This window comes from Bos indicus, chromosome 14 (assembly GCF_029378745.1).
Source record: "Bos indicus isolate NIAB-ARS_2022 breed Sahiwal x Tharparkar chromosome 14, NIAB-ARS_B.indTharparkar_mat_pri_1.0, whole genome shotgun sequence".
In the NCBI taxonomy this organism is placed as follows: Eukaryota; Metazoa; Chordata; class Mammalia; order Artiodactyla; family Bovidae; genus Bos; species Bos indicus.
This window is the reverse complement of record NC_091773.1, coordinates 21488959-21633137: the sequence shown is the minus strand read 5'-3', so window position 1 is coordinate 21633137 and position 144179 is coordinate 21488959. Positions and strand designations below refer to the sequence as shown.

The following is a 144179-nucleotide window of genomic DNA, read 5'->3' as shown; positions in this document are numbered from 1 at the left end:
ATTGTATTTCTACACACAGCAATAAACAAAACGTGAAAGTAAGAAAATAGCTTTACCTACAATAGTATCAAAAAGAATAAAACACTTAGGAATAAATTTATCAAGAGAAGTGTAAAACTTTGAACACCATAAAACATTATTGAAAGAAATGAAACAAGGCCTAAATAAATGAAAGGGCATGTTCTTGGATTAGGAATTTCAGTGTTGTTAAGATGGCATCACTGACTCAGTGGACATGAGTTTGCACAAACACTGGGAGATAGTGAAGGACAGGGAAGTCTGGTGTGCTACAGTCCATGGGGTCGCAAAGAGTCGGACATGACTGAGTGAATGAACAACAAGATGGCAATACTAAGCAAGGTGATTTGCACATCAAGCACATCAAAAACTCCAGCTGGCTTCTTTGCAGGAATTGACAAGTTGATCCTAAGTTTCATATGGAAATTCAAGGAATCCATAATAGCCAAAATAGTCTTGGATAAGAACTAAGTTGGGGGGCTCACAGATCCCAATTTCAAACCTTGCTCCAAAGCTACAAGGATCAATGTAGTGTGGCATGGACATGAAGACAGACCTATAGATCAATAGAATTAAGAGAGAGTCTGGAACAAAATCCCTACCTCCATCATACATTGATTTCAACAAGGATGCCAAGACAATGCAACAGGGAAAACATATTCTTTTCAATGAAGTTACTTGGACAGCTGGATATTCACATGCAAAGGAATGCGGTTGGACCCCTACTTTATGCTAAGTACAAAAATTAAGTCAAAGTGAATAAAAAACCTACATGTCAGGGCTCAAACTATAAAACTCTCAGGAGAAAACATAGATGTAATCTTTGTGACCTTGAATTTGGCAATAGTTTCTTAGTTATGACCCCAAAGCAAAATTTTGCAAATTATATATCTGATAAGGGACTTGTATCTATGATACATATATAAAGAATTCTTACAACTCAATAATAAAAATACAAACCCAGTGTAAAAATGGCCAAAAGATCTGTTCTTCAATAAATGATATCAAATAACCAATTAAGCACATGAAAAGATTCTCAATATCCTTAGTCATTAAAGAAACATAAATCAAAACCATTAGTAACACCCACATGACCCAGAATGGCCATGCTGCTGCTGCTACTGCTGCTAAGTCGCTTCAGTCATGTCCGACTCTGTGCGACCCCAGAGATGGCAGCCCATCAGGCTCCCCCGTCCCTGGGATTCTCCAGGCAAGAACACTGGAGTAGGTTGCCATTTCCTTCTCCGATGCATGAAAGTGAAAAGTGTAAGTGAAGTCACTCAGTCATGTCCGACCCCCCGTGACCCCATGGACTGCAGCCTTCCAGGCTCCTCCATCCATGGGATTCTCCAGGCAAGAGTACTGGAGTGGGGTGCCATTGTCTTGATAAAAGATAATAACAAGTACTGGTGAAGATGTGGGGAAATTAGAATTATCATGTACTGCCAGTGGGAATGTGAAATGGTGCAGCTGCTTTGGAAAACAATCCAGAAGGTAAGGTTACCAAGTGACCTAGTTAATTCCACTCTGCAGAATACACCCATGAGAAAGGAAAGCATACCCTACACGCAAAAACTTGTATATTAATATTTACAGCAGCACTGTTCACAGATGTCCAGTGGCTGGTGAAGGGATAAGTAAAATAGGGTGTGTCTCCAGGGGTCTCCAGGGGCTTCTCTGGTGGTCCAGTGGTTAAGACATAGCACTTCCAGTGCAGGGGGCATAGGTTCCACCTCAGGTCAGAGAACTAAGACCCTGCATGTCACGCAGTGCAGCCAAAAATATATCCAAACAGTGAAATATCATTCAGTAGTACAAAATAATGTCCTCACACATGCCACAACACGGATGAATCTTGAAAATATACCAAGTGAAAGAAGCCGGTAACAAAGGACAAGATATTGTACGATTATTATGAAATGTTCAAAATAGGCAAATTCACAGTGACAGGAAGTAGATTGGGAGTTATATGGGCCTGAAGAAGGGAATCAGCTGCGGGGGGCTATAGGGGGTGGATGGAGACTGATTGCTAGTGGTTATGGCATTTCTTTGGAGGGTGATAAAGACGCTCAGAAATTGTGGTAATGGTTGCATGACTGTGAACACACTGAACATTAAATTGCATAATTTAAACAGGTGGCTAATCTGGAATGTCCTTTATATTTCAGTAAAGCTGTTCTTTTATAATTTGTCAATAGTAGGTGATTGCTTATTCCATTGTCAATAATATCAATCAAGTCACTGAAATTAATCAAGTGTCTGATCTACCAGCTAGAAACCCATGTTATTACTACCCTGGAAACATTTGCATCTTGTGTGGGTTCACTAGTGGAATGGCTCAGAGCTCAGGAAAGGGACTCATTTCACAAGGCAGAGTCAAAGTACTGTCCACTCCCAGGTTGGGTATTCTCAGATTGCATATCCTTGGCTCCTAATTTGCATTGGAGTATTACTTTTAATTTTTTTAAGGTATCTTCTGAAATGTATTGATAACATGAAACCATTATGAGTTCTATTGGAGTATGTGTGTGTATGCGTGTGCTTGGTCACTGACTCTTTGAGAACCTAAGGACTGAGCCCACCAGGCTCCTCTGTCCATGGCATGTGGGATTCTCCAGGCAAGAATACTGGAGTGGGTTACCATGCCCTCCTCCAGGGCAGCTTCCCCACCCAGGGAATGAACCTGTGTCTCCTGAGGCTCCTGCATTGCAGGCAGATTCTTTACTGCTGAGCCACCTGGGAAACCCTTTATTGGAGGGCTTTAAATATCACAGTGAAATTTTGCACTAGGCACTTAGATTATTTACATGCCAAACTGCTGCAAAACGTGAATAAGTTGATAGACCACATGCTAGGAAGGACAGTGAGTCTAAGTGTAAACCATCCCTCCCCTCATAGGAAATGGAACTGTGAAGTGAAGTGAAAGTCGTTCAGTCATGTCTGACTCTTTGCGACCCGTGGACTATGCAGTCCATGGAATTCTCCAGGCCAGAATACTGGCGTGGGTAGGCTTTCCCTTCTATAGGGGATCACACCCAGGTGTCCCACATTGCAGGCGGATTGTTTATCAGCTGAGCCACAAGGGAAGCAAAAAGTCAGGTCAGAAAGTGTTTAATATTGTCCCTGCCCAAGCAAGAATGGGCTGCTTGTTTTGGTGAACAGAGACTTAGAGGCTGGATGGGTTCCATCCTGGGCCGGGCCTCCAGGTCCTTGGAGGGCGTTTGGCTAGAAGGAAGTCTGCAGACAGGGAAGAGGGTGGGATTCTGGTCCCTCTCAGAAAACCGAGACACAGAATGATGCAGGCAAAGGGTCTCCAGCCATTCCTTGAGGCCCTGCTGGAGGAGAAGACTGGGGTCCTTCATCTCATATCATACCCTCCTCTGTTCAGAGAGCCTGGTGCAGTGGCTGTGAGGTTTGTTCAATGTTGAAAGGATGGGAAAAGTTTTTAATTCTTAAAAAGATTTATACAGTTTTCCTTTTTTATGACAATAAACTTATCAATCAATGCCTTTTTTTTCTATTATGGACACAGATTCTAATTCGCTCTAAGATGCTACTGCCATGGTGGCTTATTCTTTGAAATATAAATCATCTCAAACTTTAAAATGTTGCCATGTGGTTCAACCCTACAAACAAATAAGAAGCAAGATCTTCATTCTGTTACTAGTTTGTTGAAAAATATGACCAAAGGTGTTTTAAAAATAGCCTCCAGGTAAATAATTGGAGGCAAGATTGTCCCTGCCGATTTTTTGTCCCGTTTCCCAAAAACTCCCCTCATCTTGGCAGTCTGGGGGTCGTCCCTTTCCGAGGTAAAAGGGCTTGCTGCACAGTTTGAAGGATCTGTTGTTTTTTTTTTCCCCAATATTTCATTTCTTTGATATGGTTAGGAGTGAGAAGCAGACTGAGGATCTGCTAGGAGTCCGGATGAAAGCAGGCACATGAAAAAATTCCCTGAAGAGCTGGACACGACCTGCTGAGGGATCGAAACCCAGTGTGAGAGGCAGGGGTGGAATTGCAGGGGTGGGGGCCCTGGGCTGGGAACCCAAGACCATTCATTCCTGGCAGCATCCAGCTCCCCTAAGCTCCACCCAGAAGTGTGGTCGCCTTTGTCATTTTAATTGGTCTGTGTTTGTGAAGTGGGGCCTCTATTTACTTATAGCTTGGGGCTTGTGTTTACCAAGCCTGGTGGAGGCCAAGTGACAGGGCTCCCGCACGCTCTCCCCTGTATCTTGAGGCCCTTTTCTTTTCAGTATCTGTGCCTGTCTAATTCGTGAGCTTCTGTGAAGCAAGCACAGGAGGGTACAAGGCCTACAGGGAGGAATTACACCTAATTACTCAAATAATTGCTAGGCTGTTGCCTTCTTAGTCACTGAAAATAATTTCCAGGTCCCTGGCTTTTATAGATAGTCTTCTGGAGGCAGGAGGACACAGCCCCCTTTTCAACTCAGCCCATTCACTCACAAAATCAGAACACTCGAGCCTGCAAAATTAATAAGCACCACTTCCATTACATATATTTTAGGTTGTTGTTGCCGTGGCGATAAAGTCAGGGACATTGAATCTCCTCTGTTGAGCCATTGTTATCATCCCTGGCCATCTGCTGCCGAGGAGTGATACTCCATCTCATTTGCATGATGACTGATATATGGGAGGTTTGGAAGGACATATGCCACGGCAATCATGTGATGAAAATTAAAGTGAAAGTTTTGGGCCCAGAGCCGAAAAAAAATCTGTGTATGCGCATGAGGCTGTTGATGTGCAAATGTGAGTCATATTGAGAAGGTCTGAATAGGGAGGTGTGACGTAAAGAGGGGACACAAGGCAGGTGCTTATCTCTCGGCAGTCAAAGGCACTGGATGTCATATCATGGGAACTACCTTCCAAAGAAACAGCTTTAATGTTTCCGTTCAGCACACAAGGGAGGAGAGAAATATAAGTTTTGGAAGCGAACAAAAAAGTAAGTTGGAAACTTTGGAACTGCGTTACTGCTAGCATGGAGGTTTAAGTCACTCAGCATTTTAGTAAGTTTCTGTGTTTTAAGTCGTCATGTTGAGTTTTGTTCCTGGGGGAAAAGATGATACCACTAAAGGTTGAAGTTTGGAAGTATGTAGATGGTTTTTCTGATGTTTGTTTGGAACTTCGGTTTCTGGTTTCTGCTGTGGTAGATACTTGGTCAACATTTTAAATGCCCTTTCTGTCTCTCTTTTTTAAATTTTTGCAAAAAAAAAAAAAGATTTTTGGATCTTCGTGGAGAAGGATTTCAGAATAAAATATCTTGGTGCAATTGCATTTATACTGCATCAGTATTGTCTTTGCTCATATACATTTTGAAATGTGCAAATTTGCAACAGAATATTTGATATGAAATGATACTTGGTACACTTCTTTCTCTGAAACAAAGTAAAGTGAAATAATTTCTGAGATCACAAAAACTGTCTTTGAGATCGCAAATCTGACATCTCACTAGGACGGAGGAAATCTTTTCTGGGGAAGCAGGGGGCAGGCAGGGGGGGCTGGTAAGTGGGTTGTCAGCACAACAATATAGATTATTTTTATAAACAAATTACCAATATCAAAGATGTTCCATATTTTTTTTGGAAAGTCAGAAATTCCAGTCATGTTTACACATAAGGGAAAGAGTTTATCTGAAGTCCTAGAGATATTTAAAATGTTAAGTATGGTCTTTATAATCTTGTCTTTAAATATTTAGAGAATTGAATCAGAGCAGCCTTCTTAAAAAATGAGATGGTTCATTTTTTTTATAAATTCAGATATCAGGAGACTCTTTAGAAAGTTAAAGAGTGATAGTAGAAAAGGCTGAAAAAGAGACAGACTTAATATGAACCTTGAACAAAATTCTGCTGAAGGATAAGTTCAATGAAATATTACTAAAAGAGAGAGAAAATTTTCAAATACCTTGATAAACAGTCTTTTGCCTCATGTTCCTTTCATCCTAACAAGGCATTTATTAAACATGCTTTGATACATGTGGAAATAATAGATGTCTCCTAAAGGGGTATAGTGAGCTTTTTCTCTTTCAATTTCAAAGAACAAAGCAGCTAATAGGCAAAGTGTGCAAAATAACTTCTCCAATATTTTTTTTTAATGAAAGTGGCTTATTGTCAGAAAAGTTATACCAACTCTTACCTTATGTAATAACTAGCACTGCAAAACTCAAGAGAAAAGAATTGATGAAGAAATATTAAGCATAATTGTGTACACTATCTTTATGTTAGAGAAAAAAGTAAATAAGGACCAGGAAACCATCAAATTCATAGTCTAAAATAAAACTGAAATTAGACTTTCCTTAACTTTTCCCCTTGCAAATATCATCTGCATATTATCCTACTTTTATGCGTGTAACCTAAGATTACCCATGATCTCTTTTATCCTTATTCTAAATATTCAATTACTCACTGGTGATTATTGTGGCCTTCTTGGCTTACTCCAATATTAGATTAATATAGATTTCTTGTGCCAAATTAGCGGAAATCACTGTTGCACATAAGAGTGATTCGCTCTTTTTTAGTTGTATTTATGTTATAGAAGCTGCATCATTTTAAGCTTAAAAGCTTTTATATTTTAAATTTGGATATACTGTACCTTGGAGAGTATAAGGTAGTTGTATTTAAAACCTTTTAAAGTACATTGGAACTTCTATGGAGATTCTAATTTAGTTATGGTTAAAGGAGTCTTTTTTTTTTTTTTTTTTTCAAGAGTGGCCATTGCTATTCTGCTATAACATCAACCAGTAAGTTTTAAAGTTTCTTGGTTCTTCTTAGACATTTTAAGTGCAAATGAAGAATGGAAATGCTCGGAGCTGTCCATGGTAGCATGCTCTTTAAAAAGTTAGATGTTATAAAATGTATATCTATATACTCTGTATAATTGGCCTTATTACCATTTTAAAAGGTCAGGATTAAATTCTTACTAGGTAAATTAACTGGGTATATATAGTAATTATTTGCAGATAATGTAACAACCTTACTCTTAACAATTCAATTGCAAAACTTTAAGCTTCCATAATGTAATAAATGTTTCAGTTGCAGCTTTAAAGTATTTATGAGTAAGTAAACAAAAATCATAAGCTATTAGTTATGTAATTATTTAGGTTTACATTAACTGAAAAGCACAGTGCAAATAGTTTCCATGGTAGTAGGACCATGCGAACAAACATCAAAAAATGTAACTTGTATGACTTTACTGCTCTTGAAATTAATTCCTGTCCTTATGTGACCTGCCATGTCTGCTATAGAAATCTAAAAGATCATAATTGTTTGATATGAAATGCAAAAGGAATAGTTAAATTGAAAGTTTAACATCATGCAATTCAAAATCCCAAGCGGTATATAAACATTAAAAGAAACTTTGGACTGCTAATCCTAGGAAATGAGTTTTATGGATTGAATTCAACAAGGCTTCAGAAATGGTTCCATCTGCTGCCTAGCAGCTGGTGAAAGGATAAATTTAATTCATTAATTCATTTGGAAAAAAGGATCCGAAGTAGTAAAGACTTCATTGCTCATAATGCATAGAGGTGAAAACACAAACTGAAATCTGGTCCAATTGATCATCCAAGATAATGAGCCACATTTTGTCTTCCCTTTTTTGGTAAAGGTCTTAGTGATGGAGTCAATACGGTGTTGATTTTTATGAGAATAACCAATCATTCCCAATCATTTCAATGATAAAAATGAAAAACTCGGGGAAATTTGAAGTAAGTCACATTTTTTTAAATCTAGGGAACATTAGGAATTATACATGTTCTCATTTTGTGTGTGTGTGTACACGGGTAGCAGTGTGTGTCTGTGCTTATAGCACATACATATGTATTCTCTAAATCATATATATTCTGAATCATTCCAGTGAACTACCTATATTAATTGGCATCCTCCCATTTGTCAAGATATTCAAACTTCCTTAGTCCTTAAGATTAATGTAGGCATCCTTCAGATTCAGAATTCATATTTACTCAAAAGTTACAAGGTTCAAAATGACACTTGTTTTGTTTTCTCCTTTTTCTACACTTCAAACCAGTTGCTCCAGCCTCTGTTTTTACTCACAGGCTGCAAAGGACTTCAAAGATAAAAAGTTGTACTTGAAGTTGTCTTTTCCGAGCATCTCTTCTCTGTTAATCATGCTGACGTAGGACATGGAAAAAAGATTCAGTTGGCTGCATGGCACGGAGCTTTTAGTATCTTTATATAAAAATGATAGAGGTTTGATGCTCAGTTTCTTGAATTGCTTAAATTTAACCAACATGGTGAGGTATTGAAAAAGTTAATGTGTTTGAATTCCCTTTAACTGATAATCATAATCATATTGGTGGATCTTTTCCCCATCTGCTGGCATTTTAATGGGAGCGAGTTTTCCTTCAGAAGTGTGGCGCTCACCTTCCCGGGAGAGGTAGATATGTCCTGGGTGACAGTGAATTGATCACCATAGAGAAAAGGATGCTCCTGACCTGCTTCAGAATCAGCATCCATTTGAGCCCCTCATTTTGGATGGTGATTTCATGAACGGTTTTTGACTCTTCTTTCTCTGTGGCCATAGCTCACTGTGGTGGGTTTGGTGGATTTGCTCTAAAGGTTCTGTTTGCACCCTGTGGGTTGGGTTAAGAATCAGGGTTTATGCATTTACTTGTGCTGTTGCATTGTTTATACAGCTTTGGTTTAGTTTTGATCTTTTTTTTTTTTTTGCCTTTTTTTTTTTTTGCCTTTGAGGCTCTTCCACAGTGTCAGCTGCTGACTGATAGTAGGAAAAACGGCCTCATGGTGTGAATGAAAGGGACCTAGCGGTTGGTAAACAGAGATAAGGAATAAATAGAGCACAGGCAGAAGGAGATAGTTCTGTGGGCGCCCAGACTGCTGCCAGTCTGTTCAGGGGAGAGGCAGAGCCTGCCTTTTCCCAGATTAAATTAGTGTGCGAAATCTCCAGTGACCTCCTCCGCTTCTCCCCACACTCTGTGGCCAAGCTGAACAGCCTCTGCTGTAAAGTATTCGTTTTATCCAGGGACTGGCTGGACAATGGAGCTCTCCCTGATACTTATGGACAGCTGTCGTCATTCACCGTGCTGTCAGCATTTCATTTTTCAGAGGAGTTAAAAGGGTTTCTACCTTGTCACGGAAAGAGGGCAGAAAGGCAACTTTGCCAGTCCTGAGGCTGCTCAGGCTGGTGCGGGGGCGGGGGGGTGCGGGCAGTAGAACCGGGGTGGGGGTGACATGAGGGTCCGGAGAAACTGTGAAAGGGAACACTGCTTTTGGATTCTGCTAATATGATTAAGTGAAGGCAGAAATTCAATTTCAAATCTGGGGTCCTTGCTCAGAGAAAATATCTTTGATGCTAAAAGTTCTTTTTTTTTTTAAATTAAGGTCACCCGTTCCAACCAGAGAATTCATCTCTGCCTGCTCTACCCTTGTTTTGGCTAAATATGCATGCATTTTATTACCTGCGAGTAACCACCCTTAAAACAGTGAGACTGCAGTATACCTCGGGAGTCTCATTTTTTTTTTCTTTTCTTTTTTTTTTTTTTAGTGATTTACTGCAAATATATTCAGCATTTGACTGATTAAATAGACCTTCGGCAACCTTGAGGGTCACTGTGTAGAGTATGTACATAGAAAATGCATCAGCCCATTGTACCCTGGCAGCTAATGAGATTGGTCGTTAAGTAAATGACACAAAGCCCACAAAAAAAGCTTAGCAGCTCACTAGAGTATCACAGAGTGTCCCTGCACACCACACAACGACACAAACACTGGACTACCCTGGCCCACCCCTGCTTTATTCTACATCACTGCTTCCCTGGTGTCAGCATGAGAGCAGAACAAAGGCAGGAGGTGCGGGTAAGTCAGTCTGGCAATTAAACCCCAGGGAGAAGTTGAACAAATCTTAGCCTAACCGTGGCGAGGCAAGTCCGATTCTCGACAAGTAGGTCAGAATGAAGGGGTTTTGCTATCACTTCTGGAAATGTTGCTTCAGTGATCAAAGCTCTTCTGTGGCCATTCTGCTCGTTTTGTTTTTGCCATTTCATAAAAGTTTTTACATTTCAAAGTCGAGTGTCCTCCAGAATGCAAGGGGACTTGAATTGGAAAGGCAGGCTGTTGGCTGGAGGAAGGGGGCTTTTGCGAGGGACGGCTGTTCAGGTGTGTGTAAAGGTTTGAGAAACTTTCAGATGCATGAGGTAACTTTGATTTTAGTTAGTCCTGCTGCTTTTCAGAGAGAAGGGAAACCGGGGTGTGAATGGGGACAGTGAAGTTGTTTCTTGTCAATATGAAATTGTCCCGTCCGCTAGAATGTATTTACATGTGTGAGATAACCATTTCCTCGATCAGTATCTTAAAAATCAATCAATCAAACACAACAGAACAAGGAGATGAAAGCTCCTTTTTTTGTGTGTGTGTGCATTCCACTTCTCTTGAATCTGCAAATGAAATCATTGCTGTGATTTTGTAATGTTGAATAGGATTAGTGGTTATTTGCTTGCTGTACTTGGGGAGAAAAATCTAAGCTCTCTGACACTGAGCAGCACGGGGGTACTGTATCCCTTGAAAAATGCAGTTAGTATTGAGCTCTAACATTGCAGGATCCTTTTAGAGAAATATGGCAACAGGAAGTTGCCGGAAAGTCTTATCTGCCTTGCTGAAATGTCTGTCTGCCTTAGATGTGTGTACTCAGAGGCTGTTTAGTTCAAGAGAGAATGACGTTGTTACACGGCATTCAGGTAAATTCAGTATTTTATTCTAAGGACTGTCAGCTAAGTGGATTGTCAATGGTTTAATAAACCCTGATACTCTCATTGAAAACATTTTAAAAAGTATTGTTAAGTGTGATGTTTTAAAATAGTTGGATTCATAATATTGTCAGGATTCAATTTTTGAAGACATTGTCATTTAATATTAGAATAGCGTGTCATCTGTTCATGAATTAAAACTCTCCGTATTACACAGAAACTGGTTTCCAAACTTGCATTACTTGCCCTGAAACATTTTTATTTATGTAAGAATATGGAAATATTAGGATACAGAGTGATTGCTCACTATTAGTATTCATGGGAGATTCATAATAGAAGTTTAGAATGGGATCTCACTGACCCAGAGGTCACATACTTTTTTTGTGTCTTGAAGTACTTTTCTCTTTCCAGTGTGTTCCCAGCATTCATTTTCTTTATGAGTCATTTAAGACTATATGTGGACAGTATATAATATATACTATGTATTATGAACTCTAAGTATTATTTTTATAGTGACCAGAATTGAGAAGGAAATAGATTTTGTGAAGAAAGTGTTCTAACAGTGTCTTGTTCTTTCAAGTAAGAAAGAGGTACTTTGATTTTACTCAATTCAGATATTTGGAATATGTCATCTCATCACCAGGCCTTTAATGGGGTAGAAATTGTGGAAAGCCCAGGCGGTCTGAAAGTGGCTACAACTACCTCTAACAATTCTAGTTTAAGGCAGAGTTATGCAAGTTAGGCAGTCAGTCTTTCTTTTGGACATTGTAGATCCATGAGGTTCTCTTCTTGTACTGAACATTTTAAATTTGAATCTCATGTAGTATAGTTTATTTTTTTCTGTGGTTGCTTGTGTTCATCATGTTAACACAGGAGTGAGACGTTCAGAAAACACACAGTCCTTTCGGATGGCTGTACATGTCTGACTGCTCTCCCCCTCAGTGCAGCTAAGGTTGGGCAAGCGGGCCCAAGTGTAATACCCGCATCACTGTGGATAAAACCGAGTGGGATTGCTTCCACAGAAATATAGTTGTCATTCTTCCAAGCAAAATCGGGCTGCGTTGCAATTGAGATCAGAGGGCCTGGGTCATTACTTTTGCTTTATGGGAACTTGTTTGCATCAGGATTGGTCTTGAACTTAAGAGATGTTTTAAAAAATCTAACTATGAAAATACAGAAGAAAATGCTTCTACCTGCTGTTTAACTTTCTTCTTCAAAAGAAATGGGAGGAACTTCATTTCTGCTGATAGAAGGAAACTTTGTGTTATTGAACTTGTATTCAAATTGATTTGAGAGAGACGTGTTGTAAGTTCAAAGGATGGTGTGGCTTGCTGTGGGTAGTGCAGGGGGCTCATTTCCAGTCCTTAGGAAAAGAACTATGACATGTTTGCTGGAGATGAGGCCGTCTGAGTGCCATGTGAGTGACACAGAGTAACCAGAGAACCTGCTCTACTCCCTTCCCAAGTTCATATGTTTGAAACCTGGTTCTTCCACTGCCTAGATCTGTGTTCCTGGAGAGTTATTTAGCTTTCCTGGGCCTCAGTTTCTTGGTCTGTTGGATAGGGGGTGGGTGGATAAATCTTGCTCTTGTCATAACTTCTGTTAAAATTAAATAAGGTGATGTAAGTATTTGAAAAGCTTTTCCTGCCTTAACCTTCCCCTGGAGCTTAAACCAGTGGGTGGACCTAACAACATCACATGAAGACCCCCTCATGCTTGCCTCACCAGTACAGAACTCTTTCTCATGTTTTCACTTTCAGAGCCCTCAATTTTGTGAGATTCCTTGAAAGATTGTGAAAAGTCCATTTTACGTGGCTGTGTGCTCATACCAAGTCTAAGGTAAACAAGTTAAAATACCAAATGTATATTGATATATGTGATTCGATGGGCTTCTTATGCATAGTTTTATTAATAGCAATTAAATGTATATTAAAATTTCATTACATTTGAACTTCAACCTCCTATAACCAGAAATACTGAATTTCATTTCATTTCAGAAAAGAATTTGAAATGAAATTCTGTATTTCATTCCCTAATTTAAGTACTTAATGAAAGCAAAGGTCTTTATCTACTATTAGGATTACTTCTCTCTTTTTTTTTTAACTTAGTATCTTTATTTTTTGTCCTTTTGGGGTTTATTTCATAAGGTTGTGGTGTAGATTATTTCTTATAATTGATACTTTGATTTGGTAAAAAAATTTTCTTCTTCAGGGACTTTATGATTGGAAAATATTTTATTCCATTAACTAAAGAAACTTGAACCTTGTTGACTGATAAATATTTTAAAATTTCATTCCAGTGAACTCTAAGTGTAGTATCAAATTGATAAGCTTTCAGGTACAAATTTGTTACTTTTTTGATTTAAGTCTTCAGATTTAATTGTAGAAATACTTGTTCTGCTAGGGTTTGACCTGTATATTTAAATTGCAACTTAGAATTTCGTTGCTAAGAAGAATTTCTGATCTTGTGTACCTTGTGTCTACAGGTACTCTCAAAAATGTGAATGCATCCAAAGTCTTATTAGTGACTTACTTATACTAAGTAGTATTAACTACAAAAGTATAATAGCTTTTAAAATACAAATATTTTAATTTATTTGACTTACACAGTGTAAATATGAAGGAACAGAGGTACTTGACACAGTTTATGTTCTCCAAATATTCCTAAATACTGTTTGGTTTGTCAGAGTAAAATATATATTAATTGATATGCTACTAAGATGAAAAAATTACACTTGGTATTCTGTGAAAAATGTTTGTATCATGATCTCATTGCAGAACAAGTCTACAAAGATGGTACATTTTCCCCACCTTTTTCAAAATTTAAAAATAACAAAGACAGTTTCATTTCCTAAAACTTTGAGTTTTTCCATGAAGGAAGCATGGCACAAGGCTACTGTGGAAACCTGGCCTCATCCTTTTTTTCAGGCATGCCCTGTCTGTGTCCAGTTTCTATATGAGTGAATGCATGCTTGGCATGAAACAAAACTTAGTTGTCTCGACTTAGTGTTATGCAGAAGCAAACTGAAATGAAATAGTTAATTATTTAAATAGAATAAACAGTATTTTCATTCCTGGCATGTAGGTTAAAGAGAATAAGAAAACAATAAATGAGAAATTTTGTTATTGAAAACCTAATTTGTAAAGGAATACCGTGAGCTAGGAAGATGCATGAGTGTGCGCTCTTTTGTTTCTACAGTATATTTGGTATGAATTAGAATGAAGGTATTTACCTCTTTTAAATTTTCTTCTTTCAAATAACAAACAATGGTAGGGAATTAGTCTTAACATTTCTATTCTGAAGGGCGAGAAAGGGGTGAGGATGAAATATGCTCATGAAGAAAATGAAATCAAGAAAAGATTGAGGCTGACAAAATGACTACTCTAGAAAGGGGGCAGAGATTCGAGTACACAACCCATTATGTACACAGCCCTTGATCTTTTTTTGTGTGTGAAATATACCAGTGTCTACCAAAAGGGTTAAAGAAAATGCATTCTGTTGCATCTGCTTACTAAATCCCTTACTTTAGTAGAAATTCAAATTTTGTAAAGATTATTCGTTTTATTGATGCATATAATTATAATCACAAGCCATCTGCTGATTTGGCAGGCATGGTTAAAATTCTCTAACTCTCATAACCTTTCAAGTACAGTGCCCTTGGGACTCTATTTCACTTTTATATTTTGGAAAACATGTAGGGACAAATAAGGGCGGTCATCTACAGAATGTCAGGCCTGAGGAAGGGAAGGAACAGAGATGGGGTACTGCAGAGGGCATTTTTAAGGGTAGAGGAAGTTCTTTTTTCCATTTTCTTTTTTTGCTTTTGACTTCATGAAGGATTATCCTAGTTCTATGATGTATTTAGGAATTTTTTACCTAAGGATTAAAGCTCTACCATTTTACTCCTGAAAGGCAGGTTCTAAGTCTAAACAAAACAAATAAAAAACCTTTCTGAATAATCCTCACATTGGTTTTCACAGGTAAGTGGAATGCATTTCACTGAGACTTTTTGAGCTAATAGAATATTCCACTGGTTTTATTTTTTCTGAAATACATTCTGAATCACTTCCCAGCCATCGATTTCAGGTTGTAGGACAGTTTGTGCATTTTGATATGGACCTTTGGTTTGAAGGTCAAATTTCTAAGTGTTTTTGTAGGAAATCTCGTGCTGAATAGACTTCACATGGCAAGAATCTTCTGGGGTCCCTTTTTAACTCCCGTGAACATTTGAAGCTTGGTGATGTCCCATGCCTGCTTCCCTTACTTCCATGGGACTGTTTCTACACAATGGGACCTGGTGAACCAGGAGACTCCAACAGTTAGGTTTTGTGGTTGGAGATGGTATCTAGGCCGTATCTCAGCAAGACTGCAGGTGAGCCAAGGGCGACGCCAGCAACTGTCGGATCCAGGACTTGGCTTTGTCGAATGATGGAAACACATACTTCCCTTATTCCTTCTCGATCTCTAACCCCCACACTCACACATATTCACACACACCTGTTAAGTCATTGACCCAAGGACTATTTCTTAGGTTTGGCCAATTAGGAAAAGAACTTCTGGTACAAATGTTGTGTATGTGACAAGGATGATATATGTGATAGTAATAACAAAATGATAATCTTTGACCTTCACTGATGCATGCACAGGACCGATGTGCCAGTCTTGTGTTAAGCCCCTGTGTTATGCATTATGTGATTTATTACTTGTAATATTTCCCTTTGTACCCCTTTTTGTGGATAAAGCAAATGATATTGAGACCCATACAGGTGTTTTCCTGGAGGTCAGCAGCAGGATCGAGGCTTGAACCCAAATCTAACTGTTCCCCAAATCCATGCTCTTAATTTCTTTCTATGCTGTGTGGTCTCTGAGTGCAGAGATTAGGGGGAAAACATTGTCAGCGACAGTGTCAAGTGACACCAGATCCCATGGACTTTGGGTTCTGCTGCTGCTAAGCCGCTTCAGTCATGTCCGACTCTGTGCAACCCCACAGACGGCAGCCCACCAGGCTCCCCCATCCCTGGGATTCTCCAGGCAAGAATGCTGGAGTGGGTTGCCATTTCCTTCTCCAATGCATGAAAGTGAAAAGTGAAAGTGAAGTACTCAGTCGTGTTGACTCCCAGCAACCCCATGGACTGTAGCCCACCAGGCTCCTCCACGTTCTACTCACAGTCAAATATCGTTAAGTTGTTGAATGATCCTGATCCAACAACTTGCTTTATTTTGATAACATCTGTCATATTCATGGTTGAGTGTGGTGGGTCCTTTTCATTCCCTCAATTCTGTAACTTGATGAACTTTTTAAAAATGAAAACATCCCCAAATTTGAAAAATAGTTCATAGACAGCATAAGTCTTTGATATACCTCATACATAGATATTTAGCAGGCCATAACCTGGTATCGGAAGTAGCCTGCTCTGAGAACTATATGAGCTTTAGCACTGGTGCTAAACATTAGCACATCGAAGTTACACGTTTAGCCAAACAGGCAGAATCTTAGGTCTGTGAGCGAAAGCACACACTCACCTGGAAACACCTGATCACTAAATTCTTCCTCTGAGTCTGTTAATGTTGAGCAGAAGACATAATTTTTTTGACTTTGATAATAACACAGTGCTGACTTCATGCAGCCCGCTATTTTGAATCTTTTGCAGCTATGAATTCTTTTAATTCTAAGAATAACCAGAGGAAAAGGAAAAGCCCATGAGTAAGGTCTGCCATCATCCCTTTCATAGACAAGGTGACCATGCCCTGGGGACATGGGTGAGCCTGCCCAGAACTCAGGGCTTCAGATCAGAGCCTGGCTGACCCTGCTTGACACTGTGGCCTCAGGCAGCATGGGTTACAGTCAGCCACTGTGTTCCCTTTCTCTCTGTGGACTCGTTAAGATTTCACTTTGCTTAAGAAAAAATGACATCGATTACGGATTATGAATTACATGTAGATTCATCATCGTTATTTATTTTTGCATTTTAGATCTTATTTAAGCAGTTACTATTATAATACTCAGTTTCCTTAAATTATTATAGAAGATTAACCCCAAAACATCGTCTAATCTTTTGCAAATACCATGTTGAAAATAGAATACCGAGTAAGAAGAGTCAAGTTAATGCGATTTGACAAAAATCCTTTAGAAGAGAATCTGTATTTAAAATAATTTTTCAGTATCTAGCACAGAAACTTTGAGAACTGTGTTAGCTTTAGCTCTGGTGCTGAACAGCATCACATCGAAGTTATCTAGCACAGAAACTGTGAACACTGTGCAAGATGCAGAAGTGTTTGTTGGAAATAAAGAATCTAAGGATGAAGAGTTTCAATCACAGTGGAACTCTTCTAGGTAGATACCACGTCAAGTTCACAAATGATTAAAATATTTTGTTCTGGTTGGATATGATTTAAGATAGTGTTTGTATTTTATAGTTTCCCAGTGAAGTAAAAAAATGTAAATATCAGCACTAGAAAACTGAAACAGGTTATTCAGGCCCTCGGTTGACTAAGAAATAGTGATGTGTCTAGAATTTGCCAGGAGTTTAGACGATGGATGTAAGTCATGCTACCTGCCCTCGGGGACTTTGTGAGCTGGAGTGGAGCACAGTGATGTGGTTGAAGTCACCAGCCTTGGCTGGGTCATTGTTCATGTGATAGGGAGGTTTCCTCATGGCCACATGCCACTCCACTCTGCCACTCGTCCCTACTGTATGTGGGGCCAGAGCACCCCACCAGGCCTAGGTGGTTCCATTTTCCCCTAAAAGGTAAGGTTATGGCTTAAAGAATAGAATGACTGCTTTTGCTTAGCTGTGGCCTCAGGGAAGATTTCGTTGAAGAGCCATTTAAAGAGCCCTGAATCCATCCATTGACCAGCTTATTGAGAGTCTGCTGTGTTCCAGCATTGTGGATATAGACACAAGTATTGTGAGATGTCATCCCACAGCAGGAGACACGGGCAAACTGACATTCACAGGCCAGCGGGGCCCATGCTACGCAGGAGGCAGGCCCAGAGCATAGGTTTGAAAACTGGTCAGGAGTCGTAAGTGACAGCCCTGTGGCTGGGATCGCAGTGGGGGTGATTAGCGAGGTTAAGAGGTTCAGAAGGAAGAGGTTGTTTAGAGGAAAAACTGATAAATGCGAGACAACCAGGTAGTGATATTGAGTATCCAGTTGATCCATGGATCTGAGATACAAGGGCAAGATCTGAGAGGGACATTTGGATGTGGTTTCCAAGGAGAATATACGGAGTGCGAAGAGGATCAAAATTAGCAACACCGGAGAAGAGCAGTGTTTTAGTGGAAAGGTAGCAAAGAGGAGCCAACAAAAGAGGAATGAAGAGAACTGGAGAAATTCGAGAATTTCTCCAATTTGTAGAAAACAAGGGTGTAAACAACTAGCTCAGAAAACAGACTGACAATGCACCGTGAGACACATTGAGTAGGAAGACACTGGTGAGCTCAGCTACGGACACTCAGGTTGACTCAGGGACTGGGAGCCAGGTCACCATGGGTCCTACTGGAAAGTAAGGTGAGAACAGAAAGCCTCTGGGAATTTTAAGGAGTTTGAAGAACAGAGTCAATAATATATAGAGGAGAAATATGTTTATATACTGAAGAGAAGGAACCAGAGAGTATAGAAGGCTGAGACAAGATATGGATGAAAAACAAATCTGATCAGGTAGGAGCCCAAAATCGGGAGGGAGCATTCTCCTCTAAAACCAGAGAGAAAAAGAGACAGACGAGAGGATGCAGATAACAGGGTGTCTGTGCATGGAAAGGTGAGACCTTGGGACCATTCCTAGTAGATAGCCCCACGTTTTCTGTGAAGTTAAGCAGCAAAATCCTGTATCCATTCTGTGTGGAATAGCTTTAAAGTCTAAGTGCCTTTAATATGTTTTTATTATTACATTTACATCATGTTAAAAACAAAAGGTTCTACTTCACTCCTAAATGTTATATATCAAGGATGTTGGTGCAGAAACTCAGAAGATGGAAGAGAACCAGAGGAACAAGGGCTTTGAGCTGTCCTAAAAGATGCAGGTGGCAGAGGCAGGGAAGAGGAGCGTGTCCTCTGGGACTGGGAAGGAGGAGGTGAGCAGGAGGGGCAGGCACTGGCTCCTCTGCCCTGAGGACTCGTGAGGACACTGGGAGGCGTGGGCTTAGATCACAGTAGGCTGTAGATACACTTCCATTCTGTATCTGTCTTCTTTTTGTACTTTTCCTTGATTTACACTGAAGATGGACCTTTAGCCATTTGCCTCTTTTTCTCTTTCCCGTCTCTACCCCAGACAAGGTCCACCTCCTCGTGCCCAGGTGACTGCCACAGCCTGGATACTGCTCTCCCAGACTTCCACGCCTCTGTGCACAGCTGTCCAAAGTCATCTTTATCACACTTAACACAAAATGCAGACTCCTCACTACGCTCTGTATGGTTCCACCTGTTTTTTTGAATAGCTTTGTTGAGATATAATTCACATAGCAGACAACTTACTTATTTAATGTTACAGTTCAATAGTCGTCAGTATGTTCAGATTTACGCATCAGCTTTAGAGCATTTCCCTTTCCCCAGAAGAGACTCTGCATCCCTTAGCCATCATGCTCACGTTCCCTCTGCCCCAGGCTCCAGACAACCACTTGTCTGCTTGTGTTTTCGTAGCTAAGCCTACTCTGGAGATTTCATCTAAATGGAATAGCATTGCGTATGGTCTTTTGTGACTTTTCTCTCACACGGTATAATATTTTTAAGGCTCATCCATGTTGTATCATCTATCAGTGCTTCACTCCTTTGTACTGTGGAACAATATTCCATTGATTGTATAGACCATGTTTTATTTATCCACCTATTAGTTTATGAACATTTGGGTTGTCTCTTTTCCATTGTTTATGAACAATGCTTCTGTACATCAATGTACAGTTTTTGTGAGTGTGAACATATGTTTTTATTTCTCCTGAGTATGTACCTAAGGGTTGAATTGTGGATTACATAGTAACCCCGTGTTTAACCATTTGAGGTACTGCCAGACAGTTTTCCAATGCAGCTTCACCGTTTGACTTTCTCACTAGCATTTGACATTATCTTCATCTCCTGACCAACACTTATTATTGTGTGTCTTTTTATTATAGCCATCCCAATGGATGTGAAGTGGTATCTCATCATAGATTCGTTTTGTTTTTCCCTAGTGACTAATGACGTTGAGCGTCTTTTCATGTGCTTATTGGCTATTTGTACGTCTTCTTTGGAGAAATGTCTGTTCAAGTCCTTGACCCATTTTCAGTGAGTAGCTCATCTTCCTATTATTGAGTTGTCATCTTTTTTAGATATTCTGGGTAGAGCTCTAACTGCTTTCACCACAGGCACAGTTCTTGTACTTTGTTTTAAATGAGCAAAGATTACTATTACTTCAATTTAAAATACTCCTCAGCTTCTTGAGTATTTTTCCATAGTACTTATCACTGCTTCAAATTGCACAGTACATTCATTACTTCCTTTTCTCTTGGTCTGGCTCCCAAGAATATAATTTCTGTCTCATCTAGCCCCGCTTCTCCCTCTACTCTCTCACGATAATGAGAGGCTATTGTGATTAAACACATGTACCTTTCAGCAGGTGTCCAATGCCCAGGGCTGCTTCTCAAGGGCTGGGTGACTCTGGGCAAGTATTTAACTTCTCTGTGTTATAATCTCCTCATTTGAAAGATGGGAAAAATTAATAATCGATGTGTACAGTCATTATGCAAAATGAATTAATATATAATAAAGCATTTACAATAGTATTTAGCACAAAGAAATAAAATAAAAAAGTCAGCAAATATTTTTGAATGAAGACTTAATGAATTTTCCTACTAACAAGGAAAATGAGCTGTTAAGTTTCCAAAGATTTAACCTGTTTTATCAACACATATCCTCACTATGACCAGGAGAGGTTTTTAATTGGGTACCAACTACCTGTGGGCTTTGCATGAAAACTGATCCCTGTGGGGATGGTGGAGTTTTACAGAATTTCTGCCATGTGCCATGCCTTTTATGAGTGACAGTTCAAAAGTCTTCAGGGCTCCAGAGGGAGGTTCTGTTATGGTACACTTTTAACAGTTGAAGACCCTGAAGATCTGTTAGGGAGGCTAAATGCAGTCCTGAGATCACAGAACTAGCAAATGTTAGAGTTAGGATTTAAATTCAGGTTGGTGTTACCACTTTACCACCTTTGGTGAGGGCTTGGAGTGTCCCTTCAACTACGAGCATTTCCCAGGTTATTGGTCACTGTCTTTCCCCACAGACTGGTTTTATGATTTTTACCATATTTCATTGTCTCCATAATCTTATCACTCATCACCGACTTTCTGAACATTCTCTCCAGGCAGTTTCCAATAAATGACACAAAGAAATTCCCATTTTGTGAGCTCTCAGTTGTGGGTCTTTCCAGGATTTGCTCAGAGAAAGACATGCAAGCTCCACCTGCCATTTTAGCCATTTTAGCCACAGCTACACAGCAGGATCTTGAGCATTAGCTCAACTTAAAATAGGAATAATGATGTCAACACCCTTAGGCTGTTGTGAGACTTAACTAAGATAATAAGACCATGAGATGCTAGTCCAGTGCGTGAATTGGTGTCCAGGTATGATTGAAGATAGCAATTGCTAAAAGCCTCCTCTGATTCTGTGTTTACCTCTTGCCTCCTGCAGATCGCTTAAAGCACCCTCCACCATTCCCTACTGCCTCTACCTAATTTAGGGTCAGCATATTGCTTGGCATATTCATGATAAATAATACCGTGTTTCTTCCATTGCCTCAATTTTATTTCATGGTATCTTAAGAACTGCCCAATTTAGTTTCTTTAGGCATTTGTAACACACCAGTCACTCTTCTGTTTTTAGCATATGATTAACTTGGCTATGACAATCCTTAAGTTTTAATACACCCCCACTTGGAATTAAAATCAATAGTTATATGTATTATTATTAAGGTAATAGCAAGATTGCATAATGTTTTGGGTACATTTTAACTTGCAAGTTATTTTTAATTTGCAAAGTTGATCTTAATTCATAAGCAGACTGTTCATAAGATTGTTATTTTGTACATCCCTACTTTTTAGGTATAACAGTAATAATACAGTCATTGACTTTAAGCATCATAGGTACTAGTCTTACAAGCTGATCTACCCTGTATATTTTCACCTGCATAACTTTTTGCTACATGCTATGGGTACTTTTGTATTTTATCTTTAGATATTATTTTAAAGGATACTTTCATATTTTATCTTTAGATATTGTTTTCTCAAAATTCATATCCCAGAGGCAGTGCCCTGATCACAGTTCTCTGTTTTCTTAATAATTAATTGGTCAGCGGTCCTCAAATAGTCAGCACTCTCACTGGGTTTCTGGACTCTGGAGGAGGCAGAGACAAGGTTGCCCCAGCCCTGTGGGAGCTGTCAATAGGTGGGTGGTGAAGAGCATGTAGAGGGTGATACATGATGGGATCAGGGGCTGTGATCTGAGTAGGCATGGCTTCCTGTAGGAATACAGAACCACACTTGGGAGGAGGAGTTAGAATGTGAGAGGAAACCCATCTTGGTTCCTGGAGGCCAAGTCTTCATTTCACGAGTGTTCTTGTTATTCACTTTGGAATCACAGTATATAAACTAAGTTTTTAAAAGACGGATTCTGTAGTTCGTCCAACGAATTTTCTTCTTATACACACCTTCTTAGAAAAATTTAATGTCTTCCCAAAATATGTAATATGTTACCTCTGACAGAAAACTAAGGTCAAATTTCCTCAGTAATCATCTACAGATAGTGAAACGTGGGGATCGAGAGAGAAACTAGTGAAAACCAATAGGGTTCTGGAATTGGATAAGCACAGGACGAAGTGCCTGATGTGAGCTGTCCTGGTCTCTCTGGAAAACCAGATGTTCAAATGACCAGAGGCTCTTATTGAGTCTGATTCATTATAACTCGTAAAAGGCACCCAAGCAGAGATGTGGGTTAAGATCTGGACTCTCACAGCAGTCTCAGTGTGACAGCACTGTGCACAGCCGAACTGCATGAGTTCTCCTCTACTCAGACTCTATAGCTCATGTTTGTCCTTCTGCAGGCGAGAACTCATCAAACCCAGAACCCTCAGGTTGTTCTCCTGACTTACTGAGAAATAAACTCAGCACCTCCATCTCCTCAAAGACTTTCATTTCATCACCTCTTTGGTTTGTGCAACACAAACATTTGTACTATGAGAGGGGCACACACCTCACACCCCGCTCCACTCTCCAGGACTACACCTGTTTATATGAATTCTTCCCCCTTTTTCTCTAGAAGAATAGGTGCTTAGTGAGGAGTAAATAAGTTAATGTGTTCATTTAAAAATACTGTTCTATACGGAGAAGGTTGGTTATACTGGCATTGATCAGATTCCTTATTTGTGATGTTATCTTGTATTTAGGTGAGGTTAGGATGGCACCCCACTCCAGTACTCTTGCCTGGAAAATCCCAGGGATGGAGGAGCCTGGTAGGCTGCAGTCCATGGGGTCGCTAAGAGTCGGACATGACTGAGCGATTTCACTTTCACTTTTCACTTTCATGCATTGGAGAAGGAAATGGCAACCCACTCCAGTGTTCTTGCCTGGAGAATCCCAGGGACGGAGGAGCCTGGTGGGCTGCCGTCTATGGGGTCGCACAGAGTTGGATACGACTGAAGTGACTTAGCAGTAGCAGCAGCAGTACTTTTAGAATAGCTTTGTTAAATAAAATCTCAGGGGGATAGCAAGACCAAATAAGAGGTGGCAAGAATTCCAGAAGGGCTACAGATTCCTTTAAAATTGTTCTTATTTGTGAATGAACTTATGGGAACCAGGGGGTAGTGGGGAGGGGTAGATTGGGAGTTTTGGATGGACATGTGCACACTGCTATATTTAAAATGTATAAACAGCAAGGGCCTACTGTATAGCACAGAGAAATCTGCTCAATACTCTGTGGTAACCTAAATGGGAGAGGAATTTCAAAAAGAATTTTAAAATTGTTCTCATTGGCTTACTGTGATTTCTTACATTGAGCCATAATTCTCCCAGCTTTACTGGAATATTGTTTAATAAGTTGGTGGCTCAGGACACTAAAGTTTTTCCTTGTCTGGGCACATGCCTGCAAAAGCACTTCACTTCTGCGCCGTGTGTCATTTTCTGTTTGGGGAATCATCCTCCATCTCTTCAGTGATGTGTTCTTCTACAAAATAAATTGTTTTTTATAAATAAATTTATTTTACTTCCAACTGCTCTCACACTTCTAGTTCTAAAATATGTATTCCAATGAACAATGCTGGATATACCCTAGTAAGAGGTATTTACCCTGACAGCAATGCAAATAGATTTTTTAGTTTTAGACTAAAAGGTATTTTCATCCTTTGAGAAGTTTTTGGGATGATGTGTTCTTCAACATAGCAGTGACCTGAACCCTTCAATAGTCTCTGAGAAACTTGCTATACCATTTAGGAATAAGTGAAAATGTACTAAGGCTGGTAAAACATTGATTCTCTCAAGGAAAACTGCATTCTCGCTTGACATGGAAATTCATTTTTATGATATTTTTAATTAATTCATCCTCTTATTTTATTTGCTATGGGCTAGTTTCAGTGCTGGTGCAGTCTTAGATCTGTAATTTTTGAGCTTACATTTGTTAATGGCACCTGTAATGAAGAAGTGCATAATTACTGTTTCTTTCTCAACATGAATGGCTTCATCTGAAGGGAAGATCAAGTTCAATAAGCTATAAAGTGGTTCTCAGAACGTACTCCAGTGAGGGGCCAGAACATTCACTTTGTATCTGTTCTTTTCTAGCATAAAGTATTAAAAACAGAGCGGATACATAGCTTGAGAACAGAGTGGGGAATACCGCTGCTCCATGTGGGCATAGGGAATTTAGACTGTGGGATGGGCTTGCCTCACAGGCTGTGTTAGCGAACATTGAAGGTGACAGTTCTGAGTGTGGTCCCCAGGCCATCAGCACCTGCCTCGCCTGGAACATGAGGGGAAGGGCCGTGCTCACGCCCACCCCAGATGCCCCTGTGGGTGACCGTGGTGCTGGCTGAGGTCTGAGAACTGCTGCTCTGACACTGCTGTTCAAGCTGTGGTCCATGGAGTAGCGGGAGCCCCTGGACCCTTGTTGGCAGTGCAGGAGTTTGGGGTATCGGAAGCAGGTGGTCCTGGTGTGGAGTAGAACCTGAACTACTGACCTGAGGTCAGAGCAGGACACTTACCTGAGGTTAGAGCATTTAGGGACATTTGAGAGGCTGTCAAAGTGGGATCAGTGATGCTTTTTTTTTTCACTGCACCAAATATTGGTTTGGCCAAAAAGTTAGTTTGGGTTTTTCTGTAACATCTTACAATTTATTTAAACAGCCTAATTCAACTTGTTTATATTAAGGGAACAGTGGGAATAACTGTGAGAGTACAGAAAGAAATGTTTACAGGTAATGCATGAGAAAAGTAGGCTTCATGTGTTTTGCTTATTTTATAAGATAGTTGGTAGGTCACTCAGCTAACAAAATACACAATCACTATGAAATACTACCTTTAAACCTTAATTATTTTCAAGAAAGTGTTACTTATTAAAGGTACCCTAGCCTTTTATAGTATGTGATTTCTATTTTTAGTTTCTTTTGGTAGAAGTTGTTAATTTTATTCTAGTATTTACATCAATATATGAATGCTTCTGTTTTTACTCTTCTTTAGCTCTGTCTTTTTTAAAAAATATAACCTCATACTAGCTGGTTTGTATATTTTAAATGATATACGTTGAATCCCCGTTATTATTTGTACCACTTCATACCAGTGATTTCATTCCATTTTCCAGTTTTTCTGTCCTTTGTCAGAACAGAAAGCACTTATGTGGTATTCCTATACTTATAACTCCATGCTTTGTATCAGTCTTCATTTCTCAACTAGCTAAAGAAATTCTTAGCATCTATCTTTTTGCCAAAACTTTTGCAATCATCTCTTGGTTGGATGAAGCCTTGCCTCTAGCAGAGGGCTTGCAAACAATACCCCTTTTTGTTGAGTGGAATCAGTGAGCACTTTACTGTTTGTGGATCCCCCTCAGTTCCTTCTGGGATACAAAGAGGGAAGAGATGTGTAAATCTCTCGTCACAATGTTCAGAAATATGTAAAGGCACACTGTGTCTACATTGTGGGATGGAGAACAGAACCATGGTCTAGGGAGCAGAGCTATTAACTGGATAATAAATGCTAAGTGTGCATGAATATACACACACACACATATATATATATATACATACATATATGGACATAGGAACACATGCATATAGACACATATATATCTATATATCCCACAATGACCTAGACATTTTAAGTGAAAGCGTAGTTTTCAAGTAATTTTTTTTGAAAGCTCAATTTTTTGATTCACTTTTCATGTATAGATAAATCTATGTTTTATGTCTCTCTTTTTCTACCCTCAAATTTATTTTTCCCGAATGTGTCTCTTAGAAAGTCTTTTTACCAGGGAAGGAGGTTGTAAACTTTCGAGTCCCATCTCATCCCCACGGGGTCATTGTTACAATGCTGAGGAACCAGGATGACAAAGCTTTCTGTTGAAGCTGTGAAGTTTGCCTCTTTCCAGGACTTGGCGTTTTCCACCTTCTGGTGGTGAAGCCAGTGGCCTGGGCAGAAAAGAAGAGTTGACCAAGTAGCATCTTATTTGTAAGAACATTTGTAGCATGGAAACACATGAAAATGAAGGGATTTTTTTTTTAAGGCTTTGGAAATCTTTGCACAACAAACACCCCCGTATGTAAATAGAACTGTCACTAGCTGTTTGTCCAACAGCGAGGCCTCCAGATGAACCAGGGCTGTGCGCTGACAGGGACAGCTGACTCATTAGCAGAGAGCAGTGAAAGGTAATTAACCCTGGGAAAAGTACAGCTGCCGTGCGGGCTGTTCCTTTCTGTAGGATCTGATTAGAAATTAGTGTTAAACCACTGACTCTTTTTTTTTTTTTTTTTAAAGACTGTCATTGATAATTCACTTTCACTCTCAGGTGTGTGCCCAGAAAAGGTTCTCAAATGTACTTGTGGACAAAGGAACTCAAATCTAAAAAGCATTTTCTGATCACAGTAGACACCTGTTTTTCTTGTTGAGGGGAGTTCTTTCAAATGAATATTGTTGGACTGTTGACGATTGGTTAGTGCCTTGGTCCATTCTCTCGTAGTCAATATGTAAATTACTTGAAAAGATTGTTTCATACAGTTAATAAGCTGTAGATAATTACTGTTTAATTAAGTTTCTCTTTTTCTTTCCATTTTCCCTCTGATGACACTTCTTGTCCATAGCAATGGAAAGTCTCCAGTTCAGAGCCAGTGGACGTTAGGGAAGGTGAGTAAAGATTATTTAGAAATAAATTTCCCCCTCCAGAGAGAAGTACCCCTAACTTTCCAAAGGCCTCCAAAAACTTGAAAATTTAAGGTATTTGTTTTTTGAGGGCAACTAAAGATGCCTGATTTTGTTAATGTTGGTCTCTTCCTGGTCATTTGAGTTACAATTATGTATTTTTTTGAGAATTGTGTACACCAGGCCTTCTTGGTTGATGATGTCACTTGTCTCATATGAGGAGCATTAATACTTAAACACAATCAGGATTTACATACATAGCTGAAGAATGTAGTGGCAGCATTATCACCCTGCCTCCACAAACTGTCTTTTTTTTTAGAATAAATGGGGAAAAAAACTTTAACATCTGAAAGAACTTAAGTCAGAGGAAAAAAATATAACAAAAGATAAGACAAATAGAAAACAAATGGAAACATGGCACTTTGAACCCAAATATTAACAGTGATATTAAATGCCTATGTCTTAATTCCTGAAACCTGTGAATACGTTATCTTACATACAAAAGGAGTGTGAATAAATTAAGAGTCTGGAGATGGGAGAGTTGCTTGGATTATCCAGGTGGGCTCAACTTATCCCAGGGACCGTAAGAGAAAGGCAGGTGGATGAGTCATGGAGAAGTGACCCGAGAAGGACCCACCATTGGAAGAGGGAAGAAGGAGCCATGGGCCATGGAATGCAGTGGCCTCGAGACACTAAGAATGGCCACTGAAAAAACAACAATCTCAGACCTACAATACAAGGAACTGGGGTATGCCCCCAGTCCTCGTGAATTCCCCATACAGCCTCTGGAAAGAAGCGCAGCCTGATTTGATCTTAGCCTGGTGCAACTGTCCCAGACTTCAGACCTCCAGAGCTGTAAGGTAATGTATTTGTGTGAAGCCATGAAGTTTGTGGACTTTTTACAGCAATAACAGAAAACTAATATGGAGGATAAGTCAACCGATAGATGGGACCCATTTTACAGCTGACAGTATAAATCCTCTAAAGAATTTCTTGTGTTTGAATGAAGAGAAGAAAGATTTCTTGAGCACCCAAGACTGAGAAATCAGTTTTAGGAAGTGGAATTTGTAAATCATGATGATGGTTATCATGAATTCTGAGATTTCCATTTTTGCGTTGCAACACCCCTCCTCACACCAAAAATGTTCTCCACGTGGTATTTTTGTAAGCATAATGCCTATATCATCAGAGGTACAGATGAATACCAGCTTTACTGGGACAGTTAGTATGTCTGTGTTTCACTGAGCTTGAGCAAGAGGAGTAGAATGTCCGTGGGAGAGACGAGGTCCATGATGCAGAGAGAAAACTGATCTGACTATTATGGGGTTCACAGGGCCTGGCACCTAGATTCCCAGGGCTGTCACGCAGAAGCTGGTGTTAGCATGGAAGGCTTTCTTCATTGTGAAATGGTGACAACTCCCGATAGGCATGGGATGATGACAGGAAAAGAGTGCACTATGGTGCTCATGAGAGTGCCTTTCTCAGGGAAAGAGTTCAGTCAAGGTGTTATTTAGTCGCTGAGTTGTGTCTGACTCTTGCGACTTCATGGACTGTATAGCCCGCCGGGCTCCTCTGTCCATGGAATTTTCCAGGCAAGAATACTGGAGTGAATAGCCATTTCCTTCACCATGGGATCTTCTTGACCCAGAAAATGTCATACCATTTTACTTTCATGGTAAAAGTAATGGGTTAGTTTTGTCTTTCCCTGTGGTTCCATTTTTATCTCCAGTACAAAGCTCATCCATTTGAAGGACATGGACATATGCTGTTTAAAATAAAATGTAAGTGTGTTTTTAAGTCAGGACAGTGGCCATACTGACAAATTCTGAGTAAGAAAAGTGAGGTACAGAAACTGGAAACTGGATATAGTTTAAATGAGTTGAAGATCTTCCTAAATGGTTTTCTTGCCAAATTTGGAAAAACAAGACTAATATTTCCATGTTACCTTTGGCTTTTATTCCCATGAAAGGACTGATTTAAATCACGTACTGTTAGTTTTCATGTAAATCAGATAAAAGTAGACGTTGAGGAAGAAACTGACTGTGAAATCTATTACGCTCTATGCTTGCTCTCCTTTGGTTTTGGGAGCCAACTTTTATACATAAGGAAAGAGGACATTGAAGACAAAATTGTAAATTCTTAACTGGCATAGCAATCAGACAAAATCTATAAGCTCCAGATGTTGTCCTGGGATGTTATGTATTGAATACAATTAATAGGATAGTATCTCAGGCATCCAAGGAATATTATTTTAGGCTTATTTTAATTCAATTCAGTAGTAACTGAATTCAATTCAATTCAGTATTGAACCCACTCTGGCCACATTGTGTGTCAGTGAAAGGTCAACATGACACATCCCCTCAAGTCCATAAGCTTTACTGGCACCGGGAGGATAAAGTGACCTTGACTCTGTGATGTCAGGGAGCTCAAGGAATCAGGTTGGAGGTGCCTGGCACCTCACAAGTCCATGCCATTCGGTCACTTCACCACGGCATGGGTGATACTGCTTCTCACCAGACACATTTTGCAGCTCTGATACTAAAGGGAAGAGTTCCTTTGAGAGTAGCAAATAAAATCAACACATCCTAAACATTTCATTTTAGCTCTTTACCCTGACCAGCTAGTCTTCTTTGACACTTGTCTAGCTATACAAAACTGTGGCTTAAATACATTGCTTAACCAAGCCAAGTACAACTTTGACTGTGGTTTTTCATTTGGTCTTTGGGGACATTTATTTATTGTAGCCAAAGTCTCTGAATCTCCGAAGATGCGTTCTTCATGATTCATCATTTCTGGAAGCATTTCCAGGCTGGTCTCAGCCTGTGCTCCCATTGCTTGTTCTGCCTCCTCCCTTATCATATTTCCACATCCTATTGGAATCCTCAGTTTGCTGATTTGTACCATGAGGATAAGAACTGTGCTTTCTGTATCTTTAAATGCCCAAGACTGGCATGGAGTTTCCTAGATCAGTTCTCAATAAATGTGTATTGAACCAATAATAAGTAAAGTGTTTAGCAGAAAGGGACTTATGTTAACAGAATCTGCATTAAATTAACTATAATGAGGACAAAATCCAAAAACCCTTCTGCAAAAATCCAATGCCCACTGGCCTCAACATTTGAGAATCAGGTCATTTCTTTGACAGTTTCGTTAGTTTCTCCCATTCCATATTGCCTGGTCAGACAATAAAGATAAATGATTCTATTCTTTTATCTTAATCCAATTGTACAGAATATGGTGAGGATTTTAATGCAAAACAAACAGTTCCTGCTGGGTGAAACAGCACACTTGTTGGAAAAAATTCTAAGAAAACCTCTTAGAAACGGACAAGGAAAATATAAAATGTCTTAGGATATCAAGCATATTGTGTAACAATCTATATAATAAAACAGCTTAAATAGAGAAAATTCCCTTTACATAATAAAAAGCCTCCTTTTTGAATCAACAAGTGCTCTTTGAACTTTATTAAAAATGTTTTGACATTATAGGGTTGTTTAGTATAGATTTACTCAAAATAGCACATTTAGTTGCAACACAAGCCTTGAAGTTAAGTGGTTAGTTTAATAAAACAGAGTTTCCATAGTTACCACAGGAGAACAGAAGATAACTTTTATTTCTTTGGAAGCCAGAAAGGGGCTTTAGAGAAAAGATTAAGCAAACAGACCCAGGCAGGTTCATTATGCAGGGCTTTGCACCTCATTGGCTTGTTTAAAAGTAGAAACTTGATATTACAGGAAATTAAAGTTTTCCCCCTAAAATCTATAGCAGCACACTAAGAACTATGCATATTCCATATCCCTGGGCATTCCCAACTAGCATATGAGTCAGAGAGAAAGCTGGGTTAATGAGATCAATTTTTGCTCACAGTGTTTTGTTAAGAACCATTTCATAAACAAGTGGTTAAAAACCCATGCAGGAGACAGCACAACCCTGCTCTCCGTCTCAGGTCTAACTTGGTTATTCCCGATCACCATTCTGTCGGAAGGCCTGATGGAAGGAAACCAAAATCCTCCTCATGCCGGTTCGCTGAGATACGCTCTGAATGCTAGAGATGGCTACTGTCGCCGTGCCCTCTGCTGTGTGAACCCAAGGAGCTCTTCACCGTTGACTGTTGAGAAGCAGAGTGACGTGGTTCCCACTGTCTCACCTTCAGCCTGTGAGCCTTTAAGGCGGCAGTGATTAACAGGACTTTCCCAAAGTTTCTATGTAGTTACAAGGACAGTTTCAATCTTCTGTCATTTTTTTGCATTAGCTCTGATTATGCTTTTACCAGAAAAATGCATTTGTTTTAAAGGTAACAATACCGACTAGGAGAATAGCTTATGTTTCATCTATATTTATCAGCACTCACTGTACATTTGTGTCTTCATTACCAGGAAATATTAAGGGACATTGTGCCATCGATTCCTGTTTACAGTTTATTATGCAGAGATAGGAAACACTTAGCATGTAAAATGAATGTAGAAATTATTCCTGGATAGAAACATGGACATTTCCCACTCGTTGGCTCTTTCTCCTCCATCACCGGATCAGAGTGTAATTGTCAGTAATCAGGCCTGCTTGCTGCTGATAAAACCACTCTGAATGCTAGCGGCCTTCTTTGTGTGATGACTCAATTATTCCAGAAGTGCCTCATCAAATCTACCCCATCAGCTGGGCTAATAAATAAGGAGAAGAAACTGGCCCCCCAAAGCAAATTATAAATCCATTTGCATTAACCATTTCGCTGGTCCATGATCTAGGCAGAAATAAGCATGGCAGCTTGTGTTAAGCTTATTTGAATATGTTTATAATGTTTACAGCATGCAACTTTTTTTTTTCCCACAAGGTGTTGGAATTATCAGTCATGAATGGCATCTGAATGCATTTATGTTAATTGCAGCAAGGCTTTAAGGATCTTTGAGGGCTATTTTGTGACTTAAATCAGGTGGAAGTTAAAACCTCTTGCAGGGAGAAGTATGGGTCTCGCACGAGTTATTGGCATTGCCTCAGAGTTTCAGAAGAAGGGGCTTGTGCTTTATTTTTACAGGTGGTAAAAGGACACATATGAATACTATAATGCCTGCTAGTACAAGTACAATGACTTCATATTGATCACAGTGGAAACCAGAAGTTATTCTGATGTTCTGTATGACTGCAGCAATTTGCAGAGAAAAAAAAAAAAAAAAACATTTTCTAGAGAAGATCAGAGTTGCCATAGCATTCTTTGTACTTCAGATTCCTTGAAAGACTCCATAAGGCAGAGAGCTCAAAAAGCCAGGCAAACCAGTAAAAATCAATTAAGTCCATCAATGGAAATTTTGTACATTGACAAATCATGTTTCTGTTCTTCTTATAAAATAACAAACTCTACTGCATAAGTTTTGTTTGTAGTTGAACTTCAGTGATCACTGGGGAAGCAAAAAACATTCAGAATGTATCATGAAGAGCAGTTTGGTTGCTGATATCAAATAATTAGTCTTGCTGAATATGCTGTGATTTAAAACCCAAGGCATCCCCCCCTAAGAGGATGCAATGCCACTGTCCCATTTTGCAATGGGGGCTGTTTCAGTTTTGAATAAGTTCTTTCTACTCCTACAGTGACAAGTAGAGCTTCTAGCCAGTAAACAGTATTTTTATTTGCCTAAAACAACTTAAAAGGAACCCACTGCTGCTGCTGCTGCTGCTGCTGCTAAGTCGCTTCAGTCGTGTCCGACTCTGCGACCCCATAGACGGAAGCCCACCAGGCTCTACTATCCCTGGGATTCTCCAGGCAAGAACACTGGAGTGGGTTGCCATTACCTTCTCCAATGCATGAAAGTGAAAAGTGAAAGCGAAGTCGATCAATCATGTCCGACTCTTCGAGACCCCAAGGACTGCAGCCTAGCAGGCTCCTCCGTCCATGGGATTTTCCAGGCAAGAGTACTGGAGTGGGGTGCCATCACCTTCTCTGAAAAGGAACCCACTACTTCTCTTCATTTGCTCCTGTCTATGAAGCAAGTCGGAGAAGGCAATGGCAAGCCACTCCAGTAGTCTTGCCTAGAAAATCCCATGGATGGAGGAGCCTGGTGGGCTGCAGTCCATGGGGTCTCTACGAGTCGGTCGTGACTGAGTGACTTCACTTTCACTTTTCACTTTCATGCAATGGAGAAGGAAATGGCAACCCACTCCAGTGTTCTTGCCTGGAGAACCCCAGGGACGGCAGAGCCTGGTGGGCTGCCATCTATGGGGTCACACAGAGTCGGATACAACTGAAGCAACTTAGCAGCAGCAGCAGCATGAAGCAAGTCCTCCTTGTATCAATCTGGAAGGCTAAGAAGAAGGAAGTAGTGTTTGACAGCATAAATATAATGTGACAGAAGGCTAACATCATTTTTGTACATCAGTTGCTAAATATATACTCTCTTGCTATGATGAGAAAGCTCATTGATGAAAAAATTCAAAATAAGAGGTTTAAATTTTCATTAGAAATTTAATGATGAACATGGCAAGTTGGAAAGTTGAAGAATTCAATCGTCTGTCCAAGCAAATTTATACAAAATTTGACTCTCACTTAAATTATCATGGTAATTAATATAAAAATAAACCTAGAGAGGTGGGATGGGAGGTGGGAGGGAAGCTCCAGAGGGAGGGGATATATGTGTACATGTGGCTGATTCACTTCATTGTACACAGAAACTAACACATTTTAAAGCAATTATACTCCAATTAAAAAATATTAAAATTAAAACTAGACAGAAGTATAAAGGACTTGCTTTCCCATTAAAAAAAAATAAGATCAAGAAAAATCCCCCCTTTTCACCATGCTAACTAATGAACAATTGGTGAAGATCCCAAAGGTAGTGACTGAGAGGTTAAAAGTGTTGGGAGGTTGGGAGACAGGGCTTCATGGGTCAGCAGTGCTGAGGTTGTATGTGTGTGTTAGTCGCTCAGTTGTGTCCAGCTCTTTGTGATCCCATGGACTGTAGCTCACCAGACTCCTCTGTCCATGGAATTCTCCAGGCAAGAATACTGAGTGGGTTGCCATTCCCTTCTCCAGAGGATCTTCCCGACTCAGGGACTGAACCTGGGTCTCCCACATTACAGGCAGATTCTTCACCTTCTGAGCCAGCAGGGAAGCCCAGTGCTAAGGTTAACATGCTGAATTCTCCCATTTCATTTGGCAGGAAACTAGACCTGAGGGTGATGTTTGGAGTTTGAATTAACACCCAAGTTCTGAGAGGAGGCTGCTGGGCATTGCATCGGACCAGTCCCACTGGTGAGTGAACTCCAAACATAGCAGTTGTCTCACAGGGCTTCCAGCATGATGACGTTTCATATTCAATTTCCTTGCCCTTTCATCAAAGTTTTCACTTTGAGTTTAGTCCGGAGGATTTTTTTTAATACAGAATTTGTTTCTGAGTCGTAAGTAAATCTATGGTTCTCTGCTTTAAGGACACAATTGACAGTTGCATCTTAGGTCACCTCACCACCACCACCACCAATAAAATATAATCTGATATAGCTCTAAAAAAGTAACATCTCAGATTCATTACATCATATCATCAGGTTTAAAAACTGTCTTTCATATACATACTGCTGCTGCTGCTGCTGCTGCTAAGTCGCTTCAGTCGTGTCTGACTCTGTGCAACCCCATAGACGGCAGCCCACCAGGCTTCCTGTCCCTGGGATTCTCCAGGCAAGAACACTGGAGTGGGTTGCCATTTCCTTCTCCAGTGCATGAAAGTGAAAAGTGAAAATGAAGTCGCTCAGTCATGTCCGACTCCTAGGGACCCTATGGACTTCAGCCCACCAGGCTCCTCCGTGCATGGGATTTTCCAGGCAAGAGTACTGGAGTGGGGTGCCATTGCCTTCTCTGCATATACACATTACCATCTGTAAAATAGCTGGTGGGACACTGCTGTATAGCATAGGGAGCTCAGCTCAGTGCTCTGTGATGACCTAGAGGGGTGGGGTGGGGGCAGGAGGGAAGCTCAAGAGGGAACGGGTGTTTGTATACTTATGGCTGATTCACTTAGTTGTTGTATAGCAGAAACCAACACAACACTGTAAAGCAATTATGCTCCAATTAAAAATAAAAAACACTAATACTGTAGTGCATATTTGAAAGTTGCTAAAAAATAAAAAAGAACTGTCCTTTTCTGAAGCAAATACTTATCCTTGAAGTGTCTGTAAATTTAGCACTCCATCCATGATTATTGGCATAAAGCAGAGCACACAAATGGAGTCTTCTGTGATGACTCCATTTAACAAGTGAAGCCACGTCTTAATTATAGCCACGCTGAAAGACTGTGCAGCCCACTAGGCTCCCAGAACCTTGGTTTGTCATGTAGTTTCACCTTCTAAGACTGCAGTTTCATGAAAAGATGAACTTCAATGGAAAAGTGTCCATCCTGGTAGGCAGGGGAGAGAACTAACTCAGTTACATGTTGGGGGAGCTTGGTCAAGATTCCAAATCTTAGGTTAATTGTCTTCCAAAATGTGTATCTCCTAAGAATATTTTAGTAAGTCCTTAACTTTTACAGCATGGTTTAAGATCAGCAAAGAGATTAAAAGTATGGCAATTATTGCCATTTGCAGCATCATGGATGGACCTAGGGACTGTCATATTGAGTGAAGTCAGTCAGAGAAAGAAAAATATCGTATGACATCCCTTATAGGTGGAATCTAAAAAGAAATGATACAAATGAACTTATTTACAAAACAGACTCATAGACTTAGAAAAAGAACCAGTGATTGCCAGGGGGAAGGATGAGGGGAAGGGATAGTTGGGGAGTTTGGGATGGACATGTACACACTGCTATATTTAAAATGGATAACCAACAAGGTCCTACTGTACAGCACAGGGAACTCCGCTCCATGTTATGTAGTAGCCTGGATGGAAGGGCAGTTCGGAGGAGAATGGATACATGTGTATGTATGACTGAGTCCCTTTGCTATCTACCTGCAAATATCACAACATTGTTAATCAGCTATACTCCAGTAAGAAATAAAAAGTTAAGAAAGAGTATGGCGACTATTGAAAATGGGTTTTTAAGGGTCCCTCTTTGATACAGTAATAGGACACATGCAGGGAGTGAAGGGAACCGATTGCAGTGGGAGATTCCTCTTGGTATCAGCCAGTGTGTTTCCACAAGGCCGTGGGCGGAGTTGTGAACGATGGATGCTTGAAACAGCGAGCCTCTGCAGCTCCTCTTTCCCACCCGTATTCCGGTGCACTTGGACTTCCCAGGCCTTTTGTGTCACATCACATTTCTGAACTTATATTTTGCCGGCATCCTCTGTGCAGGGCTCCACGTGGATCTCAGCTGTGCTGCCTTTGCTCTGCTCCCTGGGGAGGGGAGAGACAGCAGATGGGGTTAGGGCAGAGGGCTGACGCATCTGACAGCAAACGGCCGGGTTGTTGCGGGGAAGCCGCAAGCGTCAGGAAGCTCCTTTTCCCCTGAGAACCAAGTAACCACTGAAGAAAGTTGAAAATGAGCCCTCTGAGAAACGCTATTAAAAGTAGTAAAAAATCACGATTGTGCAGATGAGGTGCTGCTGTGTGCTTATTCGGATGCTAATGAGTTTGACATTAGGGAACTCGGAGGGTTTAGAGCTACTCCCTTCTGTGATTCGGTTCTTTATTGGCAATCTTTGAGAAAATAAATGGAAAATGTATTGCTAATAAACACACACCACGATTGGGTGTAGACAAAAAGCCATTACTTTCAGGGTTTAGAAAAGCGCTCTGCCCACCAGTGTTTTTCAGATCTTTTGTCTTAGGTTAGAGTGTGACAAACAAAGGGGACAGGCAGGTGGACCTACCGAGGGCGAGGGAGGGTAAGCCAAACACAGTTGTAGAGAAAGCTGGGTTTTGTTTTTGCTTTTTTTTTTGTTGTTGTTGCAATCAAGCAAACTAAGAACTCCCCAGTCCTATGGGACTTTTCAGTCCTTCCATCCTGTGTCTTGAGACTTTTGCTGTGTGAGACATCCTGTCATGAGACATCTGTGTCTTAAGACATCTGCTCTGTCTTAAGGGTTTTATCCCCATTTTTCGCCAGGATCTACAGTTGCTGATTTGAGTTGAAGAAGCATCTGCTTAATGTCTGGTCAGAACTTTCAAGTGACGCAGAAATCCATGGTTAAAAAGCCGGACCCTCCAACTTACTGCAAGGGGTAAACACAAACCCTAGAGATCATCTGCCAGGAAGGTTGGTGACTTGTGTTCTAGAATGCCAGAATGGACGGACAAACCGTAGCAAGTGTGTGTTAAGATAGATACTATATATATATATATATATAGTGTTCATGTCAGTAGCCACTCGCTGTCAGGCTGAGTGTGTTAACACTGAATTTCAGAGTTTTCTTTCAAGGGCCAAACAGCCTGAAGACAGATTCTGTTCCATCCCTGGGACCAGGTAAAGGAGATGCAGGCCTGTGTGTTATGTCTGGAAGCAAGGAAGCCACACGCAGATTGTTCCCATGGAAAGCAGGATGAAACGTTGGCAAAAAGTGCTAGTAGCCTTTCGGGACACCTCATTCAAGGGCGGCCTAAATCCACATGCCTTGGGATCTTGTCTCTCGTGACTTCTTGAGGATAGCACGTGCCAAACCTTGACTGATCTTTTTCTTCTGGTGGTTAAAAATAAAACCGAGAATAATGACATTGAGAAGCCCTATTATACAATTTTCCTAGTAAAGGGCAGGCATTTTATCTATATCTATATCTATGTGTGTGCTTAGCCGCTCAGTCATGTCCAGCTCTTCGTGACCCCATGGACTGCAGCCTGTCATGCTCCTCTGTCCATGGGGATTCTCCAGACAAGAATACTGGAGTGGGTTGCCATGCCCTTCTTTATCTATATCTTATCTATATATCTAGTTTGGTAAGAAAAACAAAAATCGATTTGGCTTACCTTAATAAAGGTAAAGGGGGTAGAGAATCTGCCTGCAATACAGGGGACCTGGTTCGATCCCTGGGTCAGAAAGATCCCCTGGAGAAGGGACTGGCAACCTACTCCAGTGTTCTTGCCTGGAGAATCCATGGACAGAGGAGCCTGGTGGGCTACAGTCCATGGGGTCACAAAGAGTCAGACATGACTGAGCAACTAACACAGACAGCCAGGATAAAGGTAAACATCTTTTCCCCATTGATATATTATTAAATAGTATGATATTTTCATTCTGTTTATAGCATAGTCCATCAGAATTATAGATAATTGTTTACTGTTCACATCACTGGTTATTTTTGCTTTTCTGTTTTTTTTGTCCACCTTACATACCTTCTCTCTTTTATTTTTTATCTTAATAGAATGAATTGCAGGATTTCTCACTAAAGCGAACACAGGTGTTCATTCTGACGGAGGGGGCTCACCGAGTCAGCGTACAAGTTACCTGGAGAAAGAGGTAAGACAACATTTTTATTAAAAAGCAGAATATGTTGAAATAAAATGGATCCGATTGAAGCATTTTATAAAGACTCTCTCCTATGACATTGCTTTATCTCTGTAGATTTACTTTCACAAAAATATATTGTTAATGCCCAATTTAGGATTGTGATTTTTTTTGTCAGAAGCGTGATCACTCTACTGTTTTAAAATATTAAACAGGTGAAGTTCTCTGAGCCTACAAGCCCTTTTGCATATTGATTAGTATATGTTATTTGTTTGCACATGTTTGCCCTTAGAGAGAGACTCAGCATTAAAATTGTTTTAAAATTCCAATTTGAATTCATTTGTATTAGAAATTAGTTTATTTAAGGATCAGGAGTAAATAAGTGAGATTTTTAAAAGCATGTTTTTAAAAGCCTTGTAGTTGATTTCTGCAGTTAATTCCTACAAACAGTGAAAAGTAAGGAACTGGGACATCCTTGGGAAAAATCTGTTTAAAATGGCTTACCCCTCTATGAAGAAGCTTGTTTTCTAACATTTATGCATTTTTCAACACATGCATCTCAAAATATCAATAAGAAAAAAATTTTTTTAGACGGTTTCAGGGTGTTAACTTTCACTGAGTTCTCTTTAATCAGAGCATATTAAAAATATTTTTAAGTCTATGAAAACACAAAGCTGGTGATTGCCCCCTTAGGTCACAAAACTGTGACTCGGAGGCCGCGGTACAGAGACTAATAGAAATCCTTGGCACCCGGCGTCCACCTAAGGGAATGATAGAACTATTTGCTGGAGTCGTTTGGCAAAAGGACACAGACATATGGCTTTGGTTCATGGTCACGTTGCCAGTTGTGCAAAGTTAGAGGGTTAGTCGGTACAGAGGAGCGGCAGCAACTCAGACATCAAAAGTGAGACTCCAAACACATCAGCCTCCTCTTAAAGCCACCCAAGCTTTCACAGGCCTGAGGTTTCTTCCATTTGACTGTAGAAATTCCCTTTCAAAGGCAGCTTTTCTGTGGGGGTGTGCATGCCCTCAGCCTCAGGAAGAGCTCTCCCCAGACAGCTGTCCTTGGTCTGAGAGAAGACTGAACCTGCTTCCCCATCAGGGGTGAAAGGACATGAGATGGGTCACCAATGTGCAGGATGCCATCGTTCGGTTCTTCAGCTTTTTATGCAGAATACGAAGCAGTACAGATAGAGCTGGACAGGAACAGAGATTTGAAATCAGGGATCCTGTGCCCTAAATAAAAGATGTGGAAAATTTTTCATTTCATTTAGGAGAAAGGATTCAAAAAAGTTTCAGAAAATTAATAATATGGCATCAAGGATGCTGTCAAACTTCCTGATTTTATTCATTTAGATGTTTTAAAGTTTGCTTTCTTTTTTTAAAAACAAATTATTATTATGTTTGGCTGCATTGCATGGCATATGGAACTTTCCTGACCAGGGGCTGAACCTTTGCCCACAGCATTGGAGGCACGGAGTCTTAACCAGAGGACCACCAGGAAGTCCTTACATTTATTTTCTGAATTACTCTCCCTGAGAAATAAGTAAATGTATGAAAAGAGAACCAGGAAACTAAAAGGAGGGTAAGAACAGAGGAAAAATATACTTGATCATTCAATCTTGGTTTCCTTCTCAACGAGTCAACTGTGCTTTTAGGATCACAGCTCATTTCCCCCATCTTTTCCTTGTACAACAGGGAAGCATCTTCTGCTGCTATTTTCCGTCGATTCAAAGCTCTGTTGAAAACAAAATGATGCCAGATTCATCAAAAGGAAGGGCACTCAGTGTAGGGTTCTTTGTTCTTCGATCTGGCCAAGTTCTGTCCCAAGGTACAGACATCATTTAGCTGTTCCATTTTCTGAGGTTAGCCTTTTCCAACTTCCTCAGTTTCTTTTTGTCATTAAAAAAAAGCTGACTTTTGTTAAGGAAGCATCCGCTGAGGATGGGGGGCTCCTGGTGGGGAGGACCCCTGGACCTCCTCTCGGCAGGCACGGGACTAACTTCCTCTCGCCATCACCGTGAGCTTCTCAGGAATGGAAGAGTCACGTGACACAACAGACAGACTGCCTTGTCGGTTTACAACTCCCAGGAGAGGACCACTACGAAATCTTTAAAGTGGGACTTATTGTAAGTCAAATGTAGTGAAAGACTTCTCAAATTAAAAGTAGCTACTGGCGTGAAATTATATGTAACTAGACAGGGCTTCCCTGGTGGCTTAGATGGTAAAAAATCTGCATGCCATGCAGAACACCTAGTTTGATCCCTGGGTCGGGAAGATCCCCTGGAAGAGGGCATGGCAACTCGTTCCAGCATTCTTGCCCGGAGAATCCCATGGACAGAGGAGCCTGAGGAGCTATAGTCCATGGGGTCACAAAGAGTTGGATACAATTATGCGACTAACACTTTCATTTTCAGACAAGATTACAATTAATTGTATAAGGATTTTGAGAGTGTCCTCAAAATGTTATGATCACCATGGCTTTTCTACTAATATTAAGAAATTCGAGACTACTTATAAATCTATATCAAGGATGACAGTGGGTAGAATTCTGTTGAAAGGAGAAATAAAACTTAAAGATTACCAAGAGATTTGTTTTACCCAAATCTTAAGAAGTGATTAAATGTTTACTTGGAGGTTGTTTTTGTGGACAAACAATTTTGTTTAACCATTGATCAAAATAGAGTTTTAAGTGAAAAATAAAATCAAAGGGAACTAAATCTCCTCACATACCAGTCATTTGCATGTGTGATGGAAGCAAAACTGAGTTTATCAATCTGGTGTCCTGCTTCTTGAATCTCTCCCTTCCACAAATCAGCAATTCCAGGGGTCCCTGGTGGCTCAGATGGTAAAGACTCTGCCTGCAATGCAGGAGACCCAGGTTCGATTCCTGGGTCAGGAAGCTCATCTGGAGGAGGGCATGGCAACCCACTCCAGTATTCTTGTCTGGAGAATCCCATGGACAGAGGAGCCTGGTGGGCTACAGTCCATGAGGTTGCAAAGAGTTGGACACAACTGAACCCCAAAGACGGCACCTAGTTGGTGCCATGGAGTGATGCAGAAGGAAGATCCTCTGATAGCCCCTGACGTATCTAAGTGCCAGGAGGAGAAGGTGGTCAAGTTCATGTCACTAGGGACACCTGCACATAGCTTTGTAAATCCCTTGAAGATGTTACATGAGTTTTCCAAATTCAAGTAAATAATAAGAATGTATTTTATAGTCATCTTTCTTCTTCACTGCCTCTTTGCTTATCTCCATTGTTGGTTGGCATAGCCTTCCTCTAAGTTTGCTTCTTTGCCTCCTTTATTTTATAAGTTTCTTTCCCTCTTGCCATTTATCCTTGTATTAATTAATCTCCCCCAGAGAATTGGGGGAGAAGCTCCTTAAAATATTTTTTCATGACTTCATTATGAAATGGATACCAAGAAGGAACCCCTTTTTTCCCTTCAACATAAATATTATATGTAACATATCCATAGTTACAGGTTAATAGAACTTTCCCATAGCTTCATGAAAAATAAGAGTGGCAAAATTTGCCCTTACTGTTTTACCTCGATTGAGTAGATTGATATAGCCAGGAGGAAATGGTAAGAGTCTCAGAAAATGTCTTATTCCCATCCATAAACAATGGGATGCAGATAAAGGCCCTAAGAAATGGGACGAAGGACAGCTGTTTGGAAAATCAAAGCTCTGTTTTGAGGAAAGAAATGCTTCATTAAGTTTTACAAAGTCAATTGCAGGCTTGTCCATAGCATTTGGGGTGTAGGCAGAAAGGCTGATCAAGCCTCCTTTTCCAATAGAAAAAAAAGATAATGTTCTCCATAAGAAGTGGAGTTTTTAGGATGCCGCCCATGTGGGTTATGGTGGTGGCTGCTTCTGTAACCGGGAGAACTTGACCGGGTAGCTGGTCCCCTCCCGCATACACACCCCTCATGTCTGAGCACCAGCAATGAGGTAGGACCTCTTTCCCATGAAGGAACCATCCCTGGAATGTGGTGCCCACTGAATCCAAGGTTCCATTTTACAAAAATTAAGTCTACCCATCAGCAGTTTATTGAAGTCCATGAACATAATCCATAGAAAGAATGCTTAGAGGTTTCTGTTCCCAGGTGTAAGGTTTTCATGAACAAAGGCTTTTTTTCAAGCTGAGGTCTCCCAGGAGATCAAATTTTCTCATGAATGTTAAAACTTCTTGCCCCAAAAGAAAGCCCAAGATGTCTTATATCCTTATCCCCAAGTTGCTGCAAGACGTAACTAAACCCAGAACTTAGGAACTGTCCTTCAGGTGTGAAAGGAGGGAGAGCTGAAATGGGTGAATTGTATGTGGGGGCCTTGATCCCTCCCATGCCCATCACTTGGCCCACATGTTACGTTGAACTGAGCATCGTGGATGTGTTACCAGTTCTTACAAAGCTTGAATGGGATGTATGTGCTCCAGTATGACGCTATCGTCCAGCCAGAGGACAATAGCATCGGAAAATGCCGTCCTGAGGCTGGCAGTCCAGGCACCCTCAAGCCAGGATCCATGAATATTTATTTATGCCTAGCTTCCCGGGACTGTGAAAGGGAGGCGGCTGCTCAGGGGGAAGGCAGAGCCGTCAGGTGCTCAGACAGCTGGATTGCAAAAGAGCATCCGTCTGGAAGCTGTTAGAGAGAAGGTTAAAGCAGATTTCTGAAACTTTCCTGTGCGCTGCTGGCACTCCTCTTCACACAGCGTTGCAGTTTTCATGAAGAAATCCGTGGAGTCCAGCCTTCACTTCCCATTGAATGGGAGTCCATCCCATTCAAGCTTTGTGTTTGGGTGGGCAATGTTCAGAGTGGTTGGAGGCTAAGAGCGCCTATGTGCAGGATAACCTTAAGACTCACGCTGAGGGGATTCTCACCGCCCACCCCTCCACCCCCCGCCCCGTGCCCCCGCATGAGCAGCAGAAGCAAAATGGATGGTTTTGACCATTTTAACCCTTAAGCTGCTGATCTCCCTTATTATAATCAAGCGACTCAATTAGCACGCAGGGAGAGGGGTTCGCACGAGTCGATCCACTTTATATGCAGCAGGGACACTCACAGAGGAGGATTTCACAACACAGGGCTCACCATCCTGTGTAAACCAAGCCACTGTAATCCCAGACAGTGTCACATCTGTCATAAATCCGCGTGGTTTTAAAAGAAGGGACATCTACAGGAGAGAAAAAAAAACACTTCTGTTTTCTTGTCTTCTCTTATCATGTAGTTTTAAAATAGTCGTAACAATAGACCGTTTTTATGTAGGTGAAAGCCATGGCTGCTCGAAAAAGCAGTGGACACTTTTTGTTGGCTAATTTGCAAAACAGTTCAGTGATTGGTGTGGTGTTTATTATAAAATGATGACAAAAGGGTGCTGGTGGTTTTAATAGTTTTAGCTTACGAGGGCTGTCGTTAATTTTGTCTGTAGTGTTGCAGGTGAAAAAATGCACAATGGATAAATAGTCTATATTGGTTTAACTGAACATAATATATAGTGTGTTCTGGAGTTGTTTGTCTCAATAGACTATAGTAATCAAAAGTAATGAACCTATTATGTGCAGGACCTTGGAGAGTGTCGAATGGCAGTAAAAGTGTGGCGCATAAAAGGTTTATTAAAGGAAATTAAAGCCCATCATTGCCACACCTGCTCCCCTATTATAAGTCTATGGCAGGTCAGCGCTTTCCATCACAACTCAGCCTCGGAGAGCAGAGATGCGTCTCCCATCCTCATTGCAGGCACACCGCATCCCCGCCTGTGTCAGGATTTAAGGATGGAAGCCGTGGAGAGCACCTTCTGCCTGCCTCTGATTTCCAACCAGCGAAACAACTTGTTTCTGTTTCAGAATTCTTCTGGTAAAGTGCAAATGTGAATTAAACTGAGATGCTTAACAGATCCTAGTGAAATGGTTGGGGGTAGTCGGGTCAGAATCTATCTCCATGTGGACTAAAATAGCAGACTTTTTAAGTCTTGGCATCCCTTTGATAATTCACTTGGTTATATTTAAGATCATTAGTAATGATATTTTAGGGAATTGATGCTGACTGAAACAACACTCAAAGTTTTCTCTCCTTATAGATGTGGATGATTATAACTCACCTCTATTCTGGAATTACCAGAGTAAATGTCATCATCATTTCCAGTGGTATTTTACAATAGGGGCATTTTGAAGTTTTGTGCTACATTGGTTTTTTACACTGGGAGTTTTTTTTTCTAACTTAGAAACAGGCCCGTATCCGAAGCTGGTCATGCATGTGTGTTCAGTTCTGTCCAACTCTGTGTGATCCTATGGGCTGTAGCCTGCCAGCCTCCTCTGTCCATAGGATTTTTCAGGCAAGAAATACTGGAGTGGGTGGCCATTCCCTCCTCCAGGGGATCTGCCTGACCTAGGGATAGAACCCACATCTCTTGTGTCTCCTGCATTGGCAGGCGGGTTCTTTAAAAAAAAGGCCTGTATCCAAAAGGTTCTAGAAATACAAGGGAATCTGGTTGAGTAACTTAGTCTGGAACATTTTGATTTGGTATCTGAGGTTTTGTCTCTTTCACAACCACTGTTAGTCAGACCATTCTTCTTTCCATCTTCATGATGCTGAAAGTGTCTGAGTCGCTAGTGAACACTTGCAGACAAGAACATCTGCCTTCTTGTCCATTTCCTCTGGTTTCAGCATCTACAGAAGTATTTCCAGAACTTGCGGGCTGTAAGAGCAGTCACGGTTCTGTCTCCACAGAGTCAGATGCTGTTCAGCAATGGGAAAGCTCCTCTGCTCTTCATAATGACCTAAAGATCTTCTAGTGGCCTGTGTTTGTATTTTAGTCAATGTCAAAGGAATGACCCAGGACTTTGTGTTCACATTACAGATGGATGCAGAGGCTAAAGATAAAACGCTTCGTACCCGTGCAAAAGGAACCAAGGGTGAGTTAGCGTGCAGATTCCGTGACCCTGTGCCCAGCACACCATGAAATGTGGGCATCCCATGCTTGGTCCCTGATGGGTTGTCAGGAGGATCACAACTTCCTTAGGATTCCCGTTTTTAAATCAAGCCAGGACGCTGCATCATGGCACTCTGTGGCTAAAGAATATGAACCAGGAATTGAAGGACCCGGAAAAGGCCAAATAATGTAGGATGCTAATGTTTACGAAATGCAACCATGAGTAGATTTAAACATCCTGCAAAACAGTATAAGGGTCAGCAAGGGAAGAAGGCTTTGTGGAGACCTCAAATTATCGACGTGACCTTTAACATCCAAGGGAAAAGTCCAAACCGTTCATTTATTGCCAAAGTGGGTTTTGATTTTTATGTTATCTGGTTTAGTGGCTCCCAATCTAAACTTCATGTGAGTAAAATGACGATGTTTGGTTTTAGACTGTCCCCGCCAGGGATTCCGGCAGCTCTGCAAAGTCATGTCTGAAAGGTTTAACTTGCCGGTTACCCTCTCTTTTTGTAACCAACAGATGGTAATGTAATATTGAAATATAAACAGGCCCTTGATGATCGAAACATCTGGAAAACAGGATTGACTGGCAATAATACCCCTTAAGGAAAATAACTTTTATTATAATTAGCTATATTTGTGTGACCCTCCATTCTAAACGGAAGGTTCAGCCTGGCCTCTGGAGGGAGCCAGTAGCTGTTCCTGGCCTGACCCACCTCAGGTTGGCCTCCTGGTGGAGGAAGGGTTGGGCTGGGGAGTGATCACACAGTCGTTTGGAAGCATTTTGAGATTTACAGTTGAAACCGTCTAATCAAATTCGATGCTTTTGTTAGTTGTGTTTATGTTGTGTAGTCAAGGTACATAATCCCCATTTCAGTGAATTATGGAATCACCCATTTTTTAAAATTCCAGGATGATTTTTTTTTTCAGTTAAAATAGAACCCTGACTATCATTAGGCATGATAACCAAAATGCAGAATCATGCATTTGCATTTGGTCCAAGATATGGACATTTTCTGTACCCAAACTGAAGTTGTGCAGTATTCTTTCCCAGGTTTAGTTAAAGTTACTTTAAAAGTAATTACATCATATATCCTATTATTTGGAGCAACTTCCCTGGTGGCTCAGTGGAAAAGAATCTGCCTGTAAGGCAGGACATACAGGTTTGATCCCTGGCTCGGGAAGATCTCCTGTAGAGGGAAATGGCAACCCACTCCAGTATTCTTGCCTGGGAAATCCCATGGACAGAGGAGCCTGGTGGGCTACAGTCCCTAATATTTGGAATGCAATTTTGGAAACATCAAAGTTTTAGGCAGCAAAGTTCTCCATGGAATAAGAGTTTAGTGATAATATCCTAGCACTGTTTAGGATAGGCTCACGTCTGCCATAAATATCAGTATTCTAGGAACTGTATTTGGATTGTTCAAATCTCTTATTCTGGCTTCTGAAAGCACACGACTCTCTCGTACTTCAAATGCATTTTAATTTGCCATTCTTTTTGGACTTTGAATCCTTTTGGCACATACATAAGCACTCTTAAACAGAGCCAAAATGTTGTTGGAGAAATGAAACAACTGTTTCTCATGTAGCGTGAGTCATCTTTAAAACCACCTGTTGTCTCTCTCAATATGCTGCTTATTCTGTGGTAGGCAGGTATTTATAAACATGAACTTCTTTAGTTCCCATCATTGCTTTTTTTTCCTCTGACTGCTTTCTTTTGCAAATTTATTTATTTTTTTAATTGAAGGATAATTGCTTTACATAATTTTGTTGTTTTCTGTCAAACATCAACATGAATCAGCCATAGGTGTACATATATCTCCTCCTCTTTCACCTTCCTCCCATCTTCCTCCCTGTCCCACCCCTCAAGGTTGATACACAGCCCCTGTTTGAGTTCCCTGAGACATACAGCATTCCCATTGGCTATCTATTTTACATTTGGTAATGTAAGTTTCCATGTTACTCTCTCCATACATCTTACCCTCTCCTCCCCTCTCCCCATGTCCGTAAGTCTTTGGAAAAATCAAAGCTCTTCTTTCTGTAAGTGTCTTATTTTTAACTGGAGGTTGAAATTAACATGACTCAAACTTCTCCTCTTTCTCCAGGAATAAAATTTATGGAACAGAATCTTAGGATATTTATTAATAAAATATTGTCCATTTTATTTAAATGCTTGTTTAATATAAATAAAATGCAAACAAGATTCTTTTGAAAATTTTCGTAGAGACAACAAAATTGATTTAAAAAGTAGTTCAGGGACTTCCCTCGCAGTCCAATGGTTAAGACTTCACCTTCTAATGCAGAGGTGTGGGTTCAATACATGGTCGGGGAGCTAAGATCTCACATACCTTGCAGCCAAAAAACCAAAACATAAAGCAGAAGCAATAGTGTAACAAATTCAATAGACTTTAAAAAATGGTCCACACTAAAAAAAAACCTTAAAATAAAAAGTAATTTGTCCTCTGTGCTGCTGTACTTTTTTGGTGAGATTTTAGAGACAGGTATTTGGAAGTTGATCCATGACTGCAAAGTCCCAGGGTCACTGGAGGCCTGATCCAGAACTATCTGTTCTGGGCCCTGGTCACCTGTCTTCTTGTGTCCAAAGAACTGGAAAGATGAATCAGCACAAAGGGAAACTGTTGGGTCTGCACTAATCAGGGCTTCCCAAGTGGCGCTAGAAGACACCTACCAATGCAGGAGATGTAGGAGACTTGGGTTTTTGATTCCTGGGTCGGAGGAGGGCCTGGTAACCCACTCCAATATTCCTGTCTAGAGAATCCCATGGACAGAGGAACCTGGTGGGCTATAGTCCATGAGGTTGAAAAGAGTCAGACAATACTACAGTGACTTAGCACGCATGTAATGCACTAACCATGCACTGGCCGTTATCCCGAGCAGGTGAAAGGTTGCTCTCATGCAGTTTACAAAATTACGCACTGATTTTCCTTTTCTGTCTTTCTTTTTGTCAGTAGCACCAATGGATTCTCTAATCCAGGAGCTCAGGTAAGAGTTGCCCTACTTTACTTTTTCTAAGATTGATTGGCTTTAATTATTAGAATGTTTTGTACTTTTCAAGCCTCAGATCCTCATTTGGCGGTGAGCACTAAGCCAGTGGGCTTAGTGTGCCTCTGTCTCTGCAGCAAAGAGACAAAGGGGAGAAACTACGGACTGTCCATCTAAAGCAATCCAAGCTAATATTCTGATAACAAGACACCGTTTTTCTGTAACGTGAGCGGTTTCCCACTTTCTCCTCATAGGGTGTGCTGCCTCTGTGTGCACACCCCACATGTGGTTTGTTTTCGTGCTGATGGAAACAGAGAACTGAGGTCATCTGAGAACCTGACTGAGGAATAAGCCCAGGATGGTTCTCCTTAATAATCAGATAATTGTTTTTTAGATTCCACATGTAAATGATATCACATGATAGGTCTTTCTTTGTCAGGCTTGTTTTACTTAGTTTGATAATCCCTGGATCCACCAGTGTTGCTACAAGTATATTATTTAATTCCTTTTAAAGGCTGAGGAATATTCCTTTGTACATATGTACCACATCTTCTTTACCCATTCATCTGTTGATGAACACTTAGGTTGCTTCCATGTCTTGGCTAATACAAATGAACTTATTTACAAAACAGAAGTAGACTCACAGACATAGCAAACAAAGTTATCCTTACAAAAAGGAAGAGGGGGATAAATGAGGAGTTTGGGATTAACATAGACACATTACTATATAGAAAATCAATAAATAAGATCCTACTGTATAGCACAGGGAGCTATACTCAATATTTTATAATAACCTCTAATGGAAAAGAATAGGAAAAATAAATTATATATAATATATATGTAGCTGAATCACCGTGCTGTGTACCAAAAATTAACACAACCTTGTGAATCAACATACTTCAATTTAAAAAATTTTAAAAAATTACCAGATAATCATGTGAATTTTTGACTGTAGGTATTTGAATGTAACATGGAATTTGGGGTGGATCTAAGCACTTCAGACTGAGAGACTGTGATATGGGCCTCAGGCAATGCTCTGGAAATTCCAGTTGACTAGTTTTTGCAGAGTAAACTCCAATACATAGGTTTTCTTTCATGGGGTCTTTGCAAGGTCTGGCTTTGTTTTGTTTTAAAGTGCATATTTAGAAAGAAACGCATGTTGCCGATACGTTTTCTGTCCTGGTGCTATTTTTTAACAAGATTTGTCAAGCAAGAGGAACGCCTTATCTCTTCTCTACGTGTGCAAACCCAGAAAGTCCCAAACTCAGGGTCTAATCCATCTTTCTGGAAGCAGCGATAGTATGCGTGTTCCTCGGGGGAAGGAAACTGGAGTACGGGCAGCAGTGTCTGGACACGCACTGGTGTGTGAACCTATAACAGTGTCTGGTACACCTGGAAATTTACAGTGTGTGCATTGACAGTTTACATCCTCATTTTTCCAGGCAGCTGTGCCCTGTGTCTCCCTGAAGGAGTACCTTCGGTCCATTCATCAATTGAATGGGATGGGATCTGTCAGAATTGGGTACAAGCCTTCATGCTGGTGCTTTTCTCTGTGGAAATGTGTTTGTAGGAAAGCCATGGCCCCTTCATCATGGATGTTGTCATTGAGAATTTTACATTTTAAACTGCTTTTATAAGAGTAGAGTCCAGAATACACCCACACATAGGGACAGGATTAAATGGCTGAAGTATCTGGCTCCCTTAAATTCTTGCTTTTGCATCTCTTCTTGTTGACAATTCCTGTTTGTTTGGAGATGATGTCTCTGAGGAGTAGAGGAGAGAAGTGGACAGTGCTCAAGGATTCAGGGGTCTGTGATACGTGCCCTCCCAGGGGGGATTCTTGGGGGTCTCACTGCTGAAGAACTAAGTGTGTTTTCCAGTAGGGTTCTTTGTAGGGAGTTAAACTACTCAGAGGCAGGGAAGGCCTTTTGAGTAATGTGTCTTGAAGAATAATGTGAAAAACAAAGGAAAATTTTGGAGAAATGAATATATTTTGTGTTTGAACTAAATTCATAGAGAAAAAAAGAGGACTTTAGCAGAAAGAAACAGCTTTGTGAGAGAAGCAGCATTGTTTAAATAATCTCATTGGAAAAGACCCTGATGCTGGGAAACACTGAAGGCAGGAGAGGGGGACAACAGAGGATGAGATGGTTGGATGGCATCACTGACTTGATGGATGTGAGTTGGAGCAAGCTCTGGGAGTTGGTGATAGACAGGGAAGCCTGGTGTGCTGCAGTCCATGGGGTCACAAAGAGTCGGACACAACTGAGTCGGACACAACTGAGTGACTGAATTGAACTTAACTAATGAAGAAATAGAGATTACTATCTAAGTGATAATTAAATATGTTAATATTTATTAACATCAATAATTACAGTCAAACTAATATTTATTGAGAGCCAGAGAGTCCTGAGTGTCCTGGAGCAGTTTATTTCATCAATTCTCCAAGAACCTTACAAGGTAGAAACTATTATTTTTCCAGTTTTTGGATGAAGAAAGTGAAAATAAATAGTTTACATAAATAGCCTAAGATTAAACAACTAATAAGGAATTCAGACTTCTAACTCAGGCCAGCTCCTCACCCTGGCTGCGTGCTCTCTCCTGTGCAATTAATGCTGATTATCCAGCATATGAATCAAAAAGAAAGTCTGCCATCCATGTCCTCAGAATCTGGATTGTTACAGTTTTGTAGTGTAACCCTTATGGTTTATTTTTCAAAGCCTGTTGGTGTTCAGTTGCTCAGTTGTGTCCAACTCTTTGTGATCCCATGGACTGTAGCTTGCCAGGATCCTCTGTCCATGGGATTTTCCAGGCAAGAATACTGGAGTGGGTTGTCATTCCCTTCTCCAGGGGATCTTCCTGACCGAGGGATCGAACTTGCATTTCAAAGCCTAGTTTTCTGAAATTCAAAAAAGAATACACTTCAATTAAAAATAACATTTCCTAGTCTTCTAATTTTCTAAATAAATGTTTGTCAGATATTCAATTTTACCTAACTTGTCATTAAATTAGTTAATCAATTCAGAAAGCTTGTGATAATTGCTGGAAAATTCATAAGCAAAATGAATTCACCTATTTTTTTCTTTACTGAGAATGATTTTATAAAAATTACTGATTATTGTTAATTTGATAATTACTTATTTTCAACAGCCTGATCATGCTCAGGCTAAATAGGTCTCAAGCTGTTTCTTAAATGGCTCAAGTTGATCCAGGTATGAATCCTAATTGCCATTCTATATAAACCCTGAAAAAAGTCTGATTTGTACGGAAAATTATAGTCTTGGTCTCTTTTTAATTTTGTCCAACTTCATCCATTTGCTACAGTTGTTCCTCTGACTGATTCTGCAGCTTTGTTCTAGTCCAGAACCCAGAATTTGTTGCTCCTGAATTCTGAGTATCTAAGGAAATGTGGCTGATTTTCCCCAGTGTAAAACTTGTGGCTCTTTTGCAGAGAACCTTGGCAACTTTATTTAGTTCTTTCTTTTAGAATGTATTGGACATGTTATTGCTTCTACAGCTACTACTTACAAAAACACTAATACAAATGAAGCTGATTTAAATATACTGCATATTGTTCCTGACACTAATAAAAATTGATACTGACATTCTCATCTTCTTATGATCCTCTATGTCAGCTACTATCCTCACCATTAAAAAAGCAATTTATAACCCCAGACCCACCTTTAATCATGTGTCTTATTAGCATTTCCAGCTTTTCCTCCAGCACAATTCAGGTTACATGTGGTGCTGAGGGGGCTCTCATGCGTCCATCTAAATCATGACCGTTGGATTTTCTATGCTCTTTTCTTTTATTACTGTTATCCTTAATCTGATCCTCCTGCAATTGCATCTGCTAATATTGGTAATTGTGTTGTGCGTCTGTAAAGTGTTTTACACCAGTCCAGCCCCTCTTCTCTCATTAGGAAAATATATTCCAGCCTCTGAAATGGCTTTTCTATGTGACTCTTTAGAGGCACAAGTGAATTCAAGGCTCTTAATTATATTAGAGGTAAATCCCACTGTCCTTTCATGGTCTTATTGCTGCCTCCTAGTTAGATGAAGTTTTGTAATAAAATTTTAATTTAGTTATCTCTTTACTTTGTTCGGTCACTAAATCGTGTCTGACTCTTTGTGACCCCATGGACTGCAGCAAGTCAGGCATCCCTGTCCTTCACAATCTCCTGGAGTTTGCTCAAATACATGTCCATTGAGTGATGCTATCCAACCATCTCATCCTCTGCCATCTCCTTCTCCTTTTGTCTTCAATCTTTCCCAGCATCAGGGTCTTTTCTAATGAGTTGGCTCTTAACATCAGGCGGCCAAAGGATTGGAGCTTCACCTTCAGCACCATCCCTTCCAATGAATATTCAGTGTTGATTTCAAGTGACATTGTCTAGGTCTAACTGACAAGCTGGGTTGGGGGAAGTTAGTGCTTTATTCCCGCAAGGGTCTTTGACTGAAAGAGACTGGACCAGAGTCAGAACTGTGGGCCTGTCTGTGGTCCAGAGTGTACTCCATGTCTCACTGGACACAGTGTAGCCACTGTATTGCCCCGATACTGCAGACCCTAGCATTCCTTTGTTCCCCCAATAGTCTTTACTTTTTAGAGCAATTTAGAGTCACAGCAAAACTGAGCAGAAGGTGCAGAACTCCACACAGACCCCCCACAGCCTCCCCCACCGTCAGCACCCCCACCGGGTGGTATCTTTGTTACAGCGGATGAACCTGCACTGCCATGTTGAGATCCCATCTCAGCATCCGCATTTGGGGGAATATTTACTTACACCTCATCAACAGATGAATAAATCAAGGTGGACTATATCAGACCTACAAACCAAGCCTAGCACGTTTTCTTGATTCACAGCACTGCTGATTAGAGATCACTCTCCTTCCTTCCGGATTTTTGTATTCCATGAATGAGTGATGTGATTTTAAGTCTGTGTTAAAATACCTGGAGTACGTACAAATCTCTGTTCATTCTAGTTGTTTTCCTTTCAAAACGCTGTCTCCCAGGCGATGAACTGGTGTGGGCCTTGTCCTTCCAAGATGGATTTTTACACATCAGGAGGTGTGTATTGTTTTTGCCATTGGCCTGAGGTCAAGGACGGGCCTTTAGAACGGGGCCAACACAGCAGGCGGAACTGAGAGACTGAAGAGCAGTGCTCTCCAGTTTGCATCTATAATGTGACGGTTGCGTGGGGCGGGTGCTCCCCAGCTTAGTTGTGTATGTTTTACTTTCCATCATAAAGCCTGAATTTTGGGAAAAACAGCATGGGGCTTATACATAACTATTCCAAGTAAAGTTTCTCAGAAAAAAATAAGAACAAGCAAATGTGCTTTCTTTTCTCTACCTTTTCTTTCCATGTTCCAATATTATCACAAGGATGTGGGTGGTACAGGTCAGCCAATGGTTCTAGGACATACAGCGTGAACATCTCCAGAAACCAGACCTTTTCTAAAGCCATGATGCAGGCCACCCTTGTGGGCCACACATGAAGATGTACCCACCGAGGCTTTCGTCTTGCAGAACTCAACCACAGAGATCACTGTTTATCCACTCAGCTCTTCTTTCTCTGGTGCTTGCTCACTTCAGTTGTGTCCGACTGTACGACCCCATAGACTGTAGCCCGCCAGGCTCCTCTGTCCATGGGATTCTCCAGGCAAGAATACTAGAGTAGGTTGCCATTTCCTTCTCCAGGAGATCTCAACCCAGGGAGTGAACCCACATCTCTTGCCTCTCCTGCCTTGGCAGGCAGTTTCTTTACCACTAGCGCCACCTGGATACACAAACCTTTTTACACAGCACAATTTGCTACTCTTGATTGAGGAAAGAATATTTCCTTCCTTGGTGTTTGTTCAGCACTTACTCTGCACCAGCGTTGCCCCAGTTAGCACATTGGTATAATAAACCAGGGGATTATATGATAACATCCCTCCTCCTACTTGGGGACCAGGTGTCACCCAGAGCCTACCTGCTCAGAGCACCCCTGGGTGCTTATTAGAAGTGCAGGTTCCCAGGCTAACTCCAGACTGAACCTGCATTCTTATGAGGTCTCTGAGGGCATGGCAACCACTCCAGTATGCTTGCCTGGGAAATCCCATGGACAGAGGAGCCTGCGAGCCACAGTCTGTTGGGTTGCAAGGAGTGAGACACGATTGAGTGACTAACACTTTCACTTTTCACAGGCATCTACAATGTATTCTCAGAGGATTTGGTTATGTCTCAGACAAAATCCAGAGTCTCTTTCAGCTTCCATGGATCACGTGACTGCCTTGTCGCCTTGATGTGTAGGTAACCAATGCACTGAGGTTCCTTTCAACCTGCCCAGGCACATCAGAGTTCAGATGCAGTCACTGTCTTCTCACCCAGTTGTTCCATGGAGCATCTCTAACCCAATGTAGAAGTATTTCATTCCATCTCTTATTTCTCCTTCATCTTCTGAGAAGGAAGAATTGACTTGAATCACTGGCAGGTTCTTCATCTCTGCTGTTATCTCTCAAGAAAGCTATTAATGTACCCACTGGAAGTCTCCTCTCAATTACAGTATGTGTTGGCAAACATAAGAGTTCTGACGCTTTGTTGTGTTTTTCCCGCTGGAAGTGTGAACCCAGATAAACCTGTCCCACATGCTGACATGTGAACTCCCTACCCCTAAAGCATGTGTGTGCTTTAGTTGCAGTGTTTTCTCTCTGTGCGTGACTTCCTGGAACTCTTAACGCAGACGGGGACTTTGTCAGGGGAGTGTGTTGGGTGAAACTGGGTGAACCGCCACCCTGGATCCAGGGGGCCTCGTGGTGGGTCAGACCCTCTGTGGGACCTCGGAGCCAAGTTCAGATGTCACATCCCTCTGCCTTCTTGACTAAGGCTGCTCCGTGCAGTATTTTCAGTCTCGGCCTCTGGGTCCCGAGAACTGTCCCCCACCTCCAAGCAGAGCTTAACTGGCCTCCGGCTTTATGCAGATGTGCCTTCTGACTTGTCTTCGCCTTTGAAGCTCTCTGCTGCCTTTTCACTTCATTTTTTTCCTTGTGTGATCATTCTCCTTGTTTATTTCATCCTCCTTGAAACAGAAAGTGCTTTTCTCGTATCACATCCACTTCCAAATGTTCTTCTTCCAGTCTCATCACCAGACTGTTTTCTGCAGGAAACCCCAAGCCTAAAACTCCTTCTTATTTTATTTTATTTTATGTTATATCATTCTCTTTCCATCTCAATTCTACTACATCTGTTCCTGGCAGCATTCTCTCCTTTATCTTTTCCCCTGTAGGATTTGTAGTCACTCTTTAAGGCTAATGACTAATGTCATCTCCGCCGTGAGCTGTCCCCATGACCTCCCAGGCTGACTAATACTTTCTTCCATTGTGTCCCCAAAGTACTTCTTTTCCTGTCTGTTTTAAAGCACTTATTACTTTGAATTATAGCTATTTTATTATTCATTCATCCATCTGTCCACCCATCCAGAAGAAAGCAGATCCCCTGCCTTCAAGTTTAGAATTTGGTTGGTGAGACATCAAAAAAAGAGCAAACTATTGAACAAAACTTTAATGAATCATACATAATTCTTTTTGATATACTGTTAACTTTTTGGAAACAAGATATCTATTTTATTTACTATTGTATCTTTAGTACATGATCTTACTTGAGGTGTTTTTTTTTTTCTTATTGTCTACCAATGTTCATTTAGAGAATAAGTAATGCAATTAGTGGTACAGTGGTAAAGAATCCACCTGCCATTGCAGAAGACACAGGAGACCCGAGTTCAATCCCTGGGTCAGGAAGACCTGGAGACCTGGCAAAGGGATTATTGGCAACTCACTCCAGTATTCTAGCCTGGGAAATCCCATGGACAGAGAAGCTTGGTAGGCTACAGTCCATGAGGTTGCAAAGAGTCAGACATGACTGAGCAAGCACCTTTACCTTGATGTAATTAGTGACTCATATGAAGGAATTTTTATTTAATATGTTGATTCTCTTTTATATAGTGCCTATAACCTCTCTGCTTTCAAATTCTTCAATTCTTTCCCTACTTCTGTCCCTTCAAAGTCAAGACTATTTAAAAGGGTTAAGACCCCATAGTAATAAAATATTAAAAAGTGCCCAAAAAAGTAACAAAAATAAATAAAATCAAGACTGTTTGGCTGGCAAAGCTTCCACCAGCCCCTTGACTACAAACCAGGCCACTCTCACTGTAATAATCATTTCTCATTTATTTTCTCCAATCAATACCTGTTTTCCTCTACAGTCTATTTCATCCAACATAAAAACAAGGTGCTCTTAATTCTGTTACTTTCGCCCTTCATTTCCTTTGGTCATTTTCAGTCAGGAAGAGAAATCACAGTGAGAATGTAAGTGCCTACTGCCTGTTTCTGAGATGCTTTTGTAAGGAATCAGCCAGTGAATCTGTGGACAGGAGGCTTGGGGTCACAGGGCAGCAGGTGGAACCGCTGCTACTGGATGCGTGGACCCTTGGAGGAAGGTGAGCCCTGGAGCGTCTGATTCATGAAGGTGCTCACGTGGTCCTCACCTGAGGTCAGGGACATGCCTCCACTCCATGGCATGCTGCTCATGGAGCAGGATGTTCTCCAGGCCAGGAGAGCCACACTGGTAGGGAAACAATCTCATATGCCCGGGGTGACCATGAAGTCAGCTCTGCTCTTCTGGGTACCCCGTGAAAGCTGAGAGAGTTCAAACCCCCTCAGCCCTCTGAGGGCCTGTGTCCTTGGAGGCAGAGGCAGACACAGAGCCCATCGTCTCTCTTGGGGTCAGGGGCTCCAAGTTCCTTGCAGGAAGGAAGAACTGGCAGGCCCACTCACCTTCCTGACCTCCCCTGCCTCTCTGATTCTATCTCAGCTCTCAGCTCTGGTTCTCCTTCAGCTCCCCAGTCTCTAAACACTGGAGCCCCACCCCAGGTGTGTCCCTGACCCTCTTTGCTGGTGACTTCTTGGTGAACTCTTCCAGGCTTTCAATCCACTTGCGTGTCAAATCCGCTCTTCCCTGAACTTCAGACTCACTCTGATGGGAAGTGACTTGTGGACTTGCAGGCTCAATCTTTAGTTGAGAGCTTCTAAATCAGGGACAGCCTCTAAAAGCAAGTTATTTCAGATTCAGTGGAATACTTGGCTGCCAAAGCACTGCACAGATTTGTGTGTGTGCATATATATACTTGCACATACACATATATAGTGAGATGACACGTACATTTACATACACCCAATTTTAATAATACATCGGAGGAGATGATCCCTGCTAATTCAGCACTCACTTGACTATTTTAACGCTTGATCCTCATTTTAAATATTTCTCCTGCATGGCAGCAAGTTCTGTGAAATGATTCATGATATGTTTTGGTGAAGTGGAGAAGGATAAATGGAAGCCATCCAAATGTCAGACAACTCTTGTTCATACTGATGGCCTTGTGTGTATCTGTAAGTTTCTAGTTTTTTTTTAGTTCAGGGAACTAAGAAAGGAAACTAGATTTATGGACCAAATATCTGCATTCAGGTAAATGTCAAGAAATAAAATCGGCATTTACGATGATAGTCATAAAAGAGCCACATGCTCTAAAAGTGTCTTTTGTCACAGTCGTGTTAAAAGCCAGACATCACCATGTTAGTTGAGGGAGTTGTGTTGCTGTGTTTGTGTATGCCCTGGTCTGTTTTGTTTCCACCAGTGGGTGAGCCTCTCCCTCATGTTGGTCACTCTTGGTGTCTGTTTCTGCTGGTCTTTGACATTGTGCCCTCAGCACACCCACACACAAATGCACACACGCACACAGGTACACACGCACACACACGGGCACACACACAGTGCACACACACACAGGTATACACGCACACACACATGAGCACATACACAGAGCACACGCACACAGGTACACACACACACATGAGCACATACACAGTGCACACGCACACAGGTACACACGCACACACACATGGGCACATACACAGTGCACACACACAAAGGTGCACACGCACACACACACGGGCACATACACAGTGCACACACACACAGGTGCACACGCACACACACATGAGCACATACACAGTGCACACACACAGGTGCACACACACACACACAGGCACATAGTGCACACACACACAGTGCACACACACACACAGGTACACACGCACACACATGGGCACACACACAGTGCACACACAGGTGCACACACACACACACAGGCACATAGTGCACATACACAGGTGCACACGCACACACATGGGCACATACACAATGCACACACACAGGTGCACACGCACACACATGGGCACATACACAGTGCACACAGGTGCACACGCACACACACAGGCACATACACAGTGCACACACACAGGTGCACACGCAGACATGGGTACACACAGTTTCCTCCCAGCCCCCCTTCCCTGGTGTTTCCACCTCACATTCTCTCCCTCTCTCCCCCTTTCCTTCTCTTCACATTACCTTTTCTTCTTTTGCAAATGTCTACTTTCAATGTTCTACTAGACCCACCCCTCTTGAACCTGAGAAAACCATTCTTTTGAACACTGAGAAATATCTATAGTAGAAACCACACCAGGAATAACCAGGAAAAGAAATCAGCAAATAATGAAAAAGGGCAACATTGATAAAAATCCATTCTAGATGATAAAAATGATGTGACTCTCCTTCTTACTACACAATAATCAAATATAAAGACTGCCTGAAAGAAGTATGTGTATATAAATGTCATCTGAAGAAGTGAATTAATTATATTTTAAAGAGCATGAAGCCACTATGTTAGTTGCTAATATGCCAAATATGGTTATGATTATCTTTTGAATGTAAAAACATTGCATTCTTTTTTAATATTTTTATTTTTTAATTAATTAACTAACTTGTCTGTACCAGGTCTTAGTTGTGGCACATGGGATCTTTGCTCTTCACTGCAGCATGGGGGATTTTTAGTTCCAGCCTGTAAAGTCTTAGTTTTGATATGTGGGATCTAGTTCCCTTACCAGGAATCAAACCTGGGCCCCCTGCATTGGGAGAGTGGAGTTTTAGCCACTCAACCACCAGGGAAGCACCCAAAACATTTCATTCTTAAATCAAATTTTTAAACAAATTAAGCCTTACTCTCTGTCATTCTCAATATTCAGAGCCATTCAGAGCCTGCTCTTTAGAAAGAGTTCAAGTCTGCACATCTTGGGGTAAGAAAAAGTCAGTAAATGTTCACAGGAGAGAACAGAGGACACCTGTGTTCTAGTCATTCAGTACTAAAATAGGTGGTACTTTATGCTTCCTGATCTTCGTTTAAAGCCACCAAATGTAGAGTTTACTTGTGTGGTCCTGATGTGTTTCCGGGAGTGACGGCCCCACGATCACAAAGAAGCTGCAAACCCATCCCTAGTTCATGGTTTTACTTTGTGAATAAATAAAGTAGGATTTACTGACTAACCTGCTCCTGTTAACCCCACCCACCACCATCTCTCTTTTGGCTTTCCTCGGTGGAGAGGGCAACTAGAACCAAAAGCCCATGTGGATCAACGACCTGTTGTTCCAAGGAGAATGGGCAGCCACATCGTCTGAACAGTCACTGGGTAGGTTTTGATGCCTCTCCCAGGGAAAGGCAATTCCTGTTTGCATGAAGTCATCTTCATACGCTTACACATGGATGGACTTCAGCTTCAGGCCACATTTATGAAGTGTGATACCAAGACCCAGGCTCATAGATGCATTGGTGCTGGTGCATGCATGCTCAAGTCATGTCTGACTGTTTGCAACCCACGGACTGTAGCCCTCCAGGCTCCTCTGTCCATGGAATTTTCCATGGAGCGAAAATACTGGAGTGGGTTGCCATCTTCTCCTCCAGGGCATCTTCCCAACCCAGGGATCAAACCCTTGTCTCCTGCATCTCCTGCATTGACAGGCGGGTTCTTTACCACCGTGCCGCCTGGGATGTCTATAGATGTACAGGAGATAAGAAATGAACAAGAAGCACTCTGTTCCCTTTTAGACAGTTCCAGGTTACTGGGAGAGACAACGGCAATTAGGGAGTTAAGTTTTACAATCATGGAAACTTCCAGACTCCCATGGTGGCACAAAAGGAGTGTGTTCTGACAGTGTTGCCAAAATGATATCATTGGGAAGAGTGTGTCCACCAGCATGGTGGGGCGAGGGGAGCAGGAGGGTTCAGAGAGTCTTCTTAGCTTCTTCCACTGTTACTCAGGATTCAGAGTAAGTTTTTATATTGTTGTTATCATTATTATTATTATAGTGTGGCTTTTAATGGCTTGACTATTTTATGAAAAAACTGTTGTGGACATTATGCAAGTAATTGATCATTCATAAAACTTAATCCCAATTAAATGAGGAAAAAGCATCTATTAGCTCTGGCCTTATGGGAAAACAACTCTCACTCTTATAAACCTGATATTATCAAGTAACCTTGCCGATGGAATCAGTGTTCCATGACAGCAAACCAACCATCGATAAATAGCAACGACATGACTGCTGAATTGATGACATGAGTCACAGGAGAAGCTTAAATTATAGGTTTTCTGTGGGTGCTGTGCTTCACACAGCGTGGGCACGCGTGTCCACCATGTGGCTGAGCAAGCTGGGCGTGGACTCGGGGATTGTCCTCCATGAAAGAAATGTGACCCCCAGGCTCATCTGTGTAAAAGTAAACTTGTGTTTGCGGTAGCCTGTGACGTGGAATCAGGAGGCCCATTTCAAGTGAACACAGACTTAACTTTCCCACAGGCACCTGTCTCCTGATTCCGTAGAAGGTGGCTGAGTAGCCGGGCAAGACTTGCTTCCAAAGTCTCGCCATTCCTCCCGGGTGCTCAGCTGTGGGGGCTGCTCCCAGCTCTCGTTGCCTACATACCCCTCCATCCACATCTTCCTTCTTGCCTAGCATCCCTGCTTGCCTAGATGGCTTACCTGGTGACCTTCATCCCTAAGGGACCTGAGCCCTGGTCACCATGACCTTCAAGTTCTCTGGCTGCTGCCCAGCTGATTGGCTGTCAAGTCTGGCCAGAAAGAACTAGGAGAGGCCAAGAGGGTCACTAAATGTGTTCTTCTCTGTTCCCCAAATTTAATGGCAGCCTTGCTGTTCCTGATAGCCAGGATCCATACTCCTGCCAGGATGGCAACCCTCTCCTGCCTGCTGGACTCCCCGCCCAAGATATCCACATGACTGAGAGGCAGGCAGAGCTGGAACTTTGATCGGACTCTCAGGTGTCCCCCAGTGGAAGCCCTCTTTTAAGGGACCAGGATCTTTAGACCCTCAGAGGACACATTCAGGGGGAGTAATGTACAGATCCTTCAAGTTAGTCATTAGGAATCATAGTAAACCAAGTCATTCCTAACGCCACCTGTTTGTTAGTTCTTGGGCCCAAATATCCAAACCATGGAGGGCAGGGCACTATAACGGTCATCATGTGTGCATACTGGCCCCAAAGAAGGCATGCCCTCTCGGCAGGGTAGCACCTTCAAGCCAGCATCTCAGCTTTGTCTTTGAGAGGTTATTCTGTCACTCCATCAGGCCAGGATATGCTATAAGTCATACCAGAGGTGTATCCAGTTATTTTCTTTGTCTTCCTAGCTGGGTCTCTTAGAGACGCATGAGAATGCTTGTTGGCAGAATGTTCAGATAGCAGTGCTGTCTGAAGTGCTGAAGATGGGCCAGGAGAATCCATACTCAAATACATGTTGCGTGTGTGTTAGCCGCTCAGTTGTGTCCTATTTTTTGTGACCCCAGAGACTGTAGCCCGCCAGGCTCCTCTGTCCTTGGGATTCTCCCAGGCAGGAATACTGGAGTGGGTTGCCGTTTCTTTCTTCAGGGGATCTTCTGGACCTAGGGCTCAAACCCACGTCTCCTGCACTGGCAGGAGGACTCTCTACTGCTGAGCCAGTGGGGGGAATGCCAACAGTCCTGGTTCCCCTCGCTGATGGAAAGTATGTATCTGCCACATCAGTGACTGCGAAACACTCATAGTTGCATCTATGTTAATCTGTAAAGCAAATATCCTTTATTTTGGTCTAGCAGTTGCAATTAGAACTATTATTTGAGTTTGTGGCTGCCCACTGTTAACCCCGAGGATCAGTCTTACTAAGAGTCTGCACTTTAACTTTTTATTTTATTTTGGAATATAGCCGATTAACAGTGTGGTGATAGTTTCAGGTGCATGGCAGAGCGGCTCAGCTATACATCCACATGGATCCATTCTCCCCCAGACTCCCCTCTCACCCAGACTGCCGCGTGACATTGAGCAGACTTCTCTGTGTTGTACAGCAGGTCTTTGTTGGTTATGCATGTTAAATACGACAGTGTGTGCTTGTCCATCCCAAACTCCCTAACTATCCCTTCCCCCGATCCTTCCCCCTAGGCAGCCACAAGTTTCTTCTTGAAGTCTTGTGAGTCCCTTTCTGTTTTGTGGATAAGTTATTTTGTATCACCTCTTTTTAGATCCCATGGATAAAAGATGTCATATGCTATTTCTCTAACTTCCTTCACTCACACTGTTAAATTTAATGAAGAGAAAGAACATAGGGCCCACCAGCCGTGCATCCTCTAAGTTTTAAGTGACACTAATCACTGTCATTTCTTCTAGACTATGATGTTTGGGGGTTACTATTTTGATGCTGGGACGAAGAAGTTTTAGAGGATTCCACTTACAGTTCCCATTTCACTTGCCAAGAAGCCAGTTATGTTTTTGTGTTTACCTGGAGAGGAAAGAGCCTGAGTGCCTCTTCAATTGCGTGTCAGTTTTTCTGCCATGTTTTTGCCCACTTTTAAGTTATTTGTCATTTTCCTGTTTATTTGAAAGAATTCTTTGTCTTATTGGCCTTTTATTGTTTTGAAGAGTGTAATATATCTACAGAATCATGTACTTATCATGATAAGAGGAGAGCTCAATGAATTTTCACGACCTAAACACGTTTGTGTAAATAGATTAAAAACCAGAATATTGACAGGAAGCTCTCCTTATTGGCTGGTATCTCTTGATGAATAAAGGTTCTTAAATTTAAGATGTTCTAATTTACCAGTGTTTTCCTTTAAATCATTATGTTTTGTAAACTGCTTAGGAAGTTTTTGCCAAGGTCATGTAAGAACTTTCTCACATTTTTTTTCTGGAAGTTTTATTGTTTCATAGCACATGGTTTAAATCCATAACCTGTCATGAATAGTTTGTTGTATGCACCATCAGTTAGAGTCAAGACTTTTTTTTCAGATAAATATTCAGTTGACCCGGTGCCAGCCACTGAAGAGACAACTCTTTCCCCAGTGACACCTTCGCCATAAATTGCCTGTATTTGTGTGAGTCTATTCCTGGATCCAGTAGACGGACTGTATACTCTGTTCTTTTTCTCTATTTCTTTATGTTTGCACCAGAAATACCTGTCTCAGGTACTAAAGGTTTATGATAAACTCTGACACCCAGGTCTGTAAGTCTTTCAACTTCCTCACTGTTCTTCTTCAAGACCATTTTTGCTGTTCTTGGTTCTTTTCATTTCCATCCAAATTTTAGAGTTAACTTGTCAATTGCTAAAAAAAAAGAAAAAAGAAAAATATTCTTCTTGGGATTTTGTTTGGGGTTGCATTAAAATTAGTAGGTAAAATTTGAGAAGAATTGAAATCTCTCAGTACTGAATCTTTTATTCCATGAACATTTTCTATTTCTTCCTTTATGAAGATTGTCTTTAATTTTCACAAAATGTTATTTGCTTTTTATAGGTTTTACATGTCTTGTATTAATTTATTCCTCAGTGTTTCATACTTCCATGCATCATAAATGGTTTTATTTTAATTTTTTCTCATTTTTTATCACTGGTTTATAGAAGTTCAAATCATTTTAAACAGTGACTTCATTAAATTTGCTTCCTTATTTTAGTACTTTATCTGTAGGGTCTTTGGGGGTTTCCTCAAATAATATCATGTCTCTGAAAATATAGTATAAGTTTTTTCTTTTTCAAACATCACACCTGCATTTTTTTCCTGCCAGTCATTCTTCAAATTCATTCTTCTGGGTCCCTTCCTATGAGTCTGTGCTTTTCTTTCTAACCAGAAGAAAACAACAGAAATACCCAATATGAATTTTCTCTGGAAATATTGGAGCACGTAAATAATTTCTTGGACTCAGGGATTTATAACTTCCATTTGTTTTCCTGTTCTATTCTTTTGGTGGGATGTACTCAAAATATAGCTATTGCTGAACCTACATTTTAAAATTAATTTTTATAGGAGAATAATTGATGTACCATACTGTGTTAGTTTCAGGTGTATAGCAAAGTGAGTTGGTTATATATATACATATATCCACTCTTTTTTAGATTCTGTTCCCATATATGTGGGAAATAGATGTCCCACTATATGTCTGTGCTGAGTCACTTAAGTCGTGTCCAACTCTTTGCGACCCTAAGGACTGTAGCCCGCCAAGCTCCTCTGTCCATGGAGATTCTCCAGGCAAGAATACTGGAGTGGGGTTTCATGCTCTCCTCCAGGGGATCGTCCCAATCCAGGGATCAAACCTGCGTCTCTTACATAGGCATTCGCAGGCAGGATTCTTTACCACTAGTGCGACCTGGGAAGCCCATTCCCATATATGAACCTGTGTTTTTGAATGTGTTACATATCTTCTGTTAACTTGCACTGAGGATTTATTACTGTTAAAATAAGCTGGAAAATTATTCTAGAACCCAGTGTTCATTGCACAGATTTGAGGGACTCGCAGTTTCCTAAGCCTGAAAGGTCAGTGAATTTGACATCAAACAGACCTCCAGCAATGAATCTATCATCAGCGTTATCTGATTGCTATTGTCCTCCATCATTTTTGAATAAAATTTCAGCTATATCTTGTCATCAAAGGGAGCACCATTTCAAGTTAGAATTCAGGTTACCAAATGGAAGCATTTTCTGAAAATGTAACCAAATTTTTCAGGTAAAAATACAGATCTTCTAAAGATATTTTAATAAAATCAAAACCACAGATATGAAATATGGCATTGAAAGGCATTCGGTGCATCGGTAACGCTCCCTGGAGGACTCTGCATGTTTAAAGCAACAGTTTGATTGAATAGAACAATAAATGCAGGGCTGAGTGTATTTTTTCTCTTTCTTTCTCATCTACTAGAAAAATATAGATAATAGAGCTCATTTATTTCCTTAACATTTCAGAGCTCCGCAGATGGGAAAACACAACCCAGTGGAAATGATTTCTGGCAACCTTGAGAAGATATGTTAGCATTTTGTGGCATTTCTTTCAGTGACATGTAAAGCCTGGCTTTCCCTCACTGCAGTGTCACAGTGAAGTGTCACAATAAAGCCAAAACAGTGTGCCCTCGGGGAAAACGAGGGAGAGGGACCATTCTCCATGCACACACAAAGGGTAATATTTATTATAAAGGCTTTCATTTCAGCTCCAAATGCTGCCTGGGCCACAGCTACTTTGCAGTGGAGAAATGCACAGAATGTGAGATTTAAAGCAAATGTTGTATATAAATCTAATGTAATTTATGTAAATACAAATACGACGTAAAAAAGTAGAACACATTTACAGACATGGAAGCTTGCGTCAGTCTGTGCAGGGCACCCGGTGGGGGAGAGTTTGGAGTTGCTGGGTGGCGCCTTCAGCCGAGTTTTGCTGGAGTCCAAGGCACACAGAGTCAGAACCGGGGGTCAGGACCGCCTTGCCCTGACCTGCTTTTGTCACCAGCAGCACGGAGAGCACCTTCTTTGCCCACAACACGTGATATGGGAATTGTTATCCCTCTTCGTTGGATGAGGAATTTAGCATCCCAGAAGATTCAATTACTCGTTGCAGATGACACAGCTAATATTATATAAGGAGCTTCACGCACTGTTAATATCAAATGCATTAATTTATTTGAAGCTATATTTGTATTTTTTGATAGAACCGTAATATCCTTTTCATCCTTCCACAAGTTATTGTTTGGACCCAAATGCTGAACTTGATCTTTATTATTATTAATGTCTCCTCATGTTCATTCTACTGCTCCGCACTATGGACATTGTGGGGGGAGCCTGTGTCTTAACCACGTTTTGCGACATTTTTCTTTGCTTTGACTGAGCGTCATCTCCTGATTTAATGAGACCTGAATCATTGGGATCAGCCCTGTGGCAGGTGGCTTCCTTCGGTTAGAGTGGTGACTGGTTTAACAGGGCCTGCTCCACCTAGTTGTCAAAGGCAGATGGAAATTACCCAGGTTCCTTATTCTGATTTGGCGACACATAGGGAGAACATGAACTTTGGGGACCAGCAGGCCAGATTCAAATATCAGCCCCACAAGTTACAGGTCATGTGATTTTGAGAAGTTCCTTGTCTTCCTAAATAAACTCGGATAAAAACATTAACAAGATAATACTATTAACAGGGCTGCCCTGGTGGCTCAGTGGTAAAGAATCTGCCTGCCAATGCAGGAGACATGGGTCTGATCCTTGATGCAGGAAGATCCCACATGCTGTGGAGCAATGATGCTCATGTGTGGCAACTACTGAGCCTGTGCTGTAGAGACCATGCACTGCCTGTGTGCCCTAGAGCCTGTGCTCCGCAACAAGAGAAGCCACAGCAACGAGGAGCCTGCGCACTGCAAGTCGAGAGTAGACCCCCCTTGCTGCAACTAGAGTAAAACCCGTGTAGTAGTGAAGACCCAGCACAGTCAAAAGTAAATAAATAAAATTATATTTAAAAAAAAGAAAATGAGAACAAATTATGTAGCTCCAGGAGATAATTTATTTTCAAAAATATATACTGACAAGGCAAAATCTGTAAGAATCCCACCGGAACTAGATGTTCCACTTCATCCATCACCTCAACCATCAGAAAGTAATGGTATTTGTCGGACTGGCCAAGGCCTCCAGCCAGGTGTCCGTGATCAGTGTTTGTCCTGGTGCTGACGAAGCTTTGTTTGAATAAACCTTCCCAGCCTCTTTTCCAGAGCCCATGCTCTGCTTACATTGATGTTTAGAGTCCACTTTCCTTCCCCATTTTAGTATGTGAATGTCATTTGCTGGAAGCCTCTTTCATCTTCTATAAGTCTTCTTGGTTCTGGATAGTGGTTAAGTGGTCTTACTTGTGTATTTTGTGAGCATCTTGATGGAAACTCTTGGTTTAGGAGACTTGGTTTAGGGGGCTTCTTGAACCCTCTTCACATTCCTGGGAGCTTTCTTCTCCTGTCCCTCCCCTTTCACAGGTCGTCCTCCTGGCCAGAGAAGGCGTGGGCCCCGGGAGGTCTGCTTCTCTGTCTGTGTTTGCTCCCGTGACATAGGACACATGTGTCATAGACTGTGCTGCTTGACTGGCCAGGCTCGGGCCATGCAGTCTCCTCCTGAAGGCCCCTGTCTGCTCTCCTGCTCATTTGCTTAGATTCTATTCTACCCCATCGTCTGTACATGGTCACTTTAAATTTGGGCTCATCAAAGAAATGTTGCCAAAGCACATTAGTTTGTCTCAGAAACTTGCTCTTCTCTTCCACATCAGGATAATCTTCAATTCTCAATTTTTAATCTTTTTTTTTTTGAGGAATTTCTAACCCTCTTGAATTATCCCTCCTTCTAGAATCTTTTATTTCCCAGATAAGAATAGCACTTATTTTCTTCTGAGATTTTAAAGGCTACCCTTCTAAATTCAAGAATTCATGTGTATGTGCCTGTGCTCAGTCATGTCGCACTCTTTGTGATACCATGGACTGTAGCCCGCCAGGTTTCTCTGTCCATGGAACTCCCCAGGCAAGAATACTGGAGCGGGTTGCCATTCCCTTCTCCAGGAGATCTTCCCGACCCAGGGATAGAATCTGAGTCTCTTGAGTTTCCTGCCTAGGCAGACGGGTTCTTTACCACTGCACCACCTGTGAAGCCCAAGAATTCATGTATGATGATGATCAGATAATTTTCACAAACGGGCCACCATGGGTACTTCTCCGTATTGATGTTTTTAAGAGAACAGTTTAAGGCCTTGTCTTAAGATTACTGAATATTCAACCTTCTTTTAGAGATAGAATGAATAATATCTTATTACTCTGTGACCAGGGTTCTCTCCTCTGGATCTTTTCATCTTAAGCTCTCGCATTTTTCTCCAAAGAGCATTTAATAAATATGTGTCAGAGACTCAGTATTGGCTGAACCCTCTGGTCTTCCTAGATCTCACCAAGAGAATGTTTGCTTTAACTTTAGCACAGAGTGAGCTGCACTGATGCCAAGCGAGCTATATGTAGGAAATGTGTTTTCAAAGGGCCGTCCTCAGGAGGACTTCCAAATAAAACGCTATGAGAGCAGGAGTAAGGATAAACTGTGGTCCATTTTTGTGAAATCCAATCTCCTTTCTCCTCCTTTTATTTGTTTGTTCTGTGTGCCAAATGGGTGAGACTCAAACGGCAGAGTGCCATGAGCATCCTTCCACTTTTTTCTGTGCCTGGAGATGGGCTGATCAAATGTTCATAGCCTACCCATCCACCCCCTGCCCCACACACACTTAATGCCCCATCTTTCAAGTCAAAGCCCAGGATGTGGCATCTCAAGTTTGACATGCAACTGTGGCGGAGATAAGCAGTTTCAGTAGCAAACAACTATCCAAAAAACCTTGTGATTTATCCATACTGGACACATTTCTCGTAGCTGGTGGTATATTTTTCACATTAGCTCTTTCTTGGGATTAACAAACCAGTGCAAATCTTGTTTCATCCGTCCCTGGGTATTTAGTCTAGTGCCAGGCAAAGCTCAGATTAACATATGCTTACTCAGGATTAAGGATGATTTTTTTTTTAACTCTTCTGATCAGCAGTAAAATAGAATCTACACAGTTCAATGGATTCAACTCCCGGGCTGTTTTTGTTAGTGCCGACAACTAATCCCAAACTGGGCTACAACTTCCTTTGGGTTTACTTGGTGATGGTCAAGGGTCAGGGAGCCGTGAACTCTTTTGCCATGTTCTTAACTTGTGTCTGTTACTGCAGTGCTGCACACGATTGCACCACGGCCAAGAAGAGAAGAGCTGGGGAGCAGGCTTTGGGGGTCCCGGTGAATAAGAGAAAGTCCCTGCTCATGAAGCCCCGACACTACAGCCCCAGCGTGGACTGCGAGGAGGGACGTGCAGACCAGGTGGAGGCGGAGGGGCAGGACGACCGCCTAGAGACCAACCATCACCCCAGCACAGGTAGCCAGGGGCCTGGCCTCAGCTTTACTTCACTTCCTCCCCAGCACACAGACCCAGGCCCACCTTAGGGGGAACATGCCGCGTGTCCAACGTGGGATCAAAACCAGACACTGGTTTCCCTCAGCATCTGCTAGCAAGGACCAGTTTTCCTCTGTTACAGCAGGGAGGTCAAACGCAAGCCACAGAGCATCCTTGCCCGTGGGCCGTTTGCAGGAGCACAAGCTTGGACTGTGCCTCTTTCTGCAGAAGGTAAAAGCTGCTCAGCCTTGCAGTTGAAAAAGACCTTGACTCAGCAATGGGGCGGATGTCCAATCCCTAAAAGAGAAAACCTCAAAATGAGCTTTACAACATTTCCAAATGACATATGAGATGCAGTCTCTATTTTGAAATTTTACTTTAATTTTTTACTGACGTTTATAATTGATTCACAGTATCATGTTTCAGGTGTACAGCATAGTGTTCAGTATTTTTTCCGTATACCATAAACAGTTATAATTCCCTGTGCTGTATGATACACCCTGTTGCTTATCTATTTTACACATAGTAGTTTGCATCTCTTAATCCCCCATCCTGAATTTTATTTTTTAGGATTTAAATTTAAATTTTTAGGATGTGCTTCTCCCCAGTTCATGGTCACACCCACTAGACCCGGTTGTCACAGTACCTCCAGGAGCTAGACCATCACAGACCACTTTGTGCATGAGGCTGACATTGAAGGACATGCGAAGTATCTCAAAAGTTTGTTTTTAAAAATACATGGAGATCTAAACCTTGACTTAATTAGAAAGTGAAATTAAATGTACGTATCTTCTATTTGACCTAAGTATGGGCTTACCTGGTAGTTCAGGCAGTCAAGAGTCTGCCTGCAATGTGAGAGACCCGGGTTTGATCTCTGAGTTGGGAAGATGCCCTGGAGAAGGATATACCAAACTACTCCAGTTTTCCTTTCTGGAGAATTCCATGGACAGAGGAGCCTGGCAGGCTACAGTACGTGGGTTGCAAAGAGTTGGACACAACTGAGCGAGTAACACTTTTCACTTTCATGTGCTATTACATACACATTTTTTTGAATGTGTTTTTAAGTAATCAAAATATACCAAATAAATTGTCCTTTGGAAGAAATATACATTATACAAGCCTAAGGCAATGAGATTCTTAGGTCATAAAAACCTATTGCATATAGAATGGTAGTAATTGCAATAGGAGTTAACAGAAAAAGTGTCAAAGTGTATTGACTGAGTGGATGCCAATCTTGGAGCACAATCATCGGTCTCCAGTAATCTCCACTTGCAAGTAGTGTGAGGTTCTGTAGTTAAAACAATTGTATTCTTATTTATTAGCATTAGAGCAAATTTCCTGGCTTTTCTATATTTAACATACGTCTTCAAGCCTCATGGCTCATCTGTAAATTATCATCCTTGACTTTTTTGTTTGTTTGTTTCCTTGGGCTGGTCAGTTTCTTGCTGATTCCTGAAAATTGCAGGTTGAATCTAGTGTCAGGGAAAATCCTTGATTTAGTATGGTTAGACTTGAGGTATAAGGAGATGCAAGAGACACGGGTTTGATCGCTGGGTAGGAAAGATCCCCTGGAGTATGAAATGGCAACCCACTCCAGTATTCTTGCCTGGGAAATCCCATGGACAGAGGAGCCTGGCGGGCTACAGTCCATGGGGTCACAAAGAGTCGGACATGACTGAGCACAGCATATACACACACAATAATTAATACCATTGACATTAATGTACCAAGTATTCAAGAAAATGGGCATCTTTTACACCAACACATTTTGCAGGTGCCAGGAAGACCAGGTCTGTACCTGCCCACTGGCTTCCCACGTTCTGTTGTCGCTGAATGATCATTGTAGGTGCTTGATATTGACCAGGAAAATATACTGTCAAATGTTCTCAGTTAAATATTCACTTATAAGCACTGATGGACATCTCTCTGCAGCTTCAGAAAGGTTCACTCTTTTTATATTCAATTTTAGAACCATCACTACTAATAATGAATATGCTAAACTTACACTGTGGTGGCCATTACTTTTGATTCTTACTATATCTTGAACACATAAATCATATCACTTAACCCACCTAATGGTGACATGACTGTGTAATTGTGACCACAGGTGTGCAGATGAGACCACTGAGGACAAACGAGTTAATGCTGAAGGTGATGCAGCTTGTAGCTGTTGGAAAGAAGATAATTAAGAGACAATCAAAGGACAAGCAAGATTCTGATCTCTCAGCTAACCATGCTCCATAATCCAGTCCTCATGCTCTGAGTATCTTTAGAAGGCAGATTGGGCAAAGTCCCCCCCATGTCACGTCACGAAGTCACATGTCCAGAAATGACCAGTCCCAGGTGCTCCCTTCCCTGGCTGAGAGAGGAAAACTCTAAGTGGTCTTTAGCCTCCTAAGCAAGTCCCCCAGAGAGAAAGAGAGCTGGGTTTTCATCCAAGCCCAGCCTAAGGGCTTTTATCTACCATCCAGGTGCCCCGAGGTATTCACCTGACCAGGTGTGTGCCTGACTGTATCTTCAGTGGGCAGTTTAGGCGATGAGAGATGATACAAGCTCATGAAAGCTAAGGTCATGAACTTGAGTCCCTTTAATGGCAAAACTGTGCCTCGTGCACCTTCTGCCAGTTGTCTTTCCAAGAGCTGCCCGTGGGCAATAAGAATCACAGAAGAGGGACTTGCCTGGTGATCCAGTGACAAAGATTCTGAGCTCCCAATGCAGGGGCCTGGGTGTAATCCCTGGTCAGGGAACTAGATCCCACATGCTGCAACTAAAGATCCTGTATGCTACGACAAAAGCCCAGTGCCACAGAAGAAACATTTTTAGGAAGAGAGCGATAGATAGAAGAGAATTTAGACAAAACAATGCAGATGCACCTTTTCCACTGGGGCAAACAGAAGGTGAGCTCAAAGCACCATCAGGAGGCAGGTTGAGCTCACGCATTCCCAGTGCAGATGAAGGAAAGAAGTGGGGTGACCACTGTCTGGAGTCCTTCCCAGGCTGTGAGCAGTAGCTCGTGGATCTGAGAAACTCCTCACACTCGTGGGAGCTCTGAGGGCTGGGGTGACATTTTGAACATATTATCTCTCAAGAAACAGCAAGTAAGGGATAAGCCACTCCCACTTAAAAACTCTGAGAGACGAATTCATTTCTTAGGGCTTTTATTCTCAGCAAAACTGACATAACTCAGGAGGCCTGGAAAACTAATTTGCCTGTAAAAATCATTTAGCTAGAAACAGAACTAAAATCCGAAACTTAGTTATACTAAAGGAATCAAACTCAAAACGTGTTGTGACTTTCGGAGGCTTGCTTTCTTTTAATATTTATTTTTATTTTTGGCTGCATGGGGTCTTAGTTGCAGCGCACACTTTATCTAGTTGCAGCACACAGGCTTAGTTGCCCCACAGCATGTGGGATCTTAGTTCCCCAACGTGGACTTGAACCTGTGTCCTCGGCCTTGGAAGACAGATTCTTAACCACTGGACCACCAGGAGGATTTCTTTTGTTTAAGCCGTTTTGATGCAGAACAGCTGACAGGCATGGGTGATCACTGCTCTGTATATTCAGGATTACCAGACCCCTCAGAGAAGAGACTTTGATGTAAAGTAAATCAACAAATGTGAGCTTTTACATATCAGGCCCCCCCAAAGAACAGTTTATTTATTTTTTGCTCTACGAGGAAAGTGTTGCCCCTCTCCAAGCCCAGGAGTGTACCAGAGGAATTTTCCATCACGTGTTGTTGTGAGATGCACTATGTTAGTTTTTGCTTTGTTGTTGTGTTTGTTTTTTGTATTTTTATTTATACATTAGGTTGTGTTGTTTTTCATCACCAGTTAGCTGACAGGTGTATTTTAGTATTTTCCTATAATTCAGTCTTGAAAGTATCCAGATTTGGGCAAACAGTAGGCACCCGGCTTCCGAGTTGATTCTTAGCCCCCCACTGGCTGGCCATGTGAACTGGGCAAGCCCTTAGCTCTCTAGAACCCTGGTTTCCCTTTGGTAGAAGAGATTCAAAAGTGCCTTTCTTGGAGTTATTGTGAAGATTAAATGAAATAAGTAACTGGACATTATATCAAGGACATACCAGTTTATTGTCAGGATATCTTATTGTTGGCTCATTGGTCACTGGGATATCGGATCATCCTTTTTTTAAAAAATTTTGACTGTGCTGAGTCTTTGTTGTGGCTCAAGGGCTTTCTTAGTTGCAGCACGAGGGGACTTCTCTGGTTGCAGAGCACAGGTTCTAGAACCTGTGGGCTCCACAGTTGGCAGCACCAGGCTCAGTAGCTGCAGTGCACCAGCTTCATTGCTCCGAGGCATGTGGGATCTTAGTTCCCCAACCAGGGATCGAACCCGTGTCCTCTACATTGAAAGGTGGATTCTCAACCACTGGACTACCAGGGGAGCACCTTATCATTGCTTTAAAGATGAGGACCCAGGACTCCAAGGACAGTGGCCTGCCTGAGATCACACAGGTCATGACCCCCAGTCTCTGGACTTCAAACCTGGGGCGGAGTCTCCCTCCACACTGTGCACGTGAGGAGGGGGACTCCTCACGTCCCCCAGGCAGCTGGTGATCATAGTGTGTGTGATGTAGACAATGGCGACCAGGGCTGAGTCCCCTTCAGATGCAAGGCTGGGCCCTTCCACGGCCGGCAGGTCACTACTCACTCTGAATGAAGACAGGCCCCACCTTGTCCAGATGGAGGCTCCTATGTCTCCTCTGCCATCGCTTGCTCTGCTGCAGCGTCAGGAAAGGGACAGTGTCCATCCTTTATTGATGACCCGTAGGGTGTCACCTGCTCTCCCATGAGGCTGAGGAGCCACCGCAGTTGACACAGACACATGCCATGCCCAGACTCGAATGAGGTCCCCAACACAGGTCTCTTGGATTATTTCAGGGGCAGAAGCACAAAATAGATGACTGAGCCACCCCAGAAAGTAAAATTGCATGAGCATAGAGAATATAGGGAGCCTGGGCACCCCATCACAGATCTGTCAGGCTCGAACTGAACACAGGGTCTCTCTCTGTGACAATGACTGACAGCAGCGGGTGGGCGCGTGGCAGGTTGGTTGGCAGGTTTGCTGAGCATGCCTGGAAACCCCCGGACACCGCTTGCCGGCACCTCTCCCGGCAGGGCTCCTCTCTTTCTGAAGAATAATTAATAAATATTTTCTTTTAGCATATAACCAACAGTTGAACCAAACAATTATGGAAACTGGAAGTGACCCAAAACGCTCGCATTGGCAGCGGCTCGGTGACACGCATTGTCGGGCACACGTGCACGGCTGTCACCCCGCCTCTCCGACGATCTGCACTTAATAGGAATATTTTAAACTATGTAGCTAAGCAACAGAGGTAATTGTTGCTTTCCAGAGCTTTTGTTAGCACTCTCACACAGCCCAAATATGCATAATTAGGTATAATGTCTATAAATCATTATTGTACACATGTGGGTACTTAAGTGGAGTTGAGAGAATAGTTCAATGAATTGAGCATATCCACGGAAAACGCTTTTTATTTGTTTTCTGTAGTTCATAATACTCTAAAATTATCATAACCCTTTACACTTTCTCTTAATAGCCAGCCGTGATATTGAGAAAAACTTCATTTGCATTTTAGACTATGTTTAATACATTATTTAAACCTGGAGTTCCTCTGATATGAATTCAGGAGAGGATAGACCGTCCTCTCAAATATTATGGGCTGGGTTTTGCCAGCCTCTTTTCTAGGAAGTAAAATGTTAAATTTTTCAGTTTATGTTGAATAGATCCCAACAAAGGACTGCACCCTATAATCAGTGGTATTTAAAGGGGCTAGTGTTGTGACTCAATTCTTCTCTTCATCCAAAAATGCTTTTAGTTACTATGGCAATATTTACTTGATCCTGGCAGTCCAGTGTTGATTTAGGGAGATAATTACCAGAAAGGAAGATGATGGAGATGTATTTTTGAGTGTCCTTGTCAGAGACAATGTTTATAAAAAATTAAATGGGACCCAAAAAAAGGCATATTGTCTTCTGCACAGACACCCTCTCCAGCAGCCCTTCCATGGGACGTCTGTTCTTTTCTTTCCTCCCAAGACGTGCATTAACGCAGAATGCCCTGCACTTGGTGTCTTTAACAGTCTTTAAGGAGGCTTATTATTTTGTCTTCCCATCCCCCACTCTGCCTGTAGAGACACAGCAATGGTCCTGCTTTATTTTTTTTGTCTTTATGAATGCCAGGGACCACTGCTGGGTTGTCTGGTGTATTTCATAGGCTGGCAAGTGCTGAGCTCCCTGGGCAACCCCTCCCCAGGTGCCAGGCTGGGGCTGGGGCACCCACGGACCTGCACCTCAGTTGGTGTGTTTGCATGGGAACAGTGTATATAAATAAACACACAGTCTGTCACCCCGACTGGGCCACTGCCAAGAGGGAAGGGGGTGACACTGGTGGCTGCTCTGGATGTGGATACGACAAGGACAGACGGGTACTTGGGCGCCTGTCCTCAGTCCCAGGCCTTCTTGACCATCAGGACTGGGAACAACTAGCTGACATTCAGCATCCTCTAACTACCCCTACCTCTCTTTTCACATAAGTGTACATGGGTACCAGGCCAGAAACTGTGCTACTGGTCAAGGCGTTATTCTGTCTTATGCTTTTTCCATTTACTTGTGTTTCCCTTGGTGTGGAATTTTCATGTTACAAGTATGAAAGTGATCAGGGCTTCTTTTAGTTACCATCTCTGTGTAGATGTGTTGTGTATTTTAGCTAACATTCCATAAAATCTGAAAGTTTGTTTGGGACACTACGGAAGTAGAGAAAATCGACTGAATAAGCTTTGAAAATATATTGCCAGGGAGCAGAGAAAACCAATGAATACTTCCTTTAAAATGTATAATAGGACATATATTTGATTTTCTTCCAGTTGGCTGAGACTTGCAAATATAAGACGTACAGTAATGTGAATTTCACATTCAGAACTCTGATGGTTGAGCATTTATTTCAGTAACTAAACACACTTAGCTCTGACATGTTGAAAATTCAAATAGCTCATTTCTTTAAAGGTAATTCTTAAGAACATTAAGGTCTGAATTTTACTTTGTTTTGTTGAGAGTGTATATTTTTCTACCCAATGTTTATAAAACTGATAGAGTCCACATATTCACATATTGCATCTATTATATATGTGTGTGTGCTAAGTCACTTCAGTTGCGTCTGACTCTTTGCAACCCTATGGACCGTAGACTTCCAGGTTCTTCTGTCCATGGAATTCTCCAGGCAGGAATACTGGAGTGGGTTGCCATGCCCTCTTCCAGGGAATCTTCTTGACCCAGGGTTCGAACCTGTGTTTCCTGCACTGCAGGTGGATTCTTTACTGCGGAGCCACCAGGGAAGCCCATCGTATATGTATCTATTTATTTATTGGTCATTGTAATTTCCTTAAAATATTTTTATTCTTGTTTTTCAAATAATGGCTTTCTTTTTCCCCTTGAAGAAATCATGATAAAACCCATGGATGAGAAGTTTCATTCAACCGCACAAGAAAAATCAGATGGGAAGGAAGACAGATACGGCTGTTATCAGGAACTCGTGGTCAAATCTCTAATGCACTTGGGGACACTGGAAAAAAGTGCATCTGCTCAGACCATAATTGAAAACTTAAACGACAGTGGCATCCAGTCTCTAAAAGCAGAGGGGGATGAAGTGGATGAGTGCTTTATGGTTCCTTCCGACGATGGAAAAGATAAGACCGACAACTCCCGGCTGCGGTTCTCGCCCTCCTCCGACAGCGACAGTAACTCTGAAAGTGCAGAGAATGGTTGGGACAGTGGCTCCAGCTTCTCAGAAGAAGCCAAACCTCCGAGGGTCCCAAAGTATGTTTTAGTGGATGATAGGAAAGACCTACTGGAAGTTCCCGAAATAAAAACTGAAGGCAACAAGTTTATCTCCTGCAAAAATGTGTGTGATTCAGAAACAGAAAGGAAAGACCCTCAGAACACTCCGTTGGACCCATCAGATGGCCCAGCCCAGCCCTCCTTCCCAGGGAGTGAGGACCGCGGCCACGGTCGTGGGTGTCCAGCCGCAGGGACAGAGGAGGCCACTGCCCTGGAGAAAGCCAAGGGGAACCTGAGTCTGCTGGAGCAGGCGATTGCCCTGCAGGCTGAGCGAGGCTGCGTCTTCCACAATACCTACAAAGAGCTGGACCGCTTTCTGCTGGAGCATCTCTCCGGGGAGAGGAGGCAAACCAAAGTCATCGACATGGGTGGAAGACAAGTCTTTCCCAATAAACGTAAGACCCGGTTTTGCTTTTATTTCATTTAAAATTGCTTTATAGTTGGGGGTGGAGAACGAGTGAGATTTGATTGCTTCTTCCAGATATCTTTTTGACAGTTTAACACAGTTAAAAATCTAATTTGTACTATAAAATTACCCAAAATTTCTCCTATTCTCTAGCTTGTTCTCAGATCAAGCTTGGTTGGTTTTACTTGGTTTTCACACACAAGAAAAATCATTGACTATATTTCTCGTAATGTGATTTTTTTAAAAAATATATGGTACTTTTTTTTAAAAAAATGGTATGTTGGATACGTTAGAAGTACATTAGTATTTACTGAATTTTAACTGTTCTTTCCCACCCTCTTTCTGGGATCATCTCACTAGCTTGGAGTTTCATCAACGTCAGGCTACTTGCAAAGCCAGGCAAGATGTTCTCATCATTCTTGGGAGGAGACTGGGAGCTAATTCCTTTATAAGCCTATGCTTTAAACAAGCTCTCTGACTCTGGGTCTGGAAACATCTGGACCAAACTTGAATAAGAAAGTCAGTGTGCTTGGAGGAGATCTAAAAATCGATCCTCAGACTTTGGGAAGTTGCATCTCCCATGAAGATGTACCCCACCACCGAGTCTTGCACTGTGTGGGCCTGGTGATGAGTCCTTCAGTTAAGTGGGGTGTCCCAAGGGGTGGTCCTTAAGGGCAACCTACTCCAGTGTACTGGATCCTCCTCCAGGGGATCTTCCCTACGCAGGGATCAAGCCTGTGTCTTCTGCATCTCCTGCATTGTAGGTGGATTCTTCGTCACTTTACCACCTGGGAAGCCCTAAGTTATACATATACATGTATCTATTCTTTTTCAGATTCTTTTCCCAAGTAGGTCATTATAGAATATTCAGTATAATTCCCTGTGCTATACAGTAGGTGCTTGTTAGTTATCTATTTTACATGTAGTAGTGTGTATATGTCATTCCCCAATTCCTAATTTATCTCTCCCACCCCACTCTTCCCCATGGGTAACCTTAAGTTCATTTTCTATGTCTGTGAGTCTATTTCATGGATAGGTACCATTATTTTAGATTCCACATATAAGCAACATCATACGATGTTTGTCTTTCTCTGTCTGACTTACTTCACTTAGTATGATGCTCTCTGGGTCCATCCATGTTGCTGCAAATGGTATTATTTTATTTTTTTTTTATGGCTGAATAGTCCATTGTATGTACATACTACCTCTTCTTTATCCAGTCTTCTTTCAGTGGACATTTAGGTTCATCCATGTCTTGGCTATTGTGAATAGTGCAGCGATGAACATTAGGATGTATATGTCCTTTTGAACCAAACCACATTTTCCTCCAGATATGTGCCCAGGTGTGGGGTGGCTGGATCATATGGTAACTCTATTTTCAGTTTTCTGCGGAACCTCCTTGCTGTGCTCTGTAGTGGTTGTACCAGTTTACATTCCCACCAGTGGCGCAGGAGGGTTCCTTTTCCCCACACCCTCTCTAGCATTTTTTGTTTATAGACGTTTTAATGATGGTCATTCTGACTGGTGTGAAGTGGTACCTCACTGTAGTTTTGATTTGCTGTCTCTAATAATTAGCAATGTTGAGCATCTTTTCATGTGCATAACTTGCTTTTTTTAAAGCAAGTTCCTGAGGTGACTCTTTGACACCGTAAAATCTGAGAATCACAGAATTAGGGGAGGAATATACTAGAGAAGGTCAAGTTTGGGGACTTACAGGGTTGATGAGAATAATGTGCTATCTGGCAAGATGTTTTGATCATTGAAATTTATCGAGAAATCAGGTGGGTATTTTAAATCCATTTTAGTACTCATCTGAAATCTTGTCTAATACTGTGTTGCAACTCATCTCTGAGGAGAAAAGAATAAAATAATGTCATTTGGTGAGGGATAAGATAAGTAGTTCTTTGGGTACATACTGTAAGGGCTGAATATTAAGGACTAGCATGTAATCTGGGGTAGGATGCTGTATAAGCAGCCCTGAGCACTCCATTCACACTCAGCTTGGAAACTTACCTGTGTGTGTATGTGTTTGTGTGTGTGCATGTGTATGTGTTTTAATGAACAACAAAATCAGAAAAAAAGATGAGATTTACTTCCTATTCCCAAACCCCATCATTTCCAAAGCACTCTATTTCCTCCCTTCTAAGACACAGTTTTCCCATTTTAGCATCTTTGTAAAATTGGAAGGGTGTGCCATTATTCAGTTTTCAATTGTTTCTCCTTTCTCACTGGCACACAGGATAATGTTTCCTCTTGCAACTGATGGCATCTTCAGCCACTGATATCTCGACTTCAGAGACACTTTGTCTGTTCCACAGTTTAAAACACATGATAATACTTTGGTCTCTTCTATAGAACTTTCAAAACATTTTTTGTTTACAAAAGTTAGCAAGGCAATAGAATGTGAGTTAGGGAATACAGGTCATGGTGGAGCCTTAGAGAATCGCTGATGGGACTAGATGGGTCCACGGTGTAGCCTGTGTGTGTGTGTGTGTGTGTGTGTGTGTGTGGAGGGGGTGAGGTCATGCCTTGGGGTGTCAAGTCCCTGCAGGGAACTTCATTCCAGACAGGAAGAAACAGGCAGAACAGTGAAGCCGACTGTTGGGGCTTCTGGCTTCTCTCAGAGGATGTCCAGGTTCATACTCTTCCTCTCATCCCTGGTGTGGGATCATAAGAGGAGCTTTTTTTTTTTTTCTCTCTTGAGAGTATATTCCATGCGCCTAAGTTAACAACAGGTTTCCCAGGCGTCTCAGTGGTAAAGAATCCACCTGCCAAAACAAGAGATGCAGGTTCAATCCCTAAGTCAGGAAGATCCCCTGGAGGAGGAAATGGCTACCCACTCCAGTATTCTTGCCTGAGAAATTCCATGGACAGAGGAGCCTGGTGGGCTACAGTCCATAGGGTCCCAAAGAGTTGGACACAAACTGAGTGATTAAACAATGATAAGTTAGCACTAATTTCCCATGCGCCTCGGGCATGGGACTTTGCTCTCCAAGCATACTAGGATTTTAAAGTATCATTTCACCCAGGTCTTAAGGTACCAGGTTTGGCTGTCCTGCTGCCACCAGCCACAGGGAGATTTTGGGTCGCAGGGTAAGTAGAGTCACCGTATAATTTATTCTACGGCCTGTGACATTTTCAGGGTGAAGGGGAGCCATGGGAACAAGCCCACGAGTCCATCAGGATGTCAGGTCACCAGAGCACAAGGTCATTTTCATTAAGCAGCATCCAGGAAAGAAAATGAAGAAAGAAAAGCCAGGCCAGAGAGCCCTCCCACCCCCAGAGCTGCTGCTGCGCTTGGTTCAGGCACAGGGCTGGCCCTAGAGAGCACTGTGGGCATATTTGTTCCCACGAAGAGGGGCTGGCAGACACGGCCCCCACCTGGGCAGGGGCCAGCCTCCCTTATCTCCCACACCCCCTCTGGCTTCCTGCAGGCAGATAGCGTGGCCAGACCTCTCACTGTGGTTTGGAAATGCAGCCTCACCTGGCCAAGATCCGAGGGAGGGAGGCCATCAGAATTCAGGTCGCTTCTTCTTTCCAATGCGCTCTCTTGGGGTGTTGGCACCCCCATCCCGATTTCATGTTAATCAAACGTCGAGGGTTTTGACTAGCTTTTTGCAGACATTCTGTACCCAAACGAACTTGAAATTTGGCAGCGTTTTCAGACTCAGTGAAAAATAGCCCCACAAAATCATGCAACATGTCAGAACTCCTCATATGTCCCTTTGTCTCTCCCAGAAAACAGTGTAGTCTCCACATCCTGGCATTAAATCCTGTCTCCGAAAACACGCACAGTGGCTATTCCAGTGTCCCTTCCCACCAACTGCGTCCTTTCCCTGCTGATCCCTGGCCCCCCACCCCAGGCAGCACTTCTAACTCCAAGGGTCCTTGGCTCCTCCCGCTTTGTTAAAACTAGCACCCCCTCCCCCCCCGCCCCCAATAATTGCATTACACACAACCTGCTGTGCCCATCTGCCCAGGACTGTTTACCCTTCGAAAACTGGGGTGACGTGGCCACACTGAGGCACGTCTGCTCTCCACGATATTCATCGGGCAGCGCTGCCTGGCGCTCTGTGCCACCTCTGGAGCCTCAGCATATGGCCCTCTGCATCCTAGCAGCTGAGACCGTGCCCGCACCCCTCGCCCGTGGCTTCCCTGCGGCAGGACCTTGTGGACTGTTGACTTTCACTCTCAGCACTGTGTATTCCCAATTCCTAATGATGGAGTTCTGATAACCGCAGTCTCTGCACCACGCTGGTCCTTTCTATGAGGCCCTCTCTGCCCGTTCTGGTCCTGGTTCTCTAGAAGCCCCAGTGTGAGGGGCAGACCTGTCCCAAGCTGGCATTGTCACTTCACTCACTAGTTAAGAGTGCAGTTTCACCTCTGAGAATGCATTTCACTTTTAAGCTTATCTACCCTCAGTCATGAGTATAAACATATTCATGTTAGTCCTCACTTATTTTATGTATTGATGTAATCCTTGATCTAACCCTCAGGCTTCCCCGGTTGTTAAGGGGTACAGAACTCACCTCTAATGAAGGAGATGCAGGAGACACAGGTCCAATCCCTGGGTCGGGAAGATCCCCTGGAGAAGGAAATGGCAACCCACTCCAGTATTGTTGCCTGGAGAATCCCATGGACAGAGGAGCCTGGTGGGCTACAGTTTATGCGATCGCAAAGAGTCGGACATGACGGTGCACACATGCACACACAGACACATACTCACACATATTGTCTAACCCCTAGCCTCAGGCGTGCTGGGAAATGAGGACCCTGAGCTGTCTTCTGCCCGCGCCCTCTAGGCCGCCTGACTGCGTGGGTTACTAGGTGTCCCTTTCCTCTACAGCTGCACATGTGATCTACCCCTGCCCCCCACCGTGTTCTGACAGTGCCCTGTGAACCACTCCAGGCTGCCCCACTCTCTGTGCTCCCACACTTTGCAGGTCTCCCCCAAGGACGCGTCCTTGCTAAGCCTCTGTCTTCAGTTTCTGCGCAAGGAGTGAAACCATAGCCCCTTCTCCTCCTTGGCTGCTGCGAGTTGATCCAGGGCTGTCGACCACAGGGGTCTGGGCCTCCCGGACCCCTACGGCCCTGTCCACCAGCCGGGACTGGCGAGAGGTGGCCTCTTGTCAGGTCAGCCTCCCAACGTGGCTGGAACCCAGAGCCCTGGGGCCACTGCACCTGCCACCAGGACCTGCTGGGCTGGCCAGGCAGTCCCTCCTCAAATAGAACAGCTTCTTCATCGTGTGATGGTTGAGCCTGGCTTTTCCAGATTCCCTCAATAAGAGACAGTGTGGGTTTAAATAAATTCCTTCTCTTTTGCTTTTCTGGAGCCTACTCATCCTCTGGTGTAGGGCTGACTTTTCTCAACTACGATCTGACATGACAACTTGAAACCATCACTGTGTTTCGACACACCCTCGCCCTATCTCAGCCTCTGCTTAAGATACCAAAAAAATCAGAGAGAAAGCACTTTTTCTGCTTCCGCAGGTCTTAGTGGAGGGTCTTATTCAGGGCGATTTGAGGCGAGTGTTTATTATGTGGAGGCTGAGCAGCATGAGAAGGCTGCCCCCACAAGGGCTGCTCTCTGCAGGGAGGGCGAGGACTGACCAGCTGTCTTTCCGTTTAATTCCTCCATAGACTCACCGAGGCCTGAGAAGAGGGAGACCAAGTGCCCCATCCCCGGGTGCGACGGCACAGGGCACGTGACGGGACTATACCCCCACCACCGCAGCCTTTCGGGGTGCCCCCACAAAGTGCGGGTCCCCCTGGAGAGTGAGTGCCGCCTGGCCCTGGAAGAAGTCCATGGGGTCGCCACTTTCTCCTCCAGTTTGGGATTAGACATGAAAACACCAAGTTTTCTCTCTGTGTCAAGACAATTTCCATCTAGCCGGGTGTTTTAAAATACAGCGTATTCATAAAAAATTGGGGTGCAGTGAGGCCAACAGATCAAGAGATGACTGACGTTGAAAACATAACTTGCTTCTCATAGTTCCCAAGAGGAGGGGGCTCCTCAGGCCAGGCAGGGCCTCCAGGGAAGTACCAGGGCCAGCAGGGAAGGTGGGGGAGTTGAGAGTGGGGAAGAATCGTTGGCAAGAGCCTTCGCTGAAGTAAGCCGGTCTCGATCAACCAGTTGGAATTTTTCCTGGGAGCTCTGGAGCTTGGGGGCTGTCTGTGGTTGTCTGGGACCTGGCCCTGGGGTTAGAACAGGTGGAGAGTGTCCTGGAGTGAGAATCAGATGGGGGAGGATGTCAGACATGAACTCCAATTGTCTGGTTTGCATTTGAAAAGTGTTTACAACCTCTGGGAATTAGGGAGCCCCAGGTGGGGCCATCTCCCCAGAGTCAGCAAGCCCCAACATCAAGGCCTCAGAATATACAGAAGATAAAAGGCCTGAGTGATGCTCTGTGTGCCCTGTGGTCCTTTCTCACCTGAGATTCCGGAGCATCATCTGTGTCCCCCACCTCCTTGGCAGCAGGGACACCTGGCATCTGAGGCATCGCCCAGGACATTCCTGCAGAGTGAGGGCCTGTTGGTCCCTCCACCCATGTCCCCCCATGAGCCCCAAAACTGGAGGGAGAGGGGAGGGAAGAGCTGCTCCTAAGCTTTGAAATACCTGCAGGCTCCGTCCTCTATTTTGGAGCCTCTTATTGAAACAGCTCTTAGGCCACACAGCCCGCCCTCATGGGCATGTCTCAGTGCCAGCCGCCCCAAAGACGTTTAATACTGGACATCCGCATGGGCTTCTGGTCTTCAACGGAAGCTGTATGGGAAGGGAGCAAGCTGGATTGTAACTAAATTCATTTGGATGCGAAGTTGAGATATCAGTTTCTTGGCATGTGATGTACTGGTAGTAAATTGCTCTTTTCTTTGCTATTTTGTGCTTAGTTCTTGCCATGCATGAAAATGTGCTCAAGTGCCCCACCCCGGGATGCACGGGACGAGGGCATGTGAACAGCAACCGCAACACGCACAGGAGGTAATACGAATGAGACTCCAGGGACTCAACCTGTGTTATCACTATTGCTGGATCACTGTCAACTGTGTTAGCACTTGACATAGATAAGAAATTCTCAATGTGTGGAGAGTAAAAAATAAAATACCTCGTTATTTCCCTAGAAATTTTCATAGAGCAGCCAACAAAAAATGTCATATTTGAACACCAGGGGTAGATACTCACATAGGGACACACACAGAATGTGACCTCTGCTCTGAACATCCCCAGAGCTGTTTGATATTGGAAAGAATGGCTTAGGGGTTCTCTTGAACCCCATCCAATGTACATTAAAGCAGTCACCATAGAACTTCAGATTACTGAAGGTAAACATCATTTCATTTCATTGAGAGTTATTCCACAGAGATCGCAACTAACTTAAAACACATATGTGCATTTATGTATTGCATACATGTAAATATTTTGGTAAAATGCTTATTGTTTTACATATATTATGTATAGATTATGTAATCATGAGATACTATTTGATGCATATGCATATTGCCAGAAAACTTATATTCTGTACTCTCCATTTAAACTAAGATGTAAAATTAAGTTCCTAACATTTTGCCTATAGACTCTAAGCTATTATATCATGAAATTAGCTATAACTGGACAATTGCCATTGGATGAGTGCATTCTGTTAATACTTAAAATATCACCAAGTTTCCAAATAATTGTTATATCTCCTTTACATAATATTTTGATTTTTAAATGAGTTTGTTTTCTATCACCTCTGAGATGAGGTTTGGTGACAAATGTTGACACAGTAGTTTGCAAAGCCCTCTGGGATCTTTTAGGATGATAATGGTGCTAAGAGAACTATTAATATTATTACGACAACATTTGGTGCACGCCAAGGATGAGTGAGGTAGGTGCCCAAGCAAATTACATTCTCTTTTTAACTCAGATCTGCCCACTTTTTTTTTTTTAAACAGTCTTTCTGGTTGTCCAATTGCTGCAGCTGAAAAACTGGCAATGTCCCAGGACAAAAGTCAGCTTGATTCTCCTAAAACCGGACAGTGTCCTGAGCAGGGTCACAGGTATGACAGTCCCCTATGCTCCCTGTGTTCGGAGATCCTACACTGAGGGTCCCTCGCCCCCCACGTGTCAGCACCATGGGCCACCTTCGTTTCAGTGCACAGCAGCCACTGTCCACTTGAGAGGCCGGCCCAGTTCATCATCATGTCACTAAAATGAACTGCTAGACCCTCCAGAAGTTCAACTTAAAATTAAGCTGTGTGCAGAGTTATGTAACGTGGATGAATCAAAAAGATATGAAATATATGATAACATGGGCTTCCCTGATAGCTCAGTTGGTAAAGGATTTGCCTGCAATGCAGGAGACCCCAGTTCAATTCCTGGGTTGGGAAGATCTGCTGGAGAAGGGATAGGCTACCCACTCCAGTATTCTTGGGCTCCCCGGGTAAAGAATCTACCTGCAATTCGGAAGACCTGGGTTTGATCCCTGGGTTGGGAAGATCCTCTGGAGAAGGGAAAGGCTACCCACTCCAGTATTGTGGCCTGGAGAACGCCATGGACTGTATATCCATGGGGTCACAAAGAGTCAGACATGACTGAGTGACTTTCACTTTCACTTCATATGATAGCATGTATTAATCAAAGTTCTGTGTCACTCAATGCAAGCCCTCCCATGAGTCAGGCAGGCACCACCTTATGGTTGACGTAACCACTTTCCTGGTGGCTCAGACGGCAAAACGTCTGCCTGTAATGCAGGAGGCCCAGGTTTGATTCCTGGGTCGGGAAGATCCCCTGGAGAAGGAAATGGCAATGCACTCCAGCACTCTTGCCTGGAAAATCCCGTGGATGGAGGAGCCTGATAGGCTACAGTCGATGGGGTCGCAAAGAGTCAGACACGACTGAACAATTTCATTTCCATCTCATAAATCTCATCACTCAAAATATGTGATGCTGTATATTCATCCTTCTCTTTCAGATATGCATATAGTTTCTTTAAAACAGAAATTCATTCCAAACTGGTAACTTGTAATAAAATACCTCCTGTTGGTCCTGGGTCCTCTACATTCTCAAGCACTTTGGAGGGCTTTACATACACCTAAATAATGACAGAGGACCAGATAGTGTGAAATGATGCACTTGTTAACACAAAAATCACACATGCAGGAAAGAAACGATTTCAGGATTACAACAGATAACCAGATCTTCATTGTTGTTACTGAGACACTGAGCTGAGAAGAACAGTTGTTAGGAACATTTTTAAGATATGGTACCCCTTAATATTGGCTTCTGTAGATTTAATTAAAGGGTCAATTGGCGTGACTTTGCCAAGAATCAAAATTACATGAGTGAGAAAGATGAGTCAAGCAAAGATCATGATGAATTACTGAGTAGCTATCAATTAAAAATCTTATAACAAGAGTTTTTGTCAGTATTACTGTATTTTCTAGTTTCTCCCTTAGTAAGTTGTTTTTTTGGCTATGCTGGGTCTTTGTTGCCTCCAGGGCTTTCTCTAGTTGTGGCAAGCAGGAGCTGCTCTCCAGTTTCAGTGGCTTCTCTTATTGCAGGGGCTTCTCTGGTGGATCAGATGGTAATGAATCTACCTACAATACAGGAGACCCATGTTCCATCCCTCGGTTGGGAAGATCCCCTGGAAAAGGGAATGGCAAACCATTCCAGTGTTCTTGCCTGGGAAATCCTATGGACAGAGGAGCCTGGTGGGCTACAGTCCATGGGGTCGCACAGAGTCAGACATGACTGAGTGACTAACATTTTAACTTTCTTTCACTCTTGTTGCAGAGCGCAGACTCTAGGCCTGAGGGCTTTAGTAGTTGTGGTAAAAGGGCTTAGTTGCTCTATGGCATGTGGGATCTTCCCTAACCAGGGGTTGAACCTGTTTTCCCTGTATTGGGAGTTGGATTCTTAATCCCTCAACCACCAGGGAAGTTCCCTAAGGAGGTTATTTATCAAATGCAGAAATAGCATTATTTCATTTTGCCCATTACTTAAAAGAGACGTATTATTTTAGGCTAGAACACTGCTGCAATATTAGGGCTATAAATCTAGTTATTTATGCCATAACAAGATCAACTAATCACTTAAATATTTTGATGTAGCACTCAAAAGATTTTTACCTAATCCAAGAAATATCACAGAAACTTTGACATTCTGATGAGCAAAGTATGTTTTGGTGGGAAAAATAAGCAAAATAATAAATTTTGATACTACTCAATTGTGAAAGGTATATTTGTGTTCTTTAGCCTTAGACCACAGCACCACAACATTTGTGTTTTCCTTAGTTGACATTGGTGCTGCACAGACATGATGCCCTGGTTTAATCCAGACAGTAATTCTAAAGGAATATTTAAGTCATATTTAGCTTGGATTAAGATAACTCTATTGAAAAATGTGATAGCTATTATAGTAATTTCAATTCATATTGAAGCAATGGCAATTTAATAGATAAAATATTGAAATACTACCTAACACAGCAAAAGCATTTAATCTGAACTTGGGGGAAAAAAGTAAAAAGGCTCAGAAGTTCCTGGTTCAGAAATCTAGTCTCTGGTGCGGACACTGACCCTGTTGGACGTCAGGGTCCTGCTGGCTCTGCCAAACAGAATATGATGACATTTCCTCACTAGCGACGGCCGTGACTTTCACGGCTACTCTGATGAACAGTGGGATGCGTGCACCTTATCAGTACCCTGGTGGTGGTAACATGACCCTTTTCTTTAAGTAGATCAGAGTGCAAATAGACATCACATACTTGCTCCTTAACCATCTTTATTAATGAGTGGAGGATGATGCTCCCTCTGTTACTGATGAGAGACTCAGACAAGCCATGTACAACTGCCCCCCACACCCCCCGACTAGGCCACCCAGGGCCCAAAGCACCTCCTTGTCCCTCCACCCTGTCTGGCTGTGACCACAGTGCTTTTCCCCAGTGCGTATCTCTGTAGCACCCACGGGTGTGACATATCCAACCTGCTTTAAATTCTGACTCTGGGACGCTCACTAAGAGTGTCCTCCTATTTCTCTCAAGCTCTGTGCCTCTCTCTTCAGGACGAGCTTGGTGAAGCAAATTGAATTCAACTTCCGATCACAAGCCATCACGTCTCCCAGAGCCACGGTGTCAAAAGAGCAAGAGAAGTTTGGAAAAATACCCTTCGATTACGCCAGTTTTGATGCCCAGGTTTTTGGTAAATGCCCCCTTGTACAAACAGGTCGGAAAACACCACCATTTCCTGAATGTAAGCTTGAATTCCAATACTTATCCCCCAAAATGTATCTTGTGTATGTGTGTGTTATGGGAGGGGATGCATTTAAATAGGTAATATACTATTTATTGGTAATATTTAGCAATATTTAATAGGTAATATACTATTTCTGGGAGGAGAGAAAATATATAGTGAAATAAAATAAGAATAACAATTATAAGTTAATCAGTACTATTGATGTTACATGATGTTACACTGAATATGGTGAATAGTTTGTGTTTTAATTATTCTACAAATATGGTGCCATTGTTGAATCTAAATACAGTAATTCTGACAAAATATTTAATTCTCATTTAGCCAGGATTGGGTTTAGTACACTGAAAACTGCAATAGCTATTATAATACAGTAATTTTAATTCATATTAAAATTATGAAAATCTAATAGGTAAAATCAGAGAAGGCAATGGCACCCCACTCCAGTACTCTTGCCTGGAAAATCCTATTGATGGAGGACCCTGGTAGGCTGCAGTCCATGGGATCACTAAGAGTTGGACACGACTGAGCGATTTCACCTTTAACTTTTCACTTTCATGCATTGGAGAAGGAAATGGCAACCCACTCCAGTGTTCTTGCCTGGAGAATCCCAGGGACGGGGGAGCCTGGTGGGCTGCCATCTATGGGGTCGCACAGAGTCGGACACGACTGAAGCGACTTAGCAGCAGCAGCAGCAATAGGTAAAATAGCGAAATACTACTTAAAGTATTACTTGCATTAGCAAAAGCTTTCAGGCTTAAGGTGGGAGAAAAAGTGAAAGGTCTAGGAGGAAACTCATAATTCAAAAATCAAGATTTTACTAGAAAAAAAAAGTGTGGCTATGGAGATGTTCACCCACAGATTTAAGAATTAATGCAGAAATGTGTTCATTCTCTAACAATGACACATTTGTATGGACGGTCATAATGCAAAGGCACTTGTAACACATAAAACTTGATATTTTTACTAATAGTTTTCTCCGGTTGTTTAGAGTCCTTGAATATTCTAATGAGTAGGTGAGATTTTTCACCTGGGGATAAATCCAGGAATGATTTCTACAAAGGGAAATAATCCTCCAGTTGGAGTCCTCCATAGACCATGAATTTTTCACAGTGTTGTGCAGGTCCCTGGGCTCCCTTTGATCTGACACATAGTTACCTAGATGTGGTGCTCTTAGGAACACAGAATGTTTCTCCCTTCTGTGATATGAATCACCAAATTTTTCAAAGAACTTGAATGCGGTATAAAACCCAACAGTGGCTAAACAGACTAGGGAGGAGTGTGTTCATCAATTAGAATATATTGTACTCTAAAAGATTGTTTTACCTGTTCTTACTAAAAATAAAGTATAACCAACATAGGTAACCACTGACAACCTATTAGATTCAAGGGGAAAATTATACACACAAATACACACACAGTGTTTTGTATCTATATGCAGATAGTTTTCTTTTATATATATATAAAATAGACACACATACATATATATTTAATTCAGGTGAAACTAGTTAATAAGAGCCTTCTAAATATTCATATAATATGGATACTGGTTTAAAAAGTAGAATTTTCAGTGACATTTTTATAACTACAGGAATAACATTTGGTAATGCTTTAAACTATATTTTATGAAAAATAATGATCAAACATTTAAAATAAACACTACATTCAGTAAAACAGCCAAATGCCTTTATAGCCCACATTAAATTTTGGATGTGCCTCCCGGTCCCTGAATGATGTTTGCAAACACCCAGAGTAAAGAGAAACATCTTTAATTCTCTCAGGGACACCCTGGTACCCATAGCAGAAGCATAAGGGAGGACTCAGCCTTGATAACTCAGTGCTTTTCTGTTCACCTTGAGAACTTGGGCTCAGTCCATCCCCTACTCGCTGCCCTGCGCCTGAACACAAAAATGAAGTAAAAAAAAAAAAAGCTTCATCATCTCCTCAGGTCCACCAAGTTGGAGGAAGAGAAACTGCTACTGACTTAAGCACAAAACAAACTCGCATAACAAATAGCAAAGCATGCAATTCTGAATCTAAGTATAAATTGTTGGTGTGAGAACAAATATGAAGCAGTCCATTTCCTCCGCAGGGATCGCTGATTCTCGTACCTACACTGTTTGTGGGTGTTGTGGCCTTAAGCCTCTCTAGTCCCTGATAAGTTTCACTAGCGTAAACTTGAATCTACCATTTTTACCACCTGTGCTGCCAGAGCACGTGCCCAGTAACCTGAGTTAGAGTTTTTCTCATAAAACGTATAAATACAAAAAATATTAAGAGAATAGGCCTTCCTTCTCCGCAGTCACCTTGTTTGATATATGAACTCCAGTGAAAACCAATCTGAATAACATTCATTTAAGGTACACAGAGAGAATGGATTGTGTTTCTGTGTATTCTTCACGTATTTTCATGCAAGAAGTTCTGTCTTTCAAACAAGTCTATTTAATGAGTAAATCCATGTTTGTGCAATTGCTAATCAAATCTCTCTTCAACAGCGAAGCATTTTTCCAGTCCAGGGAAATTTCCCCCCCGGCTGCCGAGTGCAGGCGCCCACACACAGAGCCCAGGCCGTGCCAGCTCCTACGGCTCCGGCCAGCGCAGTGAAGACACCCACATCGCAGCAGCTGCGGCCATCCTGAACCTGTCCACCCGCTGCCGGGAAGCCGCCGACATCCTCGCCAACAGACAGCAGGGTCTGCACGCCAAGGTAGGCAGGCCAAGAGCCCGGAGGGGGGCCAGCGGCTCGCCGTGAGGATAGGCTGCCTCCGCAATCCTGGCCATGCTCACCACCTCCGTGGCCTGGCCCCCTTTGTCTTTGGGAAGGGGTGAGCCTGATGGATTCAAGGAGCAGGGAGACCATGGCTCATTTGCAGGTTGTGCAAGGAAGCTGGGTGGGGGGTGTGGAGACTGGCTGGGGAGCCCAGTGGATTCTAAACCTCTTTTTGTGTTGGGGTCTTGGCCACAGCGACATGAACACAGACAGCACTAGAATCTGTCTGAACAGCAGAGACTGTTCGCTGTCTGAGAATCAAAGATGGTAAGATGTATTTAATGAAACCGCCACTTGTAAAACATGGCAAAATTCATGACATCTCATTACTGTGTGTGGAATCATCATAGAGCATAAAATGGTCTGAGATGCTGTCTTTTTTCTCAAAGGACATCATAAAACCTGGGTCCATTAAGTCAACAAGAGAAGGATCAAGGGCTCTTGAGAGCTCAGGGCCCAAATTCAAATCCAGAACCAAATTCTAGGAAGTTTCTGAAGATCCCCATCTTTCTGGAGCTCACAAAATTAATCACCTTTCTCTAATAACCTCTCCTCTCCAACTAACAAGGAGAAGTAGACATCTGTGTTTAGGATGTCTTGATGAAAATAAAAACCAAAGATCCTTTGTGTGTTGGCTTTTGAGGAGGGAGTCATGATGTTTCAGAGTAACAGTGACCATCAGATGGGGTGCCAGAACTGGCTGCAGGCAGCTAGAGCCCGCAACTTCTGTCTACATGGAAAGCTGTTAAAAGAAATTGTTTTCCTACCTAGCTGGGAGAAGCTAGCTGACAGAGCATGCCCAGGCTGGTTTGGAGAAAAGTGAAAGTGTTAGTCACTCAGTTGTGTCCAACTCTTTGCAACCCCATGGACTGTAACCTGCCAGACTCCTCTGTCCATGGGATTCTTCAGGCAAGATACTGGAGTGGGTAGCCATTCCTTTCTCCAGGGAATCTTCCAGACCTAGGGATCAAACCTGGGTCTCCCGCATTGCAGGCAGGTTCTTTATCGTCTGAGCCACCAAAGAAGTGGTGATTAGAGAAGAGAGTTCCCCTTGCTCTGGGTGGAAGATGCCCCGGTTAAACTCTAACGCAAACTCAGTGAGCACAGGCATTCGCTCCCCTTTCCCTTTAAGCTCAGCCCATCCCGGTGCAGTCAGCTGCTCACCTGTGTGCATGCCAGGCCTTCAGGAGAGCAGGGCGCACAGTGGCATGGCGCATTTGACAGAAGAATCAGAATTAGCTTCTGGACAGGTCTGAGCCAAGTAAACCCCAGGAAGAGTTGGTGGCCAAAAACCACTCAAAAACCGTTTTAAACAAATGAGTTCCTTAAACAAAGAAAAACACATTGCCTCAAAAATATAAAGAAAACTCCAATTTCCCCAGAAATCACAGTCAGAGATTATTTACATAAATGAATGATTTTGGGTCCTTTAGAATGTAACTTTGGTTATTCTTAAATTCTTAAATTTTAAAAACCTGAATACATTTCTCCTTTTTAAAGGGGTATTCTAATGTGCAGCTCATTGGAGTGATACTAAACTGTCTTCCTTCTTATTTGCTTTATTGTCAGTTTAGGCTGTCCTGTAAGAAAAAAGGGGCTTCCCTGGTGACTCAGCAGTAAAAAATCCACCTGTAGTGCATGAGACATTGGTTTGATCCCTAGGTCAGGAAGCTCTCCTGGAGGAGGGCATAGCAACCCACTCCAGTAATCTTGCCTGTAGAATCCCATGGACAGAGGAGCCTGGTGGGCTACAGTCCATGGGGTCTTAAAGAGTCAGACACGACTATAGCAACTGAGCACACATGCACACATAATAAAAGCGCCAGCGTTATAATGGTTAACGCTACTTAACTTTGCTTAAGTGAGTGGTTGTAGGGTGAAGGCTCTATGTGGATAGGTACAGTTTGGTTCCTTCACCTTTTACCTTTGTATTCTCCACATTCTATCAATTGCTGAAGTCAAGCAGTGAATCCAACAAAGATGACAGGAACCCCCCAAATGTCTGAGCCCCAAAACTGTCAACCACACCTTAACTGCAGGAGCCCCGCCACGGATGAGACCATAAGAGTTGAAGGGCCAGAAAGTGCGGCAGTCGGTTTTTTAGAGAACCTGTGATGCTGGCAGTTTTCAAAACCTTTTTCCCATGAACGTTTCTCGATGGACATCGTGGGTGGTAAACAGGATCAGTGTGGCCCCCTGCACCGTCACCTTGTGTCACCCTCCTCCACACCTGCATTTGCACACAACTGTAACGATTTGCAGAGTTCTATCCTGGTTGGATTCTATTTTCTGACCTTAAAAGAGAATCTCATACATCCCTGAAACCACAAAAAGTAATTATTGTAGCAAAAAAAAAAAAAAAAAGAGAGAGAGAGAGAAAAAGCCAAAGTAATTAACCCTGAAATATGGGCTCCAATGCAGCAGTGCCCTGTGCCTGCCGTTTCTGTTGTCCACAATGCCCTCTGCTCCGTGCCCTTTGTTTCACGTAGGATTAAGTGTAAACAGTCTCGCTCCGCACTGAATACTAGCCTGATTCTCTCTCCACCAGGATGCGGGGCTTCCTTCATGGTGGGTGTTTGGTGTGTTTGTTTTTGCTGATTAGAATTCAGAGACCTCTTGAGTTCCTAGTTCGGAAAACAGGATATAGAAATACATGGCTTTCCCCCATTCTCAACTTCTGGAGCTGAGCATAGAAGCACTGTTGATGGACTAGAGAGATTCTGGCAGGAGGATTCAACTGTCCCAACTGGAGAGTCCGGAGGTGCTGGGCTGCCCAACAGAGTAGAGTCCCTCAGAGACCCTGTCTTCAAGGATCTTACGGTTAAAGAAGGACGAAAAACGTTGTCACTGCAGGAGGAGAGCAAGGTCTTCAGAGGGGCCTTTCCTGAGGTCCAGGGGAGGTGTGGGTGATTCTATAGGGAATTTGACCAGAACTTTGACAAAGGATTTATTTTCTTCTGCCTCCGTCTGGTCCTTTCCTTCCCCCAGTGAGCTTCTTGGAAGTTGTTTAAAGAGCCCAAGAGGAGAACAAGTTACGAATCTTGCATGTGGGCATGACTTTGTTAAAATCAAGCCAAAGGACACTGACCTTGAGACTGGCTTCATACCCACTCATCAGGGCTAATACAAGTTCTTTCAAGCTATGTGCAAAGTCATAACTCACCCCAAGTTTGGCAGGATAACTGAATTCGTGATATGCAAAATCCCTACTCATGTGTAAGATAAGACAGCAGAGGCAAACCTCAGGGAGGCAAGAGAACCTCTTCCAAAAACAATGAAGAACGTTATGAACATTCTGAAGTGTTCTCCTTTCCGAGTTTCTCAGCCTGAGTGTCTGCCTACCCCACACGCCTCCTTCACCGCCCAGCCCTGGGTGGAGGTGCCAGGGCAAACGCTCTCAGTCGCTGCCTGAGCTCACATTCACTACATCCTAAAAGTAGATCTTAGAAAGAACAGCTCCTGTTAAAATCCAATCCAGCACTTACACAGCATGTCCACACTACCTAAATCACCTGTGGGTGTTTTAAGTATCTCTTTGAGAAATCAAGTCAGAGAAAAATTAGTAATAGCAATACCAAGTGGAGATCATTGTGGTTACAGACACTTGTTTGAAGCATGAGCCATAGTGTGATACTGGAACTGTCCTTGGTCCTGAGATTTGTAGCCTGTGCTTCATTTCCATGTGGAATTCCTGTGAGTTTGCAAAACATAGGTGGACCACAGCTTCAGACATTCCCCCTTGAGTCTGGAGATGGTGCTCCTGAGATAAGCACAGGGCTGAGGACAACCAGGCAGCAGGAGGAGTGAGCAGCGGGGGTTTTCGGGGTCCACGCCATCCTCCTTCCTCCCCACCTTCCTCCTCCTCCTCCTCCCTCGTCAGCAGAGGTAGGAACAGGCACACAGTCTATCTTTATCCCAATCCCTGCCGCTTGCCAAGTGTTCTGTTGTTTGTTTTGGTGTTTCCCCCACCTGTTTAGACAAAGTGGCATATGCACAGTGTGCCTTAAAAGAAAACAAAAAATTGACACTTGCTTGAAATGTTTAAAGTTCAAAGTCTGTTTTGTGCTTGAACAAGGCCGAGAAACAACACGCTATCACATCTCCACTCCTGCTGCCTTCTCTCAGAAATAGCCCGGCGGCTCTGAGGATGGTTAGAATCCAAAATCAGCCTTTTTCAGTAACTTTAATGTGAAGTCAGATGCTGCGCACAACGTGAGTGAACTGCTCTGAGGGACTGTAGTCAGGATCTCAGAGAACCAGTGCTGTGTGTGGGGAAACCACCTCTTTGCTTCCATGTAGAACGGCATAGGGAGATCTCTTAGAGTCCAAAAACCCAATCAAATTATGATTATTATCAGTTGTGTTGTTTACTGAATACCTACTATGTGTCAGGCACTATAAATGAGCCCTCTGCACATAATGTACCGTGTGCTTAGTCACTCAGTCATGTCTGACTCTGTGCGACCCCATGGATTGTAGACTGCCAGGCTCCTCTGTCCATGGAATTCTCCAGGCAAGAATACTGGAGTGGGTTGCCATGCCCTTCTCCAAGGGATCTTCCCAACCCAAGGATCAAACCCAGGTCTCCTGCATTGCAGGTGGATTCTTTACTGTCTGAGCCACCAGGGAAGTCCAGGAATACTTGAATGGCATCTCATTTTGCAGGTGAAGAAAGTAGTGCAGAAATATTAAATAATTGCTCCTAAATGGCACAGCTACAACTGTTGGAGATAAAACTTGAATTCTTGCCTAACTTTTGATCTCCTTGATGGATTTATCATTCCCTGGTGTACAAACTACTGGTCTACCAAGAGTTTTCACTATGACATTAAGTGTCAGACAAAGATTTAGGGGAAAAGATTATAAATTTAGCTTCCCTGGTGGCTCAGGTGGTAAAGGATCTGCCTGCAATGCAGGAGACCTGGGTTCAATCCCTGGGTCAGGAAGATCTCCTGGAGGAGGGAATGGCAACCCACTCAGTATTCTTGCCTGGACAATCCCATGGGCAGAGGCACCTGGTGAGCTGCAGTCCATGAGATTATAGAGATTCAGACATGACTGAGAGACTAAATAACACTTTAATTTTATACCTTCTCTCAGTCACTTACTTCTCTTCTGAATTCCATCACAGGATTTCTATTAGTATATCTCACGAGTCATACTCTTAATAGCATTAATATTAATATTCAATTGCTATTTAGTAAGAATAAGATGTTTTCAGTTCATTTATTTTATTCATTTATTCATTTAATTTTTTGAGGTATGTGTGATCTTAGTTCCCTGACAAGGGACCAAACCCATACCCCCCGTAGAAGAAGCACAGAGTCTTAACCACTGGACCTTAGGGAAGTCCCAGTTTGTTTATTGTTAGTACCTGGTTACCCTTTTTTGAGGATAAGCAAGAGGATTTTATTTTTTTATATTAATTCGATTTTTAATTTAATTTTTATTTTATATTATAGTTGATTTACAGTGTGGTATTAGTTCATGGTATACAGCAAACTGATCCAGTTGTACATACACATATATCCTTTCTTTTTCAGGTTCTTTTCCCATATAGGTCATTACAGATTATTGAGTAGAGTGCCCTGTGCTATAAATAACTTGGGGTTAACATATACACACTTGTCCTCTGAAACATATTTTCAAAGTAGGCAGGGTATCGTTAACAAGGACTTTCTGTATAGCACAGTGAACTGTATTCAGTACCCTGCCTACTTTGAAAACATGTTTCAGAGGACTTCCAATATGAAGAAGATGTTTCCGCCCCCTGAATCAGGAACAGAAGAGCCTTAGTGGCGAGATGGAGCAGAAACCCGTCTGCAGACCCCCTCCTCTTGCACTTGTCTTAGCGCTGTCACAAAACGAGGAGGTGGTTCAACCTCTCCTTATTAACAACGGAGAATATGCCAAATAAGGAAAACAAGGCTATCTTATTCTACCAACACCTTGGAAGTTAATGCTTTTCATAATCAGAACATTTAAAGTAAAATTACAGTTTTGTTTTTTTATTTACTTTGTCACCATCTTTGAATGTAAGATAATTTTTTTATTTTTGAAACAATATAGTATTATCATTTTCCTGGGAAATATTTGAGGAAAAGAGCCCTTAGCCTATCCTTGCAAGAATTTATGTGATTCCCTTTTGTTCTTCTTTAAAAAACGATTTTCTTCCCATTTTCCCTAGTTGTAAGTGTAATCAAAATTCCAGGTTGTCTCCTGCTTTCAGTGACATAAGTGTTTTCCCTGTTGAAACAAAGTCCTTGAAATTATCATTTTACTGATCACATAATGTGCCAGTTAATAAGTACAGTGTAATATTGTCCCTCTTTTGGCAGACATCTGAGTCACTACTGATTTTATAGTACAGATAAGGCTTATAATAGATAATCACCTCAACTTTCAGCTGAATAATAATTTATAATTGTATAATTTATATATACATTACATAAAGTAAAATAATAATTTGTAGTCAATTTCACTAAAAATGTCCTATATGCATCAAATAAGCTTCTTGAAGGCAGCGACACTAGATTTCTCCATTTTCTTTTGCCCTAAATATACTGGCTTGAAAATGTTATGTGCTTTCTCAATCCTTTTGAAAATCAGCACCTCACAGGGAATATCTCTAACTAAGAAGTGGCTGAATTACATGGTCACTGATGTTGCTCCGAAGTTGGAGAGTATATGAGCAGTGTTAGACCAGGCTCAAGAAGTTTAAAATTCAAATAAGATCTAAGCCCTTTGAGAAATGAGCATCTTAGGAGTCAGGCTGGGGATCCCTGTCTGGGTAGGGCTGTCCTCTCCCCCTCCTATGGCCTCTCCCACCACCACCACCCTCTCCTCATTGCCCTGCTATGTGGAATTTCAAGCACAGAGAGAAATGATGTCTATTGATACTGCTCTGAATGAAATCCATGCAGTAAACGTGTGATCCACCCATCCATGGGCAGAAAGGGGCCCTTCTCTGGTGCTGTGTGTAATTGTCGAGTGCATCTGTGAGCTCACTTAAAGCCCATCTGTACCCGCATGGCCGCCTGCTACCCCCTCCCCTTCCCCAGCACGGTCAGGTGCTCAGAGCAGCCGGCTGGGGCGCGGGGCACAGAAAACCACCTCTTTCAAACATTAGGAATGATTTTTTTTTTCGATCAACCTATGATTACTCAACATGTAGAACCACCACAACTCTGAGAATCTCTGTTTTTTTTTTCTCATTTACTCATTGGAAGTTTTTTTTTTTTTTTAGTTTCCTGTAGAAACTAAAATATATATTAGTGTTGTCTTGGAATAGTTGGTATTTTTTTTTTCAGCAAGCTCGAATCTGCACTATTTATGGGTTTTGCACTATAAAATGCTGCAGCCCAGTCACGTGGCTCCCTTTTCCTAAGCCATCTGTCACAGAGGTCTGGAATTTTATGTGAATGTTGGTTGTGCAGTCTTAACCCAAGTTTTTTTTATTTTTTTATGAAAAAAATGTCAGCAACTACAATATTTAGCATTTTACTTTACATTGGCCATTAAACTTGATTGCTATAGCTCTGTTTCATTGCTATAGTTACATATCAGCATTGAAGCCAAAAGTTGTTTTGATATGCTTGTGGCAGACTGCACTGTACTGTGGAGAGAGTGTGCAGCACAGATATGGTTAATATCTTGGATTTTTGTAACTAAGGTTTATTAATGCTGGTATAAAAATGTATTTGATATTATACAGATGGCATAAGATGTGGTGGTTACTAAGTTATTATCCTGGATAAGCTCTACTGTGAAATTCAGGGCTTAAAACTATCACAGGAGATTAAACTATTTACTAAAAAGGACAGAAAGACAGGACGAAAGCATCTTAGTACAAATACATTAGAAGTGTATTTACCTCCCATAGATATCGTAAAGCATCTTTACCTGAGAGATTGAGAACAAAAACTTTGCAGGTAAAACAAGCAGACAGAAGAGATGCTTTTATTTTTTAATTCAGCAACAGTACAGTGGACCTCATCTCAGTGGGAACGTTGGGGAGGGGATAAGGGCAGAGTGTAACTGGGGGGTTAAAATAAACCTCTGGGAAGTAGGTGTTAGGGATCTTAGGAACATATTCAGGGAAGTCTCCTGCTTTTCCAGACAAAAGAAACAGAGGAGAGACATTGTCTAGAAGTTAATTGTGAATTGACGGACGGCAATGAGAACCCCGGGAAGGTATTCCTTTGACCCACTTAGGAGGGTAAAAAGCTCACTCTCCGAGAGTCCTGGGAGTTACTGTCTGGCAGCGTTCACGATTCAGGACCGTGCACACCATCCTCGGGCACGTGACTTGCAGAAGGGCCAGGATGCATGGGGACCTTGTTGGCACTTGAACCTTAAAAACAAAACGAAGCTCAGCCAAGGTCTCCCGAGGAGAAATGTCGTGAGGCAGAATTAAAGTCTCATACTGAGTATCTGGAAAATAATCACCTTTATTCTGGAGTTTTCAGTGTAGAGCTTAGCCTCCTACCCCCACCCTGGTCATGCTGCCAGCTGCCACCTCACATCCCCGAGGGGGAACTAGGCGTGCACTGCCCACCTCCCCCAGCCCACCCCCCATGAGTTAACCAAGCTTTTCTGGTTCAAGTCACTCAGGGTAAAATGTCACTGTCACAGTAATCTAATATGGTTCTAATATTTCCCAATAAAAATTCTCTCCCAGCTGGTTATTTTCTGCATGTTTTTCATGTTGGGAGGGGGATAGTGTGTCTCTTTATTAACTCCAGTGTTAATGCTTTAAAGGATGAATTGGGAGTGATAATTCTGCAAACTAGAAAGGAAGATTTAAAGCTAAACTTAAAAAAAAGATAAAATATGTTTAGCCAGTACATTTAGTATTTGGACCATCTTACTTATATTTAGGCTTACATTGCTTAAACCCAGAAACACGAAACTCCCTAATGGGGCTGCTCTGAAAAGTCTGCCTAAGAATTGAACATTAACCAAAGCGAATCAGAAAACGAGATTTAAAATCAGATATACTTCCATAAAAGCTTGCATTTAAAATGATCCCTTAAAAGCCCCACATGGCCAGGCTACCACTGCAAACTGCTTACATGGTTTTTTTTTTGTTTCCTGTTATACACAGGGGGCCGAGATAGAAGTGGATGAGAATGGCACGTTGGACTTAAGCATGAAAAAAGCTCGAATCCTGGACAAAGTTGCACCCCTAACTTCCACTAACCCTTCTGTTCCAACTGCTTCCTCTTCCCCGTTCAAAACCAGCAGCCTTCTGGTCAACGCTGCCTTCTACCAGGCCCTGTGTGACCACGAAGGCTGGGACACGCCCATCAACTATAGCAAAGCCCACGGGAAGACGGAGGAGGAGAAAGAGGTACTGTTCCAGTGTCAATCAATAAGTTGGAGACAGAGCGTGATCGGATAGTGTGGTCCACTTATTCCTCCTGCACATTTCTCACCATCCTATTTAGATAACACGTAATTCTGTAGCTGGTTTTTGATTTTGGTAAAGCGATGATTTTAAATTTCAGGAGATATTTACAAATGAATTCAACATTTCCCATCCCTTGCCTAAAACGAGATGTCATTAGAGTCTGTCATATCACCGTTAAGGGTTGAGTTGTATGCACTGAGAGGTGGTGTCATCTATCCTGGGACACGGCAGCCTGTGAGCCGTGAGCCCATGTGTCTCTGCACCAGAGGCTGGAACACGAGAGCAAATCTGTACAGGGATGCTTCTTGTCAAATTCCCTTCCGTGGTTTCATGGAGGGATGGTGTGGGCATCCCTCCATGCAGAGCTGTAGTCCAGGGACTGATCCTGGCCATCGGGTGTCCAAGCTGTGGCAACCCCAGAGCTGTGAGCTGGGTTATCCCTGGAGGTGGAATCACCCCAGAAGTCAGATGTTGTGCAGGAAGACATCAGCTTCCTCTCATGGCTGGAGCCCCCTGGGGTGGGTCTGATGAGCCCCGACTCAGTGTCATTCCAAAGAGTTCACGGCTACACCCTCCACTGGTTAGACTCTGGGTCACTGCACATGTGACCCCAGCCTTCCTGCAAGGCTGTCTGTCCTAGGGAAGTGCTTGGTGCTTGCCAGCTGACACGTTTGAAGAACTGAAGTAGACATTTGGAAGTAAGCATCACCCCCCTTTTTTCAGATATGTGAAGCTCAGAGACTTTGGAGGGAGGCTAATTTGATTTTAACATATACTTTATTTTTTATTGAAGTATAGTTGGTTTACAATATCATATAAGTTTCAAGAGTACAGCACAGTGCTTCAGATACATATACATACACACATATATACATATATATGGGCTTCCCTGGTGGCTCAGATGGTAAAGAATCTACCTGCAATGCAGGAGACTGGGGTTCGATCCCTGGGTCAGGAAAATTCCCTGGAGGAGGAAATGGCAACCCACTCCAGTATTCTTGCTTGGGAAATCCCATGGACAGAGGAGCCTGGCGGGTTACAGTCCATGGGGTCACAAAGAGTCGGACACGACTGAGTGACTAACACTACTCACTCTGCATATATATGTGTATGTGCGTGTGTATTCTTTTCCAGATTCTTTTCCCTTACAGATTATTACATAATACTGAGTATAGTTCCCTGTGTGACTTGAGCATCTTCCTTAACATCTCTGGGCATGAGTCAGTGTCAATGGCAGTGATCAAAAAATTGGGGTGTTTTCTGTTCCCCTTCTGTCCTTCCCTTCCACCCTCCCCCCACACACACTTTCATTGGCATCCCCATGTCCAGTAAGACTGGCCCCGAGGACGTAGGACACCCATCTGGTAGGAGAACCAAACTGTAGCCAAGCTCCTGGATGAGTGAGCAGTCAAGCAGGCGTGCAGAATAGCTGGAGGGGGAGTGGCCTGGAGGAGCCTCCAGGACCCAAGGCAGCTCTGCGTCTCCGTCACCACCAGCCACACCTTCCCAGGAGGGCAGGGGTCTCCTACAGCAGCAGGTTCCAGTTAGATTATGCCATGTGGGGCTTAGTCACTGTCCTTTCTTTGGCTTTTAAAAGTTCACCCAAGTATTTAGGGATGGTTTGAGTTAATCTATCATAACACTACTTTAGAAAAATTTTCTTAAATCACACACATCCAACTTTAATGTAAAACAGACCCTGCAAAGTGTAAGAAGCTGGTTTGCCTCAGGTGGTGATTGAGAATTGGTGAACATGTGTCTCTGTCCTCCTCTGCATTCCCTAGTCAGCTTGTGCAAAGTCCCCAAGGTTACACCTTGTTTTTGTCATTGCCGTATAATCCAGAAATGTGCCTACATTCACACTTGCCATCACTCCATACCGGGGTCCGAGGTGGAGATGAGGTGGTGGGGGTGGATCCTTTGGAAGCACAGCCCAGATGAGAGCAAGGATGGTGATTCTTCTGAGTCAGGGACACCCCCAGTCCAGAAGACTCCCTCTATTGCCAATCAGTCTCCTGCCTAAACCACTCCCAAATGAGGGCACCTAATCCTTGGGGGCAGGAGGAGAAGGGGACGACAGAGGATGAGATGGCTGGATGGCATCACTGACTCGATGGCCGTGAGTCTGAGTGAACTCCAGGAGTTGGTGATGGACAGGGAGGCCTGGCATGCTGCGATTCATGGGGTCTCAAAGAGTCGGACACGACTGAGTGACTGAACTGAACTGAACTGAATCCCAGCTATGAGACCTGGAGGTCCAGTCAAAAATGTGTGGCACGGAGGATGGTCCCTTACAGAGTGACCGTTAGTGCATCCTTGTTCTTAGGCGAGTCCACTGGGATGAAACCCCCCACGTTGGAGAGGCTTGGTGCCATGTGCTGGGGGCTTGGACTTTCTCTTCCTCATCCTTGCAACCCCACTGTATACCAGCCATGGTCACTGTTCACCCCAAGTCTTCTTTCTGCTTGCACAGGGTCAGACATCCGGTCCAGTCCCCACCAGTAACAAAGCAAAGTGGGTTCTTGCTCCCTTTCAGGGTCTTTGTGTCGTTTGACACAGGTTCTGATGGCTCAGTGGTAAAAAACCTGCCTGCCAACACAAGAGATGCAAGAAATGTGGGTTTGATCCCTGGGTCAGGAAGATCTCTTGGAGGAGGAAATGGTGACCCTCTCCAGTATTCTTGTCTGGAAAATCCCTGGGAATGGACAGAGGAGCCTGGCAGGCTATAGCCTATGGGGTTGCAAGAGTTGGACATGACTTAGCTGTAAACCACCACCATAATGTCTGTAGCAATGTCTGCAGGGTACTCCTTATATTCTGGGCACTCCTGCCACTTAGGGGTTGAGTAGGTCCCTTGGGGACCTCCTTGGCTATGTGTACTTCTTAACACTTAGCAGAAAGTAAAGTCTCATAACAAATATTCTCTCCTTAGAAACATGTGAGGAGTCATCTGGGCAGCTTTGTGGATTCAGCTGGGGTCCATTCCTATCTAATGCTGATGGAGCTGACATCCCAGTGCAGTCATGGGGAAGATGGATCATTTCGATTAGACGTCTGCTCTTTTCAGAGCGGCTTACTTCCTTCAGGTCTGCTAGTGCAGGCTCACTGCTACAACTTGCAACCTAAGTATCTGACATCTGGGCTTCCCAGGTGGAGCTAGTGGCAAAGAACCCACCTGCCAGTGCAGGAGACATAAGAGACATGGGTGCGATCCCTGGGTTGGGACGATCCCCTGGAGAAGGAAATGCAACCCACTCCAGTATTCTTGCCTGTAGAATCTCATGGACAGAGGAGCCTGGCCAGCTACAGTCCCTGGGGTCGCAAACAGTCAGACATGACTGAAGTGACTTAGCACACAGCACACATCTGATATCTGGGATTGACAAGCTACTGGAAGTTCGATGTTATAACAAGAACAAAGACGGCTTTGGAGATCCTGAGTTCCTGGAGTCCTAGAGCTTGCGCTAGGTTTGAGTTGACAAGGTAGTTTTTAAGCTCAGTGCCTATTGTCAGGGTCTGAGCATGGGTGGTTCACTGCTGGGCGCTATCCCTGCGGGACACACACAAAAGTGCTTCTGAATCCCCGTAAGCCCTGGGACAGTTCCTTACCCCTGCTCTTTGTTCCTGAGTCCATGCCAAGGTGATTTACATGTGTGAAAGAAAGAGTATTTTTCACATTCTGTTCTGACCCAGAAAGAGAAATGTGATGCTCAATAGTTATTATTTTGTAGAAATCGATGGTAGTCAATGTCCTCATTGCGAAGGTACAACGCAACGCAACACCCCTCAGAGGGTGGCCACACTGAGTCGGAATAAGGATGATGGCTCTTTCTCCACAGTGTCTGATTCTCCTGACTAATCTGAAGAGCAGGATTATTACCAAAGTTTCTAGAGAAGGAAATTGAAGCCAGGTGGAGTGAACTTGCTGTTCTTTGGTCATATAGAAATTAAGTAATGGGCCTGGGTGGCAGGACCAGGTGCCATCTCAGGATGGCAGGACCAGAGTTCTGAGCCCGGGTGCAGAACATGGCCAGTGACCATGCAAACCAGGGACGGATGGTCCTGGCTGTGCTTCCCGGGAGCTCTGCCGAGATGCTGCTCAGGGTCCCAGGGTGCTCTGTGAACCTGGGCTGCTCTCAACTCCACATACTTCACATTCTCCACACACCCTCACACCCCACACCCACACAGCCCCAGACCCCACATGCCCCCAACACAGCCCACACAACCCTACACCCCACACCCCGTACACACTCCACACATACCTACAGCCACAGCCCACACACTCCACACCCCCTCACACACCCTCACACCCCACACCCATACAGCCCCAGACCCCACATGCCCCCACACAGCCCACACAACCCTACACTCCCCACCCCGTACACACTCCACACACACCTACAGCCACAGCCCACACACTCCACACCCCCTCACACACCCTCACACCCCACACCCACACAGCCCCAGACCCCACATGCCCCCACACAGCCCACACAACCCTACACCCCACACCCCATACACACTCCACACACACCTACAGCCACAGCCCACACACTCCACACCCTCTCACACACCCTCACACCCCACACCCACACAACCCCATACCCCTCATACCCCCCACACCCCACACACCCTCACACCCCATACACCCTCACACCCACACCCCCCTTACACCCCATACCCCACATACCCTCATACCCCACACCCCATACACTCCATACACCCTCCACATACCCCACACCCACACCCCACACACTCCACACACCAAAAACCACAGCCCACACACTCCACACCCCCTCACACACCCTCACACCCTACACCCACACAGTCCCATACCCCACATACCCCCTCACACCCCTACACCCTGCACCCCATACCCCATACACCCCCACACCCCCTTACACCCCATACCCCACATACCCTCATACCCCACACCCCATACACTCCATACACCCTCCACACACCCCACACTCACACCTCACACACTCCACACACCAAAAACCACAGCCCAAACACTCCACACCCCCTCACACACCCTCACATCCCACACCCACACAGCCCCATACCCCACATACCCCCTCACACCCCCATACACCCCCACACCCCATACTCCACATATCCCACACACTCCACACACCCCACACCCCTACACCCCACACACCCCACACACCTACATCCCACACACTCCACACAACCTCATACCCCACACCCACACAGCCGTGTACCCCACATACCCCCACACACCCCACACCCACACCCCACACACTCCACACACCCTCCACACACCCCACACCCCTACACCTTACACACCCCACACACCTACATCCCACACACTGCACACACCCTCATACCCCACACCCACACAGCCGTGTACCCCACATACCCCCTCACACCCCCATACACCCCCACACCCCATACTCCACATATCCCACACACTCCACACACCCCACACCCCTACACCCCACACACCCCACACACCTACATCCCACACACTCCACACAACCTCATACCCCACACCCACACAGCCGTGTACCCCACATACCCCCTCACACCCCACACCCACACCCCACACACTGCACACACCCTCCACACACCCCACACCCCCATAACTCCACACCCCCTCACACCCCACACTCCATACACTCCCACACCCCATACCCTACACACTCCGCACACCCCACACCCCTACACCCCACACACTCCACACACCCTCATACCCCACACACTCCACACACCCCAAAACCCTACACTCCACACACTCCACACACCCCACAACCCTACACCCCACACACTCCACACACTCCACACACCCTCACACCACACACCCCCTATACCCCCACACCCCCCCATACCTCCCACACCCCCCACCCCACACAACACTCACGCCTATACTCATGACCAGAAACTGGGTGATTATTTCTAATTCATTGTTATCTTGTTCATATGCACAACAGTTGCTTAATTTTGGTGGTAATTTTCAGAAAATATTGTCTGTCTCTCTCAGTGAAATAGCCTGTCCAGATGCCCCCTAAAAAAAAAATCCTGAATCTGGAAAAAACTCAAACTATCTCGAAAGGAAAGTGCTGAGAAATAACTAGAGCTGTCAGTTTTGTTCAACTGTCAGTTCTCCAAAGACTTCAGATGTTAAAAGTGCCAGATGCTATTATCTGTTATTCATGCTCTCATTATGTTCTGCTTTTTACTAAAATCAATATAAACTCCTATTGTACATTAAAGGAATTTCATCGCACCCATGCAATCTCTAAACACACATATATGTATGCCACATTTTCTCTTATGTATCTCCAATATAAATTATTATTTTCAAAAGGATGCTATAAATTTTGAAAAAAAAATCTGACAAATGATGTTGACATATTTTTTACGGTATGCAATTTAGGAGTTTATATGATATACAATGCTTCAGTAACAAAATTAAACATTCTTATAATGAGGGTCACCTGTATTTTAATACATATGCTCTCTGCAAGTTTCTAGAGGTAGAATGCTGAGCCAAAAGAAAAAAAAAAAGGAGGAAGGGAGAGACAATTATTTCATAATGCGATTGCATATCCAAGATTCCATAATTTTTTAAGGAAGTTACAAAATATTTAAAAGGTCATATCCAATAAAATTATTCTGTTGAAACAGCAACACATTTTACTTTGCTAAGTTAAATACCATATATTCTGCAAGAATTAATTTTGAATGTATTTGAGTCAAGTAAGTTAAGCTTTCATAGATGATTATTTCTTTCAGAATCTCTTATTCCCTTGTCTTCTACAGTGTGCAGATTCAACAAACAACAGCTGATAACCTTTATATGTTCATCTGTAAATGTACATGCCTTCTTAGAGATACTTTGCTAATTCCTATCACAAAGAAAATAATAAAATAGCTCTTTTCTGCTTTATGCCATTTTTGTGAAAAATCTAACATCTGAACAGAAAAACAAAGTCTGTTCTTTGTCTTTCTTGTGAAGTCAGGATCAGTACTAAACTGAAAAGAAGGCCATGAAAATTAGTAATGATCCAACATTGCTTTTGGATCAATTAATAGCGATTCCATCCAGTGAGTAAAAGCATTACAAAATATCAACTTAGCAGAAGAGGTCATTGGATATACATTTGTAAAAGACCAAGACGTTTTATAAATTATAGTGGAAAACAGTACCCACGCTGAATCCAGGCACCTCCAAATGAAATGGATAATAGTGTATCTGGGGGTCTCCCTGGTGGTTCAGTGGTAAAGAATCCACCTGCCAATGCAGGAGATACGGGTTCGATCCCTGGTCCGGGAGGATCCCACGTACCTCGGAGCAACTAAGCTCGTGCGATACAACTACTAAGCCTGTGCTCTGGAGCCCAGGAGCTGCAATTCCTGAAGCACCTGTGCGCCTAGAGCCTGTGTTCCACAAGCTTCTCTCCACGAGAGAAGCCACTGCAATGGGAAGTCCACGCACCGCAACTAGAGAGTAGCCCTTGCTCGCCACAACTAGAGAAAAGCCCAGGCAGTAATGAAGACCCAGCACAGCAAATAAATAGCAAATAATATTTTTTTAAAAAATAGTGTATCCAGTTTAAGCTCTTATAATTAGGAATTGCTTTGCTCTAGTCACATTGTGAAATGTGAAAGCATAAGCATCATTCACTTGTTTTCTATATATTTCACAGAAGCAGCATTAAAATAACCCTTCTCCTTGTACCTTAATTGACAACGATCATCAAGCACCCATTTCTCTTTGTTTTTTAGTGATATATGATTTTCTGCTACTAGTTTCAAACATTTATCAATAATTCAAAATGGAATACTCAGTATTTAATATGAAAAAAGAAATTAGACCAAACCAGGTTTTACTAATTTGCTCTGAAGATCCTGTTCCTTGAGGTCATTCATGCATGTTTTCACCACTGTGTGGTCTTGTGTAAAATAATCGATTGAACTGTTGTCCAGGTAATTAATTAAGGAAATTACATTTGCCTTTATAACTGAGATCAAGGCTTAGAATTCTTCTTAGATTGGGAAAATCCACGGATTTTGTTTTCCATTGATTTTGAGTGTCAACTCAGAATGATTAAAATTGTATTTACCCTTGCAATGTCATGTCCATGCAATTTAAATGAGATTTGCCTTCAATAACTCAAAATCATTTTCTCATCTTAAATGGATCAATACTTTTGAGATTTAGGAGACAGTTTTTTTTTAATAGATCAGTTCAGTTCAGTTCAGTCACTCAGTCGTGTCCGACTCTTTGCGACCCCATGAATCACAGCACACCAGGCCTCCCTGTCCATCACCAACTCCCGGAGTTCACCCAGACTCACGTCCATCGAGTCAGTGATGCCATCCAGCCATCTCATCCTCTGTCATCCCCTTCTCCTCCTGCCCCCAATCCCTCCCAGCATCAGAGTCTTTTCCAATGAGTCAACTCTTCCCATGAGGTGGCCAAAGGACTGGAGTTTCAGCTTTAGCATCATTCCTTCCAAAGAAATCCCAGGGCTGATCTCCTTCAGAATGGACTGGTTGGATCTCCTTGCAGTCCAAGGGACTCTCAAGAGTCTTCTCCAACACCACAGTTCAAAAGCATCAATTCTTCGGCGCTCAGCTTTCTTCACAGTCCAACTCTCACATCCATACATGACCACGGGAAAAACCATAGCCTTGACTAGATGGACCTTTGTTGGCAAAGTAGTTAACCTCATTTTAATATTAAATCCAGAAAGTATTACATTTACTGAATATAAGCTTAACGATAAAAGTAAACTAATTATGTGTTTGAGTGAAACCATCATGAGTTGCCTGACAGTAATATATCATATGGTAAATAAGTGATGTGAAAGGGTCAATGAGATTTCCTTATGAAATCAGGATCAGTACTAAGCTTAAAAGAAGACCATGAAAATTAATGATAATCCAACAAGATAGTCCATCCAGAGAGTAAAAAACATGAGAAAAAACCAACTTAGCAAAAGAGGTAAAGCAAAACAGGAAGTGATTGATGTGAGACTAAAAACAGGTGTCCAGAAAAATCAAGCTAAACGCTGCTGAGACATTGTGGACTCAACCACTGTGCATTTAAGCAAATAGTTTAAATCTTATTTGCATATCAGGAAGGACATTCTAATAAGCTCAATTTACTTCTTCATTCTCTATTTAAAAATTTGTGTGATTCATTTTTTGCAGAATTTCTTTTGTTTTACCAGTGCCTACTGTGTACATGGCAACCTGGAGAATCCCAAGGACAGAGGAGCCCTGTGGGCTACAGTATGTGGGGTCACAAAGAGTCAGACATGACTGAAGCGACTTAGCACACTCGCACACTACGTACATAAAGAACTATTTCCATGTTCTCCAGGAAATGTTTATTATACTGTAAAGCTTGAAATATACTGAAGTTAATATATTACAATATTAACTTATTTACATGGCTCAAGAAATTCCTCTGTAGTTTTATCTGCCAACATGTGAACTTTTAAAAATTGTGCCTGTGAGTTGTAATTTCTCATTCTTTACCAAGGATAAAAGTCCATGGCAGTCCGGGTGTACCCTTATTATTTTATTTATTTTGTGTACAAATCCGGTGAGGGGATGTCATCTAAGTCTTTAAGCCAAAACTCAGATTTGACCCTGATGACTTCAAATACAATTGTTTTTCCAGGGTTTCCTAACATCTTGTGTGCTTCTGTATTTTTTTTTTTTTTTTTCCAGAAAGACCCAGTGAGCTCTCTAGAAAATTTAGAGGAAAAGAAGTTCTCTGGAGAGGCCTCCATACCAAGCCCTAAACCCAAGCTCCACACCAGAGATCTCAAGAAAGAACTCATCACGTGAGTGACCTGTGGTTCTAGAATGGAGACTCCTGATCAAAGCCTTGAGTAATAACACCTTGGCCTATGGAGTTGACTTGGCACTGTTTCAGGGCAATTTCGACTGACCGGTAGTTAAATATGCTGTGTGTACCTAGACCTCTACTCAGAACTAAGAGGATTATGAAAAAAAGGTGCATGACTTGATCTTGTGCTAAGGAAATTAAAAGTCAAATTGAAAGACAAAATATGCAAAACAATTAGAAATGTTTATGTTCTGGTCAGAGATCTTAATCGGACATTCCCTGACCTCAGAGGAGCCAAGTTAGGGCTAGAGGTAGTCTGTGTGAGTGTTAGTCACTCAGCTGTATCTGACATTTTGTGACCCCAAGAACTGTAGCCCGTCAGGCTCCTCTGTCCATGGAATTCTCCAGGCCAGAATACTAGAGTGGGTTGCCATTCCTGTCTTCAGGGGATCTTCCCAACTCAGGGATCGAATCTAGGTCTCCCACAATGCAGGCAGATTCTTTACCATCCAAGCCACCAGGGAAGCCCAGAAACTTTTAAAACTTCCTGCAGAATGTTATTTGGGAAGGGAGTTCATGGGTTTTGTTACATTCTAAAGGAGTTCTGTGACTCAGGAGAGTTGAAAGACCCAGGCAGGTAATACTGGTCAAGCTGCCGTGGGTTGTTCATCAGAAAGGGTTGCGTGGACCAGAAGGCCCTACGCCAAGCCCCAGGACCAGGCAGCCTGAAGAGAGAAAGAGTCAGAAGGCGGGGGCAGGACAAGGGCCCTGAGAAGATGGCCTGGTTCAAGTTTTCCGTGAACAGACCACAGGATGTTGAGCAGAAACATGAGCTAGTGCTGGGCTATTTGGGGAAGAGCAGTGTGCAGAGTTCTTCTGAGGCCGTATGCATGTGGGGGACCGTCTGGGGTCAGAAAGATCTTCTAAAATGTTAACTAGAGATGCAGACGTGAGGTGTGGCCTGGGAGACGGTGCTTCTGGGGAAGACATATAGAAAGAAGAGGACAGAGTGCTCATCCCAGAATTTGAGAGCACGCATCCTGCTGGGACCTGAGAGGGTCAGAGATGCCCACAAAGAATACAAACCTGGGGACAGGGAGGAAAGTGATGGTCATGGGAGCTGAGAGCTCAGAAAATTTCCACCTGGGCCTTTGGTGGTTTCAAATGCCACAGGAAGTTCAGCGAAGTCAAAGCAGAAAAGGCAGAATGTCCAAGCATCGGGTTCCCTTACAAGAATAGTGTTTCCTGATGCCTGAGCATCCCTGAGCACTGTACCCCCTGGGAGGTGACCTGGGCAGCCAGGTACTTACATCCTCATGGCCTGCTAGTCAAGTTTCTAAAATTTTTGTATGGATTTTGTTTCTGCAATATTATCTCAAAGATCCTCAAAAAGGGCCAATGTTTATCCTTTGAAGGCAGATTTTGGAAATTTCCATAGTTGTTTCAAACTAAATGTAGTGTGAAAAACTGATGATTAACCTGCATCACCATGTTGGAGAGAAAGATGAAGTGCAATTATGTTGTCATGGGCCCTTCTCATTGGTGCAAAGAGAAAGGGCTCCGAAAATGCAGTGAACGATTTTCAGAATGTAGTCATGAATTCCTAGGACAAGAACTCCTTAGAGGCCTTGTGGTTTTCCTCTTTTTTCAGGACAGATGAGCACTGGGGTGGATACCACACACTCCCACAAACCTGTGTCACACACAGGTTCTGTAAACAACTCACCCAGTCCTTATCATGCTTTATGTTTCTAACCGGTAAATGTGCCTTAATTGCTTACCAGAAACTGTTTGGCTAGAGTAGATTTTCCGATGCTATGGGATCAACATAAATTCATTTAGATTTTGAGCGCCACTTACTGAGGGAACTAGCTGGTTTCCTTTCTCTAAACTGTGACGCTTTCCTTTGCAAATCTTCCCAGAATGTATCACCCAACTGGCACATGTTACTGTGTAAGATTTCTCATTGAAGATCTGTAAATTAACCCAGCCATCAGAGCCCAACGCATCAATTTTTCCTACTATGTCACTCCTTCAGCCTTTGCTTTATTGCTTGACCTCTTTAAAGCACAAAGCTTCAACAAAATAATTAGCCACTATTTAAACGCAAGCTTTATCATTATACTTCCTAAATGCACGCTTTATCATTATACTTTCTAAGTAATTTATCACTGTCTGGTTTAAAAATCATTGGCACTTCTTTGCCTCTCCTGGCAGTATTAATAAGGATGATTAAAAAAAATAGAAATAAAATTTAAAGTGAAATAAAATAAATGCAGTGCTGTTTTGGCACACCAGGTGGCGATGTATTTCCAAAGTGGGAATTCCCAGGCTGTTATAAGCCATCCCTCACGCTCTGAATATTCCAGCTGCATAATGATCAGAAAAGACTGTTTCTCTGTTGATCGGGCGACTGGCACTTGCAGGATAACTCAGCTCAGATGTGAATTGTTGTTCTTTTTTTTTGTTTGCATATATTTGTAGTTTTTAATTTTCCTTCCTGATGTTCTAAGAAGGTGGTGGGCAGAGAGCTGGCTGGTTTAGCTCAGATCAAGCTCTGAAAATTAGGCATCTCTCGAGAGATGGAGGTGTTCTACCCTTATGGTTTCTTTAGACTACCTGAGAATGATTGGAAAGTAGCTTACAGGAAAAATATACTGAGAAGATGACATTTCAAAAATCTTGAATGTCATGAGACTATCCCCAGATACTCCTCTAAAGGGACAGAGTCTGATTCCACACATGGGTAAACCTCTCCATAAGGCAGGGTGCCTAGAACATCAGAAGGCATGACTGACATAGCTGATGCTTCCTCTGATTATTGGCACCGTCATAAAGGCCACTGAGTGGGCGGGGGTCAATCTGCTCACCCCCAGCAACATTTTAGCAGTGTCAGAGAAAAATAAATGGCTGAGAAACCAACTGAGAAAACAGTTACTCCCTGTTAACTATGGGAGTAAACCTGTTCAGAACAACTATCCTCTTTCATTATTTTTAAACCACACATAAGATACACAGAATGTGACCAGCTTCTCAGATGAATGAAGTGCCTGCGACAGACTCTGGGCAGGTGGGTGGGAGAGACTACTGCTTAGGTTGTTGATTCGTGAGTGTCTTTGGTGGGTTCAAACCTTAGGATGAAACTGATCACAAGCTTTATTAACTAGACCTCTTAACTATTTCTGTACTGTCAGCAGCTTTCCCATCTGAAATGTCAATTTATGTGTCAGCCATAGGTAGTATTTTCAAAGATCTTTTTCAGGTGATTTCTAACATGTTTATGAAGCTACTACGTTATCTTTCTCTTTAAAAATTTACAAAACTTTCTGAAATCTATGATGTAGTTGGTACCAGTAATCCTAAGAGCCACTATCATGATAAAGCATGGGTTTATAATAATTATTTTTTAGCCCGTGTTTTCAAAGAAATAGAACAGCATTGACTGTTGACTCTCACCCATCACCAGAAAACACGTTTTAGCATCACTTTCTGGCATCATTCTGAATCAGAGAACTGATACAAGGCTGGAAACTCGTAATTTAGGACCATAAGTTTCTTCTTGAGCTTTTCAGGTGGCTCAGTGGTAAAGAACCCACCTGCCAATGTAGGAAACATGTGTTTGATGCCTGGGTTGGGAAGATCCCCTGGAGGAGGAAATGGCAAGTCACTCCAGTATTCTTGCCTGGAGAATTCCATGGATAGAGGAGTCTGGTGGGCTACAGTCCATGGGGTCGCAAAAAGTGGAACATGACTGAGCAGCTAAGCCCATACAAGTTTCTTCTTAGCGAGTTTGCGGGTCATTATACAGCTACATCCTTAGTTCCTTATTTACTTTAGCTTCTGCACATCTCATATGTGTTGCTGCTGCTGCTGCTGCTGCTAAGTCGCTTCAGTCATGTCCGACTCTGTGTGACCCCATAAAAGGCAGCCCACCAGGCTGCCCCATCCCTGGGATTCTCTAGGCAAGAACAATGAAGTACGTTGCCATTTCCTTCTCCAATGCATGAAAGTGAAACGTGAAAGTGAAGTTGCTCAATCGTGTCTGACTCCTAGTGACCCCATGGACTACAGCCTACCAGGCTCCTCTGTCCATGGGATTTTCCAGGCAAGAGTACTGGAGTGGGTTGCCATTGCCTTTAACTTGTCTTAAAAGAGAAGCTACCACATTCATAACCAGTCAGGCAGAGCCAATGCCCCCATGAATGCACCTAATCCTGATTCTGTGTTTTTATTGACCCAGCTGTCCGACACCAGGATGCGATGGGAGTGGCCACGTCACGGGCAACTATGCATCTCACCGCAGGTAGCTCACCGCCTGCTGGGTCAGGCTCCATCATCCCATCCTCTTCAAGGACTTGTCCTCAGCCCTTCTAGAAAGACATTCTCTCCATTGGAAATTGGAGGCTGAGTTAGTTGGGTGTTTGGCTCATTTTGTTTCTCAGAAATAAAGCTAACTTAAATCTTCAGTCTTTCTACTTATGTTGTAAAGAAATTATACTTTTACTATCAAAAATGATTTTCTGATCCTGTGGTGCAGGCTACAACCCAGAAGCTAGTGTTCACCTCAGACTGTGGTCCCGTTTAGCTTTACACGAAACCTAGGTAGGAAGGACAGCAGTGACCGGGCTGACCCTTCACGCTGTGGGGACTTCCTCCCCGGAGCCGGAGGCCGGTGCAGGAGTAAAGAGACAGCGGAGCAGATAGTGAGAGCTCGGCCCTTCCACCCTCCTGCGTCACTGTGTGGCTCGCTGTCCCTCTGGCTGTGGCTTTAACCCTGAGCACCATCCCTCAGGATTCAGACAGAGGGTTCTCTGGGTCGGTCATCACTAGGGTCTGGGTGTCCCTGGGTAAAGCCCCTGGCTTGGTAAATAGCAAACCACAGTCTACGAGAAGTAGTTCAGGTGTCCAAAGCCTGATCCAGCTAACCCGGGTTCAGACCTGGTTCTTTTTTCCAGACCCCTGTCCATGGGTTGAACGTGGGTTTGTTCAGAATCTGAGGCTGCCCCCGGGTCAGGCCTGCGTGTGGCAGCATGTCTTATTTTTGCTTCTCTCCTCCCTCTTCAGTGTTTCTGGATGTCCCCTGGCAGATAAGACCCTGAAATCCCTCATGGCAGCCAACTCTCAGGAGCTCAAGTAAGTGTGGACCCAGCCTCTGCACCTGTGTCTGGCCAGGGTGGTCCTAACCAGGGGCAGATGGCACCTCAGTAAACCACAGCCATGTACCTTCTTACCAAAAGTCCACAACTAAAATCAAGTCCCTGAAATTTAGTTTAGTTCATTTACTGGCCTTGGAAATGTACTGACCTTGAACAAAAGATGAGAATTTTGCATGATGCTGACAGGCGCCCAGTGGTAAGTTGTGGGTCAAATCTCAGGTTATTCCAAAATAAGGTTAAAAAGAAGAAAAGAAGAGTGCAGGCTAACAACAGATACGGTTTCTGCCAAGCACTGGGAAGTAGTTACATATCAGCATTTCCTTTTATTATTATTATTTTTTAATATAAATTTATTTTAATTGGAGGCTAATTACTTTACACTATTGTATTGGTTTTGCCATACATCAGCATGAATGGATTCTTAGCCAAAACCAGTTGTATTTAAGCAAAAAGAGCCCCCCATAATCGGCTCATCCTGTTTTTGAATGCCTGGCTCTGGGACCCACGCTTCTGCCACGCCAACAGGGGCCCAGCTCTGCTTTCATTTTTCCAGGTGTCCTACCCCAGGCTGCGACGGTTCAGGGCACGTGACCGGAAACTATGCCTCCCACCGCAGGTAGGACAGACCCCTGCCCCCAAGATGGAGATCAGAGGGGCAGCAGCATACCATGAGATCACACACTTCTCTCTTGCTTTTTGTTGGGTCCCTGCTTCAGCCTGTCCGGCTGCCCTCGTGCTAGGAAAGGTGGTGTCAAGGTGACTCCTACCAAGGAAGAAAAAGAAGACCCTGAACTCAAGTAAGTGACCTGGCTTTAGGGCAGAAGCCTAACAAGGGTCAGCGGGCAGGACTTGGGATCCAGGTTGGGAGGTGGCTGGGGACCCAGCATCACGAGTGCTGGAACAGCACAGACAGAGCGGTCAGGGGCAGGAGGAAACCTCCCCTTCCCCACCTGTGCTCGCTCGGTTCTCAGATGCTGCAGAAGGAGTACGGGGTTTCTTTTTTCAGTCTGTTTCAAAAGGAAGCCTCCTGGGGATGTGCCCTGGTGTCATCAACATGGTTGTACCTCCCCTGGAACTTCCATTCTGCCTAAGACACAATTTTATCTAAATTGAATTCCCTCCTCTGAGAAATATGCCTCAAGCCTTGGGTGATGGGCTTCCCAGGTAGCCCTAGTGGTAAAGAACCCATCTGCCAATGCAGGAGACTTAAGAGATGTGAGTTCCATCCCTGGGTCAGAAAGATCCCCTGGAGGAGAGCATGGCAATGCACTCCAGTATTCTCACCTGAGAATCCCATGGGCAGAGGGGCCTGGTGGGCTACAGTCCATAGAGTCAGGAAGAATCCGACACGACTGAAGGGAGTTGGCACAATGACATGATAAAGTGGGATGACAGCTCTCTCCTCCAGATAATGCACGACAGTTGCTTAGCTCAGAGCCTGGGGACCATTGTCACTGCCAGGACCCATTGTCTCCCTGGTCGAAGGTAGACAGCATCTACCAGACATCTGGTAAACCCTATCATCTCCCTTAGTTGATTCCTGTGTGATTTGAACTCACCATCGCCTCCTCAATTTGGTCACAGCACCTCACCTGGGTTATCTCATCTCCCCCAGCAGCTAATGACTGTGTTATGTTTCTCTAGATGCCCTGTGATTGGGTGTGACGGCCAAGGTCACATATCAGGTAAATACACGTCCCACCGCACGGCGTCTGGATGTCCCCTGGCTGCCAAGAGACAGAAGGAGAACCCGCTCAATGGGGCACCCCTCTCCTGGAAGCTGAACAAACAGGAACTTCCCCACTGCCCCCTGCCAGGCTGCAATGGGCTGGGCCACGTCAACAATGTGTTCGTCACCCACAGGAGGTGAGCTTTGCTGTCTGTCATGTGGTTGGTATGATTGATTGTCACTTGCTGGGTCGGAGGGAGAGACCCCTCCAAGGTCAGAAATGTTCGAGCAGTGAGCACCTTAGATTTCAAGCAATAAGTCTTGCCAGAGAGATATTAGACCAGTTTGAAAGATGGAAAATGTTCTTTTCTCTATTTCTGAAACTCACTGCTCGACTTTCAGGTACTTTCAAAACTGTGCTTGGGTCTTTTGTCCTCAAATGTTGCTCTTGCCACTGTTTTTCGGATGGTTCTATCTTTCAAGGGTTTGTTTTACTTCTGGGTGGTGAGCCAGAAGGTGGTGACCCAACGACTCTCTGATGTCGTATGGTTGTGAAGCTTCATTTTACTCATTGATGTCATTCCCTTCTGCTCACGAACTGGCTCCATTTCAGACCAAATGGTAGATAGTTTGCAGCTGGGAAGCTATGACTTGTCCCAGCAGCCAGAAAGAAAAGGACACAGCCACTGATAAGTACACAGAGGACGAGAGAGGTTCAGAAAAGTCTTTCTAGCTTCCCAAGTACTCAGCTCCTTATTCACTCAGTGGCATGCACTTCACCCCGCCCGTGGCCAGGAACACTGATCCTAGCCCAGGTGTCGTCCTCATTCCACCTCAAGGAGAGGACCTGGAGGGTTCCTGCATGCTTCTCCGGGCACTGGGCCCTTCCCGTCGTGGGGCTGTGGTTCATGATGCAGATTTAAGATCTGATGAAGCACGAGGGAGTCCTGGAGCTCTGCTCATGGGCAGGATGCAAACACAGCAAAGCTGATTCCATTCCCAGGTGCGTGTCTGTATGTTGGGAAATGAGGTTCTCTTCTCTGAGAGTCACACCTGCTTGTAGAGGAACCTGGACTCTTTATCCTTTAACATTTATTTATTATTTCCTGATTTATTTGGCTGTGCTGGGTCTTAGTTGCAACATACAGGATCTTTAGTGGTGGCCTTTGGGATCTATTTCCCTGACCAGGGATTGTACCTGGGCCCAAGTGCCCCTGAACTCTTCCGATGGTTGCTTTTCTGATGGTTCTCAGATGCCTGATCACGTTCACAGCAGCCACACTGTTTTCTGCTGGGTCTACACTGCCATATCCTATTTAGGAAGGACAGTCACAAATCAGGTGAGCCCAGTGGCACACGGGCTCCACAGCGGCCATGCTTCCTTATCACAGACACCGTAATATCCATGTTGACATCAATAATGAAACTTCAATGCTCAACAGTGGGGAGCACATCCCTCAGTTAGAATTCTCTGTAAACGCCTGGATAGTCTTACATGATGACACCAAGGCCTGATGAGGGTGCAGGGACCCTCAGGGCTGTGGATGGAGGAGGAGGAGCTGGAAGAACTGTGTCGGGAAGCTGATGTATCAGGTGTAATGGGGCAAGTGAGCGAGGGTGCCCTGCCATCCAGCTGCTGGCTCAGCCCCAGAGACACCCCTGAACCTGGAGGCAGAGACAGACATGTCCGAGGAGGTCTATTCCCCTGACTCCAGGCCGGGGCCCATGTGCCCCCCACCCGCCCCCCACCACGGTCCCCGAAGCACAGGAAACAGCAGTGGTTCCCCATGCGGGGCTGCTGATCCGTGTGGGCCTGAAGGCTCCTCGAGGACTGGAGCAGGTACTGAGTGACACAGCGCCAAGGGACACGTATGTTATGATTTTGTTTCCACCAAGTGAAAAAACATGTAGCAAAATCCCATTTTTAAAGAGTCAGGTAATTACTCCTCTATAGTTGGAGTCAGTGGCCGTCTCTGGGGGCCAGGAGACAGCTCTTGCTAAGGGGCTGGTGAGGCTTGAAAGCGTGTTCTGTGTTTGCAGGTAAACGCATGGTAAACCCCTCAAGGCTGTTCTTTCAACTGTAGATATGCATTGTGTGTCTCTATGTACAGGCTGTTTATTTTGTAATGTGAAAAAGCAAATTAGGAGCTCAAAAAGTATAGGCTGCAATATTAATGCAGAGATATTATTTTATAGAAGAGAAACAATTAAGAGTTTAGACAAATGAATAATTCAGATTGCACTGCTTTTCAGTCTTGCTACTCAGAGAGCCTGAACGTCACCTGGGGAAATTCTCTTTGAGGTGGAATGCTTTTCTTTTACGCTGTATGGGATTTCATACAAGTAATACAATAAAATGCCTAGCTTATTGCCTGGCACATAATAAGTGTTTGACACAGACTATTTCCTTTCCGTTTTGAACAGTTGTATTAATATATGTGCATATATGCAATAATTCATTACAGTAGGGATGACTTGTGCTGGGATCACACTACTGGCCTACGATGCACCTTTATCTGTCCTGTTCTCGCCCCTAACATCCTGACGTGGTTCGGTTGTCTTTCCCATCTCTGCCAAAGGCCAGCCGCCATCCAGGTTGCTCTGTCCTGGCAGAGAGCCTGTTCCAACTAAGTTCCTCACACTGTTTATTCCTTTAAACCCTCACAAACCCCATGAGCTACAGGCGCTGTGGTTGCCTCCTTTGACAGACAAATCCTTGTGCAGGGAAGTTCAAGAATTGCCCCCGTGCACAGCTCACAGCATCAGGACACAAAGCTCCTCTCCTGAGCTAGGTACCAGCTCACCCCTGGTATTTCCTGGCTCCTTCCAACCACCAGGCAAACACTCCTGCAGATTCCTCTTGGGCATCCTCTAAGGCACGGTCTGTAACTTTTCCCATTTGAGATTCAGCAAAACGAGAACAATTATGAAGGACAGTTACCTGTGCATGACGTCAGTGTTGTATTTGCTGTTTTTGTTTCATCACTAAGTCATGTCTGACTCTTTGCAACCCCACGGACTGCCACATGCCAGACTTCCTTGTCCTTCACTATCTCCTGGAGTTTGCTCAAACTCATGTCCATTGAGTCAGCGGTGCCATCCAACTATTTCATTCTTTGCAGCCCCCTTCTCCTCCTGCCATCAATCTTTCCCAGCATCAGGATTACATGATAAGTACTTTACAACCTTGCTTTGCGTCTTCATGTTACAAACCTCCACTTTGAAAGAATGGCAACTGAGGTGACGAATGGTGTTGTATTAAATACACAAACACACACACACACTCATGGATGTTCGAAGCTGAAAACCAGAAGTCCTGGGACTAAATATAACTCATTTATTACTAGATATAACTGTCATTTTATTGAAGATTATAAATTTATTATACAGGGACGTCCCTCACACAAATGTGTCACCTGCAATTTCATTATAGTTTAAAATTGCCTTCCTGTACTTTCATAGCACTGTGAATTTGGTCCAAGCCATATAAAGCACATCTTTCCTGCCTTTACAAAACATTGCCCAGACCCTGAAGGTGACAGCCGGCCAACCTCCCCTTTCCCTGAGCAGCAAGAACTGAGCCTTGTGGAGGACCTGGCCTCCTCAAAAGAAAAAGGAACTTTAAAAATATTTTCAAGCCCCAGTTTTCTTAAATTTAGGATTTGTTTCATATCCTTGGAGATACAAAATACCCAGTGGCATTTTTAAAAAATTTTCTTGGCCCCGCCACAAGCATGTGGGATCTTAGTTCCTCCACCAGGATGCAGCCTGTGCCCCTGCGTTGCAGGCTCGGACTCTTAACCCCTGGCCCACCACGGAAGCCCCCAGTGGCATCTTTAGGCCGGAGTCTTGCATCTTTTGTGAACTCTACTCGATGTCAGTCCCGTGGCTGTGGGGCTTCACTGACCATCCACACAACCGCTCCTCTCACCCCGCGTTGTCTGGATAACCCAGACCCTCAAGGGAAGAGTCAGAGAACTCTCTGGAGGCGTTAACATCCATCTTGTTCCCAGCCTCCCGCAGGTCACTTTTAAAGTCCCATTTACCAGCTAGACAGTAATCCTGTTTGTGACCCTTTTCTCAGAACACAGTAGGTGACATAAAACAAGACAGACTGGCAAAAACTTCCCAGAAAAAGAAAGAAAGATAATGCAGCTTATAGAGGCCACTCTTTTTTTTTTTCACATCTTCTTTCTTTTTTTTATTGGAAGATAATTGCTTTATAATATTGTGCCAGTTGAGGCCACTGTTTACATGAGCAGTTTCCAAAACAGAATATCATGGTTACAGTTCAGTTTCTGCTTCTCCATTATTTTATTTCCCGTGTAAAATATTTCATAATTTATCAAGTCTCGGAAAACCACACAGCCTTCCTTTTACATGTAGTAAAATACATATCTAGTATTATTTCGTATCATCTTAATATAGAATAATTTTAAATTCTTCAAAAAATGCATGCACTCTACAAGCATTTACTAAGGGTTTTGCTTCAGAAATATCCTCTTTCATTCTACCAAATGTCCTAATCTTTGGATGGAAAATGATTGTTTCATGAATAATTAGTAACCAAATTTCCGTGGGAAAAAATATTTTCAATGGTTGATTATTATAATTTTTAAATTTTATTTCAAAGTTGTTGATCCAAAAATATAACAAATGACAAAAAATTAATGGCTGCTTAGAACAAAAAATCATCTCATCATGTCCAACAGAAAACATGTTTTGTTCAATGTTGTCATTATCATTTTGGTGCAATTTAAATAAAACAGATGAAAGAAGCAGGCCTGAATGGAACAGCTTTGTAAGAAAGATATATAAACAGTCTACAGGACAGTACACTGCGAGCAGTGAGGGCACCTAAATGTGCCGGCAGCCCCTCCTTTTATTTTACTGTCAGGTACCTGGCTCAGCGGTAGAGAACCTGCCTGCCAATGCAGGAGTCGTGGGTTCGATCCCTGGGTTGGGAAGATCTCCTGGAGAAGCGAACGGCTACCCGCTCCCGTATTCTGGCCTGGAGAATTCCACAGACTGTATAGTCCATGGGGTCTCAAAGAGTTAAACGTGGACTGAGCGACTTTCACTTTCACTGCTTTTGTTTTAGGAGATATTGTTATCTGCACAGAGACTGCAGATTATAATGTAATGAATAGGCAGGCAAAGACCTAAAGAGTATGTAGTGAATACAAAATTTTAATTTTTCTAAGAAATAGTATGGGTTTCACCCACTGGTGTAATTTTCACTTTCACAGCTTGTCTGGATGTCCTCTCAATGCACAAGCCATCAAGAAGGGCAAGGTCTCTGAAGAACTAATGACCATCAAGGTCAAAGCATCTGGAGGTAGGAGGACAGGGTGGGGCCACGACCCCCAAGGTTTGGCCCCCCAAGGGGCCCACATCCAAACCCTGCTCCATGCTGGAAGTGCTATTTGAATGGGCAAGAAAGACGCTTCCCTGAAATTTGAACTAAGCTATAACTTTCTCTAAAAAACAATGTCTTGGTTTTTTCCTTATTTTTTAATAAGGATGTCCAACAAAGAAAATCGGGCAATGATGCTGGATGAATTAGGGTACACTGGTTGAACTTTTGTCCTTCAATCTTAAAATGACAGTTTTTGTATGAGCCTGCATGTGTGTGTGTTCCTGGTATGCGCCCTCTTTCAAATTTCAAGGTCTGGGCACCCATGTTTGAATCCTTCCTTACCTTTTGTCCTACACCCAGAATGATATTTTTATGGTGAATCCAGATGGTTTAATTCAGCATCTCTGTCTCTATTTCCCTGCATGCTTTCCCATGATCGACCCCTGACACAGTGGCTAAGCCATCCTCCTTACTGGAATCTTCTCATGTCCCTCTGATTTCCAAGTACTTTTCTTGAGTTCTCATCAGTGTTTTCTCAGGCTTGCGTTCTTCTCTTTCAAGATCATCCTAAGGCATCTGGGGAACAGAGGCGAAGTCATTACTTGGCTTTATCGATTTTAGTCAATGGCATCTTTGGAACTCAGTTCTACACGAGTCTGAAAGCATTGCTCCATCTTTTAAATCCCTGCGTGACTCTTAGAAACAGTGGCTTGTTTCCAGGCTGTGCTTCCATGCACAATATGCCTCGTGCACCTTGCACATCCTCCTGTTGTAGGTGTGTAACATTTGCCCCAGGGGCGGCCCTAGGAGTAGAGTTGCTGGGCCGTGGAGCCTGTGAGGCCCAGCTTCAGTAGGTGATACACCGTTGTTCCAGAGCAGTGACCCAGGAGGGTCCCAGAGCCTGTACCTCTTCACATAAGCTGTCGATTCCCACCCAGCCTGCTTCCAGGCATTGATCTTACTAAATCTAAACGCTGGTGATCACATTTATCCTGCTGAATTGTCGTCTTCTGGTTTAGAGTCATCATTCTGGACTGTTGAGATGACCTTAAATCCTGCTTCTGGCATCTGAATATCAGCCACTATTCCTAACTTTTAAAATCTTTAAAATGCACTCATATTCCTCCTATAAAAGAATGACGGGAAGAACCCCGTTCATTGAGAACCTGTTGTCTGTTCAGCACTTTATGTTTTTTTGTGTTAATTCTCACAGCATTTTATTGAAGCACGAGGAGGTGAAGTGACTCAACTTCAAGAACAAGGGTCAGACAGTGTTCAGACTCCAAAGCCACACCGCCCCCACACCACATTTGCTTCTGATTAAAGTCCATGAAGAAGTCAAGCTATGGGTCCCTGGGCTTGAACCCACCTGCCAGGACCCCCTCTGCCTCTAATAGTGGCTCCCTACATTTGGTCACTAATCAGCACAGTCCAGGTGCTCCTGTCCTGGTAGCATTGTGCACAAGAGGACTCACAGGCCTTGGATCTCAGGTCCGCCCTGCCCCTTCCCTTGGCCCCAGCCAGGTGATGTGGTCGTGTCGGTGGTCAGTGAGCCTCCTTTAGCCCCTGTGAGGCTCTGGCCTTCTTCGTGGGAGGGGTGATGACACCTGCCCCACAGGGTCCAGCCAAGTTCCAATGAGACCTTACTTGTGAACCCATCTGGCAGCAGACCTGGAACACAGCAGAGCTACATTGAATGCTGGGGCATTTCTTACCAAGGGAGTCCATCCTACAACACTTTGAACCCACTTTCTTAGAATCTTGGACATGGATTTGGGTAAAAATTCAACATTTCAAGTTAAAGTCTCACTTTCATTCGCCAAGTTATGTCTGACTCTTCGCAACCCCATGGACTGCAGCACACCAGGCTTCCCTGTCCCCCACCATCTCTGGAGTTTGCCCAAGTTCATGTCCATTGTATTGGTGATGCCATCCAACCATCTCATCCTCTGTTGCCCTCTCCTTTTGCCTTCAATCTTTCCCAGCATCAGGGTCTTTTCCAATGAGTTGGCTCTTCGCATCAGGTGGCCCAAGTATTGAAGCTTCAGCTTCAACATCAGTCCTTCCAATGAGTATTCAGGGTTGACTTCCTTTAAGATTGACCGGTTTGATCTCCTTGCAGTCCAAGGGACTCTCAAGAGTCCTCTAGCACCACAGTTCAAAAACATCAATTCTTGGGCACTCTGCCTTCTTTACGGTCCAGCTTTCACTTAGCAAACCACACATTAAACATAGATGGACTCACATTTGTCAGTCTTCTTTTTTCATTTTGAACTAAAACAATCTGACTTTTTACAGGTATAGAGAGTGATGAAGAAATTAGGCATTTGGATGAAGAAATAAAGGAACTCAACGAGTCCAACCTTAAAATTGAAGCCGATATGATGAAACTCCAGACACAGGTAAAAAGAAATAAAGAGGGAAGGGGATAAGGATGGGACAAGACCCACTTGGTGCCCTGTCCTTCCGAAATCTGCTTCCACATTCCCAAGTTCTCTCCCTTTCAGATCACGTCCATGGAGAGCAACTTAAAGACCATCGAGGAGGAGAACAAGCTGATAGAACAGAACAATGAGAGCCTGCTGAAGGAGCTGGCGGGGCTCAGCCAGGCCCTCATCTCCAGCCTTGCAGACATCCAGCTCCCACAGATGGTCAGTCTGAGGCCACGGCTCTCTCCCCATGCCCCCAGGCTCCCTCCCAGGGCTAGAGCAGAGGGGTGGCTTGGGCTGGTCACTCAGTCCTTCCACTTGTGTGCAGTTTCCACATGTCCAGGGGCTGTTCAGTTTGAGCCATCAGGTCAGGGAGAGGAGGTGCCCCAGCACACAGAGAGCAGGAGGTGAACAAACCTGACTGTGGATCCCATCATCACCTGGAAGGACAGAGAAAGGGGGAAAAGAGCCTGCCTCTGACTCTCAGAAGGGGAATGTGGACAAAGGGGTTAGAGGATGAAAGAGGACAATTCCCACCAGACAGCTGCCCCCCCACCCCCACATCCCTTCCATCCCAGCTCAGGGTGGTCTGGGGAAGCTTCTGGCACGAGCAGGGCCTCCTCTCCCCTGCCTGGCCTGCACCCCCTTCCACAGACGAGGTCTCTGTGCTGAGCTCATGCACACAGGAGCTGAGGCTGAGACCCATCCTCGGGAGAAGGGGTGCAGAAGGGGTGCAGCTGGGAGGGGCCTGACCCGGTAGCCAGACCTCCACCCTATGTGGCTCCAAGCTTTTCCCAAAGTATAGACAGTCGGTCGGCCTTCCCAGATGGCACTAGTGGTAAAGAACCCACCTGCCAATGCAGGAGATGTAAGAGACGTGGGTTCAACCCCTGGGTTGGGAAGATCCCCTGGAGTAGGGAATGGCAGTCCATTCCACTATTCTTGCCTGGAGAATCCCACAGACAAAGGAGCCTGGTGGGCTACAGTCCATGGGGTCTCAAAGAGTGGGACACAACTGAAGGGACTTGGCACATAGACACAGATAAGTGGTCACACTCACCCCGCTAGCTGAGTGAAGAGTGAGCAGACCAGCCCACCACACACTCACCCCTGACTCCCCCTGAACTCCGACCGCCTCACAGGTCCCCTCACCCCTCCCCAGGCTCCAGGGTCAGAATACCACACCCCGTAGACCTGCTTCCCCTTTCCCGGCAGCCCAGGTCCCGTGACTGGAGCCCCGTGTTCTGTCCTCCTTCAGGGGCCCATCAGCGAGCAGAATTTCGAGGCGTATGTCAACACGCTCACAGACATGTACAGCAACCTGGAGCGGGACTACTCGCCGGAATGCAAAGCTCTGCTGGAGAGCATCAAGCAGGCGGTCAAGGGCATCCACGTGTAGACCGCAGTGCCCCAGCCCTGGGGAGCCCTGCCAGCCTCACAGACGCACCTGGAGGGGCTCCAGGCCACCCGGGCAGGCAGTGGCCATACTGCATTTACAATTGCAACATTGCACTAATTTCCCCCCTCCCCCCAGCTGACGTGAAAAGGAAAGAAAAACTATGATAGACTCTGGATGAAAAAGCAATGCAGTCAAATATTAGATCTTATTTATTTTCATATGTTTTCCTTTTATTCCTTCATTGCACTCTTTTGGGTTTTTTTTTGTACAGTATATGTAAAATAAATGTGACATTTTTATATTTTATTTATTTCTAATCAAAGAGTTTTTTATCTTTTAACTGCATTTTGAAGTCTGCCATATTTTTACAAGTGTGTTTATTAATTTATTTTCCAATAGAATTTAAATATTAGAAATACTATTCTCAAATCACATATCTGGCTGGGTTTAAAGGAGAAGACAAAAAAAATATGAAGGAAAATCCTTGTCTAAGGACTGCACTGTGGACCAGTTTAATTGTTATTGCACACTCTACCCCCCACCCCCAACCCCTTTCACGAGCTTTGTGTTTTTGAACGGGCTTGGGTAAAATGCGTGGAGGGACACAGATAAAAGGCGCTCACTCACAGGATGTGTGCCCTACAGAAGCACAGTTGACTGAAAACCAGCCTGTTTCAAATTTGTTAGCAATAATTAAATAGAGCAATCAGCAAAGTATTCGACTTGGCTGTCCGGTTTCAGTTCATATGAATTATTTATTTGAAGTTATTTCAAGAAACAAGCTTTTTAGCGATGCAGGTTTGTCTATTTGTTTTTCAGGTTATACCAGATAGTTGGCGGCTCTTACCCCAGACGAGAAATAAGACTCGATGTAACTGGCCAGGCTTTCCTGCCACTTGTCGGTACAATACGCAAGGGACACTATTGTAGATTTGTACTTAGCAAATGTAAACGCACCCAAATGGAAAACTGTGTAGATACCATATCCCCTGAAATAGCATTTATCTTACTGGGTTGACTGGAAAGGAATGGAAAATACAGTCACACAAGCACCAATGGTACCTGGATCTGAGTCATTGCTCTAAACACTGGCAACATTGTCTCAGCCCCCTGAGGCAAACAGACAGCTTTCGATTTGACAGAAGTCTTTCTGCAGACAGAGGAGTGCTGCAAAGTACACACACTCACACCCACAGGCACACAGACACGCTCACCGACACGAGATTGAGCCCTCGATCTCGCGTTTCTGGATGGATCAGAGGTTAGTAGTTGCTATAGGAAAGGCAATGTCTATTTCAGGGATTGTAAAGTAGTTAAGCATTGTTTCAAAAGTTTTTTTATATTTATTTTTTTTAAGAGAAAGGTATAGACAACCAGCTAAACTGCCTTTTTGCTGTGCACACACCCCGGGTGTGCGACGTGCCTCCGTGTAAATGGGCTTGATTTCTGTGCTGTAACAAAGTGTTTATTTTTCTTAGCAACATGGATGTGTATGTGGACTGGATGCCATGGTGCTCGCGGGCTTGCTGTTTTCCACCCTTGTCCCTGCTGCTGCACCAGCAGAAGCGCCATGCGCGGTAACTCCCCCCACCGTGACACTAGTCATTGTTCTCTATTAAGTGGGGCTTATCTTTGGTTTGGCGTTCATTGAAATCCTTGACTCTTAGTCTAGTGAAAATGAGATGTCTGTTCTTAGGTAGGAGCGGTGGGTATTTAAAAATCAACTTTAAGAAAAAAGAGCTAACGCGTGTGCTGTCTATTATAAACAGGACACCAAACGAAATTTTCTATTAAAGTTATGTATTTACAAACATTTTGCTATACAGTCCTCGATAGATGCATACAAATGAGTTCACTTATTACAAAGACAAAGGTTTAATTTGCTAAATATTTTAATGAGTTTGTTATATATTTTATTTAATTTAAAAGAAATCTCTTACCAACCTATGTATTTATTACCTTAATTTACTGCGATTCAGGTTCGTTGATTTGTGTTCGCGTAGTTTGAACAGGATGGTTTTGTGAAGGATGTTTGTTTTTATTTGCCTCCTTTGTACTTGGTCTGTTTTGTAACGTGCGCTGAATTTTTGTTTCTTTCCATGATGTTAATGATCGATACTGTAAATTGGGTCTTTTGTAAACAAACAAACAAAAAAGGCAATGATGTATGCATTTTTTTAATTTGAAGTAGTTTGTATACCGTTTCTTCAAACAATTAATATTTCTTACATCAAAGCAACCGATTGTGTTCAGTGCTGTACATTTGGTGTATGGTAGGAAATAAAAATGGAAAAGAGTTTCACTGTGGTCTTTCTCGAGCTGCTATATCAAGATGCTTGTGGCCAGCCCATAATAAACACTGTCCCCCCCACCCCAGGAGCTCAGTGCGGGGGAAGGGGAGGGTGCCCCTGAACCTCTGAGTCGCTCTGATTCTTTGGGGTCCACCAGCCAGTCTGCTTGGATTGTTTTCTCACCCCAAGTGGAGAAGACTTTTTGCCAACTGCCACACCATCCCCGCCTGAGTTCCAGTAAATGCACATACAGAAGGGCGGCTGCCTCCAATGTCAGGAAACCTTTGCTGGAAATTCACCCACGTCTGGTGAGCAGTAAGAGAGAGGCCCCAGCCTCCTCATGCTTTGAGGAGTATCTCTGTGTATTCCTACAAGCCAGCTGAACTCAGATTAAAGGAAAATAGTTAATTCTTCACAGCACCTCTTTGTCTTATGTGTTTTTCCTATCTTATTCCAAACAGCTTAATTTAATTTTACAATTTCTTGCTCACTTTTATACATCTCTAGGTTGGTTGCCATTTATACTCAATATAGTTTAAAAAAAAAAACCAAAAAAAACCATGTCATCCTTGTGTTAAAGCAAACTTGACTGAAGGGGAGTCTGGGTCCCCAGAGAAAAGACTGATACCTAAATGACCTTTGCATCATAGGGGTTGGCACACAGCAGTTAAATATATATTTAGCTTGGTATTTTTATATACATTTTTAAAAATTTTCTTATTTATTTATTTGGCTGCATCAGGTCTTAGTCGGAGCAAGTGGGGGACTTCACTGCATCACTCGGGTTCTGTTGTTGCGGCCTCTGGACTCGCTAGTTGCAGCTCCCAGACTCCAGGTGTGCTGGATCAGTAGTTGTGGTGGTTAGGCTTAGTTCCGAGGCATGTGGGATCTTTCCGGTCCAGGCATTGAACACGTGTCCCCTGCATTGAGAAGCTGATTCTTTACCCACTGGACCATCAGGGAAGTCCCTGTAGCTCGCTTGAAATCACCAGTTGATGTATCTACGACGCACATGTGATCCATCCTATAACAGGATCACAAGCCACAAATCTGCTCCATGGTTCTTAGCCCACCCCTTGTGGAGCACAGGCATCTTGCCCTCTGTGGAGTTTTACATCCACAAGCCGCATACACATCCCAGTCAGTCGATGTGGCAGAAGAGGAGAAACAGGACAGGATGGCGAATCAGAGACGTTCAGATGACGGGTGTTTTATCAGAAGACGTGTGTGCCAGGCCCGCTCCCAGGGAGTTCAGCCTCGCGGGGGACAAGGCAGTGGGTGACAGGGACACAGCCTCCTGTGGACGCAGTGAGCAGGGTACCACCCTGACTCCGATTCCCTGGAAAGAAGTGCTGGTTACAGAGGAGCTGGCAGTTGGAAGAAGGACATTGCAGGCAGTGCAGAGAAGCATCTACAGAAGATGACAATGAGACGGTCATCCACTAAGCAGATATTTAAATATCCAAAAATTAGTGAGAAGTGAGGCCATAAGAAGCAAGAAGCCCAGGTAAGTGGGAGAGGGGGCCATTTTATAAACATCTGTGCTAAAGAATTATAATTTCCACACACAGACTCCAGAATACCAAAGAAAGATCTAAAACCAAAGAAGGATCAAATCTCCATTAAAGACAATTTGTTCCATCCATTCAAACAATTACACCAGGCTCCTCTGTCCATGGGATTCTCCAGGCAAGAATACTGGAGTGGGTTGCCATTTCCTTCTCCAGGGAATCTTCCCAGCCCATGAATTGAACCCAGGTCTCCTGCACTGCAGGCAGATTCTTTACCGTCTGAGCCACCAGGGAAGTCCTACAATTTCTTACCTGAAGGTAACACAATTGTGTTCAGTGCTGTACCTCTGATATTTGGTAGGAAATAAAAACTGATGATGAGTTTTGCTGTGGTTGTTTTCAGGTGAAAACCTTGTCACCAGCCTGTGAAAAGTCCTGGAGCCTTTAGGCAGAGAAGTAAATTCTTCCACTGTAACTAAATTCTGAGCAAAAAGAAGAGGGTAAATGAGTCTTTGATTTGGCTCCCTAGAAAATGTTTTAAAACTGATGCCATGATACATAAATATTCTACTAATCTTCTTAAAACTGTGTTTTCTACGTCTCTTTCCACCCATCACATCCATTTTATTGTGGTCTGGGAGCAGTACCTTGCTATTTCCTGTCATGATTGAGCAGCTGATTACAACACAAGCAGATTTAATTGGTTAATCACTGGTGACACTGTCAGATCCCATCACTGATGCCCATATAGTCATGTCCTGAAATCCTCAAGCGCATTTATGGAGTAAACATCCCAAGGCCGAAAGACACTGATGAGGAAACTGTTGCTCAGGAAAGTGGGTAAGTTGTCCAAGACCAGAAAACCAGGAAAAGGTACAGTCAGATTGGACCACTTTCCACTGTTTTTAATATCTCGGCCATGGGGCTCTATCTACTCCCATGTTGGCTGTTGTCTCAACTGGAAAAAAGAAAATAAGAATTAGTCAAGATTATGACATCTGTTGATATTCACTCATTTCTTTCAGGTCTAAAACTAAGAATAGGATTTTAGGGTCAGCTCTAATAAATACTGCCATGTGCTTTTCCAAAGTTGAATGTTTAAAAAAAAAAATTTGTTGGGCCCAGACACATGTGTGCTAAGTTGCTTCAGTCGTATCCAACTCTTTGCAGTCCTGTGGACTGCAGCAAGCCAGGCTCCTCTATCCATGCGATTCTCCAGGCAAGAACACTGCAGTGGGTGCCATTTCCTTCTCCATGGGATCGCCCCAACCCAGGATCGAACTGGTATCTCTTATGTCTCCTGCATTGGCAGGGGGATTCTTTACCACTAGAAACACCTGGGAAGCCCAGATATGTGGACTATCCCTAAATCCTGATGGGACAACAGCGTCTCCTGGTGTCCTGAGGTCCTGAGTTCGTCCTCATACCTTCTTAGACACAACGCATGGAAAGGTTTCCGTCAGCATTGCAGGACTTGGAGAGTCAATAATTTGCCTCACATGCCAGAGAGAAGTCCAGGGTCAGAATTCAACCCAGTTCTGACCCCCAGAGACGCCCCTGTCCCTCCTGTAGGCCAACCCCCGACTTCCCAGCCGACATCCCAACAGCTTGAGGGGAGAAGGGGTCAGTGTCACCACCAATCTGGAAAAAGTTGTTCAAAGAAGCATCATTTTTGCATTTCAGCCACACCCCTGTGATGTGTTTTCCTTGTACAGACCCATCATGCAAATCTGACACCCTAATCATTAACTTGACAAATTGGGATTGAAAATCTTCATATGGATTTTAAGTAAGTCAGTAAAGTCGCTCAGTCGTCTCCGACTCTTTGTGACCCCATGGACTGTAGCCTACCAAGTTCCTCCGTCCATGGGATTTTCCAGGCAAGAATACTGGAGTGGGTTGTCATTTCCTTCTCCATATGGATTATCAGATCAGATCAGATCAGTTGCTCAGTCGTGTCCGACTCTTTGTGACCCCATGAATCACAGCACATCAGGCCTCCCTGTCCATCACCAACTCCCAGAGTTCACTCAGACTCATGTCCATCAAGTCAGTGATGCCATCCAGCCATCTCATCCTCTGTCGTCCTCTTCTCCTCTTGCCCCCAATCCCTCCCAGCATCAGGGTCTTTTCCAATGTGTCAACTCTTCGCATGAGGTGGCCAAAGTACTGGAGCTTCAGCTTTAGCATCATTCCTTCCAAAGAAATCCCAGGGCTGATCTCCTTCAGAATGGACTGGTTGTATCTCCTTGCAGTCCAAGGGACTCTCAAGAGTCTTCTCCAACACCACAGTTCAAAAGCATCAATTCTTTGGCGCTCAGCCTTCTTCACAGTCCAACTCTCACATCCATACATGACCACAGGAAAAACCATAGCCTTGATTAGACGAACCTTTGTTGGCAAAGTAATGTCTCTGCTTTTTAATATGTTATCTAGGTTGGTCATAACTTTCCTTCCAAGGAGTAAGTGTCTTGTAATTTCATGGCTGCAGTCACCATCTGTAGTGATTTTTGAGCCCAGAAAAATAAAGTTTGACACTGTTTCCACTGTTTCCCCATCTATTTCCCATGAAGTGATGGGACCGGATGTCATGATCATCGTTTTCTGAATGTTGAGCTTTAAGCCAACTTTTTCACTCTCCACTTTCACTTTCATCAAGAGGCTTTTGAGTTCCTCTTCACTTTCTGCCATAAGGGTGGTGTCATCTGCATATCTGAGGTTATTGATATTTCTCCCGCCAATCTTGATTCCAGCTTGTGTTTCTTCCAGTCCAGCATTTCTCATGATGTACTCTGCATATAAGTTAAATAAACAGGGTGACAATATACAGCCTTGACAAACTCCTTTTCCTATTTGGAACCAGTCTGTTGTTCCATGTCCAGTTCTAACTGTTGCTTCCTGACCTGCATACAAATTTCTCAAGAGGCAGATCAGGTGGTCTGGTATTCCCATCTCTTTAAGAATGTTCCACAGTTTATTGTGATCCACACAGTCAAAGGCTTTGGCATAGTCAATAAAGCAGAAATAGATGTTTTTCTGGAACAGTCTTGCTTTTTCCATGATCCAGCGGATGTTGGCAATTTGATCTCTGGTTCCTCTGCCTTTTCTTGAACATCAGGAAGTTCATGGTTCACATATTGCTGAAGCCTGGCTTGGAGAATTTTGAGCATTACTTTACTAGTGTGTGAGATGAGTGCAATTGTGCGATAGTTTGAGCATTTTTGGCATTGCCTTTCTTTGGGATTGGAATGAAAACTGCCCTTTTCCAGTCCTGTGGCCACTGCTGAGTTTTCCAAATTTGCTGGCAGATTGAGTGTAGCACTTTCACAGCATCATCTTTCAGGATTTGAAATAGCTCAACTGGAATTCCATCACCTCCACTAGCTTTGTTCGTAGTGATGCTTTCTAAGGCCCACTTGACTTCACATTCCAGGATGTCTGGCTCTAGGTCAGTGATCACACCATCGTGATTATCTGGGTCGTGAAGATCTTTTTTGTACAGTTCTTCTGTGTATTCTTGCCATCTCTTCTTAATATCTTCTGCTTCTGTTAGGTCCATACCATTTCTGTCCTTTATCGAGCCCATCTTTGCATGAAATGTTCCTTTGGTATCTCTGATTTTCTTGAAGAGATCCCTAGTCTTTCCCATTCTGTTGTTTTCCTCTATTTCTTTGCATTGATCACTGAAGAAGGCTTTCTTATCTCTTCTTGCTATTCTTTGGAACTCTGCATTCAGATGTTTATATCTTTCCTTTTCTCCTTTGCTTTTCACTTCTTTTCTTTTCACAGCTATTTGTAAGGCCTCCCCAGACAGCCATTTTGCTTTTTTGCATTTCTTTTCCATGGGGATGGTCTTGATGCCTGTCTCCTGTACAATGTCACGAACCTCATTCCATAGTTCATCAGGCACTCTATCTATCAGATCTAGTCCCTTAAATCTATTTCTCACTTCCACTGTATAATCATAAGGGATTTGATTTAGGTCATACCTGAATGGTCTAGTGGTTTTCCCTACTTTCTTCAAATTGCCCCCAAATAAGGAAAATATAAATGACTTATATTTGCTGTTGTTTTTAAGGCAGAACAACATAATTATTGAGTTGGGTTCAAAGCTGCCTTGTGTAGGAGTGACAGCTTCACATTGGCCTCCAATGAGTAAAGGACACTTTGTGCCGACCTTTACCAGTGATTAAATATGTAGAAACATAAAGAGAAGACATTTCCCTGCTCTAAGAAACATCTGCTGTTTCACAGTTTTCCGCTCAAATATGTATTATCATATATAAATGCAGCTATTTTCCTTCTGTGACCGATTACCTTATTCTGTCTGGCATGAAATCTGGGACTGAGTGTACGAGGAAATAGTTTAGATGTTTGGAAGGAAGAATGGCACTTTGGGGACAGACATTAACAGAGCTTGTGAAGGATCAAACATCTATCCATTGGAAATCGCTGTGAACATTTCTCACCAAGACTAGCGTCCTTGAATTTCAGAAATAAGGCCTGAGGGGACTTCCCTGCTGGTTCTGTGATTGGGAATCCACTTGCCAATTCAAGGGACACATGTTCAATGCCTCATCTGGGAAGATTCCACATGACAGGGGCAACTCCACCCATTTGCCACATCTATGGGGCCCATGCACCCTAAAGCCCATGCTCCACAATGGGAAGCCCCTACAATGAGAAGCCCACGCACCACAGCTAGAGAGTAGCCCTTGCTCACCTCAACCAAAGAAAGCTACAAGCAACAACAAAGACCCAGGGCAACCAAGAAAATAAATAAAAAAACAAATAATACTTTGGACCAGAGAGGAAGAAGCTTCCACACTCAGTGCTGGCCATGCCGCGCTCTGATACACCTAGACCACCAGTGTCTCCCTGACTCCAGGAAATCCTTTTCCAGGAAGAAAGTCTTTTTAGCATCTTCAGTATTTGTCAGCAGCTTCTCAACTATACACATATCACATCGGGAAGGACTTGCCATGCTCTCGGTGGAAACACTCCTTCTCAGAACAACTGACACCCCAGAATGACCATTCACGCTTGAAGATGCCCTCTGTCTCCTCTGATTCACTGGGAGCATCTCTTCCAAACCCACAAAGGCCCTGTGAAGCAACATAAATAAATGAAAATAAATATTTTAATGAAAAAATTAATGAAGAGTGAATGCAAATTCCTTATGGACAACATGTGTGCATGCTAAGTCGATTCAGTTGTGTCTGACTCTGTGCAACACCATGGACTGTAGCCCACTACAGCATGTGTGCACACACACGTGTCTGTTTTAATATTTATTCAGTGCTGAACATTCACCAGGGGTTTCCCAGGGGCTTTGCATACGTGATTTAACTCTGACTACAATTCTGAGAGCTATGAATGATTGCAATCATTGCACACTCTAAAAAGGAGTCACCCAGGGGCTGAGTCACGGGAGCTCAGCTGAGGCCTGCTGTCCATGGGCCCCTTCCCAGCCTGGAGACTGTGCTTATCTACACTGCCCTCACCCACCTGGCCTTCTTATCCCCCTCCTGTTCCCTGTGCGGGAGCAGCCGGCTCAAGTCCTGGCTAGTGCCATGGGGTGACACATGCTGCACATAACAGCTTGAATAAAATACAGTTTTAAAATTAGGTTTCATTTTGTTACACTTATTTTTTTAATGTAACTGCTAGAAAATGTGAAGTCTGCGTGTCGCTCTCATCGCATATCTCCTGGACGTCATCATCAGACCATTTCCTCTGTGAGGAGCCAGAAGACTGTTCAAGCAGAAAAACCATGAGTGTGTTTTTGCAGCTGAGAAGTCGCAGTGCTTTTTTCCTCCCTTTTCTGTTTTTTTGAGGGAGAAATTGCCAAATTATGAAAACATCCGAGACCTATTATAAATTTTATGTGTTCAGGCAAGAAAGCAAAGCAGCTAATCACACCATTAAATCTATAAATGTATTGAATGTGTTCATACAACCTGAAAATTTACTCATTTTAGCTTTTTTTTCCCTTAACAATTACCAATCTACACAACCAAATTCTGTTTTAAAAGATCACTATAGACCTTGAAATAATTTTTTGGGTACATATCTGCCTACAAGGCTGAACTGGAAGTTTAGGGAACCAGTCTGAAATTAGAGAACCAAAAAAATATCCAGTGGACTTCTTTTCCTTAAGCAAAGTGACAATTTGTGGGGGAGGAATTTGAATTTATTTAAAAAATTTTTATCTTTAATTGGAGGATAATTGCTTTATACAGTTGTGTTGGTTAATGCCATACATCAATGTGAATCAGCCATAATACATACATCCCCTCCCTCTGGAACCTCCCTCCCATCCCACCCCTCTAGGTTGTCACAGAGTACAGCATTGAGTTCCCTGTGTTAGACAGCAACTCCCCATTAGCTACTCTACACACAGTAATGTATATGTTTTAGCGCTACTCTCTGACTTTGCCCCTCCCTCTTCATGCCCCTCTGTGTCCGCAAGTCTGTTCAGCGTGTCTGTGTCTCTTTTCCTTCCCTACAAATAGGCTCATCAGTACCATTATCTAGATTCCATATATCTGCATTATTATAGATACTTGTTTTTCTCTTTCTGACTTAACAGAACTCTGTATAACAGGCTCTAGGTTCATCCACTTCACTAGAACTGACTTAAAGTCATTCATTTTTCTAGCTGAGTAATATTCCATTGTATATATGTACCATATCTTCTTTATCCATTTTTAGTCAATGGACATCTAGGTTGCTTCCTTGTCCTGGCCATTGTAATAGTGCTGCAATGAACATTGAGGTACATGTGTTTTTTTCAATTATTGTTATCTCAGGGTATATGCCCAAGAGTGGGGTTGCTGGGTCATATGGTAGTTCTGTTGCAGCAAGGCAGACCTCTTCCAGGGCCCGAAACTGGGCTCTTGTCTAACACTCGGAAATGAATTGTCCGAGGAGACACATGTGCTGACAAAGCAAGAGATTTTATTGGGAAAGGGCACCCGGGTGGAGAGCAGCAGGGTAAGGGAACCCAGGAGAACTGCTCTGCCGCTGGCTCGCAGTCTCAGGTTTTATGGTGATGGGATTAGTTTCTGGGTGGTCTTTGGACAATCATTCTCATTCAGAGTCTTTCCTGGTGGTGCACGCATCGCTCAGCCAAGATGGATGCTAGCAAGAGGGATTCTGGGAAGTGGACTGACACGTGGTGTTTCCTTTCGACCTTTCCCGAACTCTTCCGGTTGGTGGTGGCTTATTCCTGATTCCTTATCTGGATCTCCTGTCATAAAACAACTCGTGCAAATGGTTACTATGGTGCCTGGCCAGGGTGGGCGGTTTCAATCAGTGTGCTTCCCCTAACAATTCTATTGCTAGTTTTTAAAAGAAATCTCCACACTGTTCTCCAAAACAGCTGTATCAGTTTACATCCCTGCCAACAGTGCAGGAGGGTTCCCTTTTCTCTACACCCTCTACAGCATTTACTGTTTGCAGATTTTTTGATGATGGCCATTATGACTAGTGTGAGATGATAACTCTTGGTGGTTTGATTTGCATTTCAAATCTGAGTTCATTGTTTCCACTGCAGGAGGACCTCTGATCCTGAAGGGAAGGTGAAGGTGGCTCTTCTTGGCTTAGGTAACTCTTTCTGAGCAAGGGCCTGATTGGGTAAGGTGTGGGGTGTAATCGCTTACAGTGGCCCCCAGTTAGGAGGGGAGAGCTGTGGAGGGAGTGTTGGAGAGTAAACGGAACCTGAAGTTGACCAATCCAATGTCCATATAAGTGGATTTGGGGGAAGTTCCTGAAACCAACAAGGTAGTTATTTGCAGCTTCATCTTCTGGATGGCAGTGCCTGGATTAGTAAAGCCATGTGCACAGAGACACTGCAGTAGGAAGGCCCTGGTGATTCTTATGACAAAAGTGGAGGGTGGGGTCTGCTCTCTAGGGTAAATTTAGACTTCCTTGTGGGCTAAAGGAGCCCTCAGGCGCTGGAGCTGCTAGAATCTGCTTCAGGGAAGGTGTGGGGACCAGGTGGCCAGAGTCAGCGAGAGTTCCTGGGTGTGGGGATACGGCACATTCTCAGAACACGGCAGGAGGACACCGGTGACAATGGCTTCAACCTGAACACCGTGAAATGGGCGGATCAGAAAGCACACCGCTTCCTCGCCCTTGGTACACGAGAGCCCTGAGTACAGTGAAACTGATGAGCAGAGGGCTGGGGCAGAACCTGTGGGAGGGGTGCCTAATGAAAACCAGAGCCACCAAATGCTGGACCTGTGTGACTTCAGGACATGTCCCTCCATGAGGCAGGCCACTGTGTTTTTATTTTACCAAAGGCTCCCCAAAGTTAAACACCTTGTCCACGATCACCCAGCTGGCGAGTAGAACGGTTAGAATTTACACTCAGGTCTGTCTGACTCTGAACACCGTGGTTCTCCCACCTCATTACGCTGAATCTGATCCATGATTGAGAAAAATCTCAGATCTGGATGGGGGGTGAAGTACATGGTGGGGACGGGCGTGGGCAGATGCCAGGGCTCTTGCAAAGCTGAGCAGATGGTGAGGCTCTGAGCAAAGGCGACCGTGCAGGAAACTGGGAAGAGACCAAGTTCAAGGAAACATTTCAGAGAGTAGAATGAAGATCAAATACATTCCAAAGGGTTTCCAGAGACTTGCACACCCAAGGAATGGATTAGGTACTCACTCCCAGCTTCCCAGATACCATCCAAGTTAATGCTGAAGCCTCCGTGTCTGAGTGTCAGGTGTTTGTCACTGTGATACCTTTGAAGCACGGAAACTAGTAAGAAATGAAAAATCTCACCTTTATTTCTAGGCCCATGTTCAATCCAAATATCTAGAGCTTTTTTCCAGAGCCACAAAAAAATCACTGTTATCTTAATGACTTATAATTATTTTCAGTTCAGTTCAGTTCAATTGCTCAGTCATGTCGGACTCTGTGACCCCATGAATAGCAGCGCACCAGGCCTCCCTGTCCATGACCAACTCCCGGAGTTCACCCAAACTCATATCCATCGAGTCGGTGATGCCATCCAACCATCTCATTCTCTGTCGTCCCCTTCTCCTCCTGCCCCCAATCCCTCCCAGCATCAGGGTCTTTTCCAATGAGTCAACTCTGCACATGAGGTGGCTGAAGTATTGGAGTTTCAGCTTTAGCATCAGTCCTTCTAATGGATACCCAGGACTGATCTCCTTTAGGATGGACTGGTTGGATCTCCTTGCAGTCCAAGGGACTCTCAAGAGTCTTCTCCAACACCACAGTTCAAAAGCATCAATTCTTCGGTGCTCAGCTTTCTTCATGGTCCAACTCTCACATCCATACATGACCAATGGAAAAACCATAGCCTTGACCAGACAGACCTTTGTCGGCAAAGTAATGTCTCTGCTTTTGAATATGCTATCTAGGTTGGTCATAACTTTCCTTCCAAGGAGTAAGCGTCTTTTAATTTCATGGCTGCAATCACCATCTGCAGTGATTTTGGAGCCCCCAAAAATAAAGTCTAACACTGTTTCCACTGTTTCCCCATCTATTTCCCATGAAGTGATGGGACCAGATGCCATGTAGAGAATCACTGTGTTAGATTTGGATCATCTGAACATAACAGTAAAACTCTAGTACATGTGACGGTGCATGTGTGCTCAGTCACGTCTGTCTCTTTGCAACCCCATGGACTGTAGCCCACCAGGCTCCTCTGTTCAAGGGAGTCTCCAGGCAAGAGTACTGGAGTGGGTTGCCATTTCCTCCTCTGGCGATCTTTCTGACCCTCGGATTGAACCCCCGTCTGCTGTGTCTCCTGCATTGGCAGGTGGGTTCTTTACCACTGAGCCACCTGGGAATCCCAGTACAAAGGATAGAAAGGGCTTTTCTGTCCTGCTTTCTCTCTTTTTTCAAGAAGGTGGATGGCAGACAATTCAATGCGGCTCTAGTTTCATCAATCTTTCTGAGCTATCATCCTATCATTAGGTTGCATCCTCAGGGTCATCACAGGAGCCAGGATGGCTACTAGCACCCCAGCCATCTCACCTGCGTTCTAGACTAACAGGAGAATGACAAGAATGACAAAAGAGCAAAAATCGAGCCACAAATCTTAGCATATGCCCTTAACTGTCCATCCTACATACCACGTATAACACTTGTACTTTACTTTCATTGACCAGAATTAGTCACATGGACTTAACTAATGCTAGAGGAAGTTTTTCATTTTGTATAATAACATATGTAGCCAAGGAACTTCCCTGGTGGCTCAGCAGTAAAGAAAACACCAGTAATGCAGGAGAGGCAGGTTTGATCCCTGGGTCAGGAAGATCCCCTGGAAAAAGGAATGGCTACCCACTCCAGTATTCTTGCCTAGAGAATCCCATGGACAGAAGCTATAATCCATGGGGTCACAAAGAGTCGGAAGTGACTGAGCATGCACACGTATGTAGCCAAGAGTTGGAATTCGAGTTCTGTCACTCAGTGAAAAGAAGAGAATGGATGTTGAGGTAGATAGCTCTCATTTTCTATCTCGGAGCCCACTTCATGTAGAAACATCACCTGTGACTCATTTATCCAGGGCAGAATTGGGTGCAAGAATTCTTCAAATAATAGCATTCCTCTGACCGCAATTTTAAAAATCATTATTTTGAAAATACTTTGAATTTATTGATTTTTATAATTCTGATAAGTCTTTTTTCTTCCTGAAAAATGGACATTTGAAATTATTAGACACTCTTTAAAAGGACTGCATATGTCCAAAGTTTATATGATTTATGGATATGACTAAATCTGAGGGGGCTAAGAAGTCCAATTCCTAAAAGACTCCAATCCTGAAATGCCCACAGACAGCCCAGTGGCAGGACAGTCACCCTCCCCTCTCCACCCTGAAAAATCCTACTTAACAGGCAAATCAGTGGGGTTTTTTTTTCACCCAAAACCTGTAAAATTATTCATAAAAGTGAAAACTGTAGGTGAAATATTTGGTATAGAGCTAAAAACATCTGCATCTGTATGAATAATTTTTTTTTTAACTTTGCATCTAGGGGTTTTGGCACTAAGTAGGCAGAGCCTGAAAAATATTACCGCCTGACTCACGTTCGATAATGTTACACAGATTTGAGAAACAAATTGGCCAAGACACAGTTTTTCAGAACCGCTCTGCAATAATGGAATGCTAATTTCTCCACTGCAATTACACTTGGATCTGGCCCCACACAATGAGTGAATCAACTTTTCAATAGCCTTTTTTAGCCTGTTCCTGTGGCTGAATTACACACATTTCCCACGATGCGCTCGGTTCCAAAACCATTTCCTATCATCACGCGCATCTTCTTCCTGAATGTCCCCACAGGATTCTGAGGCTGTTTCTGTACTTGATCCATGCAGCACCTGACTTGTTACTCTTTAGGAGAAGGGCTGGTTTACAGGACCTACGGTGGGGGTGGCATCGGGCGGGGGGGTGGTGGGCCTCACTGAAATGGAGAGGGGTTTACATGGATCTCACGGACCATGACAACTTTCAGCAACTCGTTTTAATTTGTTTTTCTTCCATCTCTTCTGCACTCATGATACTCTTCCCGTCAAACCTACACAATATTCTATTTGAAGATAGTCCAATTTATTCTCTGATTGAATTTGGTCAAAAGCTCTGCTTAGTCGATTTATAATCAATTCACCTGCAGCCTCTATTTTGTAGACTTGGAAAATTTTCTCATTTTGATAATGTCCTTTGTGTGTGTGTATCAGTCCCTCAGTTGTGTCCAGCTCTTTGTGACCCCACAGTTTGTAACCTGGCAGGCTCCTGGGTCCATGGGATTCTCCAAGCAAGAATACTGGAGTGAGTTGCCATACCCTCCTCCAAGGGCATGTTCCTGATCCAGGGATTGAACCTAGGTCTCCTGCATTGCAGGAAGATTCTTCACCATGTGAGCCACAAGGGAAGTCTTTTAATAGTCCTTAAAATGTTTGAAGGCTTTTTCTAAAAATACTGGTAGTAAGGACATCCCTGGAGTTCCAGTATTTGGGACACTGCACTTCCACTGGTGAGATGGCTTAGCACCGCAGAGCTGGTCCATGCTGAAGCCAAGGGGATGGGCCTTTGGGACCTATCACCAACCTCCAAGGAGTCCTGAGACCCCGCAGCCCATGGAGGGTGTGGCCAGGCCCAGGGGGCTCCCTTCAGTGGGGGGCACACATTTCCCAGAAGCTGGGGAGGGTGCTTTGGCCTGAGTGCACCCCCAGCCCTTCACTTCCAAGCAGTAATAGTTGAGCTGGGACTTGAAGGATGAACAGAATCACAGAGAGGAGATGGGAGATGGATACCTGTACACAGGAGCCAGCAGGAGACAAGGAAGAGACACATGAAGTGCAGGATGGAGCCCAGGATGGGGGGCCTATATTGATTGACTAGCGCAGAGGTGATACAGGGGCATCACCTGGAACAGGTACATAAACGAGAGTAGACGAGAGCAGGGCGAGCAAGACTTGGGATGGAGAGGTAGTGGGGTCCACAGGGCGCAGCCACAACACGTGGACAACTCTCGAAAGTGAGGTATGAGCAGCTAATGGTATTTAACCTGTAAGCTGTGTTTTACTTAACTGTCTTTCACAAGGTAAAATAGTTCGAGGCAGCATTATTTACAAGTATTATAAACATCCTCAAGTTCTAGCTTCTGTGTTGTTTGGATATTAGAGGAAACTGTGATTTAATTCAAGTCTCTGCCCCGTAATCTACAGGCTTTCCAGCACCTTCTTCAAACCCATTAGGATCTAAGAGGGTCTGTGCTCTTCTGAGGACCTGTCACTGTAAGAATTCCTGCCTCCACAATTCAGTCACCACCCGCCCCCCACCAAGCCCTTGCAGCTGCTGACCCTGGTCCTTACGGCTCCATCCAACTGTGAACACAGGCCATGACTCAGAGAATTTGCTGAGCTTACCTGAGGTCACAGCTTTGATGCAAATCAAAGCCAGGTCCTCCTGCCCCCAGGCCTGTCCATTCCATCTTCACAGTAAAGACTCAAGGGTAGGAGGTGGCTGGGCGATGGGGAGTGGAGAGGGAGATTCTCTTGGTACTCAGTAGAGATTTTACTGAGCTTCAGTGTTTAATATATCTGTATTTTAATTTTATTGCCATACAGTTGATTTACAATGTTGTGTTAGTTTCTGCTGTATAGCAAAGTGAATCAGTTATACATATACATACATTCTTGTACATATTCTTTTCCATTATGGCTTATCACAAGATAATGACTGTAGTGCCCTGTGTTATACAGTTGGACCTTGTTGTTTATCCATCCTAAATATACGAGTTTGCATCT

The 144179-nt window shown here is 43.2% G+C and overlaps 1 protein-coding gene across 4 annotated transcripts; it reads left to right on the top strand.

Moving 5' to 3' along the window:
* Window positions 1-38393: 38393 nt before the first annotated feature.
* Window positions 38394-129394, top strand: ST18 (ST18 C2H2C-type zinc finger transcription factor). 4 transcript variants are annotated; one of them, XR_011570570.1, is made up of 22 exons: window positions 38394-38481; window positions 45330-45384; window positions 48374-48407; window positions 69340-69539; window positions 77035-77829; window positions 83481-83615; window positions 84729-84819; window positions 85773-85877; window positions 88879-89066; window positions 91562-91773; window positions 100943-101188; window positions 110960-111075; window positions 115321-115383; window positions 116145-116213; window positions 116790-116852; window positions 116953-117033; window positions 117881-118102; window positions 123155-123243; window positions 125563-125666; window positions 125772-125915; window positions 126909-128353; window positions 128571-129394. XR_011570570.1 is itself a non-coding variant. In XM_070802530.1 (21 exons), the coding sequence occupies exons 2-21, from the start codon at window positions 45330-45332 to the stop codon at window positions 127254-127256; spliced, it is 3357 nt and encodes a 1118-aa protein (XP_070658631.1). In that variant the 5' UTR covers window positions 38394-38481; the 3' UTR covers window positions 127257-129394. The 4 variants fall into 4 exon arrangements, 3 of the variants coding, with proteins under 3 accessions (XP_070658631.1, XP_070658630.1, XP_070658632.1); XM_070802530.1 differs by having other exon boundaries at window positions 48377-48407; window positions 126909-129394; XM_070802529.1 differs by having other exon boundaries at window positions 126909-129394.
* The last annotated feature ends 14785 nt before the right edge of the window (window positions 129395-144179 follow it).

Coding starts and splice junctions, on each gene's coding strand:
- ST18 (XM_070802529.1), top strand. CDS start 45,330: ATGGATGCAGAGGCTAAAGATAAAACGCTTCGTACCCGTGCAAAAGGA. Junction 45,385..48,373: donor CCGTGCAAAAGGAACCAAGG/GTGAGTTAGCGT, acceptor TCTTTTTGTCAG/TAGCACCAATGGATTCTCTA. Junction 115,384..116,144: donor AACTATGCATCTCACCGCAG/GTAGCTCACCGC, acceptor CTCCCTCTTCAG/TGTTTCTGGATGTCCCCTGG.